This window comes from Lissotriton vulgaris, chromosome 1_1 (genome assembly GCF_964263255.1).
Source record: "Lissotriton vulgaris chromosome 1_1, aLisVul1.2, whole genome shotgun sequence".
NCBI lineage: Eukaryota > Metazoa > Chordata > Amphibia > Caudata > Salamandridae > Lissotriton > Lissotriton vulgaris.
Genome location: NC_141685.1, coordinates 351,602,144 through 351,746,322, shown reverse-complemented (window position 1 = coordinate 351,746,322; position 144,179 = coordinate 351,602,144).

Here is a 144,179-nt window from a genome sequence, read left to right as displayed (position 1 = left end):
AAGTGCTCCTCGCTGGAAGGACTCCCAGCAGCAGGAGGTCAGACTTGTGTCTGTGGTGGCAGCATCCATTTTGTGGAGCTGAGGCTTCAGTTGACTTTAACCGGGGTTCACAGTTACGTACATGTCGTGTCCCTCTAGAAGGGTGGGATGCTAACCTCATCGCCAGAATTGGTGAGAGGGCAGCACCCCGATTCGTATGACACCTTACTCGACATGTTTTGATAACGCGATACCGGAGTTACCGATATGGTACGCGTTATCATGGACCAGCTATTGGGTCTTGATTCCGCAAGCTGCAGCCAGGCTCGGCTCGGGCCTGAACCTAGCTCACACGAGCCCACGCACTCTGCCTTCAGGATTGTTAAGGCCTGCCATAGGAGTGACTGATAGGAACTCGGGTGTCCATTGTATGGTTAGATATAGAGCTACTATACCTAAAGCGAAGGGTGGTTACACGTCTTCGCCCCAGCTGTCGTGCAGCCAGTTGTGTCAAATTTACGAGGCCAGCCAGGGGTGGCATAATACATGCTGCAGCCCATGGCGGCCCTGGGTACACCTATGCCCTGAGTTACAGGGTCTGATAAGGTGGCCCAGTACCAATTGGTAAATGCACCTAGGGTACATATCGTAATTTAGAAAGAGAACAGCCAGGCTGTGGGTCTGATTAGCAGGCCCACAGCCAGAGAAAGTCGTAAACCAGTGAAACAAAAGCAAAAAATCTGGGTGATCATAGGATTGCAGACCCTACTCTCCTACACAGGGTACACCACACTTCACTTCAATGATGACGAAGAGGACAACCTGCACATATGTCAAGAAACCCTCCAAAGGATAATGGACAGCCTCTGCACCCCATCCCCAGGAGCAGGGCAGGCAGCTGCCCTGAGGTGAGCCCACCCCGTGCACAGACCACACAGCAGGAAACACACACCAACACGGCTGTCTCCCAGCACCCCCGACCAATACATGGAGTTCCAACAACGTGTGTGGAGTTGCCAGCTGGATTTGGCTGAACAGCTGCGGGTGGATTTCAAACTTGTGGCAGCCAAACTCCATGCCATATGTGGGTGTCTGAGTCCCATCAGGGACCACGTACAGTCCCGATCGGACACCCCCTGCACGCACCATGCTCCGCCACAGACCTTGGCTGACCTCACTTGGGCCATGAATCTACTACAAGAACTGTCTGCTCAGACAGGCACCAGCGATCACAGCACAGAGTTGGCACAGATGCGGAGGCTAATGGAGACCATGGAACAGTCCAGCCCGAACTGCCAAGCCATGTCTTCCCTGGACCGGAAACAAGCTTCCGAGGACCGGTTTCTGGCTGTAATGCCAGAAACCGGTCCTCGGAAGCTTGTTTCCGGTCCAGGGAAGGCATGGCTTGGCAGTTTGGGCTGGACTGTTCCCATGAGGCACAGGGTCAGACTGATTTGCATATAGCCATGTCTGAACTGGGGTGGCAGAGTAGGCTAAAAAACGGTGATGGAGCAAACCCAGATCTTTTGACTGGGTGTGAGTGTTTGATTGGTTCAGATGCTCCGTCCATCATCACCCCCTTTTGTACCGCTTTTGGCCGCCATAAGTGTGGCAGGGTATGCTCAGACGTGAGTCCCTTGCTCACTTTGCCACTGGATTCAAGCAAGCTGGGCTGAAGACGGCTGTAATGCCAGAAACCGGTCCTCGGAAGCTTTTTTCCGGTCCAGGGAAGGCATGGATTGGCAGTTCGGGCTGGACTTTTCCCATGAGGCACAGGGTCAGACTGATTTGCATATAGCCATGTCTGAACTGGGGTGGCAGAGTGGGCTAAAGAACGGCGATGGATCAAACCCAGATCTTTTGACTGGGTGTGTTTGATTGGTTCAGATGCTCCGTCCATCATCACCCCCTTTGGTAACTGAACCGCAGCACTGCCAGTGGCACTGCGCCCAGTGAATGCAGCATACATGCACGGTAGTGTTCCACGAGCCGGGGGTTGTGCATGTGCCTGGTATGGCCTGCCATTGCCTTGGTGTGTCTCGCAGAACAGGCACTCTTCTCAACTGCAGCAGTTGTATGGATGATATGCCACAGCTCTGGGCAATTATTTGAATGTGTGTGCAAAGTTGGACTGAATGTGTTGCTGTTTTGGTGAGTGTCAAGGGCATCCCATGCACGGGTACCTCCGACAGGGGCTTCTGTGTGTGGAGTGTGGATGCGTCAGATAGTTTATTTGCGCTATGCGTGGTGTGGTGAGACCACATCTGCCATGGCATCTCTCTCAGGGTGTTCCAGGTGCGTTCTGGACCAAAGTCAGAGGTACAGGTGTTCTCACTCGTTCTGCATTGGGACAATGGAGTCTTCATCCCTGATGTTTGTCTGTCTTCAACTTGCTTTTTCGGAATGTGATGTGGCTTTGGCGCTTAGATCAGGACACAGCCTTGGGCTCATTGTGTGCAGATGGTGATAGACACACACATGTTGGCATGAGGAGCCAGGAGCCTTGCAAGGCCTTGCGCTGCTTGTGCAATTTCACTCCGTCTCTCTCCCTCGCTCTCTCCCTCTCTTTCCTTTGTTGGACGCATGGCACACCTTCTTCTCCTGGGCTTAATGATCCAGGCGGATGTATGATGTTACAACGCGTACTTTTAGCACGCATACCATTACAACGGATTTTTTACAACGCAGGTCATTTTACAACGGATACCATTACAACGCAAAACACAACAACGCACATACTATTACAACGCATACCATTACAAGTATAGGTAAGTATATGATAATAATATATAATTTTAAAATATGTTGTAAATATTTATTTATGTATTATGTAATTTAATTATTAGTTATATATTATTTAAATAAAATTATTAATTAAATTAATTTTATTTTTTTAATTTGTAAAAATAGGTTAAAAATACCCCTCTACCCCAAAACCCAAACCCAGCCCGAAAACCTAAAAATAACCTAAAAATACCCCTGTACCCCAAAACCCAAACCCAGCCCTAAAACCTAAAAATACCCCTGTACCCCAAAACCCAAACCCAGCCCTAAAACCTAAAAATACCCCTGTACCCCAAAACCCAAACCCAGCCCTAAAACCTAAAAATACCCCTGTACCCCCAAACCCAACCCTAAGACCTAAAAATACCCCTGTACCCCAAAACCCAAACCCAACCCTAAAACCTAAAAATACCCCTGTACCCCAAAACCCAAACCCAGCCCTAAAACCTAAAAATACCCCTGTACCCCAAAACCCAAACCCAACCCTAAAACCTAAAAATACCCCTGTACCCCAAACCCCAAACCCAGCCCTGAAACCTAAAAATACCCCTGTACCCCAAAACCCAAACCCAACCCTAAAACCTAAAAATACCCCTGTACCCCAAAACCCAAACCCAACCCTAAAACCTAAAAATACCCCTGTACCCCAAAACCCAAACCCAACCCTAAAACCTAAAAATACCCCTGTACCCCAAAACCCAAACCCAACCCTAAAACCTAAAAATACCCCTGTACCCCAAAACCCAAACCCGGCCCTAAAACCTAAAAATACCCCTGTACCCCAAAACCCAAACCCAACCCTAAAACCTAAAAATACCCCTGTACCCCAAAACCCAAACCCAACCCTAAAACCTAAAAATACCCCTGTACCCCAAAACCCAAACCCAGCCCTAAAACCTAAAAATACCCCTGTACCCCAAAACCCAAACCCAGCCCTAAAACCTAAAAATACCCCTGTACCCCAAAACCCAATGTTTATAAAAAAAGATAAACTTACCTATAATTATACTTACGATGTAATGGTATGCGTTGTAATAGTATGTGCGTTGTAGTATAATGCGATGTAAAGGTATCCGTTGTAAAATGACCTGCGTTGTAATAGTATCCGTTGTAATGGTATGCGTTGTAAAAAATCTGTGGTAACAGTTGCATACCGATCCAGGCTGTGTCCTACGGATTGTCCAGTGAGGACCCGCTAGGTCTCATGCAAATGGTTGTTTTAGCATTTGTTTGTATGGTGTTTTGTGTTGGTGATTGTATTGCTGTGTGACTGAATCTCCATTTTCTGGCCACGCATGTATGTTGATGTTCCTGCTTGTGTGACATCAGGCAAAATATTTGTTTTGGGATTCGTGGTGTTGGTGTGCAGTTTTTTGGTCCGGGGTTGGGAGTGGGCCATGAGGGGTTTGCGGGCCCGGGTGTGGTGTCCGTGGGTGTTGTGTCCCTTTTGGGTGTCCGTGCTGCATGTTCAGTTGCTCCATGGAATCTGTTTGTCTTCAGGAGCAGCTGTGGGCTGTGCTCCCTTTTGTGGTGCAGGCTGTGGTCTGACTTTGCACCAGGTCAGAGCAGGTGTAAAATTCCTGCTGCTAACGCGCCTTATCGTGTGTTTTGTGTTCTCATCGCCGATCTGGCTGGTCGTTGTGAATGTTACGGTGTGGGGTTGTCGTGGGTTTTGGCACGGGAACACCTACTCTGCATCTCATTAGCGATAATTGCAGGGTTCCCCTGGGGCAATCTTTTTTGCGGCTGCTATCTCGGGTAAACTGGTGCTGTGGGCTGTTAGCACCAGCTTGTGAATGGTGGGGTAAATGTAAATTTATCACAACTTTGGCTGCGAGAAAGTGCCGTTAATTCGGCGATAGCTCTTAGTGAATATGCCCCTAAGACCGTAGAATGTTCACTGCGTCCTTGTGACTAAGGATTCTATTAGATTGCTCAGTATTGCCGTCACGACCCGAAGGTCTCCTGTGAATTTTTCGTGTCTAGGCATCAAGTATAGTCTGTTTCATTTGTCCTGCTTCTGCTATTGCCTAACACAAAAAATCACATTGGGGGAGGTAGAGTACTGATCCGTTCAGTCTCCTAGGATTATCAAATTATCAATGGGGAAGGATCACTGGTGCTGCATAACCAAGGTATGCAGGTCGATTCGTTGTGTCTCACAAAAGTAAAAGACCCTCATGCAAGTGTTTTTGGTAGAGATTCGTAGCGGTATATGTTGTCTCCCCGCTTTGTAACACGTGTGTGCATAATCCTTGGGTCAGTTATTATGCAACCTCCACCCGGAGGATTTACCCATGGTTAAAAACAGTAGTGATCGTGAATAGGTGACGTGGAGGGAAATTAAAAATACCCGTACAGCCAGCGGTAGGAATTTTATTAGCTCTGGATTCGGGTAATGATAGTCATCAAGTAGGCGTGTTGCTCTAGAATATCAAGGAATTCAGGCACACTGGTAAGTGCATCTTAAAAAATGGTCGACATGTTTCAGCCTTAGTTGCCTATGTAGGTCGGTCGGCTTTCTTCAGGACCAATGTGAGGTGAACAAGTGAAGTGAAAAAATTATTGGTACCTAACCTGATTTAGGCAGTCCACGGTAACTTTGTACCTGTTGAAGAAGGTTAAGATATACATAGTAGGGTAGGGTGGGGTAAGGGTCAGGGACACAAGAAGACATTACAGAAATAAACATATAGTTAGACGATTCTGGGTTCTAAACATCTTTAAAATGGCAATACTTTAGCTCAGATACATGCTCCATTAAAGGTGTCAACTCACACAGTCCCATGCCGTGAGTGGGAATATCATGCATGACTGTGTGCCGGTGGTGTGGTAAAGTTTTTACAAACATGGTGAAGTAAACCCATTGCGGCTGGAGATTGATCTGTGGAGAGCCGCGACTATTAGCAGTTACTGGTATAATCTCCAGAGGAGTAAAGCGCTGTGTGGTGCTCTCATCGTTAAAGAACTGAAATTATGCCCCGTGATGTTTTGTGGCTTGATACATGCTGGCATAGTCTGACCTCGAGGTAATGATAAGTGCGCTTGGTTAGAAATGGTCAAAGAACTGCGTGATTAGACTACGGCGTTAACTAGCGTGTTCTGTCTAGTGGTGATTTTCACGTGTTACATGACGGTATAGTCTGACCTGAGAATAAATTGTAAACAGCAAGGTTGATTTGCAAATTGGTCAGTATTGAGCGTGGTTTAACTGAACAGTGTAATGCTAAGGCGTTATGATAGCATGTTAAGTCGAAATACCAAAGTGATTGGGCGGTATGGGGGAGGTTTTTTAGCTAAATGCGGACATACCTGGTAGTGTGCAAATGTGCACTTCTTCAGATATAGGGGCTGAAGAAGAGCGCCTCTCTAAGGGGAGAAATAAAATATCATGCTGCGATGATTGCGGTACCTTATTTCTTGATGGAGAGGGCGGAGCAGGTTGCTTCCGATATTACCTGCGGCATTTTCTCTTCTTTCGCAGCTTGTGCTGTCGCTGCCACCTTCTATCCGGAAACAGAGGTTACTGTTTCCCGGAGTAGATGTAGTGCAGCGTAAGCATGGAAGAAATACTTCCGTGAGTGTGGTACTCTTCACAAGGTGGTTTTTAAGTTCATCAAACATTTGGTTTATTAAGTGGGTTGAGAAGAATTAATTATTGGAAAATTATAAGAAAAATGTTGATGAACCAATGGTTTATTTAAAACGGGTTATTGGCATTATCATCTGTATTAGTATTGGGTCTCACCAGGCTAGACTAAGTTGATCAAGCAGGATGAATAGGGTAGTTCATTATTTTGAGAAACGATATTAGTGAACCGCTTGCTTTTTTTAAACGAAATTTTGGCACTACGATCTGTATTGGTATAAAGTTTCACTGGCAGTAAATGAGGGAGTTACTTCCATATTTGATAGTTCAAACAACTAGTCATGTAGATTTCTCAGTTTGGGCAGCACTGATGGTGGGTAATTTCAGTTCTTGAAAGGGTTCGCTGGTTCATAGAAAGGCTTAGTTAAAAACTAGTTGTGATGACGAGTTATCTGTTTAGGCTAAGCCACGGGATATTGTCATTGAGGCCGCTGGAGTCCGTGCCCAATCTGTGTATCCAGCGTTGTTCCTTTTCGAAAAGGATTTTTTCTGCGTTCCTGTCTTTAAAATCCAGAGTTTCTAGGATGATCCATTGGAGGTCGGTTACAGTGTGGCCTGCTTCTAAGTAATGGGTAGCCATTTTCGTTGTGCTTTTCTTACAGTGGACATTACTCCTGTGTTCACAAAGTCTTTGTCTTGCCTTTCTGCAGGTCATGCCTATGTATCGCATATTGCACGGACAGGTGATCATGTAGATCACATGGCTAGTTTGGCAATTGGTATGTTTTCTCATAGTCCATTTTAGATCAGGGAGTCCATTTTAGATCAGGGAGTAATTGGATTTCCTTCGTGGGTTTTGTCAAATGGCACACCGAACAAGTTCCAAAAGGGTAGTGTCCAGTTATTGGAGGATTGTCCCTTAGACCAGTTCTGTCTCTTGGTCTTTTGGGCGGAGGTCTGGTATGAACCAGTAGGTCTTTCAAATTGCGACTCCTTTTATTAGCAAACCTGGGTTTTTGCCAGGTGAGGGTGTTAGATGTTAGAATTCTCCAATTCTTTTGGACGATTTTCTTGATCTGGTTGCTCACGGGACTGTAAGTTGTGACACAAGTAATGGTGTCATCTTTTGGTTTGTGTGTGGTTTCCAGAAGGGCTTCTCTGGGTTGGTTTTGAGCCCTTTTTTTGCATTTGTTGATCACTGCGGTTGGATAGTCTCGTACTTTCAGTTTCTCGCAAAGATCGTTGCCTCTTGTAGTCCTTAGTTCTACTACAGTTCCTCCTCAGTCTGAGGAACTGACTATAGGGAAGGTTTTCGCGAAGTGGCCGTGGATGAAAGCTATTGAAGGAGAGTAAGCTGTTTTTTGTCGTGGGTTTGAAAAAAGTTCGAGTTTGGAGGGTATTGTCCTCAGCGAAAAGGTTGATGTCTAGGAAGTCTAGACTATGTTTGTCTGCAGTGTATGTGAATTTCAGGCAGGTGTCCAGTGAGTTCATCCACTCATGGAATTTTTGCAGGTTGATGTCATCACCCTTCCATATCAGGAGAACATCATCAATATACCTTTTCCAAAAAAGGATATGACTCAGGTAGGGATTGCTTTCATTGAGGATGTGGTTGCTCTCAAGGGTGCTGACGTAGAGGCCGGCCACACTAGGGGCGAATGTACTCCCCATAGATGTTCCATGGCACTGTAGATAGAGTGTGTCCTTGTATTGAAAATAGTTTTCTGTAAGGGCTAGTCTACAGCACTCAAGGACAAAGTGTCTGGGTGTTCTATGTGGCCAATCTGTGTTGTACAGTATGGTCTCCAGGGTATCCAAAGTTTTTAGTTGGGGTAAGCTTGTGTAAAGACTCTCGACGTCTAACCCAACTAGTAGCATTGTTTCTGGGGAGTACTCAAAGTCTTGTAATTTTATCAGGAGATCCCTTGTATCTTTTAAGTACGTTTGTGTCTGTTGTACCAAAGGTCTTAAGTATTGATCTGCGAATTGAGAAAGGGGTTCCAACACGGAGTCGATCCCAGAGACGATTGGTCTTCCTGGTGGTGGTATCCTCCCCTTGTGAATTTTGGGGAGTGAGTAGAAGTATGGAATGTTAGGAGATCTTCTTTCTAAGTATTCTGCTTCTTTTTTGGATATCCATCTCTGCTTCCTCAATCATCATTGAGATGGTTCTTTGCAGTCGTATTGTGGGGTCTGTTGGAAGGACCTGATAGAACTTGGTGTCAGCCAGGAGATCCATGCACTGTTTATCATAGCCGTTAGATGTTAGTATGACTATTCCTCCGCCTTTGTCGGCTGGTTTTATGACGATGTTCTCATCATTCTTCAGCTCTGTCAGGGCTTGTTGTTCAACTTTTGTAATGTTGTGGAACACTCTATGTGGTTGTTGGTTAAGTGCATCTACTTCCTTCATAATGGCCTGTTCGAAAGTTGTAATTTCAATGGGAACTTGCGAGTTCAAAGGGCAAAAAGTAGATTTGTTCTTTAAGGATGTGTCACCTTCCATTGGAGGTGATGGTTGGTCTTTGAAGAATGCTTTAAGTTTGAGTGTTCGGCAGAACTCAGCGAGTTCGCATTTAGTTCTGAAAATATCCAGTTTAGGGGTAGGTACATATCCTAGGCCTTTGTTGAGTACACGTTCTTGTTCTGCTGTCAAAATTTTATCTGAGAGATTCACAACGAGGTTGTTGGCCCCGATCCTGTTTTGGCTCGTGTCATGCTCCTTGTCTGGACTTGTCTGGACTGGTCGGACCAGGTCACTCCAAAATTTCGTTTCAAAAAAGCAAGCGGTTCACTAATATCGTTTCTCAAAATAATGAATTACCCTATTCATCCTGCTTGATCAACTTAGTCTAGCCTGGTGAGACCCAATACTAATACAGATGATAATGCCAATAACCCGTTTTAAATAAACCATTGGTTCATCAACATTTTTCTTATAATTTTCCAATAATTAATTCTTCTCAACCCACTTAATAAACCAAATGTTTGATGAACTTAAAAACCACCTTGTGAAGAGTACAACACTCACGGAAGTATTTCTTCCATGCTTACGCTGCACTACATCTACTCCGGGAAACAGTAACCTCTGTTTCCGGATAGAAGGTGGCAGCGACAGCACAAGCTGCGAAAGAAGAGAAAACGCCGCAGGTAATATCGAAAGCAACCTGCTCCGCCCTCTCCATCAAGAAATAAGGTACCGCAATCATCGCAGCATGATCTTTTATTTCTCCCCTTAGAGAGGCGCTCTTCTTCAGCCCCTATATCTGAAGAAGTGCACATTTGCACACTACCAGGTATGTCCGCATTTAGCTAAAAAACCTCCCCCATCACTTTGGTATTTCGACTTAACATGCTATCATAACGCCTTAGCATTACAATGTTCAGTTAAACCACGCTCAATACTGATCAATTTGCAAATCAACCTTGCTGTTTACAATTTATTCTCAGGTCAGACTATACCGGCATGTAACACGTGAAAATCACCACGAGACAGAACACTCTAGTTAACGCCGTAGTCTAATCACGCACTTCTTTGACCATTTCTAACCAAGCGCACTTATCATTACCTCGAGGTCAGACTATGCCAGCATGTATCAAGCCACAAAACATCACGGGGCATAATTTCAGTTCTTTAACGATGAGAGCACCACACAGCGCTTTACTCCCCTGGAGATTATACCAGTAACTGCTAATAGTCGCGGCTCTCCACAGATCAATCTCCTGCCGCAATGGGTTTACTTCACCATGTTTGTAAAAACTTTACCACACCACCGGCACACAGTCATGCATGATATTCCCACTCACGGCATGGGACTGTGTGAGTTGACACCTTTAATGGAGCATGTATCTGAGCTAAAGTATTGCCATATTAAAGATGTTTAGAACCCAGAATCGTCTAACTATATGTTTATTTCTGTTATGTCTTCTTGTGTCCCTGACCCTTACCCCACCCTACCCTACTATGTATATCTTAACCTTCTTCCAACAGGTACAAAGTTACCGTGGACTGCCTAAATCAGGTTAGGTACCAATAATTTTTTCACTTCACTTGTTCACCTCACATTGGTCCTGAAGAAAGCCGACCGACCTACATAGGCAACTAAGGCTGAAACATGTCGACCATTTTTTTAAGATGCACTTACCAGTGTGCCTGAATTTCTTAATATTCTAGAGGAACACGCCTACTTGATGACTATCATTACCCGAATACAGAGCTAATAAAATTCCTACCGCTGGCTGTACGGGTATTTTTAATTTCCCTCCACGTTACCTATTCACGATCACTACTGTTTTTAGGCATGGGTAAATCCTCCGGGTGGAGGTTGCATAATAACTGACCCAAGGATTATGCACACACGTGTTACAAAGCGGGGAGACAACATATACCGCTACGAATCTCTACCAAAAACACGTGCATGAGGGTCTTTTACTTTTGTGAGACACAACGAATCGACCTGCATACCCTGGTTATGCAGGACCAGTGATCCTTCCCCATTGATAATCTGCTATTGCCTAATCAGTCATGTCTCTCGCCCCATACTCGTACTCTGCATAGATTGCCGGTTTTCCAGCTCCATCAGTGAGTAGCCCATCCAATCCAGGTTTTGAGCTTGCATTCTGGACTTGCTGTCTTCATTTAAAAAAAATATTGGTAAAGCTAATATGTCTGAGATTGGCCAATAGCCTTCTGGCTTTGTCAGTGCTTGTTTTATCTTAGTGTTTGCTAAACTGTGGGAAAGCTGCATGACATTTAAGGGGAAGCTACTGGGGATTTCCCAATCATAATACAAAATAGGCTAAAAGCAAAAATGTTTTTGGTGACAAAATGCACACATTTACATAATATCTATGGCACTTCAGGGCACTACTTTGTGTGTGAATGTGCACCTTGGGAAAAGACAGAAGGCCGTCACTCACAATGAAATTAGCCAATGGCTGAACCAGTGCTCCATGCTGTATGCTGTAGTGCACGCAGGTAAAATGTGAGACATAATAACAGACCACTGGATGAAGAAAGCTGGCTAAATACTCCCATAGCATATTCTTATAATTTTAGTAAAATCAATAAGTCCTTGCTAAAGTCAGACAGGGAAAAAACAAAATTAGAATACAAGTTCCACAATGCAAACCAAAACAAGTGAACTGGGTGAGAATCTTACATAGACCTGGGATACTTGAGAGCTCAGCTTATATTGTGGGAAGTTCAAGGCACTGGAATTTTTCCTATAGGGGGACAGGACTACATACTACTGCTTCTCGCAGTTGCCCAAGAAATATTCTTTAATGGCAAAGGAGAGCACTGGCAGACATGCTGCACAGCACCCACACTGTTCTAGAACATAGTTTAAAGACATTTGCAAAGCCAATAGCTCTAGGTAAACATTTACAAGGTTCCAAAAGCGAGATCTATTGGCTATGTCAATGCTTGCTTTTCAAAGCACTTTTTACCCTTTGCTCCCCTCTGCTCCACTCTCATTAATCCTTTCTCTCCCCCCTTCATCCTGATGCTCCTGTGTGGCACTCCTTGTGCTAAATGGCAGCGTAGGGGACTGCCTGCCTTGATGGTCTCCTGCTGCAATTTACTGTGCATCTCTGTGGCCCTGCCCATGTTTTTTTTACTATTGCCTTCCGCCTTCACTGCCCCTCTTCCATGCCATGAATGGTGAAAGCCAGTATTCGCCAACTCTGGGCGCTTTAAAAATCTGCCAGCATTGAGAAGCCAACAGCAATGACCAGCTATGTTAAAAGAATAGAAAACACTGCAAAAGTATTAAAAACCAAATTTTTTTTAAATACATTTAAAATAGCCGTTCTGTGTGATGCAACATGTGTTGCGTCATCTCATTGTGTCATGTAACATGGAGGCCATCTTAAAAGTACACAAAGCATTATCTTTTATACTTTCTAAAAGGCTGGCTGCTGCATTTTGTTACATGATGTTATGATGCAAAGTTGTGTCACATGACGAATCTTGAAAGTACAGAAAAGGTTTTTTATGCACTTTTAAAATGGCTGCTGCATTGACCAGCATGGCTATTGTGTTGCCTCTCACAACATGCCGATGCAATATTGCCTCATACAATCCTGAGACTACAGAAACTAATCTTTTCGATACTTGTATCTTGTCCAGTGACTTTAAAAACCTCTGTCAGTGGCAGAGCCAACAGCATTGCCCGCACATTATTAAAAAAAGCAAAACCAATTGGCTTTGCCACTGCTTGTTTTGCGTTAAGCTCAAGGCTGCCACCAGCAATAATTTTTGTCGATTACACATGGGCACTCAGAGGATAAAAGAGTGATAAGTGCCGAAGGTGCACACAATTGAGTTCCTGTCTGTCCATATTGATATAAAGTGATGTTATTTGCATGCAGTGATCCCTACACAAATCAGCGACAAATACAATCAGTGATACCTCCACTGGGAGTTACCTAATCCATAGTTTCACATACAAGAACAAGGGAGAGCCTGCCGTTGTTCATGAATAACCATTTTACCTGAGATACTGTTATGAAATATTCATACATCATACATTTCTTGATGCATCTGAAAAACAAATACTTTTCTTTTTTAATAAAGTAATTAGAACTGAGAATGGCAAACTCTTGCGTGAACATTGTAATCTGTCTGTACCAAATGGAAACCATCACCCATGAAAAGGCAGTGCATTAAGTGGTCAAAGTGATCTAAAATCATATAAAGCAGTTTGTGGGGTGGAACGGAGGTCCACAAACTCAAAAGAGTTGAATTGGGAAATCAATGTCTGTTGCTTTCTATGCAGATGATAACCAAGTGATCCTATCTTTAGATATAAATTCCTTATGCTCTGAATTGACCTTTAAGGACTGGCTTATCCCAAAGGCATTGTGTAAAGTATGTGTCCCCAACCACACAGTAGCACAGTGAAAACAACACAATGGATACCACACCAGTTTAGAAAAATAAAATATCTTTATCGAAACCCAACATATATATATATTGAAATATCACTTTTAACAAGTTTCCTCGGGGAGACGATACGTCAGTTCTGCTGCACAAAGGAAAAGTATTGCGTCGAATCCAGACTGTAGGGGGAAGTGAGGTGTTGATTGCAAGATGGTTATGGTCTGCGGGTGCTGCGTCGGTGACGCATGGTGCACAGGCAGGATGTGTGGGAATCCGGGATGCACCAGAGGTCAATGCAGAGGCTACAAACAGGTGTAGCATAGATTTCTTCAGCAGCACAGCAGGACCTATGTCAGGCCCTATGTCGGAGTCAATGTCAATGTGGTGATCGCGGACTTCGGAGGTTGGTGCTCTGGACTTTACCTGATTCTTCAACTGCATGACAGCAGTGGCATGGCAGCAGTGTGTGGAAATTCTTCCCGCACGGCAGTGCTGCATTGGAAAAGCAGGCGCTGGAAGGGCAATGCGTTGATTTTCAGGTTTCTTTACTTCTTTGCAGCAGGAACAACCTCCAAGTTCCAAGAACTTGAATTAGCACTACAAGGCACATCAGAGCTCGCAGCATTGGAGTTCAAGAATGCTATTGTGTGACGTCTTTGTGTCCTTGAGACTTCCGAACAGTAGCCAAGCACTGCATCTAGCCCTTGGAGATCTTCTTTAAGCAGGATACCACAGCAGGGCAAACGTTTCAATCATTTCATCTGCCCACAGACAGAAGCAGCAACTGCAGGCCAGCCCAACAAAGGGGCATACAGCTAAGGGACAGTATTCCTCCTGGCAGCTCTTCAGCTCTTCTTGGCAGGGTCCTCTTAGTTCCAGAAGTGATCTTTTAAAGTCTTTGATTTCCACCCGCCCAACACATGTCAAGGGCACCGCTCCTCACACAGCTCTTCAGCTCTTCTTCTTGGCAGGTTCCTTTTTCAGAGTAACCAAATGTTCTGTATCTTAAGGTCTACTACTTATACCCCGTTTTATCTTTGCAGTCTTTGTTTCATGAGTGTCTGAGCTCGTTAAAAATCAGTTCTGTCCTCCCTGTTCCAGCTTCACTAGGGAAGGCGGAGGCAGCATCGTGAGGAGCATACACAGCCTATTCAGGTGCAAGTGAAACTCGTCCCAGCACTCTAAATACAGAAAGGTCTATTCAACCTGGCTATGAGTCCCGCAGCAAAGGCAGGGCACATCTCAACCCTCGTTGTGATGGTCTTTTATGAATGCACCTCCCCAGCTCCTCTCACTCCGTAACCAGATGGTGAATACACAAATAGGTAGAGGCCAAAGAATGGTAAAATAAGAAAAATGTCCTTTTTCTAAAAGTATATATCTGGTTAGAACTGCTGCACTCACTGGTTAATGAAAAGTAGTACGAGTATTCAGTCTGTTATCTGTGCTTCATTTGATATGTGTTTTCATTCATTTACACTTGGCTCCGTTTTATGCTGCCGCCATATTTTATTTTCCAACACACCCCTCTAGCACCTTGGAAACTCCACAACACTAGTCCTGGGTCTATTTCAACGCGCCTCGCTAGCTTGATTAATCGGCATCTTCCGGGCACACGGACAACAACACTGGGATTTATCACAGCATATTCGTCGACCACGCTTGTAGAGCTTTTAAGCGTTAATTTCCACTTGCACTCTCGTGTCCAATGCACTTTGCGTTGCCGCTTCCTTTTACCTGCCAGCACATAAGGTTTTTCTAAACCACTTTCTAACACTGGGTGAATACGCCTCGTTTCTAATATGCACAGTACTTTGCATTTTTTAAGCACGCTTTAAGTGTACCGAATCCGAAACTATATCGGCTATATACACTGATTGAGCACACAATCCATTTAACTGACAGGACATTCATGTTTGCTGGAATACGTCGAATAATTCACAACTCCTGTAACAGTATTTTTAACTTGGACCCTCTTCTACTGTAACATCACCATGATTATTTTCATATATATAGGTCGCGTTTGTTTTTTTTTCTCACCGAATCTAATGCTACTCACTTGTCACCATTACTAACTGGTTTCAGATCAGCGACCACATGCTCATACCTACTTTTGTCCACAGATTCCCCCTGATGAAGTGCTATGCACAAAATGCATAGGGGATAAGTCTACTTTTGAAAAATGTTATACAGCTTGATCCTGACTATACCTTTTGTACATATAACATCGGAATAATGGATTTCAAATCATTGGAAATATGATGATGACATAAGGAATCCCTCTACAATAAAATAGAAGATTACTTTCTATAAACTTGGAATTGACTTGCTTTTGTACAACTTTAATATGCGCACACAAGCCTCTGGAGTGCACAAGGTTGTACCTTACACAGTGTAAGGCTTCTGTTTTTCTCTTTCTCAAAGTGACATTTTCAAAAACACAGTTTAAAAACCACCTTTCCTAAAAGATGTGTTATTAAATTTTGGGTTCAGAGAGCATAAACCCAACTCTCTAGCTGTTCCCAATGGAAAAATACCTTTGAAAAAGTGTACAAGGCAGCTCCAATAATAACCTATGGTAGAGCTAGTCCTTGCAGTAGTGAAAAACAAAATGCACAGCATTTAACTATCAGGACATGTAACATACATCAGTACAAGTCCTACCTTTCACATACACCACACCCTGCCCACGGGGATACCTTGGGCCTACCTTAGGGGTGACTTACATGTAATAAAAAGGGATAGTTAGGGCCTGGCAAGTAGGGGCAATTGCCAGGGGGACATGGCAGTTAAAACTGCATGTGCAGACACTGCATTGTCAGTTATCAGACACAATTGCAAGGGTACTAGTGTGGGTGGCACAATCAGTGCTGCAGGTCCACAGGTAGCATTTGATTTACAGGCCCTGGGCACACACAGTGCACTTTACTAGGGACTGACCAGGAAATCAAATAAGCCAATGATGGGTAACCAATATATACAGAGAGCATATGCACTTAGCACTGATCATCAGTGGGAAGGTGCCCAGAGTCCTGACGCCTGCAAAAAGAGGGTCAGAAAAAATAGGAGGCAAAAGGCTAAAGGTTTGGGGGCAAACCTGCCAAAAGGCCCAGGTCCAACATCAACCATCTAAAGTGCAACACTGGGAAAAAAATGTAATCTTCTATTTGGGAGAAACATTTTTTTTTCCAAGGACTGGTGGCCCTTTGGTTGTGCCAACCCCCCCTCCTTCCACTGTGGTAGCAAGGAACTTAAGAGTCAAAATTGACAGTGAGTTATCATTCCTGCCACACTTTTTTTGTGGTGCCTGAACTTCCTTTTTGTCTTATTTAAGTCCCTAAAAAAGTTTCTGGACTTTCATCCTTTAGTTCCTCGGAATACAGTGGTTCACGCTTTAATAGCCTCTAGTATTGACTATTGCATTATTACCTAAATATCTAATCAACAGACTGCAGGCCATGCAAAATGCTGCGAAAGATTTGCGCTCAAACTACCTTGTAGGAATTGTGTATCTGAGAGGCTGAGGGAACTCCTGTCTAAATCCATTGCCACCGTCTTTAGAGCCTTTAATCCAAGTGCCCAAAATGCCTCTCCAATAGATTTACACACTCAGGGGATCTTAAGAGCCACAAACACTAAACTTTTGCGCATTCCTAATTTTAGACTGAATACTAGAGGTGGAAGATCTTTCTTGGTTCTAGGATCCAAAACTGGGAACCAGCTTCCTCTTTTTTTGAAACAGAGAGAGAATGAGTACACCTTTGGAAAGCTATTAAGACCTGGTTGTTTTACTTACTGCAGGTTCCTTCTTCCTGACTCCATATTTTACCTCTTTGACTGTAGTTAATATTGGTACAGTGCTTGCATCCTGGGCCAGTGCCAGGATGCTCCTGGGCTAGCAGTGCGCCTAACAAGTAACCATTTCATTAATTCATCATTTCATTCATTCATTCATTCATCTATCCATCCATCCATCCATTCATTCATCTATTCATTCACAAAATCCGTTATCAATGGATTTAAGATGTAGCAGGGGAATGGGAAGCAATGATCCGGCAGGACAGTACGCAAATGTAATTAAGTCTTTGGAGTGCCCCAATGCTTTCTTTTGTCATTTGACAATGCCATTAACGGGTACCATTTATTTCTCGTGTATTGAGGCCCAACCTTTGCCCGTTTTAATAGCCTGCACCCTAATTTGATTTATTTATTCAAGCCAGTGCCTCCTCTGCCTATGTTGACTCTAATGTAGTGTGATATAACAGTGCTGGAGAAGGGGGAAAGTAGCAGGGAATAACCTGCAAAAATATGAATGTCCTTCAGCTGGTTTTACTCTGGGTCAGAGGTGCAGGGTATTAGGATGGGGGCACAGCCTTTCTCCTGAACCCGTAAAGCATGAGTGTGCTTCTGCCAACTAGAAGAAAGTATACTCCGGGTCACTGAGAAAGTGAGATAGTCACTTTTACCCCATGCCAGGGCACAGGCAAAATTATTGATACAGTTCCTCTCCACCCTGATTTTATTTTTTAGCAGGCTGCTTTGCTGTGTGCCTTTTTCAGCCTCTCCCCCACATGCATATTGCACCAGATAAAAACTGATACCACAGGCATTCAAATTCATTAGTTCTGATAAATAAGCCCTGTTAGAAATTGGGCTACTGGTGTGAGCCCTAGTCAAGCAGCAACCACCATCTTAGTCAGGGTAAGGCACAAGCCAACCCCAAATTAACCTGTGCTCACCCACAGGTAAGTTGGCACAGAGCAGTCACGCTTAACTTAGAGGCAATGTGTAAAGTATTTACGGAATTCTTCTAACAGTAAAGCAGTGAAACAAGATCCCACATGAGGTTAGAAAAATAGAGCTGTATGTAATCAAAAAAATGATCAGAATGGCAAAAATACATTTTTTAGAATCAGAGATATTGAATTTTAAAGTGTTTTAGAGAAATTAGTGCCGGAAAGTCGAAAGGAGCAACTGTGTATAACTGATGGCACCGGATCGGAATAAAGTCACAAGTTCAGGCCAACCACAATGAAGCGCGGACTGGTACAAGGACTTGTTTGGCCCACATAACAGAGTTCCTTAAATCCTGGTCTGCAGAGTATTGAGGGGGTCCTCGTTGCACAGCCAAAGTGCTGCGTCAGTTCCAAGATGCAGCGATGCTATGGTACGAGGGCCTCCCATTGACGAAGTTTGCCATTCCTTTATAAAAATCAGTCTCTAATTTCCTGATAATTGGTGTGTTGTGACATACCCAGTTGCCTATTGTAAAGAAATGATGTAGCTGCTCAACTGTAGTAATTTATTACAGTTGAGTTCTGACATGACAATGCCTGCTGCCAGAGTCAGCAGCAAAGGGGAAAGTCAGGTCAGTTCATAGAACACAGTTAAATCAGCTGTTGGAATAACGTAAATAAAGCATTGCTTTTTTTGTCTGCTCTATTTTTATAGCTGTACAGTGACAAGTAGAAAATTGATATTTGTGGCAACAGGTTTCTTTTTTACACTTTCTGGGTAGTTATCGAAAGATCAGAACTTTTTTGGCAGTTTCTACACATTCTAAGCTACTGCACCTTTTTGTTTTTTTTAAAACTGACATATCTTTTTGCAACAAATGTTTAACAGTTTTTTATGTGTTTGATTTTGTTCTATATATTCTATTTGTATTATTCATGCTTGTAATCATGCTCTCTCTTTCATAGGAAATTGCTATGCACCAATGATTTAAGTGTTTTTTGGGAAAGTTGAAGGTGTGACCATGTATCATTAGAAAAGAAGTAACCCCGCCGTACATGATATGGATATTGCAAGTCACCTTGGAGTTCCATAACGAAATAAAGAACCTGCTTCTCTATATAGCCATGGAAATCCCCAGTGACTTGCAATATCCTTATAATGAGCAGCAGGGGGTGCTTTATCTCATATGTAATACAGTGGACAGGACATCCACCATGTTTGTGACAGAGTAGCCCATCCCCCAACCTCTAAATAAAGCCCTATGGGGCACATGCATCAAGCTAATTACTGGTCGCAAACAGGCCCATTCGCAGAATCCTCCCTTTGCGACGAGTAATTAGCCTTTTGGGATCCATCAAGCCTAAAGCCATTTGCATAATAGGTAATCGCAAAATTTGTGATTAGCTATTTTGCGAATGCAGTTAGGGAATCGCAATTTGCCATTCCCGAAATGCAATGCAATAAGCATTCTCAGAATGTGACTTTGCATTTAGGAATGGCAAATTACCATCAACTTCAAGTTGATGGTAATTTCCAATTCCTTAGAAAAATGAACAAAGTTGCATTTTTCTAAGTGCCATGTGTGCACACACAGTTCCTTAGGGCCCTTAGGGCATGTGTGTGTGCCACATGTGCACACATGCCAATTTTGGGGGTGCACCAGGGTGGCCTTTTGGCCCCCTGGCACCCTTGAAATTGCATTTGCAATTTGCGATTACCTATTTGGTAATCGCAAATTGTGAATGTTTTCCAATTCATTCCTATAGGCCCATATGAATGAATGGGAAAGCATTCCCTAATAGCAAATCGCAATTTGCGATTCGCTATTAGGAAATATGTAGGAATTGCAATTCTTTTAGCGAAACCGACATGCATAGGCAATTGCGATTCCTTAATTGCGATTCCTCAATAATCGCTATTAAGGAATTGCTTAGCTTGATGCATGTGCCCCTATGTCTTTAAGTCTTAGCATATGAGGTGCTATCCTTCCATGTAACGTGTACATTTAATGAAGAAAACAATATTTGATATGGATTCAGGGGAGTCTAATTTGAGTACATTGATGAAACAAGATGCCATTGTCTTTAAGAAGTGCCCTAGTCGTTAAGCATACGGACCAAAACTGTAGGGTGTTAAGATCAAATTCTTTGGGCCTCTGCATGAAACAGGGGTAGGACCCAAGCTTGAGTTATACATTTCCATTAATCGGAAGCACTCAGATAAATATGAATGAAACCATTGCAGGAAGATTCTCTACAAGGTCACCATATTTTTAAGGCTACCCAGGAAAATGTGATGGTCAACAGTTCTTACTGCCACAGTTAAATTCAGTAGGATAAGAATACAGGAAAACATTCAACAAAGGTATAGAGCAGAAAAAGGACCTCCCTTTGTGCTGTTGCTTCCATGATGTGCCCTGACACCCAGTTGGAACCAGCCCCAAAATGTAATGTTCCTGTATATGCTTAATTAGTTGGGAGAAGACATATTTCTCTATTACCTCAGGAAAGAAAGGGAGACAAAATTATTAGATCAATAAAGGGGTCAAGGTTAGGTTTTAAAAAGCGGGGCTTGACTTGGCCAGTTTTGAAGAAATTCAGTACAACACCATTTCGTAGATAGGAACTAGTGGGGGGGGAAAGTATGAGGGAGAAAGGCATGAACAAGGTATTTGGCAATCAAAGGAGCAATCGGGCCATCCCCGTATACGGATACGTTCCTGTCTTATTTTCTTAATTTTGTCTGGCAAGAATTTTTTTTGCATCTGGCTATATCAGGAGTAGAGAGGGTGATAATTGCCTCAGATATTCTATCAAATCGTTTATTTGGTCTTATCTTAAGTGAATTTGAGAGTTCCGGCAAACTGCTATGGCTGAGAAAATGCAAGCCTTATGGTTTTCCTTTTTCATTTGTGCTTAGGCAGCAACAGAGGGGGTTTAGTGAATAGAACATCATTGAACCGAACATCCTTTGAACCCAACACTGGATGAGAACCATTTAGAGGTTGTGGTGTTGTTCAGGGTTTTTCTGGAAAGAGGAGAAAACATTGTGAAGCAGTGACAGAGTCAGGGAAATGGTAGAGGGGCACAACAGGATGGCAGGGACAAGAAGAGCAGTGACAAAGGAGAAATATATCAAGATGATGGTTCAAGCAAAGGAAGCCAGGGTGATGCTACTCACGGATATTTAGGGTATCAACCCCATGAGCACAGAAAATTAGAGGTAAAGAGAAAAAAGGGATGATATGCGGTGTCAAAGCCTATGTAGTGTCAGCAAGTACAACTGACAATGTTGCCAGCAATAGAATAATCATAATATACCTCCAATATCAAAGTCTTTAGTCCTGCAGCGTTTTAAGCTCTTTGAGTCTTCCATTCAAACCCTATCTTGCCCCTACCTTCCTCCTGTCGGGGTTAGATTGTGGATGGTGTAAGGATTAATATATAGATCCAGTGTGATCCTCCAACCATCACTGTCGTTCTTTGTGTAGTAAATGGTAACATCTTCATAGCAGTAGACCCGTGAGCTGCAAGACAGAAACTACTACTTCGATAAACATTGCAGTTCTTAGGCCTGCATTTGAAGTGGGACAAAATTCCTGAGTCAGGTGGTAACTCTCATTACTGGTCGAATCAGAAATTATCAGTGATGCTGAAATACTGATTTTAGATTTCTTCCTCTACCAGAACACAAGTGGTGGGAAACAACAAATACATGTGCATTAAGTTGTAATCCAGTAAAGTAACTTTGACTTCCCTGGTAGTTCCCAATTTATAACAGTACTTTGTTATGTCATATTCTGTTATGCAGATTTGTAGAGTGCACTATTACCCGGAGGGTATCCTGGCGCTGAGCATGTGTGAGTCTAGCAACACCTAGGGCCTAGTAGACCTACTGAAAAAGCCTGGTCTTCAGCTTCTTGTGGAATTTAAGAAGTGAGGAGTAGGCTGTTTGTGTAGTGGAAAGTTGTTCTATGCTTTAGGAGTGACCTAGGAGAAGGCTCGACCACCTTATCTGCTTTTCATTATGCTTGGAATTTGTGCAAGTGGGAGTGCCAATGAGTAGAGGTGTCTTTACGTTTTGTAAAAGCAGATGTGATTTTTGAGGTATGCTGAGCCAGTGTTATGTAGGGCCTAAAAAAAGAGTGGGTGAGGAGTTTGAATTGCGCTGGTTTGTGATTGGGAAGCCAGTGGAGCACCTTCAGGCGTGAGTGCGACATGAGAGGTTGAGAGTCAACCTGACTGCTGAGTTCTGAATGGTCTGCAGCCTTCTGGTGAGATTTTCGGTGATCCTTGTATACAGGGTGTTCCTGTAGTCCAGCTTGCTTGTGACCAGGGCATGGATGATGGTTTTCCAGATGTTTTGGGATCCATTTAAAAGTCTTCCTCAGCACCTTCAGGGTATGGTAGCATGAGGCAGTCATGTTGAGTTTGCTGTTGATAGATGATCTCTGGGTTCTTGGTGTAGTGGTAGGGGTGTGTGCTGGTACTAGCTCTGTTGGCCACCAGATGAATTACCATGGTGATGTTATGTTCCCAAAGATCACAAGTTTGGTTTTGTTGGTGTTCAGCTTTAGACAGAGGGTCTTTATTCAGTGGGCAATTTTAGTAATCCAGGCATTGAAATTGATCGGGCAGAGAATGTCTTCTCCATGAGGAAGAGAATGAGATGTGGGTCATCAGCATAGGACAGGATGTTAATTTCATGAAAACAGAAGATGCTAGCTAGAAGAATCATGTATTTGTTGAAGACAAATGCGCTCAGGAAGGATCCCTGCAAAACTCCACAGATGAGGTTGCTAGTGTCTAAGGTGTAGGGTGCCAGGCTGACTGACAGGGTCCTTTCAATCAGGAAGAAACAGATCCATTGGAGTACATGTCTTTGGATTTCAATGTTGTTATGTTATGTTATGTTAAAGTTTTTTATTGTGCGCACAGCTACTCCAGCCAAGGAGCGTCCTGGCGCATAGACAAGGAGAACATAACACAACAGGAAAAAGAAGACTAAAAGGAACAGTTAAAACAGATACGTTTTTATTGCTTTCCAGAAGGTCATGAGGTCCTCCAGCAATCGGATATCCACCGGAAGAGAATTCCAAGCAAGTGCAGCTTTTACGCTGAAGGAGCGACCTCCCATCCGGCTGAGCCTAAATCTTGGGACCACAGCAAAAGCCTGACCTTTAGAGCGGAGGGCGCGTGCAGGAACATAGAAGGAGATACAGCTGGACAGAATGTCGGGCCTATACCTCGCAGGATTTTAAAGGTCAAACAAAGGAAGTTAAAGAGAATACGCTTCCTCACTGGGAGCCAGTGTAGGGAGCGGAGAACACTCGCCACCGGGCAAAATCTGGGCAGGCCAACAATCGCTCTGGCCGCCGCATTTTGAACCCGTTGCAGACGAGTAAGCTCAGCCTGGTTAGCCCCGACCAGAAGAGAGCTAGCGTAATCCAGGCGAGAGATGATAGTAGCCTGGATTACCAGCTGTCTGGTAGGTGCATCAAAAAAATTGAGCACAGGTCTTAAGCCTCTCAACAGGCCGAAGCAGCAGGCTGCTGTTCTTTTGGTGTGTCCCACAAAAGAGAGGCCAGCGTCCAGCCAGACCCCCAGATTTTTCAACTCCGACACCGGGGTCGGGGTAGGTCCCAACTCTGGTGGCCACCATTGGTCACCCCACAACTCCACTCCCCTTCCGACAACCATTACCTCCGTTTTAGTGGCATTGAGCTGGAGACAGTTTCCCGTCAACCAGCTAGCCACCGCCTTCAGTCCATCCTGGAACCTGGGGGCCTCCTGTTCCGCGTCCCCGCTGAGAGTAACCGCCAGCTGTGTGCATTCGGCATATGAGACCAAAGTTAGGCCCCACTGCCTGGCGACATCAGCCAGCGGTCTCACGTAAATATTAAACAACGTGGGGCTCAGCGAGGACCCCTGCGGAACCCCCATGGCCAGAGGCTGGAAATTGGACCTGAAGGGAGGGATGGCAATACAGAAGGAACGATTGTCGAGGAAGGAGCGGAACCATTGCAGCGCCTGACCACTGACACCAATCTCCTCAAGCCGATGCAGGAGGATGCTGTGAGATACCGTGTCAAAGGCGGCGCTGAGATCTAATAATATCAGCGCCGCCGTTTGCCCAGCGTCCAACCTCGCACGGAGATGTTCCACCATCACAAGGAGAGCGGTCTCCGTGCTGTGCCCAGCACGGAAGCCATTTTGTGAGGGGTCGAGGGCGTTGGTCCGGGCTAGATGTTCTGACAGGGCCAGATTGACGTGAGCCTCTGTTATCTTTGCCGGCCAGGGTAGCAGCGAAATGGGATGATAACTTTCAGGCTTAGACGGGTCCAGAGAGGGTTTTTTGATGATCGGGGACACCACCGCCTGCTTCCACTTAGTTGGAACTACGCCCGACTCCAGGGAGAGGTTGACAAGGGAACACACAACAGGGCGTCCCATAAAGGCCTGATCTCTGAAGAGAGCAGGTCTTACTGGATCAGATGGAGAACCAGATTTAACTTGCAACGCAAGCTTGTCAAACCCATCCGAGGTAAGAGGGGGAAAAGAGAGCAGGGTAAACTGGTGAGGTGTCCCATTGGAACTTCCCAGGTCGATCCCTATGCTAGGGAATGTCCGATAGATGGTTTGGACTTTTCCCAAAAAGTAAGAAGCAAGGGATTCACAATGGGAGATGGAGCTCACGGCCACAGGGGTCGACCGCTTCGCCATGAGATCTTTCACGGCCTTGAAGATGGCCTTCGACGGGTTAGTGCTGTTTCGAAATTCTGCGGCATAGAATGCCGCTCGAGCTCGACAAATCGCTCGATGGTAGAGCTTGACGGACGTGGCGTATGCGGCTTTTAAATCAGCCCCATACGACTTCCGCCAAGCCCTCTCGGCCCGTCTACAGGCTCCCTTCAGGGCACGTAAGGCGCCATCATACCAGGGACTCGACTCTCTGGTGTTAATTTTACTTGATACAATAGGTATCAGAGTGTCCAGAGCCCTGGTAAGCCAAGAACAGAAGAGGTCATACCCCTCTTCTACGCCGTTCAATGGACTCAGCGGCTCCTCTGCCAGAAGTCGATGGAAATCTTCTAGCCTGAGTTTGTTCCAGAGCCTCCTGGGTACCCGTCTAGCTGAAGGAATAGAGGGAGTGACAGATATAGGACAAAGAATGGACACCAGGAAGTGGTCAGTCCACTGTAGTGGAGAAATAGATGTGATTTTAGTTTCCGGCAGGTTGGTAAAAAAGGGGTCAAGAATATGTCCCCAATATGGGTAGGCTGGGAAACCAACTGGGATAATTGAAAGGCTTCTAAATCAGAGGAAATGCTGCGTACCGTCAAGTTGGAAGGGGTGTCAAAATGTAGGAGATAGATGGGGATAGGGAGGGAGACTGTATCAAATGCCGCTGTGAGGTCCTGGAGGATGAGGGCCTCCATGTCTCCTCTGTCCAGAGTCATGCATTTGTCATTCATGGCAGCGATTAGGGCAATTCTGATGCTGTGTTTGGGTCTGAAACCAGACTGAGTAGTGTTGAGGAGTTGGTGGTTGTTGAGGTATTTGGTGAGGTGTCTGTTAATGATTTTCTCTAAGGCCTTGGCCTGGAATTGTAGCAAGGAGATTGATCTGTACTTGGCAAACATTGGATGGTCCACACAGGGTTTCTTCAGCAGTAGGAGACAGTTGTGTGTTTCCAAGCATCTATGAATGTTGCGAAAGAGGTGGAGGCATTCAGAATGGGTGTGAGCATGGCGCTGATGGGTTGCAGTCCTCTAGAGTAGGTGTGGTGGAGGCCCCTGCATGGATGGGCTTCATGGTGGCGGCGGTTTCCTCTGGGGTGACGATGGTCCATGTGGCTAGCATTGGTTCTTTGGATAAGATTGGGAGGTATTTGGCAAGGTCTGTTGAGTCCGGCTGTGGGCTGATGTTGCTGTAAACGATTTTCTTGCTGAAGAATTGAGAGAGATTGTTCCAGAGGTCCTGCAAAGGGGTGATCCAGCCGGATGTGGCTAATGGGTTCGGTGAAAACTTTCACAATACTGAAGATATCTGCCCTGCTGTTGGTTCTGGCATCAATGTGGTCTGCCAAAGTGGTGTGGTTGGTGGTCCAGATCATTTGCTGGTATCGTTTTAGGGTTGATTTGAATGTGCTCCTGTCTGGATTGTCCTGGCTCATTCTTCATTTGCGCTCCAGTTGTTTGCCATAGTGTTTCATCAGTCTGAGTTCCTCTATGTACTCTGTAACCTAGGTTCTGGATCTTGCTGTATTGCTATGTTTGAGGGGGGCCAGGGATTCAGGGCACAAGGTGATCCAATTGGTTCAATTTTTGAGTGGCTTTGGGGGGCTATTGATGTGTTTGGGTCATTAGGTCTTGAGAGCAGTGTTCCAGTCATTGTCAGTGATGCTGTTCCAGTTTTGGCAGGGCTGGTTTGGTGGTGGCGCATATGCATTGGACTGGTTCAAGGATACTTAAGTTGACGAGGGCGTAGTCTGTCCATGGGCCTGGTTGAGCATGTTGACTTGGAAGTTATCAAAGTTGGTGGAAAAAGGGTCCAGGAGGTGTCTGACAATGTGGGTAGGACCCTTAACTTCTTGGGTGGTACCCAGGTTTCCAAAGTTTTCAATATTGAGTTGGGGTGGCCTTAAGGTGATAGTTCGGGTGTCTGAGTAAGTTGTAATTGCGAACATTTAGGGTGAATGGTGCAACAAAGTCCATAATGATGTTGGTGAAGTTGGTGCATGATCCCGGTGGTCTGTAGATGGGAGTGCCACTTAGGGTGAAGTTGGATGTGATGTGGATTTTGAACAACACATGTTTCATGTTGGCGGATGGCGTGTCTGTGGATGTGGTTCAGCTGATGGTGTCCTTGTGGATGATTGTGATTCCACCTCCTGGCTTGTGAAGTCTATCATGCCTGGCAAACTTGTAGCTGGGGGGTTGGCTGTGGCAATGTCAACTGCAGATGAAGGGATCAGCCAGGTTTCCATGAGGAAAGTAGGTCAGGGGCATTGTTGTGCAGAAGGTCCCGTTTTTCTGTGGTGTATTTGGTGAGTGACAGGATGTTAAGGAGCATACATTTGAGTGTGCATCGTTGTGTGGGTGATTGCAGGACTGTGTTAGTGTAAGAGAGTGGGGTGTGGGTGTTGGGTGTGGACAGGTGAACGAAACTTTCAGCAAGCGCAGGAGAATACTTCTTCAATGATGTGCTATGCGAGGCAGTAGTGTGTGGAGCGGAGTCCGGGGTTGACAGGGCAGAAAGTCGCAGTGTGGTATTTGCGGGAGGGAGGAGGACCAGGGTTCCTGGAACTTGGTGGATTCAGGCGCAGACGGGTTGCCTTTGGCATATCTTTGGCACTCCAGCGGCATGCCTGGAGTGTGTGCCCACCGCATGTGCACACTCTGGCGGGATTTAAGTTCGTCCTGGGAGGGAAGACGAATTATGTCACTTCATGTACCAATGGACGATGGGAAATCCAGTGATCTCACTTCTTGTACAGATGAATGCACAGATGGATTAAGGATGCAACTTGAAATACTGCAGCGTTCTTGCATTATGGAATTACTGATGGGCGTGGTGTCCAAAACTCCAGTTGCAAGAACACGTCACTGGTATTCCCAGCCTCAGGCTAGGCTTCCGGTTTTGTTGACGCTGGAATCAGGAAATTTGAATGGTCCCTGCATCCACATTTAATCTCATCACCTTATTTCTTCAACCCCCATTTAGATTGTCTGTAGGTTACTGATAAATAAAACTGCTTTTTTATTTTAGTGTTTACTGCGCTGGTGACTTTTGTCCGCGTTTTGATGCCGGAAAGCCTGCTAAATGGCCATCTGCCGTGGAGAAAACAGATTCAATCTCACCGCCCTGATATTTGGTGCAATAAGGCCTGAAAAAGCTCAACTGTACACTGGAGACCCTCTTCAGCCGCAGTCATAAAACCACTGCTGAAACATTGTGATCAATGCTAATTCACTTATTTTTCATTTTCTTTTTTTATGGACTGTTGTATTTCGTGGGTTCTCTCCTGTGCCACTTTGCGTCGATTGCTTGTTGTTCAGAGGGTCGCTGGTTTTAAAATATAATGTTTTTATTGGTCCACCCGCATGAGTGCAGCTGCTGAAGCGTTCAGAGACATCATTTTCACGAGCGAGAGAGAGAGTGCAGCATTGGGCTGTTTGTTGGAAAATGAGATTTCGCAGTTTACTTCTCGGTAGTTCTAGTTCGGCTGCCTCCTGCAATTTGTAGAAAACATCAGTTTTCTTGGATGTTTTGTTCCTGCATGAATATCATTCAAAATATAAACACAATTCGGAAAATGGCTTTTTCTGCATTATAAATAGAGTCTGGTAAATGACAAGCAATTGGAAGGAACTTCACATTGCTGCAGTGACAGGTGTATGTTGGTATTGTATTGCGTATTATATAAATCTTGAAATATGATTTAATAGGAAATTGACAAGTTTTCCTTGATGCAATTAATTGTTTGTTGAGAATGAATCCAGTAATGTTCAGTGGAAAACTATGCGATGAAATGTGGTAAAGACACAGGCACTGAGCTCTCACTTTTCCCAGTTCCATTTATGAGCAGCTCATCCCGTCCAGGCTTTTACTTTGCATTCTGGGATTTGTAGTCCAGTTGATCCATTATAACATTGCAACTAAAAGACCCAGATGCAAAGAAAAACCCTACACTGGATGAGCTACTCTCGCTTGGACCTGGGAATATTGACAGATCTGCAAGCACATTTATGTTGTCGGCATATTGGAAAATATATACAATGCTGGCTATAAGACTCTATGCACCCCTAGTAATATATAGATGTCAAACAGAGATAACCAGGGTTCAAGGTAGCTGCCCCTTGCCCTTTCGCACCCCTGGCTTTCCTGGCTGCGATCATTAGGACAGGAACCAATCAGAGCTCTCTTTACTCTCTGCAGTTCTATGTCCTTGCTCTACAGATATCCCTTCAGCAGCGAATTGGAGGCGAAGAGACGACCTTGTGATGTCATAAGAGGTTCAAAAGGGTTAGATGTCACTTCCCTGGCATTTTATCAAATTGACCCCTAGGCTGCAAAGTATGCGGTGCTTTCAAGGGTAGGGTGGAAATGCTCAAATAATAAAGGGGTGATCAACCAACTTGAGTCCTCTGACTTGAAATTTTACCTGAACATCACAACTCACAATAAAGAGTCTTGTGGCTATAGACTTGTCTGTAGGCTCTCTGCCACCCCCACCCCCTTGCTGCTTCTTTCCAGCCCACCCACCTCAATCACTCCCTCTATTCCTAAGCTGATTTGTATATATGTATGCATGTGGTAGTTATATAGCACAAACCTAACTGGGTCAAAAACAAAGATTCAATCAAGCTGGGTTCTGGAAGCAGAAGTAGACTGTTACTTCTTGTGATGCAGGGTTCTGTACATTGGTGCATCTTCAGCTCTTTACAAAATTGAAGCAGGGTTGCAGAATGCCTTTTGTTTTTTTCTTCTTTTTTGTGCTTCTTTGCTTCCAGTCTGATGGTATCCTGGCTCTATGTGTGTAGAGAGCCATTGCAGATTGAGACTTTGTCAGCCAGGTATATGGGGATGCTGTTTGTGTAAATGAGCAGCTTGTTTTACGATGGTAATATGGGGAGCCACGAGTGTTCTATCAGAATAGAGATGATGTTGTCATATTTGTTCAGCCTGTGGATGAGATGTGTTGTGGCATCTGGGGTGCACTTTAAGGGGGGGGAGGGGAGTGTGGCATCTAGGAGCAGGGTATTGCCATCATCCAGGTGCAAGGGTACCATGCCTTGAAAAGCAGTTTTGGAGTCACCTACTTGGAGGAATTATTTCACTATATTTGGTCTAAAAAGCTGGTTCCAGGCCATCACTAATGAGGTTGTTGTACAGGGTGAATCCAAGTGATTTGCTACATGAAAGCTGCGATTCAAAATAGTTCAGGTCAATGTCATTTTTAGGTCTCGTCTAGGCAGCGCGCATGTGCTGTCTCTCCGAGACATCAAGTATTAGGTGTGAAACTTTGCCTTTTGCCAGGGAATTTCTCCTGCCGCTTGCCATAGGTTGATTCTGTCATTGCTCTTCTTATCAGGCTTAAGCTTGACTTTCGTTCTGATACGTCACTTCTGTTTTGCCTCCGTTTTGCAGGAAGCAGCACAGACCAACTACAGTTTTATTGCACTGCAACTGTAGTATGTCATGTTTAGGGACTACTTATTTTTCTTTCAGGGCAGCTTGCACAACTTAATTTGCCCTTCTTCCGGTGCCCCTCTCCGTGTGGGAACAGAACCCGTGAGTGAGAGATGGCCCTTGGGTGTGCATTATATGGGGCAATATCACCCGAGCATTAATCGGGTGCCGCCTTTCCTATGTTTTGCACGCTGCGGCGTGCTCCTTGAAGCTCTTTTTGCCCCTCCCGCTTCCCATTAAGCCCTCCCGCAACTTGCACCTGGACTAGGTAGGCGCTATAAACAAAAATAACGAATTAATAAATATTGCCTTGTGGATGCAAGGTGCTCAACCATCTCTCCTACCGATGCAAATCCTGTGGGAGTGAGGAAGAGCGCGTTAGTCAATCAGTGAGTGAAAGTCAGCATTGGAAACCACCCTGGCACCCGGGGATTATGGTGCTCCCAAGCCTATCAGAGATACTAGCGAGAGTTAATCTTCCCCATGCGGGTACTGCTCCTTGTCAAGATAATTAGCCAAGAACAATGCATTCATTACCAGAGCAAACAGACTAAGAGGTTTTGCCAACGCGGCTGAGACGCAGGGTGGTGCGTAATGACCTCTTGTGATGCTTACAGAAGTCAGCGATTCACACTAGTCCATGGATTGCTGTAGCATTTATATGTCTGTTGAGTATGTTTGGGAAAAATCGGTTGGATTTAAAATACGTCTCTTGCATAATACCAAAAGTTAGGATGCACTGAATTTAAGTTTATATAGCGCTTTCTACCCCTGACGAGGCGCTAATATTTCACGTAGATTTTTCTGACGCTAAATAATGTTGATCAAATCTTGATTTTTGCTTCATTTTTTATTTTACTCGAAAAATCATGCGCATTTCTCAAGGGTAATTCTCAGTAGATAAAAGTGCTCTCGGCGCGCTCTACTTGTTATCACAGCGCGTTTAATGGTAATTAGCATCTGTAGTGTGTGAAAAATGCGGAAATAATTTTTGTTAGGTTTTCGGCAATGGCATTTTCTTTGTCTATGGTTCTGGTTACCATTTTCTGCACCCCTGCCTTCCATGCAGTTACAAATGATATACTGTACACTCCTGAAACATATCTTAAAATAGTGAGATTAAAAGGAAGAGAATTGAAGTAACAACTTGCAGTATCCGAGTGGCCAGTGGCTTGAGACACTTGCATGGAACTTCACTTCTCTAATAGAGTTATGGCCTCTCCCTGCATCTCTCGCATCCCGCATTTCCTACGTCTCATCGCTGCCCCCTCCCCGTTTCTGTGGCAGGGCATCCTTCTCCCACCACCTCTCTTCCCGCAAATCTCCTTCATACCCTCCTGCATCTCTGTGCTCCCCTCCACTCCCACACCAGCCTCGGGGCAGGCCTTCTGCTGCCTCTCGCTCTCTCTAGGCTCTCTTCTCTTTGAATATCTCTGTCACCACCTTCCAGTGCATTGTATGTAGCGTTTCTATAGTGCTTTCCTTCCCCTAGATGTTTACTCCTCCGTGTGACCGTGTACCCCAAACATCCCCTTCGCCCACCCTCCTTCTCCTTCCCTTGACCACTATGCCCCCCCTGTTTTCATTCTCATGCCCAGTACCTGATCTCGTCTCATCCCGAGTTCTCCTTTCCACTTCCTGCATCCTCGTGTGTGTCTCTCTATCTCTCTCTATCTCTCTCTCTCTCTCTCTCTCTCTCTCTCTCTCTCTCTCTCTCTCCCTCCTTCCCCCCTCTTCTCAATTTTCCCTCTCCCTTTTGGCATTGTCTCACTTTCAAACTCATCTAGAATCTTTCATTATTTTCCAACTAGCGCTTTGAAACACGCCAGGTGGAGTTCGCGCTCACCCACAAGTCCTCTCCCCCTACCCTGTTTCCCCCATTCATTCTCCGTGGTAAGCGTTCAGAAGAACCTGCAGAGCTACAAGGCGCTATATAAATGCAATTAAAATGTAGTCAATAAAAGATGGTTCACTCGGGGTGAGCGTTACTCAGATGCAAAGCAGGCTGTAGCTCTCTGTCTCTCCAAATTCTCAGAGTCGCAGGAACTACAATCTCAGAAGTGCAGAGTAAGACCCCATAGACACGGACAAGTAAGCACTGGGGAAGGTGTCATCGCCTGTAGGTGATGACCGTCTGACATGAGCCGGATGTAAGGGTCGCTCCTTCGCAGCCATTTTAGGACTCTACTGATGCATAGGTACGTAGGTCTGAGGAGTGTGCACCAGTAATGGAAGAAGTAACAAGCATCTGCAAAGCAATAGGTCTTGCATTTACGCAAGTTTGAGCTGTTGGCATTTTAAATGATCATGCCTTTTATATATGTTTTGGTTTTAAAAACATAAATAAAAGGCATTGTCATTTACAATGCCAATAGTTCAAAGTAGCGATTAGTTGTCATCTGTTTAATGACCAATCAATTTTTGATATTCACTATACATGTCAAACCATCTTCACAATGTTCTTCGCGAAAATAAATTTTAGATGGCTTAACAGCCAAATCCTCAAAACTTTAAATCAATGTCCATCCAAATTTAATGACCATCCCAATGCATTTCAGGCATCAGTTATGTCCTTCGTCAGGGGATTGTTCTGCAAATAAAGAGACATATGTATAAACCTTACAGGAAGACCTTCAATTAGGAATCTCAAACTATGTCCATGCGATTATTTATAATCTCACTGCTGGTGTATTAATGTGTGATCATGCATATCTTCCTTTTTTTTTTATTTTATTTTTTTTAAATTTTTTATTAGCATCATGAGTAACATCAGCTACATATATAAACAATGTCAGTCAACTCATATAAGATAAAGCATCAATCAAAAACAGTACTGAAAAGCAATATTTCCGTTAAATTGTTAAGACATAATTACTCCCCAAATTTCCTGTATCTTTCGTTTTTGCCTCAGTCCCTTAGTCATCGCTAAAGAGTTTTCCATATCATAAATGTCTTTAACCAGAAGCCACCATTCCATGACCGTGGGGGGATGGCTTTGTATCCAGGCCCTGGCAATAGTTAATCTGGCACATGTGAAAAGTATATTCATCAGATCACGAGATCTATTGTTTACCCCAACAACTCCGATCAAAATATCCAATGGCGTAAGTATAATGGGCCTAGCCAATTTAGTCGAGATAACACCAACTACATCCTTCCAGAAAATGGATAGCTCGGGGCATGAAAAAAACATATGAACAATGTTTGCCCCCTTAAGTGCACATTTAGGACAATTTGTACGGTCATTCGGATCGTTCAGATCATTATTAAAAGCCCATTTTAGTATCCTGTCTGGTGAGTAATACAGTTGAAACACAGTTTTAAACAGCTGTAACTTCAGACTAGATGATTGAACTGCATTATTTAGGCTATTTAATGAGGAAGTTATTAAGTCTGATGTTACATTCACACCCAACTTTGTGCTCCACTTTTCTGCCACCTTACTAATATCATCCTTATTTAAGATAGAAAAAGTCTTATAACCACAACTGATCAGTGCCTTGTCAGAATCCCTATACATACAGCTCCAGATTTCGGATTCAGATATACTATCAAGGCCTATTCTATGGGTAATATAATCCTTGATCTGATTATATTTGAACCACGCCCTTTCTGGTACTTTATACATCATCTTTAACTTTTCAAAATCAGAAAATCCAGTATGGTCATACAAATCTCCCAAATTATTTATGCCATTATCCGAGAGCATAGAAGTAGCTGGATCGTGAAAAACACCTGGCAACCCTGGGTTATACCAGAGTGGTGTTTTGGTGTGAAATAGGGAGATGTTATTCCTAACAAGAATAGATCGCCAGATGCTCACTGTGTCCCGAATCGTCTTGAACCGTACTCGTTTAAAGTAGTTGGGGTCATTGAGTCTGTACAGAAACATAGTAGCATCATCCCCTAATGTAAATTTGTGAAAATAAAGACATTTGTCAGAAATAAGTAGGCTACGAAAACGAGTTAAAAAAGCAGCCCAATAATATAATTTAAAGTCTGGTAGCCCGAGTCCACCTTGGTCATAGGGGAGTTTAAGCAAAGATATCGCCCGCCGTGCTTTCTTATACCCCCATATGAAGCTGCTGATGATGCCCTCCAGTCTGCTAAAGTAAGTGTTACATACTCTTAAGGGTATGGACCGGAAAAGATAAAGAAATCTGGGTAAGATCTTCATTTTAATTAAGTTAATTCGCCCCAAAATCCCCATTGGAAGTTTGTGCCATTTCTTAAGAAGAAGAGAAGTTTCTTTTAATAAAGGTTCATAGTTGAGTGCAATTATTGAATCCATACTAGAAGATATTTTTACCCCGAGATATGTTGCCACATTACATATTCCATCTATTGGTGTTAGTGACGTAAAATTTGTAATTATTTGTGTTTTGCTGATATTTAACCTATACCCTGATGCCATACCATATTTATCTGCTTCAATACCTATACCTAATATAGCTTCAGGGACATTTGTAGAGAAAACCGCTACATCATCTGCGTAAGCAGTTATTTTTAATGCATTAAGGCCATTTTTGAACGGTACAATCATCTCTTGTTTGTGCAATGCAATCAAAAAGGGTTCTATTGCTAAAGCAAATAACAGAGGAGACAGAGGGCACCCTTGTCGAGTGCCGCGTTCAATTGGAAAGATAGGTGAGCATAGTCCTGAATAGCATACTTTACCCCTTGGTTGATCATATAGGGATTTAACCCATTTTAGGTACTGACCTTTTATGCCGAATGCAACCAAGGCTGCCCAGAGGAAATCCCACCCCACGCGATCGAAAGCTTTCTCCGCATCTAAAAGGATCATTCCGAGTGGGGTGGGATACGTCCTAGCAACATCAAATGCCGATATAGCAGTATTAATGTGTGCGGTAGTATCCCGTTTGGGGATAAACCCGTGTTGAAATGGTGAAACCATCTGTGGCATTAGTGACGCAAGCCTTGTTGCTAGTATCTTTGCAAAAATCTTTGCATCGGCATTGATTAATGATATAGGTCTATAAGACCCTCTCTCTTGTGGGGGTTTCCCCTTCTTAAGAAAAAATATAATTTGAGTGCGATTCCAGGACTTTGGAGCTTGTTCACCTTTACCAATAGCTTTGATAACCATAATCATAAGAGGAATTAATTCTTCCATGCATTTTTTATAAAGTTCTATGGGGATTGAATCTTCGCCTGCAGCTTTTCCCAGTGCTAGGGAATTGATAGCTGCCTGTATTTCATCAACTGTTATATCTGCCTCTAAGTGATCGGCTTGCTCATCCTTTATATTCTGTACAGCATTTTCTGTCAGATAAACTTTTATATTATCTCCTATTGGAATTGTTTCAGGCGTATATAACTCTTGATAGTATGTGGCAAACTGATATAAAATTGATTTAGAATCTTGATATAATTGTCCATCGTCACCTTTTATTTCCTTGATCAGCGCTTGGGCTCGATCCTCCGCCACTTTATATGCCAAAATTTTTCCTATCCTCTCCCCACTTTCATATTGATTCAGCCTATATTTAGCTAATTTAGAAATGCTTTTCTCCCTAAAAATATTTTTCAAAACTAATCTTGATTCCATCAATTTTGCATTTAAATCTTCGATTTCTTTAGCCCTTGTAGTGGTGGAATTAACTAGCATCTTAGATAGCCTCTCTTCGATATTAGATATATCATCTAGTAATTTTTTATTATGAACCCTATTGATTTTATTTTGCTGCCAAACAAACTGTTGTGTAAACCCACGGATACTGGCCTTACATGCATCCCATACCATCAGAGGAGATGTAGAGGACCCATTGATATCGATAAAATCTTTTATATGTCCTTTCAGCAAACTCACAAACTTAGCATCAGAGAAAAGATACCGGGGAAAGGAGAAGGGTCTAGGTGGATGCCTGTCCGTTTCAATTTCTATTATGAATGAAATCGGGTTATGATCCGATGTCACCCTAGGGCATATTGACATTTTACTAGTTGACAATATAGAGTTAGAGGCAAAAACCATATCGATACGCGAGCAGAGCTTATGGGCGGATGAATAGTAAGTATACCCTGCTAAGTGTGGGTGAAGATATCTCCAGGCATCCCTGATTGCATGTATATTAGCCAAATCTAAGATGGCAGCCCTCGTCTTACGCATCCTTTGCAACGCACCCTTTCTGGTTGTGTCCATATTATAATCCATAACACAATTAAAATCACCCAGCACTATACGTTCCCCTTCCCAAGTAAGTAATTCCATATTGACCTGATCAATTATTCTTGGTTCATCCTGATTTGAAGCATAAACCCCACAAATTATATATTGGAGGCCTTCCAAAGTCACTTGTACCATGGCCCACCTGCCCGCTTTATCCGTCATTTTTTTGTTGACTTCTATTTTAAGCTGTTTATGCTTCAGTATGGCCACACCTCGAATTGAAGCATTGAAGTCTGTACAGACCAAAAGATCATAGCCTAACTGATTCAATAACTGTCTATCCTTATATGCAATATGAGTCTCAGTTATAACTACTATCTGTGGGTTATGCATCCTAAGTTCCTCATATACTAGTCTCCTCTTATTCCGATTGTTTAGCCCAGCCACATTCCAAACTAGAAGTTTTAATTGATACATTTAATTGATATTGTTATTATAAATTCTGACAGAGCTTCTACCCAAAAAAAAACATAGCATTCTTGCAAACCATATAAGCTTCTCTTAGCCAAAAGAACATAGATATATTTATACTCATGATGCATTTTTTTATTTTTTCCCCTCCTCCATTTCCCACCCAGTGGCTCCCCTCTGGTCCCCCCATTTCGGTTGACTGCCGTTCCCTTGGCAGTCGGTGAGTGGTTAAAACACTGTTAGGGTCCAGGCATTCAACACTAATCATAGGAAAACAACAGCAACACAAAAAGAAAGAGGAAGAAACCTGTGCTACCCAATGTTCATAGGAGCAATCGCTCAATTACCATATAAACTTTTAAAACTAACCAAGATATAACTGAAGAATCAACAAAAAGCGTATGCACTGAGCATTAGCGTTAGCCTTAGACACTATCATAGTTGTTAGCTTAATCATTTCCCCTGTCGCCAGGAAGCAATAGCACTTTCAACCTCATTTACTTCCACAAAGAAATAAGATCGGCCGTTTTTAATCACTTTCAACTTAGCAGGTTCCTGCAAATAAGCTTGATATCCAAGTTCTTTAATTGGATCAATGAATTGCTTCAGTTTCCATCGTCTTTCTAGCGTGAGTTTGCTTAAATCAGATCTCACAAAAAAGATAATAGAGTCAATGGTGACTGGAGTGTTAGGCCGTGCTTTTAGAGAAATAGCTTGTCGAAGCAGATAGTTGCCTATATAAATCAAAATCGGTCGTGGAAATGTACCACTCTTATCTTTTTGAAATAGGGGTAAGCGATGAGCCCGTTGGATCTGAGAGTCCCAGTCCCAATCTGAAAGGTCGGGAAATGCCTTTTGAAATAGTTGGGTAATATATGCTCTTGGGTCCGCCCCCTCCGCTCCTTCAGCAATACCAAAAACACGGAGATTCTGTCTTCTCTGTCTATTTCCTAAATCTTCCAGTTTATTTTGCATCTGAATTAATTGAGAGGCATGTTTATTCACTTCTATTTCAGAGCGCTGTGATCTCTCCTCTGTCACTACCACTCTTTGCTGTAGTTCCTCTATATCTTGAGATACTGACCCCAATTTGCTCGCCATCTCTTGCAAAGAGGTTTGAGTTCTGTTATTATCCTCCCTCATTTGCTGATAATGATCTTTAGCTTCTTGTTTTTGTTCATGTAGGAGTTGTAAGATTGTCTGAAAAGAAGCAGACACCTCCCCTTGTGGATCCCATTCTGTTGGCCCATTAGATAAGGAAGAAGCGACATTTTCCGTGTGTAATTCTTGTATGTTCTCTTCTGTCGGAGTAATTAATGCCTCACCTGTAGGCCCAATTAGAGTGTCAGGCAAGTCATGAGTTAGGTCTTGGGTTATACTGCCACTACTGCCACTACTGTTATTCTTGCTAATGCTACTGTTGCAGCTCTCTGACAAAGAAGCGGAGTTGTCTTCCGTAAGTATCGTGTTAGGCACCGAGGGTACTGAAGGTACTGAAGGGTGTGGCTGATCCAATAGACTTTCCCCCAAAGACTCTGCTGATTCCTTATTCAGGCCAGATTTGTCAAAACTATCGGTCTTTGCTTTTGTCGCCTTTGCTACATTAGGAATATTGGTCTGAGTAGGGCTGAGTGGTACAGTGATCTGGTTTAGGTCTTTGGAGATAATGTTTTGATCGTACCAGATAATCTCATTGCCATAGATTTAACACCGCCCTTAGCCTGTACCCATTGTCTAATTGGGCTGTTCTCCGCAATCATTTTCATAACATTTGGTTTGGATTTGCTTGTAATTTTAGTAGCTTTATTCTTATTTTTGCCCTTTAATTTCTTTGTGGTAAGTGTTTTATTTTTGTCTTTGGTCGCTTTTAACATCGTGCTACTACCTATATCGTTGAGATCCACATATTCTTCATCTGTCTCTGCGATATCGGTATTGTCAGTATTTTCAGCACCCTCACTTTCTCCCGCGCCTTCAGTGCTCCCTTTATCTGCAGGCATGCTGGTCGTATTAGTTATTTCAATGTGAGGGGTGCTCATACTAGTATCAGCATCCATATCAAAACTAGTCAATTTATTCACCAGTTCTAATGGTTCATTATCTTCTTTGGTTAGAGTTTTAGACAGACTAGTTAACTCTTCCTCCGCGCCAGCCAGCTCAGTAGTGTCTGTTGTAAATAGCATAGTTGCATTGTTTAAGGTATCATTGATCTGTGCTGCGGCACTACTGCTCTGAGTAGAATTCTCAGACTCCTCTGTTCTCACTTGAGTGCCCTCAATTACTAGTAGGTTATCAGCTGTGTTATCAGCAGCACAATCACCTGCATAATTTTTCTTTTGAGTCGGGTATTTCTCCCCAAGTTTACCTAAATGCAATTGTTCTGCATCTAAGGCTACATCCGTTGCGTTCTTAACACATGAAAGTTTCTTACTTGTTGTAAGTTCGTTTGTGGCTGCGATTGAGAGCAGCAGGGGGGTCGTCGCTCTCCCGCTAGCAGCTGTTGTGCGGGTCGTGCGTGTAGGAGGTTTTGGAGCCATCGTGCTGCTGCTCCCGCTGCCGCTCGTCTCCTCTGGCTGTGCTGTTGCCGGTGCTGCGGGGGAACGCAGGCCAAACCAGTTGAGTACCGTCAGTCTCGTCCACCTCGTCAGACTCAGCCAACTCGGCCAGCCACGCAAAGGTTCCTGACTTGGTGAAGCTGCGGTATTCTTCGCGGTATTCTTAGCGCTAGCAGCCCGTAGCTGACTCCGGATGCGGTCGCCGATCAGCCGTAGCTGCAACATTCAACGTGCCCCTCTGTTCCTACAGTTCACGTAAGTCTTTTGGCATATGACTTCAAAAAAGCAGAAAAGCAGAAAAGCAGTCACTCCAGTATTGCGTTGCCGTTTTTCAGATCGCGTTGCCGTTTTCCTGATCGCGGTTTTCAGATCATTTTGTTTAGTATCGCCTGGACCCGTTTCAGTGCTCTCCACTCCGGCGGTGTCAATCCGCCATCTTGGACCACCGACTCGATCATGCATATCTTCCACGATTACTGTGATGAACAAATATCAGGTGAGCAAACGCAAAAGAAACAAAATGTGACCCAAAATAATCGAAATAGAGTAAAGTGTACTCGAAAAATACATGTGATGTCTGAGAGCTGTGAACAGTGAAAATAATATCTGCCGGCGTGTATACCGTGATCAAGAGAGTCCCGTGATCAATGTGTATTAGTCAGCAAAAATAACGAAAAATGGTGAACCGCAAAAAGCCCAAAAATATGACTGTAGGTTTTAAATTAAGTTCTAGAAAGGAAAAACAGTCAAAATTATGTTCTTACGATGCCGGATGCCACTAACTTCATCACCCACTACGTTAACGCGCCGAACTTTACATGCTGGATTACATTCGCGTACTAACATGGTCCACCCAGACCTCTGCGTGTCTTCGTGATCGTCATCTTAGTAAGTACCTCGCTTTGAGGACCGATTATTTGGTGACTAACGGCTTGTTTCTACACTTTTGTCTACATTATCGATGTCTACCTTTTTTAGAGACCATTCGTCCTTGTCTCATCTGCCGACATCGTAAGAACATCATTTTGACTGTTTGTTCCTTTCTAGAAATTAATTTAAAACCTACAGTCATATTTTTTGGCTTTTTGCGGTTCACCATTTTTTGTTGTTTTTGCTGACTAATACACATTGATCACGGGACTCTCTTGAGCATGGTATACACACCAGAAGATATTATTTTAACTGTTCGCAGCTCTCAGACATCACATGTATTTTCCGAGTACACTTTTCTCTATTTCGATTATTTTGGGTCATGTTTTGTTTCTTTAGCGTTTGCTCACCTGATATTTGTTCATCACAGTAATCGTGGAAGATATGCATGATCACACATTAACACACCAGCAGTGAGATTATATATAATCGCTTGTACATAGTTTGAGATTTCTAATTGAGGGACTTCCTGTAAGGTTTATAGATATGTCTCTTTCTTTGTAGAACATTCGCCTGGCGAAGGGCATAACTGATGCCCGAAATGCATTGGGATGGTCATTACATTTGGATGGACATTGATTTAAAGTTTTGAGGATTTGGCTGTTAAGCCATCTAAAATGTATTTTCGTGAAGAACATTGTGAAGATGGTTTGACATGTATAGTGAATATCAGATATTGATTGGTCATTAAACAGATGACACCTAATCGCTTTCTAATGTGGATACTTTCAACTTGATACATTGGATTGAACCTATTTTTTTTGGTCTTTCACGCTGTGCACTGGGGGATAGCTCCTCTGTAGGAGCTGCATCATCATCCATTTAGACATACCTAAACTCCCATTGTGTCTGGCGTCTAGGAGGAATACACAAATCCCAACTGCCAACTACACCTAGTCAAGTGACCAGAGAGATGCTGAAGGCACCAATTGGGTAAGACAAGAAAATGCAGACTTTCTTAAATGGCATTTTCAGAATTGCAATTTAAAATCGAACTTCATCATAAGTTAGGATGGTAAATTTGGATTCTACAGACACCAAACTTGAATTAGGTATATCTTCCTATTTGGATATTACACTATTAAAAGTTAATAAGGTAATCCTAATTTCACTAGTGAAAAATAATGTAAAAGTGTTTCACTACCAGTGCATGTAAAACTTAAAAGTACATGTCCTGCTTTTTAAATATATTGCACCTCAGCCTATGGGCTATCCATGGGCTACCCTAGGGATGATTTATATACATTAAAAAAAGGTTTGGGTCTGGCAAAAGGTTTATTTTGCCATGTCTAAATGACAGATTAAAACTACACTCAAAGGCTATGCAGTGGCAGGCCTGAGCCATGTTTAAAGGATTACTTAAGTGGGTGGCACAGTTAGTTCTGCAGGCCGACTAATAGCATTAAAATTACATGCATGGCACTGTAGTGCACTTTACTAGTGGCCTGTAAGTTAATTAAATATGCCAATTATCAATAAACCAATATCATCATGTTTAGAGGAGAGAGCACATGCACTTTAGTACTGGCTGGCAGTGGTAAAGTGCTCAAATTCCTAATACCAGTAAAAACAAGGTTAGAAAAAGTGGAGGAGGAAGACAAAAAGTCGGGATGAAGACCAACCTGAGGATGACAGGTCTAACACTGGTTAGTGCAATAATGTCACTTGCTGTAGAGATAGATCCTGGAAATGAGGACCACTTTTCTGGTATCTTCAATTAAATATGGTTTTGGTTTATCTCCCAGTTCATTGTCCACGCCGTTTAACCCAAACCTTCACATTCTCCCTTTCCTTACTGTTATTTAACCCGTTGACTGCGGTGCAACTTCTGTTGCGGTGCAGGCGTTTTAATCAGTGGGCGGGGTTCGGATGACCCCCCGTCCGGGCACCAAAGGGGTTAATGCTTCTAACAAGCACCCACTACTTTCATTCCTCCACCCCTCTGTGAAACACAGTGATCTCCCAATACCACTGTCACTTAATCTCTAACTCTTCTAATTGTCAGTGTTCTGCAGAACATCAGACCCTTTTACCCACCTTTATCCACCTCCGCATATGGTTTATTGATTGTTAAAATTGGCTTTCTGTAAAGGGATCTTCATATTTGCAGATGTTAACTGTTCTGCGTTGGACCTTCTCTGGTAGAGTTGCTCTTTATAATAAGCATTAGCTAAGCAAAATGGTCTGGTGTCTGCTTTCAGACTTGTGACTGTTTTTTGTGAAATTATTTGTTGGTAGAGCTGCAGGTTCATTGTTAATATAAGAAAACATATTGGCTAAAAGCAAACATATTCTTGGTCTCAAAAGCATACATTGCATAGTAGTCCCTACTCGTGAAGTGAACTACTTAGTGTGTTGATATGCTTCTTGTGAAAGAGCAGAATGCCATCGCTTACAGTGACGTTAGCCAATGGCTGGAGTGGACTGACCTATTGACCCTTGATGTATGATACAATGACTGGAATAAAAATGTGACTTACAAAAAAAGACCGATAGATGACGAGGGCTGGCTGAAACCTACTATAAGTATATTATACATATGTAGGATTAGTAAAATCAAAAGCTGTCTGCTAATGCCAGACCTAAAAATGAGAAGTACATTGTTTCATCCGTAGCTTCTTTTTGAAAGGTGATTGCAAACTACCCATATTCTTTTATTTGCTACAGTTTATTCAAAAGCAAAACTTCTCCAAAGGTTTTGATTTTGCAGCTCATTTTAGGAAATGCTGGAGTTGAACATAATTTGGAATAAGCCAGACGTCCTACCATTTAGTGACTCTGACCCCCATAACATTGTGAATCATCTATTCCAGTGGGGTTCCCAAATAATCAAGATTCCTACCATTAACTTATTCATATTCAAGAAGAACAATATTGTGAATAGTCTCACACATGCCCTAGAGATATTGAAAATTATTGTTTAAGCTACACGACGGAAGGTAGTGTACTATTTAAGATGATTTAATATCCAAATATCTTCATGTTGTTATGGATGCCCTTTTTTCTGCTTAATATACCTTTTATTTTCAAACACAGTGCAATATCTACAGGCTCGCGTGAGCAGGACCATTCAAGAGAATCAACTTGAATGCATTAACATTGAATAGACCTCCACCTAAAAGGGAACCAGTGGGCATATATTTATTCAGTCACTTTTTTACAGAGCTGCAACAGCTCACAATGTTTAGCTTTTATCCTATAAATACCAACCCAGCCATTTATGAATTATGAATCAGCAGGAATTGATATCTGCCACAAATGAGGCCATGCAAATACCCAAAGAGGGGCTCAATGATCACCACTAGAATGGTAATTGTGGAGTGAAACAATTGCTCCAAAACTGATCAGCACAAGTCAACTGCATAGCCCATTGCCAATTTGGATCTCAGCTCTCCCTTTTTTAATTTTTTTTTTTATAAATGCTTCAAACTTTGCAAAGCCAGTGGAAAGAAATGTGAAGATAGGGAGAATCTTAGCACCCAACCTCAGACACATGCTTAAGAAGGCTACAGAGAGCAAAGGGGGACATGTAACAATAACAGCATTGGGAGCAACAGCGAACTTCATGAAAGTGGGAAAGTCTACATATTATTGCCCACGTTTGACCATGATGCAAGAAGACTCGTTTGATTCTAGCGCGCAGCGGGAAATAGTCTGAAGATCGTTATCTAGGAGGATTCTTGACAGACTAAACGATCATTTCAAATGAACAAAATCGGGAGCGCACTTTTACACCTGATCACATCAATTTTGTTAATGCACCAATGTGGCCTGAGCAGATGGCAGCATATATAATTCCTGGAATCCCTACAATGTATATTTTCTAAACTAAACAGGCTCTTGATTCCTTTTATGTTAGTTGGATCGTGCGCCTGCATAAAATGATGATTGTGCATCTGAGACTACAGGACAGGAGCTGTAACAAAAACACAGTTATCAGAGTTACTCAATGCACAGTTATCAGAGTTACTCAATGCACAGTTATCAGAGTTACTCAATGCACAGTTATCGGAGTTACTCAATGCACAGTTATCAGAGTTACTCAATGCACAGTTAACGGAGTTACTCAAAGCACCGTTATCAGAGTTACTCAATGCACAGTTATCAGAGTTAGTCAATGCACAGTTATCAGAGTTACTCAATGCACAGTTATCTGAGTTAATCAATGCACCGTTATCAGAGTTAATCAATGCACAGTTATCAGAGTTACTCAAAGCACCGTTATCAGAGTTACTCAATGCACAGTTATCAGAGTTACACAATGCACAGTTATCAGAGTTACTCAATGCACAGTTATCGGAGTTACTCAAAGCACCGTTATCAGAGTTACTCAATGCACAGTTATCAAAGTTACTCAAAGCACCGTTATCAGAGTTACTCAAAGCACTGTTATCAGAGTTACTCAATGCACAGTTATCGGAGTTACTCAATGCACCGTTATCAGAGTTACTCAATGCACAGTTATCAGAGTTACTCAAAGCACCATTATCAGAGTTACTCAATGCACAGTTATCAGAGTTACACAATGCACAGTTATCAGAGTTACTCAATGCACAGTTATCGGAGTTACTCAAAGCACCGTTATCAGAGTTACTCAATGCACAGTTATCAGAGTTAGTCAATGCACAGTTATCAGAGTTAGTCAATGCACAGTGACCAGAGTTACTCAAAGCACCATTATCAGAGTTACTCAATGCACAGTTATCAGAGTTACTCAATGCACAGTTATCAGAGTTACTCAATGCACAGTTATCAGAGTTAGTCAATGCACAGTTATCAGAGTTAGTCAATGCACAGTGATCATAGTTACTCAAAGCACCGTTATCAGAGTTACTCAATGCACAGTTATCGGAGTTACTCAATGCACCGTTATCAGAGTTACTCAATGCACCGTATTCAGAGTTACTCAATGCACAGTTATCAGAGTTACTCAAAGCACCATTATCAGAGGTACTCAATGCACAGTTATCAGAGTTACACAATGCACAGTTATCAGAGTTGCTCAATGCACAGTTATCGGAGTTACTCAAAGCACCGTTATCAGAGTTACTCAATGCACAGTTATCGGAGTTACTCAAAGCACCGTTATCAGAGTTATTCAAACCGATGACACAAGTAATTCATTGTTTTATGACTACTGAACTCCACTCATGCCTGTGAGGTTTAGTCTCCCAGATGGAGTATCACAGACTCCTGCAGGGATAGACGGAGTACATTATAGGCAGGGTCACCGGGACTATGCTGCAGGGGGGGCAAATTCTGCCGCAGTGCGGGCAAAATTAAGCAGGAAGAAAAGGCAAATTATGCTGCTTAATGTGCCGCATTTTGTAGGAGTATTATTTCCTTTTTTGACATTTTTGCACATGTGAACACTGTCTGTGCATGGGTTTCACCTCATTAGTATACATTTAACACTCAAACACAGCAATAGGCTATAAAAGGGGCCTTGCCAACCTTTGCAAAGGGTCTTCCACTGTGCTGCAACACATTGCTACGTTTTGAAAATAGGAACAAAACATGTTTTTGTTTAAATCTGCAAATTATGCAGCAGATGATAGATTACGTTTGAAATGCAGCAGCTGATAGATTATGTTTGAAATGCATAGATTATGTTTGAAATGCAGCTGCTGATAGATTATGTTTGAAATGCAGCAAATCTATAATTATGCGGAAAATACCACAGCTGCAAAATCACATCATTCCGGTGGCCCTGATCATAGGTTGTCTGACCATATAGTCGTGATTAAATCACAATGTCAACTTTGCCAATAGATTACCCAATTAAAATCCCTGGGGCAGAATAAAAGACTTTATTCCATCATTATTGGTGCCACTGATGGCAGATGAGGTTGGTTCTTAGAGGGAAGCCAGCTTTTTAAGTAGCCTTTGTCCATTATTTTAAATTAGGGGTGAGTCACACTAGGTGGCATTAGCTTTCCAGCAGCAGGTAAAGGAGAGAGCTACTGGACGAAAATCATTGCAGTATTTACACGAGAAAGGCATTATAGAGCTCAAATAATTTGCATATAATGTGCAATTATTTGTTTGCTCATCATGATTGCTCATTTGCAATGGTCCTTGGCATTCATCCCACCAGGCTCCTGTGTGCTCAAGAAGACTTCTGGTTAAAGTTCTGTCAGTACTCGTGGCCAGGTGTGAAACGTCCTGACAATTTCTGATCCTTTTACCAACATAAGCCTATTCAATCAATCAATAGTCCTTTATTCGGTATTTAAAACATAGCATAAAAGTGCATATTATGCAGTTAAAATCAATAAAATACAATTCATATCCCAATGCTTGAAGACAATTGACCGAAATGCATTCAACACCGCCCTCTTGAGTTGCTTAACGTTAAAGCGACCGTAATAAAATTCATAACACAGAACAGAGTGTAAGAATCATTAGCCATTTGCAAAAACAATAAGGCAACCTTGGCGTGTTTGAACTTTGCCTGTTTTAAAATTCCCACTAAGAAACTACGCCTGGGTAAAACATAAAATGGGCATAAAAGTACAAAATGCCTATTCATTTTATCATTTGTGGTGCAAATTAATTATTAACGCGTGTGCATGAATGTTTCAGGCACCTGTTATTTTCTCCATATTATGTGTTACTTGCCTGCTGGTTATTTATGCCTTCATCCCCTGTTACAACAGTCATTTATGTGACCTGTCACCTAATTTTCAGAGTTACCTAGCACCTGTAGACGACTGTCCGAGGTTCATGTTACCCTCTGCCTCTTCCGGTGGCTCTTCATTTTCTTTAACCTAAGACTTCTCTTTCCTTGTTCTTCTTGGAATGATGCTGTGTGAATCTGTTTGTTTCCTTAATCACTGACTCTGCTGTGGTAACTTGGGCCTGAGATGTTTGAAGTGGAATGTGACTGGAACATCATAGTGGGGAATGTTCTCAAAGGATCGTGATCATTTGATTTACAACAGGATCCTGGCCAGCTCCTGTAACCTAAATCTATCTAGACCTTAATTTAACTACTTCACATGACTGCAACTCTAACATTGGTGGATTAATCAACCTTTTAACACTGGTGATGAGGAAAATTCTGCAGTTACAAGAAAGAGTAACAGAAAAGAAGCAGGCGAGAGAAGACAAGACGAAGTCATCTCAACATTCTGTTTAAAAATAAAGAAACCAGGAATCAGCACATCCTGTGTGGTGAGAGGAAGAGAGGGCACACTGCACTTTAAGACAATTGAAGAATTGATCTACAAAGGGAGGAACCATAGACGGACTTTATTTAACGGGGTCCAGTGTACATGTCCGGGGGAACAGTAACACAAGAAGGGTACAAAGTTCCCCAAAGTGAATGAGTGTGAGTGTAGCGTAGAAGAAGGGACTGGAAAAAAGGGCGGGGAATTTCCCTTTTTGGAACTAAAACCTCACACACCCAGCGAGCTACCTACCACCTACCCCCACAGCGTCTGGTCAGGACAAAGAGCGACTTTGTCCTGACCAGAAGCTGTGGGGGTAGGTGTTGGCGGCAGAGACAGCACGCCGCTTGGGTACCTTACTCAAAGGTGCTGGTCCCACGGGAGCAGACTGCGGGGCACTTTAGGGGACATCTTAGGGTTGCATCACTAAGGGCAGGACCAACTAGCCTGCATTTTTACTGACCTCAAGACATAAGGTTGTATTCTATCATTCACTGTGTAGTACTTAACACTTAGGTCCTGACGTATTGCTATAAATGCAAGAACCATGTTGATCTGATTAGAGGGTTGTAGTTATGGAATGGAATGGAATGGATGTGGATTTATAGAGCGCGAATTGCTGCCCGAAGGCGTCCAAGTTATCTTACTGTGAACCTTATACCAGTACATATCTCCCCTCCCACCTTTTAACCAAGGGTGTCAACCACGCTAACAAAGTTCCCTGTGGATTGACTAACCTTTTTTTTTTAACTCACAATCACTTCATGACTACACAATCACTTGCCCTCTTACAGGCATGCAAAATATGGCTGGAACAAAAGATCTCCGATAAAGAGCCCCTTCGCGGGTGCCTGTCAGACATTGCAGCGCCAGTCTGACGAGGAGCAGAACCCATATAATGAAGCATGACACCTAGCTCGCTGGGTGTGTGAGGGTTTTAGTTCCAAAAAGGGAAATTCCCCGCCCTTTTTTCCTGTCCCTTCTTCTACGCTACACTCACACTCTCATTCACTTCGGGGAACTTTGTACCCTTCTTGTGTTACTGTAATTGAAGAATTGAACCAAGTGGGAAAGAGTGTTTCATATTTACCCCACTGTGTACTTTAACTGCTGCTGTTGGGCCTGTGCATGTTTCTGCTCGTTTTGCAGCGAGCACAGACTCTACAACATTTTTTGAATAGGCCACAGCGCACGGCTGCTTGAATGCGTGCCTGGCATATGCTGCATTCAACTTTGAGACAGTGAAGTGACTCGAGCACTTGAGTGCTCCTCGCTCATGTGTGTGAGAAACAAGTCCGATTTCTTTAAGAAATCGATTTATTCAAATGTTGGAATAGCCATTGTGAACAAATGGGCTTACTCGTATTGGCTTTCATTGTTAATTCGACATTGATTTTGGCGATAGGTACATCAAAACATCGCTCTTTGCTATAATTATGGCGATCGGTACGCCACTGCCTGTGCTTGTTGGGAAGGATTTGAGAAAAAATAGTTATCGTGCTCACAGCGATAGGCACACCTCTTCTTAAGATAGTAAAAGGTACAGATTAACATTACTAACCAGTTGAGGGTGGCATTTTGGCTAATTGTTTGGTGCCTGCACATTATCAACGATAGGCATGCCTCTACACAAATACAGTTTAGGAGAGCGATGTACTAGTGGTGAAAGGCACGCGTCTTCTCAACGAAGGAGGACTATTTTTTTTTGTAAACAGATTTTATTCATTACCTTACTATGCACAGACATCAACATTCATATTACATAAGGCACGTAGAATTACATTCTTTAACACCTTGACCATGTGATATGTCACAATCGCAATCAGTTCAGCCTCGTCGGGGCTTCCTCGTCGTGTACCGTTTTGAAGTCATCCGCACAGCCGGTAGTACTAGGATGGTGCGATCTCCAATTCCACTAGGTCGTCCAAACTTTGCTGCTCTAGGTTTGAGCATAGTGTGGTTCACCCCGGCATCCAATAAGTTAACTAAAGAACGACTCCCCCTTACCCTCCTCCCCCCACAAGCCCTACCCATCCCCCTCCCCGTCAGATATGTCGCTCTACCCCGTACCTCACGATGTCTCACCTCATTCACTCTTACAGTCCAATCGGAATCACTGTGTCAGAAAATAAGCTTCCACTCTATGGGATGCTCCCATATCAATCTCGCTACCCAACATCCACACCTCCTGCTCACCAAAGGCAATGTTCCAGGTCACAAGTGCGGGTCCCCCTTTTCGAAGGGTCAGTCATCTTGGTCATTAGGGCTCTTGAGCAAGTTCACCATCGCTTCCCATGCCCTGACCGCTTCCAACAATTTGTCATTATTGGTTCTCTGAGCCATTTGTAGTCTGAAAATCCCCTCACAGTCAGCCCACTTTATAAATTCCCTCAGCCAGCGTGAAGCATTAGGAGCAGTGACCGCCTTCCAGTGGCTACTAATCTCTCTTTTGGATAGGACTAATCCTAAATCTATGAATTTACTGGTGACCTTATTGCGGGCAGTGTGGGGAAACCAGTGTAGCAGGCAAAAACCTGGGGTCTGCTGAATATCCCTGTCTGTTATCTCATTTAGTTTGGTCGTTACCCCCCCCAAAAAATCGTGTAACAGTGGACATTCCCAGAACATGTGAACAAATGTGGTATTTTCTAGTTTGCACTGCGGGCAGGCTGTGCGGGATCTGAAAAACTCATTAATTTTGTGAGGAGTGAGATACGCTCGGTGGAACACATAAAACTGTATTAGTTAAAATCTCGCGTTTCTAGAGCATTTCCACGCCCGTTCCATCATCATCTCCCACTGCTTTTCCTCTATAGGCGTCCCCAGTTCTGCTTCCCATTTAATATACAGCCTTTCTAACGGAGTTCTGAACCCCTGCAAATTCGCCTATACAGACAGGTAACGGCCTTGACCTTTCCCACTGAAGAGACCACATATTGACAGGGGAGAAAAGTCGATGGTTCCCTTTCTTCCAATGCTTACAAATGGCTGCTGTTAATGCCGCGAAAAAGGGAAAGTCTTGTCTAGGTATTTGATACCTTTCCATAAGGTATTGAAACGGTAGAAGCGTACCATCTTCATAAAGGGCCCCAATATTGGAGATCCCCAGGTGTTCCCAGTCCCGCAACCTCCGCCAATCCCCTCCATGTGGCAATACCTCACAGAGCCATAATGGAATCTCAGGTGCATACGAGGGCCCCGCTTTATTTCTCCTAGTGGTGCGATTTCAGCATTGACGCACCATCCACGGGTCCCTTTGTACCCCCCTTTCAGGCACCAGCAGCTGGAGAAGATCCAAGAGAGCTGGCGATGGCCCGGGTACATATCCCTTTGGTCCTCATCTACACGCATCCTCTTTGCTACCCACTGCATGAACCATTGAAATTGGGCTGCGTGATAATATGCCTCAAAATCAGGGGCGGCCAACCCTACCCCCTGCCTAGGGCGCATCATGGTGCTCAGCGCCACTCTACGCCTCCCAGAGCCCCATAGAAACCCCGTAGCCAAGGTGTTTAGTTGGGTAAAATATTTTCCAGGTATCCATAGTGGCAAGGAGCCAGAATAGTAAAGTAGGCGGGGCAGGGTTATCATCTATAGCAACGCCACTCTCCCCACTACTGGTAGAGGCAGGGTCCCCCAAAAATCGAAGTTGCTCTTGGTAGCTCTCAATACCCGTCCTAGATTGCCTTCAAACAAGTCAGAAGGCTCATGATAAATTCTTACTCCTAAATAAGGCAAGCAGCTGCTTTCCCATCTCACATCCAGCCCATCTGGCGGCTCAGCTCTACCCCTGCAGACCGGAAAAAGGCACGTCTTATTCCAGTTGACTCTGAGCCCTGCCATCCACCCCAGACTAGCCAACAATTCTCGGGCACCTTGTAACTCCTCAGCAGCATTGGCGAGGAGCAATAAAAGGTCATCTGCGTATAGGGCAATGTAGTGTGCTTGACCCATCCCGTCCAAGCCCCTGTAGTACCGCCCTGACCTTCCATGGACAGCTAGTGGTTCTATTGCCAGAGCGAACAGGGGCCTCGTCCCCCTGTCCGCGCTGCAGGCCTCCGAAATCATGCCCCACGTTCAAACCCTGGCAGTCGAGCGGTTATATAGAATCTGCGTCCAAGCCACAAATCCCTCGCCCATTCCGAATGCCCGCAAGACCCTGAACAGATATGGCCACTCAAGACTATCGAAGGCCTTTTCAATGTCAATCGATAGTATGCATGCCTCTCTCGCCTCACCCACCGAGCTGTGTACCAGTTGGCACAGCCTTTGTATATTCATAGCCGTATTCCAGGAAGGGATAAACCCAGCCTGGTCCCCATGCACAAGCTTAGTCATATGGACCATCAATCGACGGGCCAAAATACTACTCAAGATCTTATAATCGAGGTTAAGCATCACGAGAGGGCTATAGGCAGTGCGATCCCACGTCGGTTTATCCGGCTTGAGGAGCGGTATAATTACCTCTTTTCTAGTTGAACTAGGCAGGTAGCCATCTTGCTTTGATCGGTTGTAAAGGGCTAACACCTGGAGGGGCCAGCAAATCCACATACGTGGCATAGAACTCAACCGGCAGCCCAACGGTGCCAGGAGTTTTGTTCATGGGCCGTACGTTTTATGGCTCCTCTGATCTCTCCCAACTCCACTGCTCACCCAAGGACCTCTGCATCCTCCGCCGCAACCTGCGGCAGTTCAATGTCCAGAAATCCCCCCTCCTCCAGTACTCTGGGATCTAGCCAACTATGATACAGTGTAGTGTAGTATGCCAGAAACTGCGTGTTGATATTCTGTTGCCCATAATAAGTTGTGTTATCTTCGCCTCGCAGCTCTAGAATCGGTGCCCCCCTGCACGCCGGGTTGGCGAGCCAAGCCAACAGTTCCCCAGATTTGTCCCTCTCTGCATGTGCCCGTGCTGTGTATGCCCTATAATTGAAACACCTTAACCTCTCTACCTGTGCCACCAACTCCTCTCTGGCCGCCATGAGATCCCCTTTCCATCCCCCATCCAGGTCTTTCCCTTTCTATATCCCTGAGCCGTTGTTCTGCCTTCTGTACATCATTCAATAAGGTTTTACGAACTCCCACCGCTTCCCCTATGCAATCTACCTCGTATCACTACTTATGTAGGCTAGTGGACGTGTTAGTGTTGTTCTGAAAGTACTCCTCTATAGCAGTACATATGCTTGTTCTAAAGGTCTGGTCTTCCAGTGTTTCCGGGCGAAGACGCCAGCTGGGATAGTGGACCTAATTCAAGGACACCAGCAACGGATTGTGATCAGATGTCATCCTGGCTAAGTACTCACTCACCCCGACCGTTATATGTACATTAGGGGAGCAGAGAATAGAATTCAACCGGACATGCAGCTCATGTAGTGATGAGAAATAAGAGTAGTCCCGCTCCCCCGGGTGATGAGCCCTCCAAGTGTCCGTCAGTCCCCAGTACCCTTGCCAGTCCTGTTGGGCGTCTGCAATCCTGCGTGTGGGAGCGTCAGGGAGCAGTGAATGGGAGCGGTCTAGGTCCACCTCAGTAACGCAATTGAAATCTCCCCCCAGGAGCACAGGGCCCATCAAGACTGTTGCCAGTTTCTTCGATAATTGTGCAAAGTAAGCAGGCTGTTCAATATTAGGGGCATGTAGGCTTCCTATCGTAATATGTATCCCAGCCATCCAGGTGCCCTACCACTACTGTGAATCGACCTTTAGTGTTGATAATCTGCCGGACACATTGAAATGGCACCCTGCCTGCACCCACACCAAGGTCCCTCTTGCAAAGGCAGAATATGTAGTATGAAACACTTGCCCCCTCCAACGTCGTTGTAATGCTGCCCCTTCTGTCTTCGTCAAGTGGGTTTCTTGCAGCAATGCAATTTGCACTCCTCTGTGCACCAGGTAGGCATGAATTTTGTGTCGCCGGCCCATAGTATGCATCCCCCTAACATTCTAAGACATCATTTTGATTCCTACGGGGGTACCCATGGCTCCAAATCTAGGTCCTGACCCCAAAGATCCCCCATAGCGACATGTCTGACCCCCCCACCCACCCCCAACTTCAAACTTCAAACTTTACCCAACTCCCACTCCCCATGACAGGTACACGAAAACAGGCACCCATCCAAACAAAGATCATACAAAGAACCATAGGAAGAAGGTGGTGCATGGCTCGCCTCCATTGGTCCCAGAACCCCTATCGGCCCCCCGTTGGAGCTAATTCATCCAATGGGTCCCCCTAACTCTTGTAGGCTCCCCCTCAGAGTGTCGGTTGGGAGCTTAGGCCCTGGAGTCACAACCGGTAAATTACCATCTCATGCTGCGTACCATCCGCAAGCTGATCACCCAAATAGTCCATCTGCTGTCTGTGGAGTAACGTCCGGCAGGTCAACATTAGAGAGTCCCAGCGCACTGCTCGTTCCCAAACTCTTCATCCCGGCGCTCTCCTTATCCGTGTCATTGCTATTCGACTGACTTTGCCTTGACTAATAGCTGCCACTGCTAGAACAGCTCTGTCTTGTTACTGTTGTCGATCAGCAGGGAAGATGATTCTCTGCAATGGTGACGAGGTGGACAACTGAGCTCGAGGAGAAGTCGATTGTGGCGAGCGTGTACCAGCGCTAGCACAGGTTTCCAACCAGTTCCACGCAGCCTGAGGGGTGAGAAAGAAATGCGTATCCGAGTCTACAGTTACTCTAAGGCGGACTGGGAACAGCATGGCATGCGAGAGATGATGCTGGCGTAACTTTCGCTTGACAGCCAAGGAGGAAGTTCTCTGCCGTTGTACTTCCCGAGTGCAATCTGGGAATATCATCACCCTACTATCCCCAATCTGCAGATTCTGTTGTTCCCGGGCTCTCTGTAAGATGAAGTCTCGGTCCCTATAATGCAGCAGTCTCACCACCAAAGGACGGGGCGGAGCTCCAGGTTTAGGAGGGCGAGCCGGGAACCTGTGTGCATGTTCCAGTGCATAAAAGGGGGTTAGTCCCACCGGTGCCACCTCCATTTTGAGCAGTGCTTAATTTGTGCGGGTGCTTTCCGGTGCTTAGCACCGGCACTTACCTATCAGGGCCGGGTCAACATACGGTGGCGTCTGCACATCACACATGGTATTAATGATACGTCTGGCAAGACCGCTTTATTGCACAGAGTGTTGTTCTTCTCGTGACGCGTCCCCTGACAGAGTCCCGGTGAAGAGTGTTGCGGCTGTGAGAGCTGACTAAACCCAGTGATTCATATTATATGATGCCAGCCGCGGCCCTTGGTTATTAAGTTAGTGTTGCTGGTAGGCGTGTGTAGGGACATTGATGGACTGGAATCTGGTTAGATTTGGTTGCGGGGGCTGTGTGCGCCAGGCAGCATGCGCAGATTTTTTTTCTGATTGCCACGTGACCCATGTGGCCGCACCCCGCCCACGAGTCAAAGTCAGCCTGATGGTAGTTGAGGAGCAGAGGCACAGGCCACTAGGCATGATATTCTACATCAACCACCACGAGTAAACCGTAAGTATCCCATTGCCATACCAACGCTGCTCTTTCATTTTTTGAGCCTAGTGACGTGACACCGGTCACCGTGATGGTAGCTCCGGCTCCACAAGATTCTATGGATGCACTGCAGTGCCTGCCATGGCCCAGTAGCACCCAGCGGCCGCCGGAGTACACGTTATAATTAAGGGCCAGGGTTAATTTAAAGGCCCTGCCCTGAAAAGCAGAATGTTGCAGTGGTTGTAACATGTGACAGGCAGCGAGCGCATAATTTTCTTGCATTTTAAATATGCTAACCAAGTTAACTTGCCTTTTCGTGCGAGTTTTACATTGAAATGTTCCTTCAAGGTCTTTATTCTACTCTTCCCATCACCCGGGCATTATGACTTTGAATATATATGAGGCATAAATATTTGTGTGTTCACGGATGTGACGGTTTCGTTTCTGTTCTCTGAACTCTTTTTTAAGCATGCCTGTGTTTGTACAGTGCCTCAAACAAGTTCTTTGAAGCATTCACAAGTATGAATGTTGCTGGTATACGCAACAAATTATACATAATAATGTGAATTAAAAAAAATCCGGTATCTGTTATGTGTCCAGTAAAGTTGACCAGGTTTTAAAGAACCATCGCTAGAATCTGTGTATATTTTAGATTTACAGGTGCCACCCTTTGCAACGCCACTTTAGAGTTTCACATATACTGTATACTTGTAGAGAGCAGATCAAGTTAGAAGAAGGCAATAGAACTCAGTGCGCAATAGTGGTGAAGGGACTTATTCTGAGTGTTGTGCAGCAGGGCTTTAAGTGGGATGAAATAACTCAGAAGTCTCTCTTAGGGGCATGGACGATGTACTTAAGGGTGTTGCTTAAAAACACCTAAGCTAAAAATCTGTCCTTGGCATAGTGTGCCGCCTGACTGTTATTTTGCTGCTTCTGCCAGTGCACCCAGATATATAATACAGCAAGTAACATTACACCTACAATAAACTAGGACTACTGACCGGCAATGACTGCTAGTTGCATATGCTAAATAAGCAACTACTATGGCTTCCTTGTATATAGTATTGAAAATGCTTCAGTTGTGAACTTATGAGACAGTGAAATAACTATAACGAGTCTCTGATTTTACATCAAAGGCTGTTAAAGATGGTACTGCTGCAGAGTAAAAAAAAAAAAGTCTCACCTTGAGGATGAGGGTAAAAATGGAGAGCCCGATAGGGACCCGTCTATACGCCTGATTTTTAGAACTTCCTGTGCTAAGTACAGCAAAACTCATCCAACTTAAAGCCCTGTTGTGCAGGAAAGGTCACGGATAGGGTAAGATATCAAGGTGGGAGGAAGAGCTATTTCGTCATTGGGTGTAAAGGCTTGAGTATTTAAGGCAGGTCTTTGTCGGTAATTGTGTGCTTCCTTTATTATCAACTACAGGACTGATGTGGATTGTTTGGTATGTTGGAGCATGATGTTTCAGTTTCTGGCTCATAAATCGAGGTGGTTTTGCTCTTGTATCTTTTGTTTTGCATTTCTTGATTTTGAGTCTGGCCGTGTTGTGACTCCATGTGTGGCACTGATCTCTTGAGATATGATTTGATTACTGAGAGCTTTCAACCAGATAACAAAGATAAGCATAGCCTAACACTGCAACAAACCAAGTATACATTTTTTTTAAATAATTGATTGCACATTCAGTTAGCAACACCCCTAAACCGATGAGCTCCAAATACTGTGAAATTCCTTTGGGACTGTTGAGCAGATTTAACAGATTACCATAGTTAGCTTTAAAACAAATGTTCGCTGCCTTCAGAATATTCCATGTGGTGCTTTTTCTTACAATTAATTTAATTGAAGGGTTGTGTGTTTTGCTGTTAAAATTATGAATATGTACACAATTTCTTGAATCCTTATCTTGCCTGTGTCTCATGTTTAGATTGCCCTGACAAATGCTAATTTTCTACAGCATGTAAAATACAAAATAGGCAGCAGAGAAGTTTGCAGCAAACATTTAAAGCAACCCTTCAAAGTTTGCACTAGGTTGCCTCTTATCTTCACAAGGAGTGCATGTCACATTCACTGGAGAGGTTTGGAGTGCCCCAATACCTGCAACAAGCACACATTTAAAAGGAACACATCTGTGGTGTATCTGCATTGAGTTTATGAATCATATAGGGTTTTGATACGCACCTGATCATTACTGACTCTTGAGAGAGTGCCAGTGGCAGAAATGTGCTCCAGGCTGCAGTGGCACCTGGACCCGGGGTGAAGGGGCTAGTGACAGGTCCATTTCTCATACTTGGACCGGTGACCTTTGCGGTATTGTAATGCAACTGATAGGTTCTCCACTTGTTAGCTGCCATAGTCGGGTTGTCCCTATAAAGCTAGCTGGTTTTTATATATTTCATCTGAATTTGTCAAGGAAAAGAGGTCTCAATACAGTCTGTTTAACCCCGCATCTATTTTGTGAGAAGTGTCTCTGTGTGTGTGTGTCGGATGACATCTCTCTTGTTATGTTACTTCCTCCAGATTTCAGACAATGCAAATACAGTGAAAAATCCCACAGTTAGCAAGCACAATAAAGACAAGGTATCATGTTTTTATGGTTCTAATATTTAGACCAGTCGTATAATAACACTATATGAGGTGAATTGTCTATGTGCAGATGTTATTCACTTATTTGATTCACAGTTTTCGACTGTGAAGCAAATATTCAGATCGGGTATTACATCTGCCAGTTGAAGATGTAGGTGGGGTCAATAGAGTAAGTGAGTGGAGCCAGTGGAGTAAGTGGGTAGAGCTAGGCAAAGTGGGTGTGGCCTCCAACAAATATTAGAGCACCTGGACTTCATATTTTACAAATTAAGCACGGATTTTGAGTCAGGCTTCCAAGAACTGGACCGCATCAGTTCCCTCTTCACGCTCCGGTACACCTAGGATGCGGAGATTATTTCACCTTGAGCGCCCTTCACTGTCCTCAGCTCTCATCTCCAGCACTTTGACCCTGTACACCACTTCTTTCAGAGAGTTTCGCAGAGTGGCAATCGTGTCCAGTATATCTTTCATGGTAGTTTCGTTAGCCACTACTCTCTCTTTGAGTTTTCGATGGTTGTCCTTCGATAGGGTGAGATCCGAACCAATGGCGTCCATCCCCACCTCAAGCGCCTCTCGCGAAGCTATAATGGCCTGCATGATATCCCCCAATGATGGGTCTCCGGATTGTCTAGGCTCTCGCCCCAGTGGCATTGTCGTCATCATCTGTATGCTAATCTGGTTCTTCCACCCGCAGGACCTCAAAACCCTATTTCCTGGACACTCCGCCCATCTTGCGACCCGTAGTCAACAGACGTAAACTGTGTAAGGGGAGTCTGTGAGCTCCACCCTCTCCGGGTGGATGGTGTAGAGGTTTCACTCCTACTGAGGTGGTGTCGCCCAGCCTTCGCCCAAGGCCTGCTGGGCAGATGATCCCTCCTCACAGGTTCTCCAAGTACCCACCCCACGTGCCTCAAGTATATTGGAAGCGGGCTCTCCAGGTGCAAAGCCCCTCGTCTCCGTATGGGATCAGTACCAAGGAAAGCTGGTTCCGTCCTCCCTGCAGTAGTCAGTTCTCCTTGTCTATTGGGGTGGTGCGGCTTATACCCAACTTCAACAGCAAAGTGCACCCAGGTTTCTAGGGAAGGTGTGTCCCACGCCTCCGTCAGCAAATAGTCCCAGCTCTCCTCGCTCCAGATCACAGGGACTCCACATTGACAGCAGCTCAAACCTCAGCACATACTTCCACATGTAGATATCACTCCAAGGCAACCTGCTTAGTCCATATAGGTAGCCCCGGGTGTTATTCCACCCAGCTTCCAGTGATCACCACCAGCCAACAGATGCTCTCGCCTTGTTTGCTCAAGCGTTTTTCAGGTAGTGACACATCATCCAGGGTCATCCCTCGGGTTCCCTGGTTTTTCTCACACTTTGTGCTCCTAACTCACCACAGGTCCCATGCATTCATAAGCAGCCACAGCACCGCTCACCGGACCAGCTCTCCACTCCTCCGCAGTAATGCCACAGGTTGCCGCCCTCTTAGCAGCTCAGGTCAATAATCGCTCCAATGCAACACAGGCGATGGCAGGATTTAGATGCAATCGGCCTCATCGCGGCGTAGTCGGTGTTTCGTGTGCCATCATTTTGGAATCAGGCAACCACGTCCGGCCAGCCAGGGAACATATGCCCGCTCCCGCTGCTCCTTGATACCTCCTTACAGCGGATGCCCAGGCAAGTCGCGTCCTCCTCCCTGGCAGGTTCACTCACAGGCAGAGATGCTCCCATGGCACCCACAGTCTGCGGCAGCCATCTTTTTGGTCAGGTGTCTGTTCTGCCATGTGGGCCGCCATTTTAGGTCTCGTCCTGGAAGATCACAGCGAGAAGGGAAAACTCTTTCTTCTTCCCTGCCGTTCCCGCCAACGACCCGATTACATCTCCAAATGGGCACGAGCTGTTTCGCCACTGATTACAGTGCCGGCCCCAAATTAGTTACCAAGATCAATTCATACAGAGGGTGGCTGTGGAGGTGCTCCGAGGACCACTTCTGCTTACAACGGCTCTTAAGCCACACCCCAACGAAGGAGAACTATAGTTGAAGGGAACAGCGAACTTTACACAGAACAACATGACAGACTTGCAAGGAAGAAATTAGTTTAGTAAACTATTGAGGGTTCATAATATAAATGTTCCTTACTAAACCTCCATTCTTTTTGCCATTGCAAGATGAACCCTGTAAAAATGGAACAAGTGGAAGAAAGTGTTTGAGAGATATGCCAGAGTTTGTAAGGCATTTTTGAGCTCTGAACGCAAAACATCCATCATATTGCATTGTTTTGGACCCGAAGGGCAAGAAGTATTTGATCATCTTCCTGCTGTGTCTGACAGTTATGCAGTAGAATCGGAAGAATATGATTTATTTGTATAAGGAAATTGGACAACAACTACTTCCCTAAAGTCAGTAGCATTCTTGAGAGATACCATTTTGACAGGAAGGTGCATAAAGGAGGTGAATCTGTGGGAAATGACATCACAAATTTGAGGAAGCATGTGTCATCATGTAAGTTTATGGGTACTGTGGAGGAAAGAATAAGGGACCAGTTCATTCTGGGGTGCAGCACTGAAAAGGTCAGGTATGAACTTTGGCAGAAGGATGATCCCACTCTTGCGGATTTGTTGGAAAAAAATGAACACTCGATGAAACGTGTTGGTATAATTAAGAAGGGCTCCGTGCAGGATGTCAGTGTGGTGAAACAAAAGCAGAGGTCTCAAGATCGCAAAGTGTTGAAAGAAAAAAACAATGACCAGAGAAGGTGTTTCAGAAGTGTGGGAGTAAGAATCACTTGGCTTTCCACAAAGAATGTCCTGCACTAAAAGCCATGTGCAGTAATTGCGGCAAGAAAGGCCAATTCCAGAGTGAATGCAAGAGTAAAGGGGAAAAGTCAAAGTCAAAGAAGTGGCTGTAGAACAAGATGATTAGGAATCTGACTTTGAATGTGGCTGAATTGATTTGCAAGTTGGAGAATGGAGACAAGAAGTGCCGTATTGATGAATTACTAGTGGAATGTAAAGAGACAAGTGTGTTGTTTGACACAGGAGACAAGATAATGATTGTGTCTAATGTTTTTTCAATCAGAATTTGGTTGGAAAAGTGAAACCTATGAAACTGGACCTCAGACCGTATGCTTATGGACCGATAAAATGAAAAAGTTTTTTTGTAGGTGTGATTTAGAACAAGAAAGAGTATGTAACTGGCAAGATAGGTTTCCACAAAAAGCGATATCATCTTGAGGTGGGTCCACCAAAGAGATCTAGGAGTAATGCTACATCCAAACAATGATCCACCTATAATTACCACCTATAATTATCAAAGAATCGGTTCAAGTGATGAAACTTAAAGATGATGCGCTCCTGGATGAGAATTTCGCTCTGAATTTAAGGTGGAATTAGGTAGCCTCAAAGGGTGCGTACACAAAATTAAGATAAGGGAAGGAGTGCATCCAATTTGTGGTAAAGTGTGCAATGTGCCATTTGCAGTGAGAGCAGACATGCAAGTGGAGTTACACAAACTAGTCAAGAAAGGGGTGATAGAAGAAGTATAAGGTACAGAAAGGCTGGCTCCATTGGTTATTGCAAAGAAGAGCAGTGGAGAGGTAAGGTTGTGTGTGGGCCTTAAGGAGCTCAACAAAGGTGTCGTGGTATATAAGTAGACCTACAAAATTCAAATTCTCGGATTAGGAACCTAGCAGGAAAAATTGACTTTCGCTCAGTTTGAGACGGAAAATCTGGAAAAAAAGGAAAAATGTCCTTTCATGAGTCCCCGCACTCACCAGGGTTTCCCACGGTGACATGCTTCATCATAGGGGCCATCTCAACCCGCTGCGGGTTGAGGCGTGCTACGACTTGCGGAATTACGTAGGAGCACTGTTTGTGAGGAACTGTGTATGATGCAGTGGTGTATATAGAGTGGAGTGAGTTAAAAATATCTAATTAGTGGGCAAAATAACTTTATTCTGGCTCCTAGTTGATATGTTATAAACAGGGTGGGTCTCTAGGGTGCCTGGTTTTAATGATTCAGGGGTCCCTAGTAGACGTCAACATGTTTTGAGCTTCCCCAATGCTCTTCTGCAGGACGACACAGGGTCCAGCCCTATGTGTACCACTCCAAGGTGACCTAAAGTGAGGTGAATTATAATACAAAAAAGGCTACAAAATTAACAAGCGTTTAACAATACATACAACACATACTAGTCATGTTGTATTTATAAAGAAGCAAAACTTTGCCTCATGGTTAAGGGGGCGTGAGAGGGTTCCAGCTGGAACTTTAGTAATTACTCCTCTCCGTCAATGGACCTAAATGGCATGCATATATGCGGTCTCGAGGGTGCCATTCAGGTCCATTGACGGAGAGGAGTAATCACTAAAGTTCCAGCTGGAACCCTCTCACGCCCCCTTGACGTGAGAGGGTTCAAAATTGATACAATAATCTGGGTATCATCTGCGTATGATACTAATTCAAAACCATGTGTTTTGATAAAACGCGCCTGAGGGTCGACATCATTGTTGAAAAAGGTAGGGCTCAATGATGAGCCCTGTGGCATCCCGCATGGAAGCCTGAAACATTTAGACTTGAAACCTCCTACTTCAACAAATTGTTCACGATTGAGCAGAAAGGACCTAACAGTGCTAAGGATAGGCCTTCTACTCCTACTTCCTGGAGCTGTGGTATTAAAATGCCATGATCCACTGTGTCAAAGGCGGCTGATAAATCTAATAATATCTGAGCTGCTGATCCTCCTTTATCAACCGCCTGTCTAACTTCCTCCGTAGCAGTGATTACGGCCAGTTCAGTGCTGGGCTCTAAAGCCGTACTGAGTGGAATGTGATTGTTCTCGATAAAGGCAACTAGTTCCTGACTCATATGTTTCTCCACTGCCTTCGCTGGTAGTGGTAGACAGGAGATGGGGCAATAGTTTCCTGCATCTGTTTTATCCAGGTTTCGTTTGTTTAGCAGAGGTAGGATTGATGTTTTTTCCACATTGTGGGAAAGGTCCCAGTTTCAATGGCCGAGTTAAGAACCTACATGAGTGGATAAGCAACAGACTCCACTAACAAAATGAGTTACTGTAGGAGGACATGATCCAAGGAGGATCCGGTTTTTGTGGCTAGAGGAAGCTTCGAAGTTTGTTCTTGAGAAAGCATTGTGAAATTTGAAAGGCAGGATCAAACAAATTTGAATCACGAGGTGGACTGATCTGAAGTCAGACTTACAGTGCCAGTCTGAAAGTCCTGAGAACTGATAGATCATAGAGCAAATGTGTTATAAATTGAGGAGACTTTATTGCAGAAAGAGGAGGCCAATGTATCACAAAGTGCTTGATCTATTGCGCTATCATTGGCCTCTTGCACATGACTGAGTTTCAGAGCCGTTGCCCGAAAATCCTTGGAATTATTTCCTGCTCCTTCAATTCTTTTGCTATTTTCATTAATTTCATAATATTATCACAAACAATGGTTATACATTGCTGACTGAATGTATACTTTAATTTATGATGAGTCAAAATGTTTTACCCTGCTACCTATTCCCAACCCAGTTTTTATTCTTTATATCCCTTTTTTTCTGCCTCACTACTAAGTAGCGCACTTCATCCATCATGGCGCCTACCGTTAGCCAGTATCTAGTTGGATGCCGCTCTAGCTATCGCGGTAACGTGCATGCGCACTATAACGTGTTGTTATTTAGTTCACTTTTGGCACACAAACTTGGCGTTCAGGTTCCTCCAGACCGTGACCCCCATAGCCACTGTTAAGGTAAGCTTGTTCACATGCTACCCGGATATCTTCCTAATAACCTCCCCAATACCGGGATTGTCTTGAGGACCTCGCGCCTCACCTCAGCCAGCGTTCTCGCCTCAGTGCTCACTATCCACTTTTCCCACCTCCTCTTGGCTTCTCTTTAATTGGATTAATTCCTACCCATTGGCGCAGCGGAGACAATACCCTGATCTCTCCGAGCGTGCTAAGTATATCTTGAGACCATGTTCTTCACTTTCTGATCGAGTCCTATTTGCCTAGTTGACCCTCGTGTACTACCAACCAGCCTTTCAGATATTATGCCCTGTCAGCATCATTTCAATCCTACACCTTACAGATCTTTTTTACGTAGCCAATAAGGGTGAGACCTTGTTCTCCCTCTCGACCCTATCCCGGTAAACGCTACTACAATTCCATTATAATTCAGGTTCTGTGACCTCCGGTCCCTCTGCCTTATTACTCCTAATAATTTCTCCTGAACAATCTACCCGGAACCCTAGAGTCCGCGCACAAACTATCAGCCTTGGATGGGACACCGTTCCTCTCCATTAGATTATCGTTCCACCCTCTGCATCCTGAGTAAGACCATTCTTCTATCAATATATTGCAGATTAGGTGTCACCCATTGGTCTGGTACGCGTAATTAATCTCACTTATACCTTCACTTAAGCCAACATAGGAGGTTAGACTGAGCTGCTTCATACCCACCACATTGGGTCCCCAGCATGCTGTATGCGACCCGGAATTAATTTTAATATTCCTCACATTGTGGTAAGCGCGAGATTTCAAATAGTCTCCTCACCACCTGATTAATTCTTTTCTCCCCTTTTCTTCTCCCTTCACCTTCTTATCCATCTCCCCTACCTTATCCAGGCAACTTCTCAGGCATTTTTGATTCACTAGTCCTGATGATAAGCCCATAACCGTTGTTGTGGATTGAAACATCGTTGACAACCACATCTTAACTCTAAACTGTTATTTATGATTTATGCGGAGTACAAGATGTTCTTTTTATTGTGACTGAAATGAAATGAAATGAAATGAGAAATGAAATGAAAAAGAAACTTATAAAGCGCACTGCGGCCAAGCGGCTTCCTGGCGCTGAGGAACACAACCGTATCTGCCAAGGAGTCCAGAGGAATTAGCCAGGGAAAGCCTGAAGAAAAAGAAAAGTTTCAAGAGCTTTACGGAAGTGTGAAAAGATAGGAATGGAGCGAATAGAGAGAGGGAGAGTATTCCAGATCTGAGGGGCCCGCACCGAGAAGCGGGTGCCTCCGGTGCGGGATTTGCAGAAGCGGGGAACGTGAAGAAGAGAGAGAGAAGAAGAACGAAGAGAGCGGAGTGGGGCATAAGAAGAGATTAAAGAATTGATGAAGAGAGGAGCGGAGCGAGCATGCGCCCGAAAAGCCAAACAGGCAAGTTTGAACTGGGACCTGAAATGAACAGGGAGCCAGTGGAGGGATTTGAGGGCGGGAGTGATGTGGGAAAACTTAGGAAGACGAAAAACAAGACGGGCCGCCTGGTTCTGGATGGCCTGAAGCCGGCGAATTTCGTAGGCGGGAATGCCTACGTATAGGCCATTACCATAATCCAGGCGGGATGTGATGAGGGCAGAAATGATGGCTTTGAGGGCGTCAACAGAAAAAAAACCGGGAAATTTTGCGAATGAGGCGGAGGGAAAGAAAGCAGGAGGAGATAACGGAACTGATGTGCGCGTGCATAGAAAGATCATTGTTGATCTTAATGCCCAAGGTCCGGACAGACGAGACTGGGGAGGGAGGAGGGCCAAAGGAAAGGGGCCAGTGAGCGGAGGACCAGGGATTGGAGGGACCACCAGTGAGAACAAGCTCAGTCTTGTCAGGATTGAGCTTCAAATGATTGAAGCTCATCCATTGAGAAATAAAGACAAGAGTAGAGCTGAGCTTGGGGAGAGAGTGAGTGGGAGAGGATAGGTCAAAGACGAGCTGGAGGTCGTCTGCATAGTTGTACACCGAGACCCCCAGCTCAAGAAGAGAGGAAATGAGGGGACGGATATAGAGATTGAAGAGAAGGGGGGAAAGAGAAGAGCCCTGGGGTACCCCACAAGTGACCGGGAGGGGGGGTGCAGAGAAATCAGAGAGGTGGACTGCCTGTGATCTGCCCTGAAGGAAGGACGCGATCCAGGAGTGGGCAGTGCCCTGGATGCCCGCTGCGCTGACACGGTCGAGAAGAATGGCATGGTCGACCGTATCAAACGCAGCGGACAGATCCAAGAGGACTAAGGCCTGGGGGAGATTACTGTCGGCCTTCGCTTTCAATTCGTCCAGGACCGCAAGGACCACACTCTCAGTAGAGTGGCCAGGTCGAAAGCCGGCCTGGTGAGAGGCCAGGATGTTATTCTCCTCGATGTAATTAGAGAGACAAGATGTCACGTAGCTCTCAAGAATCTTCCCAAGATAGGGAAGAAGGGAGATCGGCCTGAAGTTAGATGGAAGAGAGGGGTCCAGGCCAGCTTTCTTCAGGATAGGAATCACAATGGCAGTTTTAAAAGAAGAGGGGAGAGAACCCAGAGCTAAGCAGGAATTAAGAAGAGTTAAAGGAGGGGTAGGGCAGCTGGTGAATAAGGTTCTAAGAATCCGAGCGGGTGCGCAGTCCGCCGGAGAGCCGGACTTGACTATAACAAGAAGGTCACGGAAGAGCTCAGGTGAGATGGGTTTAAAGTGATCCAGAACAGAGGAAGGAAAAAGAGAATGATCCGGTAGATTGGGTTGGGGCACGATGGGAATGTTAGCCTTAATGGTGATTATTTTATTGATAAAATAATCATTAAGGGAATGACAGAAAGATTGGGAAGGGACAGGGGAAAGGCTGGCACGATCGGAGGTGGCAAGCCTGCGCACCAGTGAAAAAATCTCGCGAGATTTATTGGCCGAGCGGGCTACGCGCTCCGAAAAATAACTGGATTTGGCCGCTAAGATGGCCAATTTGTAGTTGTTTAGAAGAGCCTTATAATTAAGACGGAGGGTGGGGCAGTAGTTACGGCTCCAGCGGCGCTCAGAGCGCCTGAGCTCTAATTTCAGGCATCTGAGGTCGTTGGTAAACCACTTGTGAGCATCGTGAGGGCGGGCTGATCTGATCTTTTTAAGCGGAGCAGCCTGGTCACAGGCCGAGGAAAACCAGGTGTTAATGGCAGCCGCCTGATTCTCCACAGAGAGATCGATCAGGGTGGGAGCCGATGAGGACAGAGAGGAAGAAAGATCATTAAGATCAGTCTTATTCCAGCTCCGGGCCCAGATGTTTTTGGGCAGGGGGGCTTTCTCGGGCTGAGATAGGTGGATAGAAAAAGAGATCAGAAAATGGTCTGACCAAACACAAGGAGAGATTGAATCGACCGAGGGACTGCAACGTAGAGACCAAATCTGGTCCAAGGTGTGGCCATGAGAGTGGGTGGGCACCGAGACGTGAGGCAGAAAGTTAAGACAACGAAGGGTGGCGGAGAAGTCTTTAGAGGAGGAATCCTCCCTTGGATCGCCCGGCCAAAAATTAAAGTCCCCGAGCAAAAGTATCGAGGAGTTATTTACAGCCAGAGTGGCCAGGAGGTCCTGAAGGGTGGACACAAATGAAGGCATGTTTTGAGGAGGGCGATACAGAAGGATCACCGTGAGGGGAACCGGGAGGTTAAGCGAACGGGCCACCAGAAAGTCAACACCAGAGATACTAGGATGTGGCAGGAGTTGGAATTGTAGAGAGCGGCGGATTATCATGGCCACTCCACCACCAGTTTTTCCGTCAGGGCGGTCAGCACGGAGGGCATAGTGGGTGCCAGGAAGGATAGCCAAGAGGTCAGGAAGGGAATCCGAGGAGAGCCAGGTCTCAGTGAGGAACAGGAAGTCCGGGGAAGCAGTATCCAAAAGGTTAAAAAGAGCAGTTTGGTGTTTCACAGCAGAGCGAGTGTTGAGGAGGAAAGCAGAGGCAGCAGGGTAACCAGGGGGAGCACAAGTGAGGGGAGGCGTAGAAGAAGTTAAAGAAGGAGGGGTGGGTGAAACTGGACCAGAGGGGGGGGGGACATAGAGACCATGCGAGGATAAGTGTTCAACTGTGGAAGGGGAGAGAGAGAGACTATTATTTCATATCTCATTGAAAAGTCACTCTAAAGTTACATGCCTGAGGATTAGGAAATCTTTTGATTTTCAGAAACCCCGTCACTTCTTGCTCACTTTATGTTTATCTATTGTTTCCATGTTTCATTTTGTCAGTTAAATATATCTTAATACTGTCCATTTGGATAGAAATAGACCCAATCCTGATTGAAATGCTGTGGCTATGATTATGTATCTCGCTTGAAAGGGACCACTGTCTCTAATAACTCACTACTATCCTTGGTCCCTTCTGCCTATAAGGGTTCCCTTGTTCTGTGTTTATACACCAAATGGGTAGAAGCATTGCAGGAGTATACGTTTGTTGTGGAATACATACCAGGAGCAAGAAATTTGTGGCAGATGCTTTGTCGAGGTAGGTGGTAGGTGAGGAACAAATATCAAGTGGACAAGATGAATTGGAAGTAGAAGTGAGTGTGTGCGCCGTAGAGGGTACAGCAAATTCTGAAAGGAGGAATAGAAAAAAGCAACTGTTGAGGATGAAATAATACAGGCAGAATTTCAACTGTGACAATAGAGAATGCCAAACGTTTTGGAGTTTTGAGGAACAAGGTTGGTTCCACTGGTGGTCTTGAGGAATTAATTATTGAAACCTGCACAGGAAGTGCACATGTGGATCTTGAGGACAGATCATGGAGAGATTAAGAACAGTGTATTGGTGGCCAGGGATGGACATGGATGCAGAAAGTTTTGTGACAAAGTGCATACAATGTATGACGAGTGACAAAATTCTAAAACCAGGAGTTCAACCCATGGTTGTGAGGAAGTTACTGTAGGGATTCATATGAAGTTTTGCTTGATATACTAGGGCCAATTCACTCAGAGGTAGAATCCATGTATGTTACTGTACTAATAGACGTATTCTTGAGATGGCAGGAAGTGAGTTGGGAGGTAATTTCCCATGTGTTGCTTACAGATAATGGGGTACAGTTGGTCTAGAGAGAAATGGAGGAGTTTTCAGTGGAGAGAGAGATCAAACACAAAGAGTGTGCATTATGTCATCCCCGAGGCCAATGGTGAAGTAGAAACAGTTCCGGCCCATTCAGGTGAGAGCAGCGGGTCAGGCGAGTGACAAACAATGGTATAATCAAGACAAAATAAATAAATAAAAGCACTTACTTTGTGCTCGCTGCATCACCGAGTCAGCAATGTGACGAGCGCATGGTAAGTATTTTTTTTTAAAAAAAATTTATTTTCCCTCTTCTGTCACTTCTTCCCCGCCCGCTCCGCTCCACCCACTGCGCTTACCTGCACGAGTCGGCACTGAGTAGAATACTTCAACAGAATGTTGAAGGAGACTATCAGGATAGTCAGGAACAATGCAGAGGAGTAGAGAGAAGTACGAAGAAACGTTTAAGTGTATCACTTGACTCCACATTCAGTTACTGGGAAATCTCCATTTGAATTGTTCATAAAGAGGAGACCTAACAGTGTAGTGTCACATTATTGGGTGAATGTCAAATGTAAGGGAAGGAATGAGAGAGAGACGGTATAAGAGAGGGAGGATAAAAAAACAGGAGAGTAAAAATGGTTTGATGAGAGAAGAAAGATAAAGGTCACCAAAGTGTGAGTAGTTGATTGGGTAAGGATCAGAATGCCGGGAGTACCATCAAACTTTCTGATCCGATACTTGCAATAATACGTTTTTAAGAACACAGTTAAGACTGCTAAAAACAGAGTGTGGAATCTCAACAGAGTAGTTGTGGTAATACAAATTGAAGAAAGAAGGAATGCTGGAGATATCAAAGAAGACAATAAAGAGAAGGTAAGTTAGAAGTAAGAAAGAGTCACAAAAAGGTGAAGACACCTAGATATTTGGATGATTATGAGAGAGCTGTGTGAAGCAATATTTTACTTATAATGCATTATTCAATTTTTATTCAGTGTACGTTGAGTTTGTTAAATGAGATACATGTTGCTTAGTGTTATCGGTAGATATTCCAACTATAATTTATTTATACTTTGCCTATATATTGTAGGCAGCATTTGTAGCTATTTTAACTGTTAATCATTTATACTTTGCCAATGTATTTTTAGACAGTATTTGTTATTTAAAGGGTTTTATTTAATGTTTATATGAGAGGGAGGTGTGTGGTAACTTGGGGCTTGAGAGGTTTGAAGTGGAATGTGACTATGTCACATCCTACTGGAATATTATCGTGGGGAATTTTCTCAAAGGAATATGATCATTTGATTTACAAGGGGAGCCTCAATCAATCAGGTTTGTTAAACGCGACTACTCACCCATAAGGGTCTCAAGGCGCTGGGGGGTCGCAGGTTCCAGTCCATCAAGGAGGAGGTCTGTCGAAGAGCCAGGTTTTGAGGTTTCTTGCGAAGATGGGGAGCGATATTATCTGTCTGAGGTGGAGCCGAAGGTCGTTCCAGGCTCTGGTCGCGCGGAAGGAGAAGGAGCCGCCTCCTGATCTGGTCTTTCTGGTGCGGGGGACCACGGTGTAGGCGAGCTGGGCTGATCGTAGGGTCCTTTGGGGGGCGTGGAATTAGAGTCGGCTGTTTAGGTATGCTGGTCCGGTGTCGTGGAGTGTCTAGTGGGCGTGGTTGGGCATCTTGAAGGTGACTCTAGCGTCGATGGGGAGCCAGTGGCGTGTGCGCAGGTGCTGGGAGATGTGGCAGTGTCTTGGTAGGTTGAGGACCAGTCTTGCAGCAGCATTTTGGATGTTCTGTAGCTTGAGGGTGAGGGTTTTGTTTATTTCGGCATAAAGTGTTTTGCCGTAGTCGAGCCTGCTGGTGACCAGAGCGTGAGTGACGGTCTTTCTGTGTTTGAGGGGGATCCAGTGGAAGGTATTACGTAGGAGGCACGGGGTGTGGAAGCCGGAGGATGAGACGGAGTTGATTTGGCGATCCATTTTGAGCTCTGAGTCCAGGATGATTCCCAGGTTGCGTGCTTGGTCCGTGGGAGTGGCCGGGCTTCCGAGGGTGGGGAGCCACCAGTTGCCGTTCCAGGCATCGAGGTTTGGACCCATGATGAGTACTTCAGTTTTTGTTGGTATTTAGTTGTAGGCAGCTCTTTTTCATCCATTTGGCGACAGCTTCCATGCCTTCTAGAAAGTTGTGTCTGGTGGTGTTGAGTTCGTTGGATAGGGAGAGGATGAGTTGGGTGTTGTCTGCGTATGACACAATGTTGAGTCCGTAGGTTCTGATGATGAGGGCGAGCTGAGCCATGTAGATGCTGAAGAGCGTAGGGCTGAGGGAGGATTCTTCAGGTGGTAGGTGTAGGGTCTAAAAGGAAAGGGGGGAGCCTGACCCACTGCGTTCTGCCGGAGAGGAAGGAGCGGATCCAGTCAAGGGCCTTGTCTTGGATTCTTGCGTCATGGAGTCTGCCTATTAGGGTGCGGTGACAGACTGTGTCGAACACCACTGAGAGGTCGAGGAGGATGAGGGCTGCTGTTTCTCCTTTTTCCAGGAAGGTACGTATGTCGTCTGTTGCGGCGAGGTGGGCGGTTTCCGTACTGTGGTTTTTTCTGAAGCCAGTTTGGGAGGAGTCGAGGATGTTGTGCTTTCCATGAATGTGGCGAGCTGGCTGTTGATGGCTTTCTAAATTACTTTTGCTGGGAACCGGAGCAGGGAGATGGGTCTGTATCTTTTGAGGTCGGTGAAGTCCGCTGAGGGTTTCTTCAGGAGGGGGTGATCTCAGCGTGTTTCTAGTCATCAGGGAACGAGGCGGTTGCCAGGGAGAGGTTGATGGTGTGACAGAGCATGGGTGCGATGGTGTCAGCAGCGGAGCCTGACCTGAAGATGGCTGAGATGATTCTCCTATAACATGAATCTTATCAAACCTTCATTTAACTACTTCACATGCCTGCGATTGTTACCTCAGTGGATTAATCAACCTTTTAACACCTTCCTTCCATGTTCCACTTGGTTCTCAGTTGCATTTGCTAGTTTTTTCTATTTAACCAATGACCATGTCTTCCTTCCTCCTCTTGTTTTCCTCTTGCACATGCCTGCTTTATCCCTACTCCCTTATCATATGACTCCTCAATACTTGTTCCATTTGATTTCCTACTGCTTATACCTTTTTGAACCCCTTAACCTATGAGTGTTCTTACCAGGTTCCTGTGGTGCATGCATACTTCTTCCCATAACATAAGAACGTTCTTTATCTGTTCCTGCTAGTGCCTAGTAGAGTGTGTCTGTTTCTTCCCATAGCCAATGTGAGAGATTCTGAATTCATATTTGGGAGAAGGGTCCCACCCTATTAGCCAGTATTAGCTTTCTTTGTGAAAGCACAGCTTCAACTAGAACCCTTGGTGCAATGGCACAAAGCAGAAGGCTTTTCTCATGAGAAATTTGAGTTAAGCATTTAAGCAGAAACAAACAAAATGTAAGTCAAGAAGCAAAACAATAATATCCACACAATCATTTAGCAAGTTGACAGGAGAAAATGTAATACATGAAATGACACACATTTGTCGAAATCAGATTAAGTCAACTAGCGATATGAATTTTTTAAATCTTTAAGTCAAAAAAAAAATAAAGTAGTTACCAGCATTGTTCTACCCCAGAGATACTGGACTGAGAGGGACAAGGTGGAATAAAGTGCAGGCTGGCAACCTCAAATGCTTGCAAACATCTCAACTTGATACATCTCTTCCTGTGTTTAGTTCCTACACATCCCCGAATAGCTAGTAGAGCCTTTTTTTAATCCTGGGCACTGTTTTGCAGTGGGGGCAGGTGACAACACTAACTCTAGGAAGGACTCGAGCAAAGTCCAGTCCAGGCCACTCCCAAATAGCTAGTTTTGCCACAGAAAAGGCTCTCTCTTCAGCCTTTTCTGGGCCATAGAAGGCAAACTGGTTTGACTTTATATTGCACTTCCAAAGTAAGGGTATATGGAGAAGGCCAGGGGCGTAGGAAGAGGGGTGCGGTGGGTGCGGGCCGCCATGGGTGTCATCACTGAGTTGGTGACAAAATGGAGAAAAAAATGGGTTTTAAACACATATTTTTGCCATTTTGTCAAGCCAGGGGTGACAAGAAATCTTCCGCACCGGGTACCACCTGACCTTGCTATGCCACTGGAGAAGCCTGATTCTCTTAGTCCATCTATGGATAGACAGAAGGCATCCCCTACACGTACTCTTCTTCTCCTGGTCTTTCCCAAGTTTAGTTTATTCTAAAACGTTTGTGGTTGGAATCTATTTTTTTAGTGCAAAATAGGCAGTGACTTGTAACTACTAATGCAAACCAAGGAAAATTCCTTGTCTCATGATAGACAACATTTTCAGCACTTCCTAATATTTTATAGTAAGTTAGCCCAATAATTTTGTTCTTGGGCCTTTCAAAATTCAGAAACTCAGGTCTATACTGTGGGACTAAGATCCCTAACCATGAACCATCCTATTTAGATGAGGAAACCCCACCTGAATACCATCAGTGGTCCTCGGTCCAGACCCCTACTCCTCCTTTCTGCTAGTAGCGGGGACAGGTTTACTGTGAAGACAGTAACTTCAAAGTCATCTAAGACTGCAGGATGAGTTGCTATAAAGAAAAAGCTGCTCTGGATGGACCCACCAGTTCTTTCTCATGGCATTCTGCAGTTCCTGCCCTCTCCCCTTGCCCACACTGGAGGATAAGGGACAGTAATTTCTCCTCTCACCCTTTTCGCCATCAGATCAACACACTTTGCATATTGCCTATGATATTTTACCATTAAAGTAGAAGACTATCATTGGAGGGAAGAGGACCTACAGAACTGAATTAATTACTATCCAAGCACTAAGGCAGAGTTAAACAAAATCACCTGTGCAACATATTTAACAAACATTAACACATTTTTTGTAGCTTTTTCTTAACTAAACTTATATAAAATTGTTTTTTTTTTTATCTCTAGCACGCTTTAACCACAGAAAAAATGTCTTCCACAGCCTAGGCAGTAAAAATGAGCTTTTGATATTCTTTCTCTCCAAGAAAACGCTATATTAGGCGTGCCTTACATTTGGACATATACACTCAGAGCTCATTGGCATCAATGTACTACTGAAAGGTGGCTTTGTTAAAGTCAAAGGAACGCTTTTCAACATGCCACTAACAGACATGTCTCCCCAACATGCCTTACTGTAATGCAGGGCTACAATGCCAGTCCTGAAGACTTACTTTTGAAGTCACACAAGTGGGGGATGTCAATCTACACTACAACAAAGATGCCACAGCTAACCTTTATGATATTTGTGCTAGTTTTGCTCTTTTTACTGTGGTTTTACTTACAATTTAGAAAGCCCTATTTCGATTAGCCATTCTTTTACAAGGTAGTGGGGACTGTTCGGTGCCTGTAGTGAAAATATGAAGGCAGTAATCCAGTGTCGTAAAAGCAAAACATCTTGGGAAACAGCACAAATTGCAAAATAATTCATTCTCCCTGTTCCTGTTGGATTGCTGTGGTCTATTTCTGTTTGTTTCCTTTCATACTCTTTACCCTTGTACCACTTGCTTCACAATCACCTATGCCAATGTGTTCCCTTGAAACAAACCCCTTCATTCCCTCCAAGTCGTATTTACCTGCCCCATATGTTACCCGTTCACATTTGACCATTGGTTCTAATTGCTTATTCGTGTTTCCCGGGTACATTAGTAATTTTGGTTGTTGTTGTGTTTTTCTTTGTTAGCTACAATCGTGATTTGATGATCATTGTGCGTAGTTGTCTGTGTTATATGTGCTTGTGTAGTTCTTTAAACAATGGCTTAACTCTTTGCTCTGCCCATCGCCTGTGCTTCCACGGGTGTAGCTATCAATATTAGAGGTGAGCAATCCAGCAAATGCATAGCGCAATCTGAGCCAGAGCTGAGCAATGGGTCTGGCGTGGTTCTAAGAGCCAAAGCAGGCGCACACTGATGTAATAAATAAGTCGAATGTATGACGTTACAACACATACATTTACAACGCATGCACTCACTACGCAGTTTTTACATTGCAACATCCACTAAAACGTATTCCATTACATCGCATGACACTACATCGCATTTTAAAAAACTACCTTTACAACGCATTCCATTATATCACATACTACCTTTACCACGCATACCATTACATTGCATTTATGGTAAGTATTGGATAGTATAGGGGTAAAAATTATTATTCTAACTCCAGGGTGTGCAACAGTAGGGTAAGTGTTGGATAGCGTAGGGGTACAAATTGCTATTCTAACTCCAGGGGGTGCAACAGTAGGGTAAGTGTTGGACAGTGTAGGGGTAAAAATTACTATTATAACACCAGGGGGTGCAACAGTAGGGTACGTTTTGGATAGTGTAGGGGTGCAAATTACTATTCTAACTCCAGGGGTGCAACAGTAGGGTAAGTGTTGGATAGTGTAGGGGTACAAATTACTATTCTAACTCCAGGGGTGCAATAGTAGGGTAAGTGTTGGATTGTGTAGGGGTACAAATTACTGTTCTAACTCCAGGGGTGCAACAGTAGGGTAAGTGTTGGATAGTGTAGGGGTACAAATTACTATTCTAACTCCAGGGGTGCAATAGTAGGGTAAGTGTTGGATTGTGTAGGGGTACAAATTACTATTCTAACTCCAGGGGGTGCAACAGTAGGGTAAGTGTTGGATAGTGTAGGGGTGCAAATTACTATTCTAACTCCAGGGGGTGCAACAGTAGGGTAAGTGTTGGATAGTGTAGGGGTTAAAAATTACTATTCTAACTCCAATGGTATGCATTGTAATGGTATGCATTGTAATGCCTACGTTGTTGTGACATGCAATGTAGTGTCATGCTTTGTAATGGTATGCGTTGTAATATCTGCGTTGTAGTGTCATAAGTTGTAAAGGATGTTGCAATGTAATGCCTGCATTGTAAGTGTAGTGTGATGTAATGGTTGCATTGTAAAGGTTGATTCCCATATAAGTCACACAATAAAACATCCTGGGGCATCTTCTGCGTTGGAGCGGAGGAGCGTTGCCCCACTTAAATCACTCCCAAAGCCCCAGAGATGAAAAATAAAATGGTAATTCATTACCATTTTATTTTTCATTCTCCGTCCCGAAAACAGCGTCTGGACGGGGGCAGGGCTGCTGCTAAGTAACAGCGGCAGGAAGGTGGGTGGGCTGTTAAATGAAATGTTTGGAGTGAGCATGTCTTTCCGGCTGGTCGTCGCACTTTTAAACCTCTCAACCCAGCTATCTTAATAGAGCTAGGTTGAGAGTAAGTGCAGGTCTCCAAAGCACTGTGGAGCGATGAGTGAGGCCGCTCCATCGAATCAGGGTGCTGCTCTCATGTTATGAGAGCAGCGCTAGGATTGGTCAAGGGAATTTCCTGGTGGCCGGGCTTCAGAGAATGAAAGAAGAGGAAGGAAGAGGTCCGGTGCATCTCAGGTAAGTGTTTACATTGTATTATTATTCTTTTTTATTCACACTTGCTCTTACTCACTCTCCCTCCCACCCCATTTCCCGGTAGATGCCAGCCGCCACTGTAAACATCATGTAAAATATGATAAAGAACCGTTCAAATTTTGACAAAAATGTTTCTTTAAATATTTTGCTTTATGTTAGTACATTGGGGTTTCACTGTATTGAGTGATATGTATCACCAGCAGAGGTTGAAGCAGGAAAGAAGTTAGCACATTTTTGTCTTTTAAAAGCATGCTTTAAAGAGGGGAAAGGAGCAGTGCCTGGCATGCTTGGAGCAGTGACTGGCATGCTTGGAGCAGTGACTGGCATGCTTGGAGCAGTGCCTGGCATGCTTGGAGCAGTGCCTGGCATGCTTGGAGCAGTTCCTGGAATGCTTGGAGCAGTGCCTGGCATGCTTGGAGCAGTGACTGGCATGCTTGGAGCAGTGACTGGCATGCTTGGAGCAGTGCCTGGCATGCTTGGAGCAGTGCCTGGCATGCTTGGAGCAGTTCCTGGCATGCTTGGAGCAGTGCCTGGCATGCTTGGAGCAGTGCCTGGCATGCTTGGATCAGGTCAGTTGTGACTCGCCAGTCCAGTGGGACCAAGGGCCTAGCTAAAGCCAGCCCTTAGACCAAGCCAGGCTTGAACCATGCTTGGCTCACATTTAACCGTCAATAGCGCAGCAGGTACAGCGGCACCAGGGCCAAGGTCTGCAAGTGCCTTCTTCATTCACTTATGACTTTATATCAATAGGGACGTTTTAAGGCATGGTCAAAGGGGGAAATTGCCCATATCCATACTATCCAAGGGCCCCTTGTACAGTAATTGGGACATTCAAAAGTCCTGTCATAAAAACGATGTGTATGAAAACGAAATTCCTTTGAAGTCTGGAGTTGCAAAAGACCTTTTCCTTTTTACTAAAATTATGTGTTTGATATGCTTACTCATTGGTGGTTTTATCCGGTCCTCTTCATCCATTGATCTGCTGTTGTGCCATTCACCTATTTCTTACACCTACAACAGCATACAGCATGGGGCAGAGGGTCAGCCATTTTGCTAACTTCACTCTGAGTGACAGCATTTTGCTCTTTCACTAGGAGCTAGAATACTGAATATCCATTGAATCACCCCTAATATGTCTGCCCTACAAAGAGAGAAACAGGCGTGTTAGAATTCCAAGTAAACTTATCTAAGCAAGTCAAAAAATACATGGATCCAAATGCAAAAGTAATTGCTTTACCAATGCTTGTTCAATCTTTCTTTTAGTACTCTGTGGCTGGAGGTCATTAGGCGCATGAGCTTTGGCTCTTTTTGCATGCTCTCCTTTCTGAAAGATTATCTTATAACTCAAGATTATTTGGCATTATAAGAGCTTGGATTAGCTAAAAATTCAAGGTGGTTCTAAATCGGGGCCCCAAAAAATACCTTGCCTATGGTCCCTATAAAATTTAAAATGCCACTGTATTTCAAAACAAGTGGGGTGAGGGGCAATTTTCCTTGCTTGTATTTGGACCCATGGCTCCCTTTGGCATACACTCTGCCTCCACTTCATGAGTTAGTGTTACTGGCACTTCTCCATACACTCAACCCTGCATTTTTTTGCACTTTACATTTTCATCCATTTCCTGTATTTGATTCACTGTTACGTCTCTTCCTTCCATGCCAGCTCTGCAGATTGCACCTCCTGACACATGTGCTAGTCTGACATTCAATGCACAGGAGGAGTCCTGTGCGAACTGTCAGGCCGTGGTTAGGGAGGTGAGATCGGTGCGGTCGCACCGGGTGCTATCCTGGGGAGGGGGGGGGGGGTGGGGGGGGTACTGATCTTAAGAGGTCGCTGTGTTTAGCAACAAAATACGATTTAAAAGCACCTGCTGCAGTGTTCCTTGTGCGTCCAGCTTTCAGGCAGCAATAAAAATGTCATGATATTTTTTGTGAGTTACATTCCTTCTCGCAAGAGCGTGAGATCAGAGTTTTTTCTAGGGGAAGTTTTGACTCACTATGAAGTAGCTCAGAGGGTTAAAATGCCTGCTGCAAAGAAGGCATCTGTATTTCATAGGGATAGCTGAGTGGAATAGTAAAGCCAGCCGATATATAAATGAAATATATTTGAGAGAGGGGTTATGGAGAGATATGGGATACTTTTGTGAGGGAATCTGAGGAGAGGTTCATATAGCAGGGGCGCCAAAAAAGATTGTCCCACCAGGCGCCACCAGCACTAAAGCCTGACCTGCAAACAGTGGAGGAGGAGAAAGGGTCTTGTCAGTGGCTACACTGCTGATGTTAGAAATGTTGTCTTGGGTTCTAATACCGGCTCTAGCACTTAACTTGAAATGTTGTGATTTGTGGCAAATCACTTTATCTTATTGTACTGATTTTTTTTTTTAAATGTTACGGAATTTAAATGTAGGCGTGCCTAGCAAAACACCATGGGAAAATATCGCTACCCCAGCTTCGTGATATCATGAACGAGGGGTAGCAATATTTTAAATCCTGTAAACTATGCTTTAACGTAGGAATTTAACATCTGTTAAATTCCTGATTAAGGCATAGCTAACATGGGAGGTGGATTATGGTGATATGACCACAGGATCGTATCACTGAGGCTGTCTCCGTTTTGGGTGCAACATCGCTGGTTTTCCAGCGATGTTGGCCCATTTCTCTGGAATATTATCGCCCTGGAGCATGCGCGCAACACCCTTTGGACTCACCGGGCTTCAGCCCCCCCCCCCCCGACGTGTGTGGCAGCCCGGGATGAGACAGATCCCGGGCACACACAGAGCCGCACCCGAACGTTTTACAGGTCTTTAAAAGACCATTTTAATGTTAATGAGGCCTTGCAGTTGTTTCACCCCTCCTAAGAGCCCCTGCAGCTCAACTCTGCCTACTTATTAAAGGTTCAGCGCCCCCCCCCCCCGAAATTTTTTCCTAGCCCCCCCCCCCCCCCGAAATTTGGCTCTAGTTGCGCCTCTGCCCTGGAGTAACGTGTTGTTAATAACGCATTACTAGGGTGATAAATTCCTGCGATGGATAGCGATAAATAAACAGGCGCTAAGTGCACTTTGAGTTTCTTTATCACCGTCCTAGTAAATATGCCCCCAAGTGCTTCTTGCTGAGACTAAGAAGAACGTTCTCCCGCCTTCCAACCCCTCCCCCCCTCCCCCCCCCTCCCCCCCTGTGAAAGGGTTTGTTGTTCGACTCCATATAGTTTGGTTGACTGTGGACTAAAGGCCTCTCTGTGAAAAGACGCATGTTTTTTGTGGTAAACGGCCTGTGAAAAAGAGACAAAAGAGTTAACAAATGTAATCCAAGAAACCATGGGAAGTTGTACATAATGTATTTATTTCCGTTTCTGCTTGATCTATTCAAATCATTTCTTCATTTCATGCTCCATCGGCCTTTTTACAAAAGCAACATGTTTTCTGCCCCACCGATGCAATTAATCTGAATCCACTTTTAATGTAGCCGTTTTGGGTTTTGGTGAGTTCATTATGCGGGCCCCTGCAATGGACAAAATTAAACCGATGGCGGCGAGCGCTCTTTTTCCACCCGAACTCGAGAGGATTTCCATGGGCTCTCGCGCCTCCTGGGCCGCAGCGGTGCCTCTCATTAGTAATACACCGGTGACTCAAAGTAGTAATTAATAATTCAGGTGTGCAGATAATCTATTTTTTGTTTTCCTCCAGAGCTCTTTAGCCACACACTCGTGCGGTTGTTTTGCCCTCTCGAGAGCCTGCTAAGGTTGCAGGTCTGTGGAGGTCCGCTCTCCGCATGGACCTGTATTTCTAGGTCTGCAACCAGCAGGTCAGGCGTTCGACCAGCGGCCCCAGCTAGCCTGTCCTTCATGGGCGTACAAAACAGTGCGCACCGCCGCATGAACAGAGTTCTGTGATTGGTGCTATTAGGAAATATGGAGATTTATGGGAAGCGGATGGGCGAAGCACAGCATGTTGCAATACTGCACACAGCAAACATGGTGCAATTGCAACGCAGTGGCGGTTCCTCCGCTAAGGCGGGGGAGCGTCGCCCCACTGCCTTTGAGCAGCAAAAGAAAGGAAAAAATAAAATGATATTGACGTAAGGTTAATATCATTTTATTTTGTCCTCCTGCTTGCGTGAGGGGGCAGGGCTGGAGAGCAGGGGAGGAGTGGTAGAACACGCCTAAGTGCGCGATGACTGTTTGGCCAGCCATCTCAGGCCTTCCAAAACAGTTATGCGCACTTTCCCTGTTCTCCATGCAGGCTGCATTAAAGCCTGCGTTGAGAACATGCTCACCCCTCTAACCCCTGGCTGAGCGCCCTGTCACGGCACTCAGACCATTCACAACACTGTATTGCAGAGTTGTGATTGGCTGCAGGGAGCGTGGGAGCCCTGGTGTTTCCTGCTTCCTGTTTCTCCCAAAAAGTCAGGAAGAGGATGCAGGAGAGGCGACGATGGCCGGTCAACCTGCTGGCCAGGAGGTAAGTGTTTTTTTTCCCAAGTAACCTGACCCCCGGCCCCTTCGTCCCGCACCGGCCCCACTGCTGCTTCCAGGTAGAAGCTGCGACTGCTTGCAGGTAAGTATTTTGACTTTCTATTTTGAGCAGCATCATTACTTGCCATACAATGTATTTTTCAGCAAAATTATGAGAGGCTGTTTTATAGGAAGGACCCAGGGGTGCACTGGGCATGCTTGACCACTATTTATTCCCCTGGAGCACTTTGGGAATAAATAATTTGTTGGAAAAGCTTGTGCAGCCTCATATGTAATACAGATTCCACTGGTGTGATCTCCAGGGAGCATTCCAGCAAATGCATGGAGGCGTGGCCAAATGCAAATGAGGGAACCCTTAGTCTCTGCGCCCATGCCATATTACATGTGACTGCAGGCCACATACAAGGCCACAAAGTCAATGTGCCCCTATCTGTGCCCCTTGAAAGGAGGAAAAGGATATCAAATGGGAACTCCCTCATCACTAACCCTCCCCCCAGCATGCCTCTGGAGGCAGGTGCCCCCACTCACTGCACCTTCCTGCATGGAGCACTCATTGCACATGCCTGCCGGGTGTACTCACTCACTGCACCTGCCTGCAGGCTGCACTCAATCACTGCACCTGCCTGCATGGAGCACTCACTCACTTTACCTGCCTGCAGGGTGCACTCACTCGCTGCACCTGCCTGCATGGAGCACTCACTCACTGCACCCGCCTGCAGGGTGCACTCACTCAGTGTACCTGACTAAAGGGAGCACTCACTCACTGCACCCACCTGCAGGGTGCACTCACTCAGTGTACCTGACTACAGGGTGCACTCACTCACTGCACCTGCCTGCAGGCTGCACTCAATCACTGCACCTGCCTGCATGGAGCACTCACTCACTTTACCTGCCTGCAGGGTGCACTCACTCGCTGCACCTGCCTGCATGGAGTACTCACTCACTTTACCTGCTTGCAGGGTGCACTCACTCGCTGCCCCTGCCTGCATGGAGCACTCACTCACTGCACCCACCTGCAGGGTGCACTCACTCAGTGTACCTGACTACAGGGTGCACTCACTCACTGCACCTGCCTGCATGGAGCACTTACTCACTGCACCCACCTGCAGGGTGCACTCACTCAGTGTACCTGACTACATGGAACACTCATTCACTGTACCCACCTGCAGGGGGATCTCTGCCATCTTTGGAAAGTCAAGCTAGTTTTCGCATAGAAAAGTGAAAGGTGTAGAGTTGGCTTCAAACAGTCTGTCCTTCTTTCACTACTGTACTGTTCCTAGTGCAGGCATGGATTCACAAGTGCACTGGAAACAACACATTTGTTGCTTCAAGAGTGTGCTGCAGCTCAGAGTGGGCAATGCAACACCTCAGTAATGCAGTCTCCCAGGTATCCAACTGGCTATACTCTGATTACAAGTACAGAGAAAGTGAGCATACTTGACCTTATTGTAAGGAATTCTACACCAAAGATGATTTGCTATGGAGCCTTACACGTCAATGCTCACTGCAGTGAGGCTCTGCTCTGCGCTGGTGCATGTCATGTATCCATGCACACAAGGTGGTGAAAGCAAGTTATTCTGTTTTACAGTTTTACTCCAAGGAAAGCATGACATTCGATAATTCCTTGTGGCATAGAGTGAACATATTTTAATAAAGCTCGTATGGAGTAGAGCTTATATTTGAATTTCACTCTTTTGCCAAAATGATTTTTTTCTCATTTTGTAAAATCTGTCATTTTAAAATGCATTAGCCCTTTTTATTGGTTGCTAAATGTAAAGGAGCATGTAGTTGCCCTATCTGAGTGCTTTTGTAAACCGTGCTTTGAACTGATAATCAACCACCTTGAGATCCTTTTAGGCCACAGAGCTGCTCTGCTTCAGGTCTGGCCACAGGCCCTCAAGTTTGTCAGAAGTGTGTGCAATGCCTAGGGCCAAGGCCTTAAGCAGGGTCCTCTTGGTGATTTTTCTGTTTTTGCCCCAGGCCATAAGCACCTTTTTTCTTAATGTATACAAAATGTACTCCAGGGAAAGAGGAAACATGGCATCTGGCGCCACCGAGCTGTCTGGACGTGAAAGCTACCTCATTACAAATAAAGACAGGAGGCATGCTTGCAATGAAAAATCCATAAATAAACGTTGCTGAAAGAGAGCAGTGGGGCATAATGCTTCTCTGTGCTCTGCCCTTGTGCCAGTCCTGCTATCTCTGGCTGGTGTGTTGGGTAGCCACGCGCCCTTTTTGCTTCTTTGTAGTGTGATTTTCAGAAAGGGCTCCCTCACGCTGCTAGCGGTGAGCAGGTCGCCTGGAAGAAGACCTCAGAGGCTGTCGAGGCATGCTCTCGCGACCAGCCCAGGGCGTACAAAGATGCTGTGCATGAGCCACAAGACCCCGGAGCTGCGGTCCCAGCCGAGCTTTGCACATTGACTTCCATGGAGATGTAGGCTGAGGCCCAGCCAAACTTCATCGCAAACCTGGTACAGACTTGTACCACTGAAAGCAAAGTGCAGGTGCTTCAAGTGTGGAATGGTCCATGATACCCTCACACTTGTATGCTTAAGCAAATGCCCGTCCTCTGTTCATGCAGACGCCCCTGCATGCGTGGCGGCTGCCGGCCATCGGGAGTAGTGGGGCAGGCTAAGCAGCTGGGAACACGAAACATACACTACACAAAAAAATATACATCAAAAAGCCACTTACCTGACCACACTCTACACTCCGGACCCCATCGTCCTCTTTCCTGCAGCACTGGACCAGCCGATTGCTCAACCAATCTGCAGCGCCAGGATTGGATGGAGCAAGAAACTCCTTCCGGCCCTTTAGGCCTGTACTTGGTCTCCACCCAGCTGTCTAAGGCAGCTAGGCGGAAAGCTTCAAAGTGCATGTGTCACTTTGTAAGGAGCAAGACAGCCGTCCAAAGTGATGTGCGCACTTTGGAGCATCTAGCCTGCCCCTGCTCCTGTCCTCTGCTGCCCATATGTCTCTGGGCTGGGGCAGGCTGGCTGCTACAGCGCGCATCACAGTAAAAAATAAAATGACAGGGAAATCTTTTCATTGCCATTTTATTTTTTCTGTGCAGCTCGCAGTGGGCTACGAGGCAACGCTCCCCCCCCCCCCCCCGCCCAAGTAAAGAAACCGCCACTACCTGTATGGCTTGTATGTACCCGACAGAAACTGCTGTCAGGTGCATGTCAGACCTCCTGCTCTCACCTTTAGTGCCTGGCACAGCTTTTTCTTTAGGTTTGATGTCCTTCACATCTAACATGGGCTTCAATTGGAATTCCATAGAGCATATTATCAAGCCCATTATCGCCGCTTTAGCTGCAGTTTTCTGCCGCTAAAGCGGCGATAATTTTATCGCCTGTCTTGATAATATGCCCCCAGGTTCGAGTCTCGGTGTTGGCTCAGCATCCTGTGATTCTGGGTAAATCACTTAATCTCCCTGCGCCTACCAAAAAACAATCGGTCACATGCATCATTGTTGCCGTTTGCGATTTCTTAATTGCGAAAATTAAGGAATCGCAATTAAGAAATCGCAAAAGACTATGCATCAAGAAATCGCAATTTTTTTTGCGATTTCTAAAAATTCCTTAATTACGATTCGCAATTTGCGAATCGCAATTAAGTAATCCCTTCCCATTGATTCCTATAGACCTAGAGGCCCATAGGAATGAATGGGAAGTCATTTACAATTTGCGATTCGCAATTTGCGAATCGCAAATTAAAAATGCAATTTCAAGGGTGCAGGGGGTGGGTCCAAAGGACCCCCCCCCTGCACCCCTGAAATATAACTTGAAGTGCATTTTTACACCCACACATGCCCCAAGGGCAATATAACTTTTGTGCACTTTTGAAAGTTTTTGCAAATTACCATGAAGGTCAACTTCATGGTAATTTACCCCTCTCTATTTGCGAATTCGCAAATTTGCTTTGCAATTAAGAAATCTCAAATTGCTTTTTCTTAAATGCAATCGCAATTTTAGAATTCGCAACGTGATTGCGATTTCTAAAATTGCGAAAAACATGATGCATCCCAATTTTGTCAGTTGCATTCGCAAACGGCCGAAAATTGCGATTCGCACCGTTTGCGAATGCAATTCACAATGATGCATGTGCCCGAATGTGTTCTTGTGTTATGTAACTGGTGCTCATGTAAAGCGCTCTAATACCTTCGGGTCAAGTTTGTGCTATATAAAACTGCAAAAAAAAAAAGATAAAATGCGGGCCCTCGATCCACCATCTTGAGAGGTTTTAGAGTCTACAATGGACACGCCAGGTGCAAACCAGTCCTGACTGGCCCTCCCACAGTCCACAGCGCCTCATCCTCATTAGTTCATTGTACAACCATCAGTGTAATATTTTCCATGTACTCCTCACACTTATTATTTCTAAGAGCAGCCTTAAGGGTCGGGCACCACCAGGGCGGGTGGGAAGTGCTTGTGTAATGAGGCCAGGCCCCACGGGGGCTGATTATGAGGAGGTTGTAGCTCTGATCATTAGATGAGGCTCAGGAGGGGGGCTGTGGGGGGACTAGCTGACGTGGTGCCTTAGTGCACCCGTCTTCCATCTCTGGAGACCCGGCCGAGAATGGAAGCTTGCATCACATGGGAGGGCGCTTGGGAGTTTAATGAAGTATTTAATGATTATTTCTGTTTTTACGGCGCAGTGATGCAACAACTTCGGACATAATTAGCAGTCTGCACGTGTAGTCTTTGCGCCTCACCTGTTATTGCTTCCTGTCCTTCCTTGAAAATTAATTTACACAAGACATGTTAAGAGAATTGAAACTGGGCAGACTTTTTTGCAAAGTGAGCCATGAAGCTTTGTAAACGTGAAGATCAAGAAATAGGTGTAGGACTCGATAGCAATATGCAGTCCACTTGTAAGCGGTCTCAGTTTTGAAGGAAAATACATTATGTGATTTGTCCAGGATCACACAGTGCAACAAAACTGGAAATCTGGTATTGGAAAGTAAGCTTGTTGGTTCCATAATCATCCTGTGTGACACTATACCCAATCACCTTGTATGTCCAGAGTGCTGTATCCTTAACGGATAAACAACATTGAACGCATTGCTCTATTTTGACAGAATAAGGGTGCAGTGTACAAATGACTGATTTAACCTTCTGAGACTAAATTGAGTCGGTCGTTTCCATACGTTGAGTTAGAAGTGGACAGGTACCAAAAATGGCTCTGGGGCACCAAAATGGCTGCCCTAAGTTAGTCCCCTTGAGCATCATAGTCCTGCCAAGAGAAAGTTGAGAGCGAGGCGGCTTGCTGTTTGACTGACTCCAATATGGCTAATGGTTCTAAGAGCTCAATGTGGCTTTACTTCACTTGACTTAATTTGATTAAGAAATTCGTTCATGGAGATTACCATGCGTAACAGAGAAAAAGGCCTGCACAGCTGTTTGTGCAACGTGGCCATGCGTCACGCACAGCCGTTGACATACCATGCGGTGACGATGGCGCTGGCCAAAATTGTCACTCTTTTCCACGGCTGAGCCTCTATTCACCTTATAGCAGAACATTTAATATTTTTCGCTCCTAGCCCTGCAGGGAAAATGTAGGCATATTATTTAACTAATAGCTTTGTTGTTTTACGTTGAAGCGGCCTCCAAATTACTGCAGTCTTCCATGGTATGAGAAAAACATACTGTGGAAAAAAGCCCAAATTAGTAGATGAACGGTCCAGTCTTAGCTGTAACACTTCCTTCCTGTGGGAAAATTGATTTAAAGGCTTGAATCCTTTTGGTGGCGGGCAGGGGGAAGGAAGCTTTCGTATTCTACTCGCACAGCCATTTAAGTAGAAGCTTTTGTGCAAGTTCATGTTCCAGGCTGGCTGATGGGAACAAAATTTTAAGTTCAGATTTCTAACAGTTGAGTTCAGCTTCAGAATGTCTGTGCCATTTTCAGTAGTACTCATTTAAAAATACTACTCTGTCTGTCCCTTGGAAAATGAGCTAATGTGAAGCAAACGCATGCCTAAATACTGATCAACTCAACCGAAAAGCCATGGCCGCTCATCAAACTCATTATCCCTGCAAATAGCATGCGCCACAGCGTGCTATGGCACCACACCGTTTGTGTCATGCAAGTAGAGACGAAAAGACAATGATTCATTCCTAGTTTTAGGTCTTACTATTCAGTGTTTAATGAAGGTCTGCAGGTAGGTGTGATACAGTATCTGCATGACCTGATCCAGGACCGTTCAGCACATATAGGTTGAAACGTCGGACCCGTGTACAGTCATCCTTAGAACGCCATTAGAACATAAATAGCAGTGGACCACAATGAACCATGATTCTCTTTTTCTGTTGAAGTAGTGCACTGTTAATACATCCAAGGGCTACAGTGACCCCATAGATGAATAATTGATCCCTGGCCTTGAAAATAATGCTCACAAAAGATAAGGCCATTGCATCATACCCATCTTTATGGTTCACCATTATGTCTATTTAAAAATGGTTGTATCTAGTAACTATAGTTCAGCTGCCAAGCAGGAGAAGCATGTCACCCATATGGTGAATGCACTGTTGGTGAAGCGTCATCTAGGTGGGCAGGTGAAGGGGAAGAGGTATTCTGAAAAGAGGTTTGTCATGGACAAGAGCACCAGGCTGCACGTGGAAGCTGCTTTACCATGTCATGGACGCACCCCTTTAAGCAAAGTCTTTGAGGCATAATTCCATGGCAAGGTTTTACATGGAAACTGTATACCTGATCCTGCTGCCCCACTGCTATGTTAGTGAAACAGAACACAAGGCTATATCTCCATGTCTTTGGTTCCCTATGCGTCTCTTCCTTTCACCTGTCTCCATGTATCCGTGACTCTGTGTCCCTGCCTTCCACCCACTGCTTCCCTGTCTCCAACACTCTTTCCCCTTCACCGTCTCCTCTTCCATCCCTCCCTTCATCCGCCTCATTTGTCGTTGTGTCCATGCCACTCCTCTCCAGTATCCCTGCTTTGGTGTCTTCATCTTCATGTCTTCCAGTGTCTGTCTCCCTAGACCCATGTCTCTCTCGCTGCCTGCGATCCTGTTTCATGGACTCTTCATGGTTTTGATGCCGCCTCCCTAGATAACTAGCATTTCTCAATGCCACTGACGGTCTGCTCGGTTTGCCATAAGTAGCATGACTCCCACACGCTGGTGGTAGTTAAGATTTGGTAGGCTTAAGTTCCACGACAATGCCACATTCTGCATGGTCAAGATTGTATAAGCATATTATCCTGCATTTGAACAGTACTGAAATTAAGTTGAACATGTGTGTATCATATACGTCTAAGTACAGGTCTATCCTCCGCAGTCAAGGTGGTATCAGAGCTCAATCCCTCTGCGGTATTCAACTGCAGTAGTCACAAGGCTAACTCGGGGAAATCCAATGCCTCTGTAGGCAGGAGCTCCAGGGAGAAAGAAGAGCTTTGTGCATTTGCCTTGGATGAGTATCTGCAAAAAAGCCCTTCCAGGCAGACCCGGGAAGGGCACTAACACTGCTACCAGTTCACTCTACATTGTACCTTCTTCGCCCACAGTCCACACAGCCAACCAAGCCCACACCTGTGGAGTTGGTTTTGACACCTAGGCAGATGGCACTCTTGTGCCACTCCTTGAGGTATTTCAGGGAGGAGTTCAGCGGGGCAGCCACTCCACCCACCTGCTATCTGTTTAGGGAACACTTCTGACTTACCTCACCATCCTGCTTCACCAACCCACCAGTGGTGTTGATATCTCTAATGAGGCCCTTCTCGAACCAGCCAAGGTGCAGGCACACACATAAGATTGCTCCAAAGCTGGCTGTGAGTGATTGGACACAGAAAAGGGGTCTTATTGGCAGGGGACGGCGTGGAGCCTGAGAATGAATTTTACATCCATCAAGAAACTGGGACAGAGCCACACCTCACCATTCAGCAGTGGCGGCTCCTCTGCTAAGGCGGAGGATCGATGACCCACTGCTTCACAGCAGTGAAGTAAAGGAAACATAAAATTATAACTTGCGTTATTATCATGTTATGTTTCCTTCTGCTGCTGCAGCCTTGGGGGCGGGTGGGCTACTCCGACTATAGAGGAGCAGGGCTGAAGTGGTTTGCCCACTCCTACGTGCACATGACTGGCTGGCCTTCTCGGGCCAGCCAAACAGTCATGCGCACTTTGCATCTTCTCCATGCGATGTGCATTACAGCATTTCTGGAGAACATGCCCCGGCCCCCCTTCCCTGGCTGAGCATTGAACCACGGCAGTCAGACCAATCATAACACTGCATTGCAGCATTGTGATTGGCTATCGGGAGGCTGGGAGTGTGCTTCCTGCATCCAGGTGCAGACCGGAGACAGGAAGAAGAGGGCAGAAGAGAGGCGGCGGTAGTCGGCCGGCCGGCTGGCCGTCACAGGTAAGTTTATTTATTTTTACTTTTTCGCCCTCTCACCCCTCTGCCCCCTGCCCAACCACCCGGGTCCGGTAGCAGCCACTACTGCAGTTCGGCAGAGTTTGGTTTTGGAAAATATGACTTTGTGGCAGAGAATCTGCAGATGAACACCGACTCCAAAAAAGCTGCTCACATGACCTTCTTCTTCCTCAGTGGAGTTGGTACTGTAGGGACCACCTACAGTTGCCTGCAGCCATGCTACCGCTACACTGTATCACCATTTCGGTGACAGAAATCAACTTCTTACCAGTTTGCTAAGGGGCTTCTGTGTTTTAAGTGTGCGTCAGCTTGAAGGAGCTTGCGGTATCATGGTACCGACAAACGCATCTGCTCCTATTTCTGATCCATGACCTGCAAATCATGAACTACTTCATTCATTCTGCAGGTCTTTTGTCAGACTCTTTCCCTCAACCGTAGTTCGCACTCTTCCACAGGAACGGAGAGACAGTACAGGGATATTACAGAGTAGATGTTTGTTACATTTACTTAGGGTTTCCCCAACTGCTGGTTTGACAGTGCTTAATTTGTGCCGGTGTTTGTTGGTGCTTGGCTTGCACTTGTATTTAAGAAAGTACATCACATGCTGGCGCTCTTGCCCTGTTTTTGAGCAGAGCATTTCAGTTTGGAATTTAACAATTCAATATGCTAAACAAATAGAAAACTGACACTTCCAGGCCATCCGTACAGCTTGGAGTTTTTGATATTTATACTTTTTCCTTGTTATGAACATAATTTTCCACACGTTGCTCTGATTGTTCTGTTCAACTTTATGATTGTTAATTAAAATCTTTGGTCACGACTTGCAGTACTTATTTTTTGCCAGTTTTGCGCCTTGTTATGCAGATAGGAGGTCGATTCGACAGCAAGAGAGAAGTGCGAATGAAGGGATGACAGAGACCCTAGCGGGGAACCTTCTTTAAATATCAAATGTGGTACCGATTGGTCAGTGGGTCACACCATGTCTGTACACTACACAACAAATAAAGGAATACCGTGGTTACATATTGTATAAATCAAAAAAAAGGATAGGAGTCCTTAAAAATTTACAAAGAAAATCCAGCAGCTGTGGCAGGAGCTGTAGGTGCAGCCAGCTGCAGTGAAATACTTCAAGCCAAGGCACTTGCTTTTTTTTACAAATTAAGCACTACACTAGGAATACTCACTGGCAGAAAGTAGATAGAAAACTAAGATCGCTTGGTCAACCCAATGAGTGAGTAATATATTCAACTCAATTACTTTATTCGGATAAAAACATATCCGTAAAAGAGCAATTCATATAAAGGCACCATTGAAACATAGGAGAGAACTAAGAGAGTGTAAATTACAGTAGGTACAGCTCCTGGGCGGGAATAAAATAACAAGAAAAATACACTTATCGGGGCCGGTCGGCCGCCGCCTTTCTTCCGTCCTCTTCTCTTCTCCAGTGGCAGGAAGAACACAGCCTCCCAGAATCCCCCAGCCAATCACGATTCTGCATGACAGCAGCATCATGATTGGTCTGAGCTCCGACCCAGGGGCTGAGAGGCTGTGCATGTTCTCCACCCAGGCTGTGCAATGCCACCTGGTGGAGAACATGCTCTGTGCGCATGAGTGATTGACCAACCCAAGACGGCTGGCCAAACAGTCATGCGCATTAGAGAGTGTAACAGACCAGCCCCGCCCCCCAACAAACTGAGCCAGTACAGTAAAATAAAACAAGAAAGTTGTGTTATCATTTTATGTTTCCATTTTGAAGTGATCAGTGGGGCAACGCGACCAGTCGCCGCTGGAAAATCAGGCACATGTACACTACCACACAATGCACTCACCAACCAAAACCCAGTTTCCCCTATTATTCGTTGACATAATGCTTGCCTTTGACCATAAACAGCACTCTGCAGCATTTTGGCTAGGTTCGTACTATAGAAATACCATATACATGCAAGCATGCAAGCATATGAATACATGTAATTTGCGCACTCTTATTTCACTGAATGTGCCAGCTTTTGAATGCAAGCGTGGAACAACTCACATTAGTTTAATTATTCCTATTTTCTGAAGTACCTTAGGGTATAAGATAGCCATAGGTCTGGAAAGATCATTTATGACACGGGCCCTCAGTTTCTTGTACTTTGCCAACAATTTTAACTGGTATGATTGTATTCTGCATAACTTTTCCTAGGCCTTATTGCTATCTAAAAAAAAATTGTTATCAGTATAAATTATGTGTTTAACTATTCAAACACAATGTGTGTTCTTTAGACTTAAGTTAGTCCAATGTAGAAAAACGTAACTGAAACCTATATTGTCTAAGACGCCAGTACTTCCTTAATCCGTAAAAACATAGATTTTTAAGGCACAAAACAAGGTACGTCACGTGTTGCTTTAAAACATTACTTCATTTAAAAAGAAAATGGGAAATGTGGGAGAATCTTGTGTCTGAGCAATAGCATTAATATTTCTCATGTCAATGTACACTTCACAGATATCACTGGCTTTGAGGGTGGGGAGAGGACCGGGGCACCTGTCCATGGCCCTCCCCTGGTCAAGACCTCGGTCCCCTGCCTAACCACTTCGCTGTGGTACCCCCTTCGCTGTTCATCCCCATGTTGCTCAGACTTCAGGCGCCACACTCAACCCTCAGGTGATAATCACCTCCCACGCTGAGTCACTAGTGCAAATCCAAAGCTTCTCTTTAAAGTGTTCTAGTAGAAATGTCTCTTTTTGGTTTGTGCACCTTTAATCCCACGTTCAGACCCTTTCTATGATTCCTTAAAAGAGAAAATCAAGTATGGGGAATCAAGATGCGTCTCTACCTTTCATTTATACAATGTTTGAGTCTCCTACGGGGCTCATTTGTAGAAGCCAAGGATGTACTTTAGGCGTTCTGCTGCCTGGAAAGAAAATTCTTGGGAGGCAAGCTGTGGACTGACCTGGGCAATAAATGTTGCACATCAATGTATACATTAGTCTCCTTGAGAAGGCGGAGGCCAGCCAACTCTTGCAATAAATGGTCTTTGAGGTTGCTTTGTTGCCTGAAGTGAACATGCTAAAAGTATTCCATCACACCCTACCAAGAACAATGCGGATAAGCGAAGCGGTTTCGGCGCTGTATTGGTGAACTGGCTTCATCAGGGCAGTGTGATCTAGAAACTATGACTCCTACTAGATGAAGTTCCATTAAGCACATGAACTCAGGAGAGCACATCTTTTCGGACCATATTTCAATGACCATACTGCATAAACTGAGGAAAAAGAGATGATTATGCAGGGGATAGAAGCCTCCCTGTGGTTTCCGACAAAACTGAGAATAGGGAAAAGCGAAAGGGCCACGCTATTTCCAAATCAGCGAAAGGGCCATGCTATTTCCAAATCATTGAGCTGCAAGGGCATGCTTTTCGTCTAGAAGCCACTACTCATGAACCTAAATGACGAGAAGATGAGGTTCAGGAAGTGCTCCCCTTACACTGAGGCTGCCAGGGGACGTAGGTGAGTCAAGTGCCCCTGCAGGCAACAGGTGAGAACCGCAGCTAATGGGCATGAAAAAAGGACTGTCTTAAGCTGCCTGGCCCCTTCCTTACATCAATGCCCCTAACCCTTGCACCTGAATAGCAGTACTGTTTATTTTGTTCAATGTTGCAACTTGGTTCCCCTTAAAATTAAGCATAGGCGTGGCAATGGGTGACCCACCTCATCAGCATCCAGCTCTGAGCTTCTGCGAGCAGGCAGCACAGGCTTTCAGAGTCACAGGCAGAGCAGTGGCAGCTCCTCCACTAAGGCGGAGGAGTGCCACCCCACTGCTCTCTGAGCAGTGCATAAGGAAAAATCAAAAGATAGTGACACAACGTTATTCTCATTTTATTTTTAGTTCAGAGTCATGTTAGGGCAGGGCGGGGCTGAACTGTCGTCAGAGGGAGGAGGAGTGGTTGGTGCACCATAAGTGCGCTTGGCGGTCTGGCTGACCTCCTTCGGCCTGCCAAACCGTCGCATGCACTTGACATTTCTACACCTGGCTGTGTTGCACAGCAAGTGGATACCTGTCCCAGGCTCCCAGGCCCTGCCCGAGTGGCCCGACACGCCCCTCAGACCAGTCCTGGGAGCTGCTGGGAGCCAGGAACGGAGGGAGGATGGAGGAGAGGTGGCGGCTGGCACCGGCAGGCAAGTTGTCTTTTTTTTTTCTATCTCTTGTCCCCCCCTCATGTCACCGTTCACTAGCAGTCGTCACTGAGGCAGAGTCAGTCAAATTCTCTGCTTTAGAAGCAGAACAGTCCTGGTTCCCTAAGATGGATCCGGTGATACCCACCAACAACTACTAATTCACAGGGACCACAGGCTAGCTGTTCGATCTGCTCCCTCTCTTATTGGGGCGGACACAAAACTCATTTGCATATGGTTGGTCACTACCTGTAAAGGCATAGAAAAGTTTTTTTTAAAAACAATGGACGAGACCTTTTACAAAATAACAAAATAATATAGCTTAGCCCTTGATAGCTCATTTAAGAAATGTATATTACTTGATGGGGTGCCACGAAAGATACAGCTCCCCTTCTTTCCCTCGCTTCTGCCAAACTAGTCCCGACATCCCGGGTTTTCCAGGACGACAGTCCAGGTTTTTCATCATCATCAGATTTTTAGGTCTCGCTTACGCAGCGCGCATGCAGCTTGTAGCCATCACCACGGCTTTGTGGGCAAAAACGTGCACGCGTCGCATTGCTTGCAATGCAACGCGTGCACATCTTTGCGATTTCCTTGCGGGAGCGTGCGGCACCATACGGTCGCACGCTCTTGCAAGGGAATCGCGCAGGCCCCCTCCCCCTACTGCCGCGCGAGGCGCGCATTTTTTTGTTTTTTATGAAGATGATCCTTTCACGGCCGCGCTGCTTTACTGCCACGCGGTTAATGCTTGTTTGTTATGGCAGCGCGAGGAGTGCGATGACGTCAATGCGGGGAAGGTCACCATTACTGGGCATTTAAAGGGAGAGGTGAGTGCGGGTCTCTAACTGAGCTTTAGTGGTAAAGGGGGTAAAGTTAGTGCTGGAGTTGGTCCGCGAAGCGGGTCGGCCTGTGCTGGGCTGCGCCGGTGCCTGGTGCTGGGCTGCGTCGGTTGTTTCCTAGAATGGTATATGGGCTGGTTTGCATGGCAACGCTGCAGCTGGGCTGGGTTAACATTAACAGTGCTAGTTGGTCTGGTTTCATTGCAGCGTTTGAATAGCCCTTCTGCGGCACTTTAGTTCTGCCGCTAGTGATGTTGCAAGGCAAATCATATTGGAGGAAGGCTGGTAAGTTTAGAAAACACTAATGTATTGATTAGTAATGCATGATGAGGGACAGTGGTCGGCAAATCCATATTATGGACCTGTGTCAAGCATTATATATATATGTATGCGTGTGATGAATGACTAAGTAATTTGATTACTATGAAGCGCACAGTTGTATGTTGCTCAGGTGTAGGGACTGCCCAGTTTAGAGGTATATTTGCCACTTAAAAGGCTTAGATGCACAATTGTGTGCTTGCGAGCTAGCTTCTCAGTCACTATATTTCCCCTTACGTTGCTTAGTCAGTAACTTCTGTTACTTCTGTTCTTTTGGTTTGTAAGAAGAATGAAGTATTCTGCAAAGAACAACTGGTCCTGACTTCTTGGCGGAACAGGAACTTGCAGAGAGATATCAGCAATGTTGTAAACTTCTTAATCTCCTATTGTTGAGATTAGTTAGAATTTTCAGAATTTTATAGAAGGCCTGAGCAGCTTCTATGTGGTATTTATGAAAAGCATAGCCAGAGCCAGTAATTTTTAACATTCCCTGATGTTTAAGATTTCATAAATGTACCTTTGCTAACTGGGGCTGTCATTTCATGCAAAGGAATTCAACTTCTGTGGCATGGATACTGCTCTGCCAGAAGTGGAATTATTTACTCGCAGTTGAACTACTCAGTGCGTGAATACACCCTTTGAAAACTATTTTCTTTGTAGATATTTGTGATACTGTCACAGCGGGGTAGGTCCTGTTTTTCACGGAGCATTCAGACAGGCAGAATGAATTTACGAGTCTGATGCTACAGCCATGGACCTCATTTGGAGGTAGTCCGGGGTCTCTGCCCCCACCACATCTTCAACAGAGCCGCTGACACCATCGCACCCATGCTCTGCCACACCATCAACCACTCCCTGGTGACCGCCTCATTCCCCGACGACTGGAAACACGCCGAGGTCAACCCCCTCCTGAAGAAACCCTCAGCGGACCCCACCGACCTCAAAAACTACAGACCCATCTCCCTGCTCCCTTTCCCAGCGAAAGTCATCAAGAAAGCCATCAAAAGCCAACTCGCCACATTTATTGAAGAACACAACATCCTCGACTCCTCCCAATCCGGCTTCAGAAAAAAACACAGTATGGAAACCGCCCTCCTCGCCGCAACAGACGACATCCGCACCCTACTGGACAAAGGAGAAACAGTAGCCCTCATCCTCCTAGACCTATCAGCGGCGTTCGACACAGTCTCCCACCGCACCCTAATACGTAGACTCTACGATGCAGGAATCCAGGACAAGGCCCTCGACTGGATCTGCTCCTTCCTCTCCAGCAGGACGCAACGGGTCAGACTCCCCCCTTTCCTCTCAGACCCCACACCTACCACCTGCGGAGTCCCCCAGGGCTCCTCCCTCAGCCCGACGCTCTTCAACGTCTACATGGCTCCACTTGCCCCCATCGTCAGAACCTACGGACTCAACATCGTGTCATACGCAGACGACACCCAGCTCATACTCTCCCTATCCAACGAGCCCAACACCGCCAGACGCAACTTTCGAGAAGGCATGGAAGCCGTCGCCAAATGGATGAAAAACAGCTGCCTACAACTAAACACCAACAAACCAGAAGTACTCATCATGGGCCCAAACCCTGACGCCTGGAGCGACACCTGGTGGCTCACCGCCCTCGGAAACCCGCCAACCCCCACAGACCACGCACTCAACCTGGGAATCATCCTGGACTCCGAGCTCAAAATGGACCGCCAGATCAACTCTGTCCATCTTCCTGCTTCCACACCCTCGGCCTCCTTCGTAAGACCTTCAAATGGATCCCCCTCGAACACCGAAAGACAGTCACTCACGCCCTGGTCACCAGCAGACTCGACTACGGCAACGCACTCTACTCCGGAATAAACAAATACCTCATCTGCAAGCTACAGAACATCCAGAACGCCGCCGCAAGACTGGTCCTAAACCTGCCAAAACACTGCCACATCTCCCAGCACCTGCGCACACTCCACTGGCTCCCCGTCGAGGTGGGAATCACCTTTAAGATGCTCACCCATGCACTCAAGGCCCTCCATGGCACCGGACCAGCATACCTGAACAGCCGGCTCAAATTCCACTCACCCCAAAGGACTCTACGATCAGCCCAGCTCTCCTACGCCGAGGTCCCCCGCACCAGAAAGACCAGATTGGGAGGCCGCTCCTTCTCCTTCCTCGCGGCCAAAGCATGGAACGCCTTTCCGCTCCACCTCAGACAGACAACATCGCTCCCCCTCTTCGCAAGAAACCTCAAAACCTGGCTCTTCGACAGACCCCTTCCTTGATGGAATGGAACCTGCAGCCCACCCCTAGCGCCTTGAGACCCTTACGGGTGAGTAGTTGCGCTTTAACAAACTCCTGATTGATTGATTGACCTCTAACTTGCTCCATTTGCCGCCTCTGAGGTCAGGAGTCTCAAAGGAAGTGCCTGGAGACGCAGGGAGCAGACTAGAGGTCGCAGCTGCTACACCTGACTACCCCCGAATGACGTTCATGGCTACAGCCCATGATTTTTAAGAAACCGACGTGCCTTTTCTGAAGTTAAATCACTTGCAATTGGTACTCTCTCTCTGGACCTTGGAAGGATGAATGACTGAAACAACCTTGACAGGATTCAAACCTGCACCGTGGAAATTGGACTCAATTCTCAGTGGCAAGGTTCAACTCGCAGAGAAACCTTATTGGAACTTTGCTACCATATAAACAAAGTATTGCTCCGTTCACAGATTTGCTCTGCTCCTCACAGTATGCCACTGTTTGATGCCATACGCCTGTGCCACAACAAGGCACACAAATGTGACACCACCTAATTACCAGTATACAATCTATTTCTCTGCTGAACTATGCAATGTGGTTATCTTTTGCAAAGTAATGCTTCACAGAGCAGAATCCGCATGATGCCTTAAAAATGCGGCCAAAAGCCACTTCAGTTGCGCAACACCCATAGGACTAAAAAGGCCTTACCCCCCTCTCTCATTGGGTGTTTCAGTCCAGGCTGCTACAGCTTGGTTGGGCAGTGTCTGGTGTCTTATCTCAGTCTCACCTAAGTATTTTACAGGTCTTACAATTGACATGCCTTTGTGAACTGGATAAGGAGGCTTTGGCATTTTTTTCACAGGATCCAGTACCCCCTAGGTCCGCACTCTGCATATTCCTGGGGCCTCATTTATGAGGCTGTGCGTCACTTTTACTCCGCCGGTGCGTCACTTTTTGTGACGCACCAGTGGCGTAAAAAATGCACCTTGTTGCGCCATATTTACAAAGTGACGCATCTAGGTAGATGCGTCACTTTGTAAACCCCTGCGCCACATTATACCTGCGCCAGGTATAATGTATGCAAGGGGGGCGTATTGGCGCAAGGAAGGGTCGTAGAAGTGACACAGTGAAATCTTGAGATTTCACTGCATCACTTTTAGGACGCTGTTGCGTCAAAATCTTGCGCCTGCCTCACAGCAGGCGTAAGACTGACGCAGGCCCTTTCACATGGGGCTTGCCCCGTGTGAAAGGACGCATTGCTGGAGTTGCGTCACTTTTGTGACACACTCCAGCAATGCGTCACTTTTGCGCTTACAGATACGTTAGAAATACTGACGTATCTGTAACTCCTTGCGACATGATGCGTCATACAATAAATATGACGCATCAGGAATGTCGCAAGGAGTGCGGACTGAGAAGTGACGCATCGCTGTTTTCACGCAGCGATGCGTCATTTCTCATAAATGAGGCCCCTTGTATTTTATTTTACTTTTACTGCAACAGTGGGCAAATGCATTTTGTAAAAAGGTATGCCATGGAAGGGTTGCTACCTTTCCAAGAGAAACAAGCATTTACAATGCAATAGGTCTCGCATTATAGAAAGTTTGACCTATTGGTATTGTAAATGACAATGCCTTTTATTAATGCAGGGTTTTTAAACACAAATAAAAGGCATTGTCATTTACAATGCCAATAGCTCAAAATCTCGCAATTGCGAGACCTATTGCATTGCAAATGCTTGTTTAATTAGGAGACTCCAGGTAATGTAACTAAACAGAGCACATGTCCCATTGTTCATACAAGGTAGACTGAACGCATAAGAAGGAATGTTTTCATGTGATGCATCGAAAGTTAGCAGTCAGTCAGCAGAAAGCAATTTAGCTAACGCAGATGATGTTATTTTTAAAAGTTGCACTTAATTCTCCTTAGTGTCTCATTGTCTGTGTGTACAGCGCTGTCAGTTACTTTCTTTGAAGTCCCTCGGTCAATGCAAAATAGTAATCCTTTTTCTGTGTTTGTTGAATGTCCTGGTTTTTGGGATTCAAACAGTGGTGGCTGTCAAAATACTGAAGTGGGGGGTGTGGGGAGCCCCAACATGCACTGAGGCACAGGCTCCACACCCAATCTCGGCGCTGCTCTCATGTTAGGAGAGCAGTGACAGGACTGGTCTTAGTGGCGTGGTTTTCTGCTCAAACAGTGCATAGTCACCTGTGAGGTTTTGCAAACCTGCCTGTGTAACAAAGCTGGGTTGGAGAAACCTAAGTGTGCATGTCTATTTGGCTGGCCTAAGACGGCCGGCGAAACTGACATGCACAATTACAGTACACCAGTACACCTACAACTCCTCCCTGCTATGCCCAGCCCTGCCCCTCCCATCACTGCTGGATTGCCTCAATCAGTCAATGGGCATTTTACTTTTTGCTAGACTGCTGACCGACTGATCAGTGGGGCGACACTCCTCCACCATTACAGGGGAGCCTCCCCATGATTCAAAATACGGTCACCCTGCTGCAGTCTAGAGGGCAGCATTATTGTAGTCGAAAAAATGTATTGCAGGTTGCCACTTTATAGTATGTGATTGACAGATTTATTGGCAGTGACCAAGGCAGCTATCTTATTCGTTTTACATTGGAAAAGGTTGGCACTTGACTCCAACAATAACCTTTCTCCAGCAGCTTTCTCCACTTTCTTTGGTGTTCAGAACATCACAGCCTGTCTTCTGTATCACTTCACTGACATTGCTCGTGTGAACCCCTAAGTGGAGCTGTACCAAACATTCATCATTCTGAAGTTGAAAAACTGAGTGCCAGTTATTTACAGTGCTACAATCAATTCAATTCAATAAATCTTTATTCGAATTTTTCAATTCATAAAAGTACATATCATAATACATATCCCATAAAATACTGTTATCCATAAAATACAAATTTAAAAAGTACAGGTAAATTTACAATTTAAGGGTTTTCCATCATTTTGCGCGCTCCAACAGCAATTTTTAAAAAGGTACCAACACGACAAATTAATTCTTCATTATCTAAGATTGACAGTGCCTGATAGGATTGTTCCAAAGTAATAGGTCTGTGTCTTTTAAAAAACGGAATTTAAAGCCATTTAGTATATTTCACATAAAATTTACAGCAAAAAAGAAAGTGCAGATCATTTTGTGCTCTTTGTCCATCACAAGGGCAACTAATTTTAACTGTGCTTTGCTGAAAACCCAAAGGAACATTTAACAGATACCTCACAGTGCCAGCCCTTAGGCGAAATAATAAACTCCTTTCCCAGTTAGTCAATGGTAATGTTAAATACAATGCCAGGGTACATTTGGGCGACACAGTTTTCAAGTACTTAGCAACTGTATTTTTCCCTGATTAAGTCTTCAGCCTTTTCTGTAAGTAAAGTGCTCTTAGTGCTTCTTTTAATCAGATTTCTTGACGTTACTAGCTTCGGTTGGATCAACAAAAATATTCCTCATACCCACTTCCTCCAAGCTAGTATACCCATAATGAAGCCACAGGATCTTCCTCCCTCTTTCACAGTTTAAACAGTCAGTTATTATCTCTTGTGTGAGTTTGGCTGACTGATTTGTCCAGACCAAATGCCAAAATAGAGCTGGACGGGAATTAACAAAATCTGATACAAATGGTAGATTTAATTCACTATTGTTAGAACCGGCTGTCTCTAGTTGGCAGAAGTATGCACTTCTGACAAATAGGGACACACCTTTTCTAGTCAGGGCAAGGGGATCACACCCTTTGATAACCCCTGCTCACCCCCTTGGTAGCTTGGCAGAGCAGACAGGCTTATCTCAGAGGCTGTGTGTTAAGCATTTATAACCACATACAGTAACAAAGTGAATACACTACAAATGGACACGACACAGTAGTATTATAAAAATAAGGATTTTTATATAAGGCTTAGCACAAGACCAAATAACGACAAAAATATGCACAATCTAAATAAATACTCTTGGAAGGGAAAATAATAGTTCAAATGTAGTTTCTTCTTAGCACAAAGTCTTTAGTATCAAAAGCAACTCTTCTTCCTGGAACACAGTTCTTGGCAACAATGTAACCCACACGGGAGTCACACGACGTTGAGGCAAAGTTAATCCAAAGGTTCGGCGTCGACCGCGAGGAGCGCTACGTCGAGCCCGGAGTCACACGGACCCCTACAACACAGTACCTTAGGAAAATGAAGCACACGATGATCAGCGGCGTCGAGCAATCTGGCGTCGCGTCATCGGTGTCGATCAGGCCTCAGTAGTCGCCGATGTCGATGATGGTGTTGCAAGAGTGAGCAGCGCTCACGGCGTCGAGAGGGCTTTGAAGTCGATGCGATCAGCAGCGGTGCAGACACGAGGTCCCTTGGAGCTGGAGCCGAACTCACTACTCACTGGCGTTGCTGCTGGCGTCGATCGGGCCCGGCGGCCGGCGTCGAGGAAGCGGGACACTGGAGCCGTTACTCACGATGTCGAGCTGGATTCAGCGACATCCGTCGGCGTCGAGATTGCTGGATTCGTTCAGAGGTGCTGGATTCACAGGTTCCAGCAAATAGCACTTTAAGCAGATGAAGTCCTTTAGCCCTGTGATTTCAACAGGAGACTGGCACTCTTCCAGTCCTTGGAGATTTTCTTAGCAAAGCGTGAGTGTACACACACAGTTCCTCTCTCCTGGTTCCTTGGCAAAAATAAAGAAGCAATGCAGGATTCCCCCCAGCAAACAGCACTCTGGCAGAAGGGGTAGGCAAGTCCTTGGATCAGCAGGCTTCTTGTCCTTGGTTTCAGGGTTCCTTGTCAGAAGTGATCTAAATTCTTGTTTCAGGGGTCCTTCTCTTATACCCCTTTTTGGCTTTGATCCCTTTGTCCATGCAGGGGAATTTCCCAACATCCTGGGTGTGTTGTGGTTGGAGCCAGGCAGAGGCACCTGGCCTATTCACTGAGCAGGGCTGGGTCCTCAGACGCCCAGCAGGAGGTGGAGCCAGCATTGTCACTGGCAGGAGCAGAGCTATCGGCCTCCTGGCAGGAGGTGGGGCCAGGATCGTCCATGGCAGGCACAGAGCCATCAGTCGCCTGGCAGGAGGTGGAGCCAGCATTGTATCAGGCAGGGCAGGCTATCAGCAACTACTCTCCCCCTACTCTCAAAGCAAATGTCCCACTCATCCCACACTGACTCATCAGATCTCTGGAGCCACCCAGCTCCTGTCACACACACACCAAACCAGCAGAAACCAGAAATAGTTAGACAAGAAAATAGCCACTTTCTAAAAGTGCTATTTTCGAACCCAGAGTCCAAAAACCATCCACACCAACGGATGCGTAATTAAACCCCGAGTTCAGGGATACCAAACTCGACATTGCACCATGCTCCCCGAGCCAGCTAGGATTATAGCATTAATAATCCTGGCAGCCCATTCTAACTAATGGAGAGCAGGTTACCTTGCAATAGTGAAAAACGAATATGGCTGTAATTCACTATTAGGACATGCCAACTTGGTACTTGATAGTAAACCAAATAAGCCAAACATGGAATTCAATCAATACAGTAATTTAACATCGGGAGCACTTGCACTGTGGCACTGATCAGCCGTGGCACAGTGCCCAAAGCATATACCAGCAAAAACATCGAAACAGTGGAGGCAAACAGAAAAAATGGAGGAGAGACTCAAGCCAATGATGTCAGGTCTAACACGTGTCCCCTCCAGCTGAAATGTGGGGAGAACTACCCTTGACCTAGGGAGTCCTCATCACTAAGGCGGAAAAATCTGGACAGACCATCTGCATTGGCGTGATCTGTACCAGGGCGGTGTTCCACCGTAAAGTCCATCCCCTGTAGAGAAATGGACCACCTCAACAGTTTTGGATTCTCACCCCTCATCTGCATCAACCATCTGAGGGGCCTGTGGTCTGTCTGAACCCGGAAGTGAGTCCCAAACAGGTAGGGTCTTAGCTTCTTCAGCGCCCAGACCACAGCAAATGCTTATCGCTCTATCGCACTCCACCTTGTTTCCCTGGGAAGTAACCTCCGGCTGATGAAGGCTATAGGTAAGTCTCGGCCCTCTTCATTCACCTGAGCTAGAACAGCTCCCACGCCATGCTCTGAAGCGTCCGTCTGGACAATAAATTCTTTAGAAAAGTCGGGTGCCTGGAGCATAGGTGCTGTGCACATTGCAGTTTTCAGGGTGTCAAAGGCCGTTTGACAGGCATCAGTCCAGATCACATTTCGTGGCTGCTTCCTGGAAGTCAGCGAAGTCAAGGGGTGCACAATGTTGGCGTAATCCTTGACAAACCTCCTGTAGTAACCCGTGAGTCCTAAGAAGGCTCTCACCTGAGTTTGGGTTTTGGGCGGCGCCCAAGCCAGGATGGTATCAATCTTGGGTTGCAGGGGGGCCACCTTGCCGCTCCCTACTTGATGCCCCAAGTACACCACAGAACCCTGCCCAATCTGGCACTTACTAGCTTTGATTGTGAGGCCTGCTCTGCGCACGGCCAACAACACTTCCTGGAGGTGGCGCAAGTGTTCCTCCCAGCTGGCGCTGAACACTGCGATGTCGTCCAGGTAGGCGGCACTGAAATCCTCCAGTCCAGCCAAGACCTGGTTGACCAACCTCTGGAAGGTAGCAGGGGCATTCTTCATCCCAAAGGGCATCACCCGGAACTGGTATAGCCCATCTGGTGTGGAGAATGCTGACCTCTCCTTTGCCCCATCAGTTAAGGCGATCTGCCAGTACCCAGACGTTAGATCAAATGTGCTAAGGTACCGTGCAGCCCCCAACCGATCTATGAGCTCATCAGATCTGGGGATGGGGTGCGCGTCAGTCTTGGTGACTGAATTGAGTCCTCGGTAATCCACGCAGAACCAAAGTTCTGGTGAAGCACCAGGCGCTGCAGCCTTCGGGACCAAGACCACTGGGCTGGCCCAAGGACTGCTAGAGGACTCAACCACCCCTAAGGCAAACATTTTGGAGACCTCCTCCTTAATGTATGCTCTGACCTTGTCAGTCACCCTGTAAGCCTTGTGCTTAACAGGAGTGCTGTCTCCGGTGTCCACATCATGGACACACCAATGAGTGACACCAGGGACCAAGGAAAACAGATCAGGGAATTGTCCCAACAGTTGGCGACAATCCTGCTTCTGCTCAAGGGTCAGTGTGTCAGAGAGGACCACACCATCTACTGACCCATCTTGCTCTTTAGCACACAGGAGGTCAGGAAGAGGCTCACTCTCCTCCTCCATTCCAGCATCTGTAGCTAGGAGCATGCCCACTTCGGACCTTTCTAAGTGGGGCTTCAAACGGTTGACATGCAGGACCCTCAAGGGGTTCCTGGGAGATTTCAAGTCCACCAAGTAGGTGACATCGCTCTTCTTCTCCACAACCTTAAACGGCCCAGTCCACCTGTCCTTGAGTGCACAAGGTTCCACAGGGGACATGACCCAAACTTCCTGACCAGGCTGAAGCTCTACCAGAGTGGCATTCCGGTCGTACCAACGCTTCATCTCCTCCTGGCTGGCCTCCAGATTTGCCTGAGCAAAATCTCTGAAGCGCCGAGTCTGGTTCCTAAAGGCCTGCATGTAACTGTATACATCCTGGGGAGGTTTCCTGGGAGATTGCTCCCAGCCTTCTTTGACCAGACTCAAAGGTCCTCTTACTGGGTGACCATACAAAAGCTCAAAGGGGCTGAACCCTAGAGACTTTTGCGGCACCTCTCGGTAAGCAAACAACAGGCATGGCAAGAGGACGTCCCATTTCCGCCTCATTGGTTCTTCAAGACCCATGATCATGTCTTTAAGGGTCCGGTTGAATCTCTCAACCAGCCCATTACCTTGAGGATGGTAAGGAGTGGTGAACTTGTAGGTTACCCCGCACTCCTTCCACAGAGACTTCATGTAATTGGAAATGAAGTTGGTGCCCCGGTCTGACACCACCTCTCTGGGGAACCCCATTCGGGAGAAAACACCCATCAGTGCCCGTCCCACCACGGGGGCCGTCACTGTTCGGAGAGGGATGGCTTCCGGGTACCGTGTGGCATGGACCACCAAGACCAGGATGAACCTGTTGCCCAGGGCTGTCTTGGGGTCCAGGGGCCCAACAATGCCAATCCCCACCCGGTCAAAGGGGGTACTGACCACTGGAAAAGGTTGGAGGGGAGCCTTCTGCTTCCTTCCGCTTTTCCCACTTGCCTGGCAAGTGTGACAAGTCTTACAATGGATGTCTACATCCCTGCGCATCTGAGGCCAATAAAAATGGGTGACAAGCCGGTCATAGGTCTTGTCCTGCCCCAGATGTCCAGCTAAAGGAACGTCATGTGCCAAACCTAGTAGGAAGGCTCTGAAGCGCTGGGGTACCACCAGCACACGGGCTGACCCAGGCTCAGCAGCCTTAGGCTCGCTATACAGGAGGTCGTTCTCCCAGTAAACAAAATGTGACCTTGACTGATCACCTGAGGTTTGGGCTGAGGCCTGCTGCCTCATACCCACAAGAGAAGGGCACACTTTCTGTTCCGCACAGAATTCCTCCCTGGAGGGACCACCATCCTGCTGCCAATGGGTCAGCTCGGGCAGGTCTCCCAGTTCAACAATTTGTTCCCCTGTGGGCTCCAGGGCATCCCCCTCAGGGTCTACCTCCTCCTGGACCACGGGAACTACGGGGGCCGGTTCCCCGCGCCTCCTGCCTCTTCTCTTCACAGCTGGGCCCTGGGCCATATTCTCAGGCTCCGGGACCCCATCAACACCCTTACTTGCTGTCATGGATCGAGTGGTTGCACACACCCACTCTGGCACACCCAACATTTTCAAATGTGTCTCCCTCTCCACCTTAGCCCAAGGGGAGTCTTCTAAATCATTGCCCAGGAGACAATCAACAGGCATGGCGGGCCTCACAGCAACCTGAAGAGTACCTGAAACTCCCCCCCATTCAAAGGGAACTTGAGCTACCTCACACTCTTTCTGGGAGTTGTCAGCAGCTATCACGGGGTAGAATGCGTGGGGAGCCACCTGCTCTCTGGACACCAAGTGACACTTGACAGCTGTCACACTCGCTCCGGTGTCTCTGAGAGCTTCCACTCTATGGCCATTAATGGTCACCCACTGCCTATATTTACTAATGTTACTAGGCAGAGGGGGTGGAGGGACCATTTGCATGTCTCCTAGCGAGACCAGGGACATCTCTGCGGGACCCCTCCCACCAGGGACAACCATCTCCTCCCCTCCCAGGGCTACACTCGCCAACTGACGGGGGGTGCACGCGGCGGTGCATTCGAATTCTTCATGGGACACTGGGGGTCATAATACCGGTGTCCCACCTGCCCACAAACATAGCAGGTCAGTGGGCCCCTATGAACAGGTTTACCTGTCGGGCCCCTGGCTTCTTCTCAGGGGGAGGCTGGGAACCCTTCCCTTGGTTCCCTTGGAGATTACTTTGGGGCCCTCTCTGGGACTCCTTCTGTTTGCCCTTGTCCCCCCCACTCTTCTGCGGGGGACCCTGTCCACCTTTGGCTGAGTCTCCCACTGGACCCTTGTGGACCCTGGTACTGACCCAGCGGTCTGCCTCCTCAACAAGTTTTCTAGGGTTAGATATCTTGCTATCAATAAGGTGCTGGCGCAGCGCTGGAAAACAGTTATTAGACAAATGCTCCCAAGCAAACAAATCATAAAGAGCGTCATAACTTTCCACTTTGCTGCCCTTTACCCAACCATCCATGGATCTGCAAAAATAAGACACATATTCAACCCACGTCGTACCAGGCAACTTCTTACATTCTCTAAAAGCTTGTCTGTACTTCTCGGGGGCTAGGCCATACCGCAACATTAAAGCATCTTTCATATGAGCATAAGACATCCTATCCTCAACAGGCATGTCTAACAGGGTATCTCTCCCCTCATTCACAAAGCGACCCCACAACCCCGCTCCCCAATCCTTCTCAGGGACCCGGTGGGCCAACAATGCTAACTCATATGCTTTAAACCACTGACCAATATCTTCATTCCTATGATAATCTTTTATCACATCTTTGGGAAAATAAAACCTACTTTCTGCAGGCACAGATGGGATGCTGCCACCATAGGGATTCAATTCTAACTTCTTAGCCTGGATGTCCAATTCCCTCAACTTGGTATAACGCTCCAAAGCTAACTTTTCTCTCTCAAACTCCAACCTTTTGGTCTCCAAATCAGCTTCTCTCCTACCTCTTGCATTTTCTAACCCCAACTGCCCATTTATCTTTAGCCTTGCCATTTCCATGTTGTATGCTCGCTCTTTCGCACTTTCTTCTCTTTCTTCAGGGGAAAGACCTTTGGAGGAAACACTGCTTCCGGGAGAGGACACGAATCCATTCAATGGTGCCTCCTCATCCCCTTCCACTGTCGGTACCACCACCGGATCAGTGGGATTCCTGGCCTCTAACCAGGCTTCCAATGCTTTCAGATATTCCTCATTTCTTGAGATGCCTGTGGTAGGAACTTCAAACTTCCTGCAGAAGGATTTCAGCTCCTTCAATTTGTAGACATTTATCTTTGCTCTATCAAATTCCTCCACAACAACAAGGGTATTGCTTCCGGTATCACTCATGGTCAAAACTGGCAGTGTTCAAAAAATCAAGTTTCAGAAAAGCGGAGAACAAAAATAGGATCCTTCCAAATTAGATTGTGGCTGTGCTATGGTCTGCTTTCACTATGTAGCGCACACTAATCACTGCACATGGGTCATAAATGCAAAGTTCAAATCCTCACAGCTGACCCACCAATGTTAGAACCGGCTGTCTCTAGTTGGCAGAGGTATGCACTTCAGACAAATAGGGACACACCTTTTCTAGTCAGGGCAAGGGGATCACACCCTTTGATAACCCCTGCTCACCCCCTTGGTAGCTTGGCAGAGCAGACAGGCTTATCTCAGAGGCTGTGTGTTAAGCATTTATGACCACATACAGTAACAAAGTAAATACACTACAAATGGACACGACACAGTAGTATTATAAAAATAAGGATTTTTATATAAGGCTTAGCACAAGACCAAATAACGACAAAAATATGCACAATCTTAATAAATACTCTTGGAAGGGAAAATAATAGTTCAAATGTAGTTTCTTCTTAGCACAAAGTCTTTAGTATCAAAAGCAACTCTTCTTCCTGGAACACAGTTCTTGGCAACAATGTAACCCACACGGGAGTCACACGACTTCGAGGCAAAGTTAATCCAAAGGTTCGGCGTCGACCGCGAGGAGCGCTACGTCGAGCCCGGAGTCACACGGACCCCTACAACACAGTACCTTAGGAAAATGAAGCACACGATGATCAGCGGCGTCGAGCAATCCAGCGTCGCGTCGTCGGTGTTGATCAGGCCTCAGTAGTCGCCGATGTCGATGATGGTGTTGCAAGAGTGAGCAGCGCTCACGGCGTCGAGAGGGCTTCGAAGTCGATGCGATCAGCAGCGGTGCAGACACGAGGTCCCTTGCAGCTGGAGCAGAACTCACTACTCACTGGCGTTGCTGCTGGTGTCGATCGGGCCCGGCGTCGAGGAAGCGGGACACTGGAGCCGTTACTCACGATGTCGAGCTGGATTCGGCGACGTCCGTCGGCGTCGAGATTGCTGGATTCGTTCAGAGGTGCTGGATTCACAGGTTCCAGCAAATAGCACTTTAAGCAGATGAAGTCCTTTAGCCCTGTGACTTTAACAGGAGACTGGCACTCTTCCAGTCCTTGGAGATTTTCTTAGCAAAGCGTGAGAGTACTCACACAGTTCCTCTCTCCTGGTTCCTTGGCAAAAATAAAGAAGCAATGCAGGATTCCCCCCAGCAAACAGCACTCTGGCAGAAGGGGTAGGCAAGTCCTTGGATCAGCAGGCTTCTTGTCCTTGGTTTCAGGGTTCCTTGTCAGAAGTGATCTAAATTCTTGGTTCAGGGGTCCTTCTCTTGTACCCCTTTTTGGCTTTGATCCCTTTGTCCATGCAGGGGAATTTCCCAACATCCTGGGTCTGTTGTGGGTGGAGCCAGGCAGAGGCACCTGGCCTATTCACTGAGCAGGGCTGGGTCCTCAGTCGCCTGGCAGGAGGTGGAGCCAGCATTGTATCAGGCAGGGCAGGCTATCAGCAACTACTCTCCCCCTACTCTCAACGCAAATGTCCCACTCATCCCACACTGACTCATCAGATCTCTGGAGCCACCCAGCTCCTGTCACACACACACCAAACCAGCAGAAACCAGAAATAGTTAGACAAGAAAATAGCCACTTTCTAAAAGTGCTATTTTCAAACCCAGAGTCCAAAAACCATCCACACCAACGGATGCGTAATTAAACCCCGAGTTCAGGGATACCAAACTAGATATTGCACCATGCTCCCCGAGCCAGCTAGGATTATAGCATTAATAATCCTGGCAGCCCATTCTAACTAATGGAGAGCAGGTTACCTTGCAATAGTGAAAAACGAATATGGCTGTAATTCACTATTAGGACATGCCAACTTGGTCAGGCCTGTCCTACCTTATACTTACAATGCACCCTGCCCGTGGGCCTACCATAGGGGTGACTAACACGAAGTTAAGGGAAAGTTTAGGGACTGGCAAGTAGGTGTACTTGCGCAGTCAGCGTGACAGTACCGGACTGCACGTAGGTCTAGCAATGGCAGACCTGTAGACATACTTTTACTAGGCCGCTCTTGTGGGTGGCACAACATGTGCTGCAAGCCCACGAGCAGCATTTGTATTTACAAGCCCTGGCACTCCTGGTGCACTAGACTAGGGACTGATAGTAAACCAAATAAGCCAAACATGGAATTCAATCAATACAGTAATTTAACATCGGGAGCACTTGCACTGTGGCACTGATCAGCAGTGGCACAGTGCCCAAAGCATATACCAGCAAAAACATCGTAAACAGAGGAGGCAAACAGAAAAAATGGAGGAGAGACTCAAGCCAATGATGTCAGGTCTAACAACTATGCATAATAAAATGCTACAATTGGCAAACACTATTTTAAATATAACAACAATGCTAGTATTAATACAAACGCAATCATATTTCTTGTACTCTCTGTGCCTTTACATATTAAGGGGCATATTTATTGAAAAATCACGCAGAGCAGCGACCCATCTTCTGCACTGTGCTGTGTGATAGGGAAAAGGCAGGAATGCATTGTATGTAACATAATACGTTGCATTCCTGTCTTTTCTCAGTACTGGCAAACAATGTGCTAGGTTATACACATAATGGTAAATTCAAAAGGCCTTGGTTAACACAGACGTAAAAAGTGAATACATCTGGTGTTGCTTCAAGTCACAAGAAAGAAAGAAGAGAAAGAAGAAAGAAAGAAAGAAAGAAAGAAAGAAAGAAAGAAAGAAAGAAAGAAAGAAAGAAAGAAAGAAAGAAAGAAAGAAAGGAAGGAAGGAACAAAAAGCAAATTAAGAAGGAAAGAGAAAGACGGAAATAGAAGGAAGGAAGGAAAGAGGACAGAAACAGCCCTGATTAAAGCCGCTGATGATGTACGCCGAATTAGAGACCTTGGCGGAACCGCAGTACTGATACTGCTTGACCTCTCAGCGGCATTCGACACGGTCGACCATAAGATCTTAGTCGACCGTGTCGAGAAGATGGGCATTTGTCACACAGCCAAAGAACTACTAGCCACTTTCCTCTCAGAGAGAACTCAAGCAGTCACCCTAGGACCTTACCAATCTGTCGAGCTGACGCTACCATGTGGGGTACCTCAAGGCTCATCCCTGAGTCCGACACTATTCAACATCTATGTGTCGGACCTTGCTAATGTCATCAAGGCACACGGGATGGGCCTTACCTCATATGCTGATGATACACAATTGGTTATGGCCATAAAGGGAGATGGACCAGAAGTGGCCCAACGCTTTCAGAGGGGAATGACGGAGATAGGAAACTGGATGGCAACCAATTGCTTAAAACTTAATTCAGAAAAGACTGAAGTACTTTTATTTGGCCCAATGTCACCCAGCTGGTCAGCAGAATGGTGGCCATCCAGTTTTGGTGCTGTCCCCAAACCAGTCCCTAAGGTCAGGAATTTGGGTATCATCTTTGATGATGGCCTAAATTTTATGGACCATGCAAATAAAGTGGCTTCCACAGCCCACTATAAGCTCCGCATGATTAAAAAAATCAGTCCTTACCTCCCTGTGACGGCTATTAAAACCTTAGTCAGCTCCCTGGTTTTATCGTCACTGGATTATTGCAACGGTCTATTTTTAAATACACAATCCAGAGTACTGAGGAAACTGCAGTCAGTACAAAATGCCGCAGCCCGCTTGGTTTTTGGTATTCCAAAATATGCATCCATCTCAGATGCAATTTCACGATTACACTGGCTGACAATCCAGAATCGGATTAAATTTAAATCATTATGTATTGTCTATAAGACACTTAATGGACAAGGCCCACACTCACTAAGTGAGCAACTGAAACCATACCAGCCTTCTCGCCAACTTCGGTCCTCCAATAACAATCTTCTATTGATTCCCCGTGTAAAAACAGTATCGTGGGGCGACCGTCGTTTTACGGTCGCGGCACCCAAGCTGTGGAATTCCCTCCCGCTGGACATAAAAACTTGCCCAACGCTGCTTCAGTTTCGAAGGAAACTCAAAACATGGCTGTTCACTCAATAACTCCTTAAAGGTATTGCTCAGATAATTAACATCATTGAGACCACTGCAAACAATTAGCGCCAAGACGCCTTCGGGTATAAGATGCGCTTAACAAATAGCAATAAATAAATAAATAAATAAATAAGAAAAATTAGAAAGAAAGAGAGAGAGAGAAAAAAAGAGAATGATAGAAAGAGAGGAGGAACAAGAAAAGGAAAAAAGAGAAGAAAGGAAAGAAGAGAAATAAGAAAGAAAGAAAAAGATGGAAGGATAGGGAAGGAATGAAGAAGGAAAGAAAGAGAGAAGGACAGAAAAGGATAGCAAAGAAGAACAAAGAAAAAAACAAAGAAAGAAGTAATGAGAAAAAGAGAGGACACGGTGAAGGAAAATGAGGAAAATAAAAATAAATGAAAGTAAGATTGAAAGAAGAAAAGAAAGAAGGAAAAAGAACAACAAAGAAGGGAAGAGAGAGAGAAAAAAGTAAAAAGAGGATGACTTAATTCAGAACAGTTTCGAATGGACACAACTGGTATGCTGTGAAATAGGAGAAGTCAGAAAAGCAAAACACTTCAAAAGGAATTTACAACAGCATTGGCAGGAGATATAATCTGATAAGGATGAAATGTGCACCAGAAGCGCCTTGCTACCATACCAGGCTCTAAACACAAAGGCAACACTCAATTAATTATAGATAGAACTGACTTGTGTGTGAATGTGCTCCTTGTGAGAGAGCAAAATGCACTCACTGAAAGTGAAATTATTTAGAGGCTTAAGTAGACTGACCTACTGCTCTATGCTGTATGTTTAGTGAGTGGAAGCCAAATGTGAATGACACAACAACAGACTGATGAGTGAAGAGAGGTGGCTGACAGCCCCTATATGTAGGTATATTTTAAATATTATAGTGAAATCCAGAGGTCTTGGATAACGCCAGACCTAAACAGGGGCTCAGATGAGCCCTGATCACATTATGCAGGTCCACCAGAACTGGAAAGGTTTTAATTCATTAGAGTTTGGATCCCACTTATGAATGTTTTTATTTAGATAGCATTCAGAAGTGTGGGCAATGCGCATTACAGTGTATTGAAAAGCTGCTTTACTACAGGCATATTACAATAGCCCCTTTTCATTTTAGGACTGTCAAAGGGAACAAGAGTTCCTTTCACGTTCTCTGCTGAACTTTGCATGCTCCTTTTCATGGCCTCTCCCTTCAGAGGAGGAAAGATGAAACACAAATTCCAGAGGCGACCAGTCAGGTTATACCTGCCTCACAACGACTTATGGTCTGCCCTTTGGCTTCCTGCCTCTGTTCTGGTGTGTAACGGAAGCTTGAAATATTGGTTGTGCCTTTCACCCGAGGCTGTGTGGAAGAACTGAAGCTGTGTGTCAGCACTGGGCGATGTGTTTGTCCCAGACTGGCCAAAGGCATTTTGAGATGTGTTTTCACATATGGGCATGTTACAAGTTGTCTGTATTGGGGTTGCTGACTTCTGTACACCTGACGTATCAAGGCAGCACTCCTGGAATATTATGGCTGCACTGATTGCATATCACGGCACTACTTCTGTTACTATATCTCTGCATTACCCACATTGCGTTGTTTTATTAATCTTGAACCTGCAGGGGTGTTCAGAGTGGACCTTTTTCTCATGCCCCCATGACTTTTCAGGTCCCATCTCTCACACAGGTCCCCGTTGTTCAAACATACCTACTGACTAAAGATAGTCATGCATTTCATATATATTTTATATACGTCTGTTCAATTCAGTTATACAGCTTATTGTTTGTTGTTTCTGAGAGAGCGCAAACTGACCAAAATGTAGAAATGCATCACACTTACACGTAGTAAGCACAAGTCATGAAGAGAAATGCCATGAGTGCTGATAGTATCCATAGTTATATTCTGAAATGTGTAGTTAATATAGAAATTTAAGTAGAAGTGGAACTAATACAGAAATGTGTGAAGCAATACGATTTTATTAAACGTGATTATTCCTGAATCCATGTTGTGTAGCTGCTAAAATGTAAGATGGCATACGGAAACGTTGAACGTGGTAGGCCTCAGGGCCAGAGCTAGGAGGGAGGGGGAAGGTGATTAAATTTCACAATATGGATTGCACTAATGTTTAGTAATAATGAGTAGGCTTTGATTTATAGATGTGTTTACCGAATCAGTAGAATAAGAGTATTAACATGCTAATAATTAAAGAAGAAGTTGAATACTATAAAAATGTTGTAGAGCTGGAAAGCTTTAACGTTGATTTACACATATTAGTCTGGGCCGGGGAATGTTGCAACGCGGTTGGAAGACCATGAGAATTGGGATTTGGCTGCAAATGTCTGTCTGGAAGAGAAAAGGGGGTATTCAATTATTAATAAAATGAATAGAAGCTTGTTCAAGAAACGAACCAGACATGGAGGAGGGTTCCGGAATGTTTAAGGGGTATCAGCGGGCCGGAGAAGAGTCTGAGAAGCAAGGTCGACTCTAACCACAAGGCCTCATCATGGAAAAAGCCAGAAGCTACACCACGTGAGGGGCGTCTCACGAGGGGCGTCCTAAATGTTGTTGGATTTTTGTATTAGGGACAGCACCCCTGGGTGGAGTTAGAGCAGAAGCCTGAGGACCCTTTAGAGAGCGGATGGGTAGGCAGAGAGGGGTCATGATTGGAGAACTATAGGTTTTCACCAAGAGTTTGAGAGTGGGTGGCTTCCCTTGGGAGTCATTCACTGCTGACACCTTTTGATAGGTTGAGACCTGGTTAAGTAGGGATACCATCTAGAGCAGGGTAGGGTCAGCCTAACCTGTATTTTATCTCCGGCTGTAAATGACTGATAGATTTCAATATGTGTCTATGCTAATAGCACTATTGTTTTTAGAACTGGTATTGGTAGTTTCCGTTGTTCGTCTGAGGGCTTTCAGAGAACACATGTACGTAGTTGGGCCTGTGTATCTGGTGAATCTCATTTTGAGATGCTTGTACCTGCAACTTATCCTGACTTTATAATAAACCTTTGAAAGCTAGAAGTTGTTTGTGATCCTTTGAAGCAGAGTCCTTTATTGGGACTTTACTGATCTTGGTAAGAGATGCACTTTCTTCCCTCAATGACAGGCAATAAAGGTTCAGTCGACCAGACCGGGATTTTAGATCGATAGTGATAAGGTATTGATCAAAATCTCGCCCTTCCAGTTGGTAGCTATAGAGGATGGTTGCCTTCTTGAGGAAGGTGACCTAGGCCAGGTTAGATTACCCCAAGGCCCCTAGAGACCGATGATCGGAAGAACCGCCCGCGGAAGAAGGACCGGATGACGTGAGACAGAAAAGCAGCAGTATCGGTCGAGAGTGAGTATAAAGGGTCATGCGTGCTAGATTGCGGTGTTTTGTATTGTATCTATGTTGTAATGTCTGGCGGAGTTGAATGCCTGTAGAGAGACTGTGGAACAGGTTGTGAGCGCGCGCAACCGGTGGAAATCTTAAGCTCAAGGAGAGCTTAAGTGGTTCGGGTGTATCGGACACTCAGAGTAATTGTTAACCAGTGTGAAGGGGGTCATGAGGTACCAGTGATCACCCGAAGGACCAGATAGGGGGAACGTAAGAGTGAGTGCGTGAGTAACGGACGCTGGCCGGAAGTTACTGGGTGTGTAAAGAACCTATCAGAGGGACGATAGACATCTCGTCAGTTGGGTTGACAATTACAAATAGACTGTGGACGTACAGTCGAGGGAAGTGACCGCTTGGTCGGAAGTAGTCATTTTCCGGTGTATGAATGGGACGCATGCATGACCGCGAGGAGAGCTGAGAAAGGAGGGGTGCTGCTGCGAAGCGGAGACTAGTGACGTCAGAAAGTGCCGCGCTGGGATTGGCCGGCCGGTGAAAGACCGCGCTGCGATAGGCCAGCTAGCAAAGCCGCGCTAAGATTGGTGGATTGACATCAGGAAGTAAATAAAGTATTCAAGCTGGAAATCTTGCGCATAATTATGAAGTGTTTTAAATGGTTAAGAGCGCTGTTTAAAAGAGAACGCAGGGGATCGTATGAAGGGGAAGAAGCCCCGCCGGAGGGTACGCCAGCTCGTTACATGGGGACAAATGTTGGGCTGCACACGATTCTGTGGATCTCAGAGTGGAGTAAGATGACAGATGGAAATGAGGAACTCACGTTCCCGAAGTACGGGACGTTCAGATTAGAGGTGCTACACAGATTAAAAGCAATTATGACCTCTACGAGACCCTTGCCTAGACCAACTCAGTTTGAAGCCCTTAATGCATGGATTAGGGCAGCGCATGAAAAGAACATGAATAGACGGCAAGAAAGAGTGAAACGTTCGGTAAGGGCAGTACAGGATGCCAAGTGGGATGAGGATGCTAAAAGATGGAGGGTGCATAACATGGAAGTTAATAAATTATATCCAGTGTTAGAGATGCCCGGGAACAAAAGCCCCCTAGAAGAGGATGACGAGAGCGAGACAGAGGACAGCCTGATAAACAGATTATTGACAGACAGGCCACCTCCGTATAACAGAGCAGGGGGAGATGTCGAGAATGGAGAGAGAGGGGGGGGGCAATGCAGGAGAGCATGGGCCGCTTCCCAGTCTCAATTGGGATCCCGCTGCAAAGAAAGAACTGTCCCAGCCTAGCCAAGTGCAACAGGTGGTTGGGAGGTTTGTGGTTTAAGAGCGCCAGAAACGGAGTGTGCCACGTCCTACGCATTACCTGATGCACTACAGGTACCTGTTACCATAGGTCCTATAGTATCGGTATATGACCCAGACAGGGCTAGAGGGGAAGAACGGGTACGGAGGGACAGAGAAAGAGCAGAGATGGCAAGGAGGAAAGATACGATCAACTCCCCAAGTCAGTTGCCGATACCAAGAGATTGGAGCACCCCAGTACACACAACAGGAGATCTGGGGGACATTAGATGGCCAGAGGATATGAGGGGATCAGGACGGAAATCCTTTCAAGAGTTAAACGAGTACATGAAGAAATGGGATGAGGCAGTTGAGGCTCACAAGAGCATCATAGCGGCGGAAGCTGAAAGGGAAAGTCAGGACAGCAGAGCCCGGACTCACTGCGGGGCTGAAGAGAGCAGTCCGGAGTGGGACGGGAGGGAGAAGGACAGTAGGAGAGGCACCCATTGGGCCCGGAGGGGAGGTAGATCAGACCTGGAAAACGAGGGCCCAGAGAACGGGGGGGTGTCTCGCCCGATACCTAATGAAGAAGACAGGAGGGCTCGGGAGTACAGGGACAGCTTTAAGCGTATCCACTGTGGGCCCGGCAGGAGAGTACAGAGTGGGAGTTGCGAGAGGCCGCACCATAGTCCCTGTGACGACGGACATGAGCGCAGCCCAGGGAATATGGGAAACCAGGAAGGATCGTATCAGATACTAAGTGATACGAGGCCAAGAGAGAATGGAGACCGAAGGGAGGATAACAGAGAGTCCTACTGTGAGAAGAGAGGAGAGAATGGACAGAGTAAGATAGGGGGTAACAGGCCCGTGTTCCATCACCTTCCAAGATCGGATGGCCGAGCGTGGGATCTGGAGAGATGGGAACAAGAGAGAGCACTCCCCAACTCTCCCGAACCCAAACGTAGGGCCCGGAGTTGGGATGGGAGAGATACCTGTGAACCTCCCTCGAAGGAGTTATTGCGAGCAGAAATAAAAGCCAAAAGACTCGATGTCTCCAGCTTAAAGTCAGATCTGGATGACATGGTAGACGGTACCCTGCCCTTAGAAAGAATGGACATGTATGAGCAGGATGAAATTCTGTTCATGGCAAAGGACGTAACTCGAAAGGCGAGAGCAATCCATGAGAAATTAGTCGAACTAGCAGGCAAAAATATGGTAGACCTGTCAAGGACCAAAGCCTTACAGGGCAACCACAGGCTACATTACACAGACCGAGATCTAGATGAGAGGAGAACCATCGGATTGAAAACACACATAAGGGAACTGATCACTGGAATAAGGACATGGAGGGCCCTAGATAAGTGGGAAGAGAGGTGGTCCAAGAGAGGGACCGTCAGGAGAAGCACACTTGGGATGACACCAGGAGGACAGCAGGGAGTAGAGACATACCCTTTGAGGGAAGTCGCAAATGGGACCTATGTCCACGTCCCTTGGAGTAGGGGGGATTTAGCTGCTTTTACCACCTCTTTCCCCAAACTGCGGGAAAACCCAGTGGAGTGGTATAAGCAAGTTGAGAGATTCGTAAAAATCTCAAAGGTCCTATGGATAGATTTGAACACGCTGTTTGACATAGTAGTGCCAGGGGATTTGTGGACCGCATGCAAGGTTAGCGCTGAGTGGCCCACCATAGAGCCAGAGAGAGATGCTAGGACTAATGGGCCGTCCGAGAGTGTGATGGCAAAGTTCGAGAGAGTATTGACTTGGCTGAAAGATAAAGTGCCAATGCAGGACATAGATTGGGTAAAAATTGACCGAACAAGACAGGAACCCAAAGAGACAGTTCACGAATACTACGAGAGATTGCTGAAGGCGTTTAAACAGTATAGCGGTCTGGATGTCATGGATCCGAAGGACATAGGGCAATTTGTGTCCAAATTCGTTTTGGGGCTGAGACCGGATATTAGTTTAATGATACAGCAACACTTGATCTGTTGGCAAAATAAACCCCTAGACGAAATACTGAGGTATGCCAGGTACTGCTGTGATGAGATAGACTCCAAGGCTAAGAAACTAAAGGAGAAACTGATGGTGGTACAGATGCAGGCAGCAGGGAAGGGGGGACAGCAGCAACAGCAACCAGGAACAGGTACTGGAGGAAAGAAACAATACAGCCAGAACAAGGGCAATGAGGAGAACTCCACCTTTAGACCCAGGATAGATATAGCTGCCTTAAAGAAAACAACTAGGTGCCACCAGTGTAACGAGGTGGGACATTGGAAACGCGAGTGTCCCTATAATGTTGAGATAGGAGACCAAGAGGTAGAAGAGGAGGAGACCCAGAGTGCGCCTACAAGAGGGGTAACGCAATACCAGGGAAAGGTGCTCAAAGGGGGGGGGCCACCTCCCCGAGCTCAGTTCCCGCAGCCACCCAGAGTAGGGACCATGGGTAAGACGTATAGACAGATGCCCCTGTTTGTCGGAGGAGAGGAATGCTATTATGTGGACCCACTAACTGGACAGAGAGTGGAAAGGGATGACTGCACCCTTGGGGCAGCCCTGGAGGTAGACCAGAGGGGACCCTATGTTGAGGCTGAAGTGGCAGGGTTCCCCACGACATTTCTAGTGGACACAGGAGCCACTCGATCCACGATCAGGTCGGCCGCAGTGCCAGGCCTGCCCATGTCTGGAGAGACCATACAAGTGGTGGGGGTCGCTAACAAGAGAATGACCAGTCCTCTGACTGAACCCGTGCAGGTGAAAATAGGGAAGTACAGTGATGAACATCAGTTTGTGGTTTGCGATTCTAGTCCTGTATGTCTGCTAGGAAGAGACCTTTTGTGCAAATTGAACTGCACTATATACTGTACCCCGCAAGGAGTGGAGGTACTGACTAATGATGATGATGCAGACTTTAAAGTCGCAAATTCCAGAATATGTGTGGAGTTGTATCCCACTCTGACAGTAGACGAGCTCCCCTGGGATTTGAGAGAGACAGTTGCTCCAGAAGTGTGGGATTTCACTGGGGAAGAGATTGGGTTGGTGAAAGGGGTGGACCCAGTGAAAATTGTAGTGAAACCACATGCTGAGTTCCCAAGAACCCCTCAGTATAAATTGACTCCAGAAACGATTGCAGGCATAAAACCCGTGATTGAGTCCATGATTAAGCAGGGAATACTGAAGGAAATCGTGGGTAGTCCATGTAACTCCCCGATTATGGGTTTGCAGAAACCAAATGGGAAATTTCGGATAGTGCAGGACCTCAGAAAGATTAATAACATAGTCGTTTCGTGTTGTCCAGTGGTACCGAATCCATCAGTGATACTGTTTCAGATACCGTTCCAAGCAGAATGGTTCACTGTAATTGATCTTTGCCAGGCTTTCTTTTCGATCCCTTTGGACGAAGGAAGCCATTTTCTTTTCGCATTTAAGCTGGAAGGTCGCGTCCTAACATGGTGTCGTATTCCTCAGGGGTATACAGAGAGCCCATCGATCTTCAACCAGCTCCTGAAGAGAAATCTTGAAAGTCTAGTGCTGCCCCAGAGGTCAGTTCTGGTCCAGTACATAGACGACCTTCTTGTGGCGTCAGAAACAGAAGAAGCTTGCAGGGAAGACTCTATTGCATTGTTAAACCACCTAGCTGAAAATGGGCATAAGGTGTCCCCGGGAAAATTACAGTACTGCCTGACAGAGGTACAGTACTTGGGACACAGAATTGAGAAAGGTAAACGAAAAGTGTCACCAGACAGGATAGAGGCCATCATGAAGATGAATGCGCCTAAAACGCAGAGAGAAGTCAGGATGTTTCTAGGAATGGTGGGATATTGCCGACAGTGGATTGCAAACTTTTCACTGAAAGCAAAGCCCTTGCAAAAACTGACGCACAAGGAGGTGAGTGATCCGGTACCATGGGACAAAGACTGTTTGATGGCGTTCCTGCAGCTGAGAGAGGACTTGTGTCGTGCTCCGGCTCTGGGAATGCCAGATTACGATAAACCATTCTTGCTCTACTGCTGTGAGAGAGAGGGATGCGCGCTGTCTGTGTTAGTCCAAATCCATGGGAATGCCCGTAGACCAGTCGCGTATTTCTCGGCTACTTTAGATCCAGTAGCCGCAGCGTTGCCCGGATGTCTCAAATCCGTTGCCGCAACAGGTGTCAGCATTGAGAGGTGTGAAAATATCGTCATGGGGCACCCGTTAGAGGTGCATGTGCCCCACTCTGTTGAATTGTTGATGACCAGGACCAAAACCCAGCATCTGACGAATAGCAGGCTCACGCGCTATGAGCAAGTCATCCTTGCTGCAGAGAACGTGACCCTCAGGAGATGCTCTGTTTTAAATCCTGCTACCTTGATGCCACTTCCAAACGATATTGAGGATGATGATGAATGTACAGACCATGACTGCCTCGATGTGACTGAACTATGCACCAAACCAAGACCCGACATCGTAGATGAGCCACTGACCGACCCAGATGAAATTTTCTTTGTCGATGGCTCATGTGTAAGAGACGAAGTTGGGCAGTTGAGAGCAGCTTACGCTGTTTGTACAATTACTGGAGTAGTGGAAGCTGGATGCCTGGAAGGAGTACACTCCGCTCAGGTAGCCGAGATTATTGCCCTGACGCGTGCCTGCCTGGCAAGCAATCAAATCCGAGTCACCATATACACTGACAGTCAATATGGTTACGGGGTAGTTCATGATTACGGGCAGTTGTGGTCTCAAAGAGGTTTCATGACCTCTTCAGGCTCTCCCATTCGCAATGGAGAGTTTGTGCGCCTGTTGTTAGAGGCGTTGCAATGTCCAGCAGGTATCGCAGTTGTGAAGTGTACCGCACATACCAGAAATATGGACTTCGTGTCACAAGGCAATAGATATGCCGACGAAGTCGCGCGGTATTGCGCGGAAACAGGGTACTCTTTCACAGAGGTGGAAGTGGGTGGAATAAATGTAAGGACTGAATTAGCTATGATATTGGAAACTGTTGATACTTGGGACGAACTGAAGGAGATGCAAGAGAATGCTCCTGACTGTGAAAGAGAAACATGGCAAAAGGCAGGATGTGTGATGGGTGAGGCCCATTTCTGGGTCTCAGCAGATGGCAGAGCAGTGTTGCCCAATGAGATGGTGAGCCCAATGGCCCGACACATACATGGTCCTGTCCACTTAGGGAGAGATGCTATGCTGAGAGTGTTTAGACAGACCTGGTACAACCCTAAGTTCAGAGTAGCAGCCGAAGCAGTGTGCCAGCGTTGTGTGACGTGCCAGCAGTTGAATGTAGGGAAAAAGACACCAGTTGCACTGAGCCACATAGGGAGGTCAGGAGGTCCATTCAATCGAATGCAGATAGATTTTATCGAAATGCCAAGGTGCAGCCGCCTCCGTTATATCCTGGTGGTTGTCTGCGTTTTCTCCAGATGGGTTGAGGCATATCCTACACGCAGGTGCGACACCCTCACAGTAGCTAAGATACTGCTTAGGGAGCTTATCCCGCGCTTCGGGGTGCCGGCCTCTTTGGAATCAGATAGGGGAACGCATTTCAACAGCTCGCTTGTGAAAATGATTTGTGCAGCTTTGAACATAGATCAGAAACTACATTGCAGTTATCGACCAGAAGCTTCAGGAATTGTGGAGCAAATAAATGGCACCATCAAGGCCAGAATTGCAAAGGTGTGTTCATCAACATCCTTGAGTTGGCCTGATGCGTTGCCATTGGTCCTTATGAGCCTCCGTAGTACCCCGGATAGGAGAACGGGTTTGTCTCCTCATGAGGTGTTGATGGGAAGAGCAATGAGGTTACCTTCTGTCCCAACTGCTGCACTGATTAGCATCACAGATGATATGATCCTGGACTATTGTAAGGGGCTGTCTGACGCCATTCATTCTGTGTCCCTTCAGGTGCAGGCTGCCGAGGTACCATCGTGCCAGGACCCGTGTCATGACTTGCTTCCTGGGGACTGGGTCCTGGTGAAAAAACACGTGAGAAGCAGCTGCTTGGATGTTCGTTGGCGTGGGCCCTTCCAGATCATCCTGACCACAAACACGGCAGTGAAGGTGGGAGGCCTGCCCAACTGGATCCACGCGTCGCACACGCGGAGGGTTCCAGCACCTCTGGAAGAAACAGCTCCTCTCTCGGATAGACGTCCAGCAGCGGACCAAGAAGCCATAGAGGGGGCTAGCCAAGCTGTACAGGTGCCAGCGGAAGCGAGGAACGAGTCTGACCAAGCTGAGGACGGTCAGTACAGCAGCGAGACAGACGACGCTACTGAAGGAGAAGGTAGCTGGGAGTACGAGTCAGACGCTGACAGGTCTGACAGAGAGCGTGAAAAAACAAGAAGAAGACGGAGTAGAAGGGTACGTGGAGAAGCTGATTGGCCGCAAAGAAGGAGCTCTAGCCTAAGGTCAACTCCGGAGAGAACCCTTCCTCCGATATCAGAAGACTCAGACCCAGAAGAAGGTGCTCAGGGCGCTGGAGCACCGGAGTTGAGGAGGTCAAGAAGAGTGCGTGTGCCTAACAGAAGATACTCCACCCCTGAGTGGACATAACTGGCGACAGATGGCTTCGAAACCAGTGACAGGGAGGATCCGAGTGGTGGTAGTGTCCAGTTCTGAGCCCATCGTAACAGTGGAGATACGACTGTTAGTACCCGGAGTCGAACAAGAAGGGTCACTGACATTCATGCTCCCCCGACCTCCCCGCCTCAGCAAGTTAAAGCACATGTTTCTCACAGAATTGCAATTCCCCGATTTTGGTACAAAGATATCAGCCCCAGAAGAGCACAATCTTCGTATGGAAATATTGAATTTTGCTATCGAAGCTGCAGGCGAGCGCCTGATAGTGGATGCTTAAAAGACTTTGTAAATAAGCGTGAAGAAAAGAAGATTACCTAGCGCCTAGGAAGCAGAGAATCTTAGGGACTTTCCCTGAGTTGATGGAGAAGGGCTAGGGTTGTCTGTATTTGAACTAAAAAGAACTTTTGCGGAAAGGGTTGTCAGCTTCCAGTTGCGTGGTTCTCAAGACAAAAGGAGTAAAGAGACTGTAAAGGAACGAAAAAAGAAAGGAACTTTGTGCTGAGTTACGAGAGAGCCACACTATCTGACGAAATGGAGGCCGGTACCCAGAACCGCAGAGCGAAATGTATAATAGGTACACTAATAGTAGGAGTAATAATATTAATAGCTTTAGTAGTAACAGTCTCCTATGTAAAGGGACATGAGGAAGAGGCAAAGGTAACTGATGTGACATCTGTAGAGGCGCTTACACCCACCGTTGCTGGTGAGAAAGGGGAAAACACACAAGAAAAAGCGTTATTAGCTGCAGAAGCCCGCAGGTTACACGTGGATGAGTCCCAAGGTGACTTTAGGTCAAATGCTTATGCTAAATTATTATATGAATACGTGGATGCCATGGAGGTCAAGGACTGTTACGTCTGCATGCAGTTGCCGGCGTCTGTAGATGAAGGCATTCGATATCATCACCTCCCGCTGACATATGGCATTACATGCAGCTTGTTGCTTAGTATATTTTATGGGAGAGATAGTTTTGAATACTATTTCTCCAATTATGATGCAGTGTTACCAGAAGTCCCAAATTATAAACAAATGAATAAATGGGACTACTGGAAGAGTGAAGACAGGTTGGCAAAGTTTTTCATTCCTTGGATTACTTTAGATACTTCACATGCCCGCAGAAATAACCTGACATGCAAGGTGTCAGAAGTCGAGAAAAAGTTCATAGGGCAGGTGGATGATCGGAATAGGAGACAAAGGATTTTGAAAAAATCAGGACAATGGAAAACAGATTGGACCGAGGAAGAAAAGGCACACAAGAGAAAGGGTAGTAGTGGTCCAATAGCTTTAGATAGAACGCAGAGAGGAAAGTTATGTCTTCATAGAGCCAAAACGTATTATGAAAATGTATACGTGGGAGAAGTTAGCTGTGAACATGCTTTCAATTTAGAGTACTACACCAAGGACTTCCTGAAGGGAATGCAAGTGATTCCAAATGTATATTTCGTATGTGGAAGAAATGCCTACGTGAGGCTACCTGATAATTGGTATGGCTCATGTTACTTGGCAATTATCTTCCCTGAAATATATCATGCCCAAGACTTAGAGATCATCGAGGGCAAGACATCATCGAGGGGAAGGAGAGATGTAGGAGGTGTAGAAATGGTTGGAGATGTCTTTGGAGCTGTGTTCCCTCTTCTGGGATTAATTCTTAATGATGTTAAAATTAGACGACTAGCAACAGTCGTAGACAGGTTGTCTGCCAGCACTGCTCAGTCCTTAATGCTGGTAGAAGGAGAGATGCAATCGATAAGGGCTATGGTTCTCCAGAACCGTCTTGCATTAGATGTCCTATTAGCAAAAGAGGGCGGAGTCTGTAAGGCTTTGAAGGTCCAGGAATGTTGCACTTACATTCCAGACAATTCGAAGCCCCTTGAAAAAGTTATTAGGAACATAACTGATATTCACAAAGAGATCGAAGACCTGAGCAGAGAAAATGTCTGGGAAAAGGTGGGCCAAGGAATAAGTGAAGCTGGAGGTTGGCTCACCACCTTAGGCAAAAGCTTTGTGTGGAAAATACTAAAACCTATCATCATAATATTGATCTGTGGGATCGTGTTATGGGGTTTGGTGAGGGTATTCAAATGGTACAGAGCAAGAAGGTCAGCGAGGGCTCAGAGAAAACAGCTGCAGAGATTGGCTGCCATACAAGATAGTCAGTACCGGAGTCTGAGGGCTCTGGAAACACAGAAACGAGTTATGCTAGCAATCACTGCAGTTTAATATTAATGATGACCCCGAGAGGTCATCAAAGGGGGGAACTGAGAGAGCGCAAACTGACCAAAATGTAGAAATGCATCACACTTACACGTAGTAAGCACAAGTCATGAAGAGAAATGCCATGAGTGCTGATAGTATCCATAGTTATATTCTGAAATGTGTAGTTAATATAGAAATTTAAGTAGAAGTGGAACTAATACAGAAATGTGTGAAGCAATACGATTTTATTAAACGTGATTATTCCTGAATCCATGTTGTGTAGCTGCTAAAATGTAAGATGGCATACGGAAACGTTGAACGTGGTAGGCCTCAGGGCCAGAGCTAGGAGGGAGGGGGAAGGTGATTAAATTTCACAATATGGATTGCACTAATGTTTAGTAATAATGAGTAGGCTTTGATTTATAGATGTGTTTACCGAATCAGTAGAATAAGAGTATTAACATGCTAATAATTAAAGAAGAAGTTGAATACTATAAAAATGTTGTAGAGCTGGAAAGCTTTAACGTTGATTTACACATATTAGTCTGGGCCGGGGAATGTTGCAACGCGGTTGGAAGACCATGAGAATTGGGATTTGGCTGCAAATGTCTGTCTGGAAGAGAAAAGGGGGTATTCAATTATTAATAAAATGAATAGAAGCTTGTTCAAGAAACGGACCAGACATGGAGGAGGGTTCCGGAATGTTTAAGGGGTATCAGCGGGCCGGAGAAGAGTCTGAGAAGCAAGGTCGACTCTAACCACAAGGCCTCATCATGGAAAAAGCCAGAAGCTACACCACGTGAGGGGCGTCTCACGAGGGGCGTCCTAAATGTTGTTGGATTTTTGTATTAGGGACAGCACCCCTGGGTGGAGTTAGAGCAGAAGCCTGAGGACCCTTTAGAGAGCGGATGGGTAGGCAGAGAGGGGTCATGATTGGAGAACTATAGGTTTTTACCAAGAGTTTGAGAGTGGGTGGCTTCCCTTGGGAGTCATTCACTGCTGACACCTTTTGATAGGTTGAGACCTGGTTAAGTAGGGATACCATCTAGAGCAGGGTAGGGTCAGCCTAACCTGTATTTTATCTCCGGCTGTAAATGACTGATAGATTTCAATATGTGTCTATGCTAATAGCACTATTGTTTTTAGAACTGGTATTGGTAGTTTCCGTTGTTCGTCTGAGGGCTTTCAGAGAACACATGTACGTAGTTGGGCCCGTGTATCTGGTGAATCTCATTTTGAGATGCTTGTACCTGCAACTTATCCTGACTTTATAATAAACCTTTGAAAGCTAGAAGTTGTTTGTGATCCTTTGAAGCAGAGTCCTTTATTGGGAGAACTAACTTGGTAAGAGATGCACTTTCTTCCCTCAATGACAAGCAATAAAGGTTCAGTCGACCAGACCGGGATTTTAGATCGATAGTGATAAGGTATTGATCAAAATCTCGCCCTTCCATTTCTTATTCCGTTTACAATTGTCTGTTGTCAACCAGGTGTCAATTACAAAAAGTAACTCACGTCAGGTACTCGTGCCAACTCCCCCTGCAACAGTTTTGTCCAGCTTCCCCACAGTCCGCAGCCCTCTGCTGCCTGTCTACCTGCTGCCCTATGTTTTGGCCTCCTCTGCTAGTTTCTTGCTCTGTTTTGCCTTTTCTGCTCATTTTACTGTTCTCTGCCTCTGTATTTCCCTGGTCGTTTATCTGCACTCTGTTTTGCTTTATCTGCTCGTTTTTCTGCACTCTTTGTTGCCTTTTCTGCTTGTTTTTCTGCCCTCTATTTTCCTTTTCTGCTCACACGTTTTTTCTGCTTGTTTCTTCCCTCTTCCCCCCGTTTCCTCAAGACCTAGCTTTTCAACAGAGATCTCACACCATAGCGCCCAGATACCCGAGAGGTACAGTGCCTCACTCTACAAATGCTGATTGATTGAGTGTGAGTTGTTCCTTTTTGTTTGAAGCACCATCAGCACGTAATATTTATTAATCATAATTTTGTAGATAAGGGCCTTTTCACACTGGTCCTGGTGAATGCTACAGACTCTCTGGTGCCTTTTAGGCAATCAACATGTTGACCTAACCGGATTCGATGGATGAATATGTCCAGTGCATCCACTACCATAGTTTATGTTTGAAAGATCTATAAAGCGCGACCGCACCTCGAAGAGTGTTTTGGTGCTAAAGTAGGCACAAATCCCATAGAGATCGCAGAAGTTAGTACGCAGAGCTGAGCAACCAAGTTTTGAGCAACTTTTTAAAAACCGAAATATCCTTTGTAGCTCGCAACTAACGGATAAGGGAATTCCGGTACTAAGAGTAGGGACTGCTGTCCGATCTTTGCCTTCGAAAACTTGGAGATCACCACCAAAAGAGAGTTAGAAGAGTGAAGGGATCTAGATGGAAAGTAGGGAATGATCTTTTAGAAAGTTAATGAGTGCCAGAGTGGTCAAAGGCTTTGTATGTGAAACCTTTAAACCTCAAACGCACTTCAATAGGGAGCCAGTGAAGCTCTTTCAGATAGAGTTGAATGTGAGCCATTTTAGGCAGCTTTAAGAAAAGATGTGCCGCTGCATTCTGCATCAACTGCAGTCTCCTTACAAGTTAGGCTGGTAGACCTAAATACAGTAAATTAGCGTAGTCCAGCCTTGAAATAATCAATGCCTGAATTGCTATTTTCTGCTATGAGGTAGGAAGAAGATAAAGAAACTTCTTTAGAGTCTTTAAAAGTCTAAAACAAACCCCAACCACATTAGCCACTTGGGATGCAAAGATGACAGAGCTGTCGAACTTCACACCCTGGTTATGTGCCACCACAGTAGGGGCCGGAGGGAGAGGTGCCCCGTAGGCCAGATGTTAATGTCCCAATCAGGTGGGGGAAGGCCAGAAAGCAGAATTTCTGTCTTGCTGACATTACATTGAAGATTATTGGAATACATTCAGTGCCTCAATGCAGGTCCTAAAATTGGTCAAAAGAAGGGGCCATATTTATCAAATGTGAGGAGTAGTTGAGTGTCATCGGTGTGAGAGACTATTTGTATGCTGAATGATTCGACTCAGGATGCCAGGAGGACCATATACAGATTAAAAAGGGTAGGGCTCAAAGCTGACCCCTGCGGCACCCCAAAGCCCAGAGGCTTTGTTTCAAAAGTAAGTGGCTACATCCACATCGCTTGATACCTGTTTGTCAGCCAGGTCAGCGCTTAGCCGTTCACACCTAAGTCGCCCAAACACTGCAATAAAGGGCGTGTGTAACCATATCAAATGCTGCAGTTAAATCCAGGAGAATCAGCACTATGTGACACCCCATGGTTCACTGCCAGCTTGATAGTATCAGCAACCTCTAACAACGAGGTTTCGGTGCTGAATCCTGGGAGAAATCCTGACTGAGCTTTTCACCTTGTTCCTTTCTAGAAAGTCAGAAAGTTGCTGGTTTACCAGTTGTTTCAATAGTTTGGCAAAAGCTGGCAACAATGATATTGGTCTGAAACTGGACACATTGGATTTGTCTGTAGTGGGCTTTTTAGTAGTGGAATTAGGTTAGCCAGCTTCCAGTAACAGGGAACTGTATCGGACTGTAAAAACAGGTTTAACATCCGGTAGGATTTATAGCCATGCTATTGGCAGCAAGAATATAGGGAGGCAAGGATCGTCTAGGGATCACGATTTACAACAAGTCAGAGCCTGGGCTGACCCTTCCATAGTAATAGTAGCAAACTCTGAGAGGGAGGGTCTCTTAAGAGAAGGCAGGTCCAACCATTGATTTCTAACATCACTACTATCAAAGGAATTGGAAGGAGGCAGCTGAAGGGCATCCACAATCTGTTTTGTCTTGGAATCGAATAAGTCTGAGTGTACCTTTCTCATCTTGAGTTAAGGCTGTATTGGCGGGTGTAAACTTGTCAGGATTTGTTACTTTTTTAACTATCTTGAATATTACACCAGACTGATTTCAGTCATTACCAATTTGTTGGATGAGCAAGTCAGCCTGTGTTATCTTGATTGCCCAATGGTATTCAGGCAGAGCCATCTTTTTTTTTTTAACTGAGTTTTATATATCGCGAACTTGACCCGGTACCGGGTATCAGAGCGCTTTACATAGTAAGAGTTGTGCTACATGAAGACACATTTATTTTTGTTAGGCACGGGGAGATTACGTGATTTGCCCAGAACCACAGGATGTTCAGCGGCATTGCCGAGACTCGAACCCGGTTCCCCAGATTTAAGGTCAACCGCCCTAGCCATTCGGAAAACTCCTCTTATAGATCTTATAGATCAATTTGTCCTTGGGAAGATACAAACGTCTCCAACCTTTCCCAATTTTTACAAGATTTTCGCAGGGTTTCAAGCCCCTCATTGAACCAGGGCCCAGATTGCCATTTAGCCACTGAGTTCCTTTCAGGCTTTTTAAAGTGGCTACAGAGTCTGCGGTAGTAGAAAGCCAGGAGTTAACCAACTAACTGTCCACCTCAATGTCCCCAGTCAAACGCGGAGTAGATTTGTATAAATGTTATCGGAGAGACAGTGACCTACTTTCTACCTAAAACATTGGTGCAGAGACAACGACCCCTTGGAAAATAATCCTCCTTCCAAGAAAAATAGATGAGGGCGTAATCCGACCAAACAGATGGAACCGCAGCGACGAAATAGTGTCTAACGTATGGCCTGCAGCATGTGTGGGCTGGGTCACAAATTGCGGCAAGGCCCAAGAAGACATATTGTCAAGGAGAAGCTTCCCATCTGGGTCTGAAGGCACATCTGCTTGAAGGTTTAAATCTCCTAAAATTGTAAAAATAGTAAACTTTAACATGAATTTCAAAAAGAAATGTATCTAATGACGAGAAGAAATCCCTAACTAGACTTGGGGGCTGATTTATCGACACACCGGCTAAAACTGTGTTGGCCGAGAGGGTGATGCGAAAACACATTTACTCTTCCCAGGAAAGTTCCTTAGAGTCGAAAATGCTACAATTTAGAGACATCTATTATTCAGCGCCTAGACACTCTTCTAGGTGAACGTGCTCTTTACAAATACACTATAATTATGTCTATAGACAATTGCAATGCCCCCCCCCCCTCTCTTTCTTTCTCTATTGCAATGTAGTTAGCATTCCCCACCTTAAAGGCTTTAGCAATATTTCAGTAAGAAAATATATCTATATTATCTTCAGTTTTTGTAATATTACTTTGGAAGTCAATCACTATTAAATAACTTATATTAGATATTTTTATAGTACATGTTAACCATTTCTTTTCTTTTGAGCTCAATCGTCCATCACTGTCTCTTGAAACAAAAAAATTGAATCCATAAAAAGCTCTGAAAGGTTGATATTGCACCCCCCAATCAATGAGCAGCAGGCCCCAATGAAGCAGCATGCCACCTTGGTGGGTGAGGGATCCCGTATCCTAATCGGACAGCCCCTGCAATTTTTGGCTTTTCAAATTGTGGAACGGCAAAAAAATCATTTGTTGACCGTTCAAGATTGCCAATAAAAACGCATGTCCATCAACGTCATACCTTGCTGTATTCCCTGCTCTCATGCTCCACCATCTATATATAGATTTTGAATCAAGCCTGTCCGGTTTATTCGTGGCAGAGAACATGGGTCGAACGACTACATGGTTCCAGATACTGGCATGTGTACCTGGAATGACGTTTTGGTCCCTGCTTGGTTTTTGACGTGCCTGAAACCTTCTTGGTCACCTCCCTCTCGGCATATTGTTCCGCGAATTGGTAATGCAGCATACACATCCTTGACTTCCGCTGGCAGCGGGATGAACTTTCAGATCCTCTCTTCGATTGCCACGGTTGGCTCAGTTCATCCTCCCTGCTGTCGGAGATGATTCTGCGGCTCTTGGCACCTCTCCTGGATCCATTTCTGAAGTGCTCCCTGGGTGACATTGGCAGCTGCGGGAGCCAGCTGCAAAAGCTCGCCGCTGTGCTTGGGCACTGGTCTCTGGGCTGGTGCCTAAAGTGTTGTGGCACAGCTCCACCTCTGGTCTGGCTCTGCCTCCTTTGTTGGGAGCAGGCACCGTATCTCGTTTGATGATGGTTCCACCTGAAGAGCCATTTGATGTTTTCATAGAGGCAAAATAGATCACCCTCTCCATTTGGAGCACAATTCCAGGAGTATTCAGTTTGTTTGAATACATCTCTACAGGATGATCTTTCCCAGAAGCCTAGAAGCAATTAGGCTTTGCTGAGTGGCAATGAAAGCAAAATGAATACCGTTTTTGAATATAAGTAAAAATGTAATTTTACAGAATGTTCTTCCACAGAAGCCTGGAAGCAATTAGGTTTTGCATTGTCGGCAATGAAAGCAAAATACATACAGTATTTGAATATAAGTAAAAATGTCATTAATTCATCTCGATTACGCTTTCTACTTTCTCTTCCATTTAGGTACCAAAAATATACCCTTGTAGGATAAACCATCTGCAAAAGAAGCGATGCACATTAGTGTGAATATAGACGCCTTTGTTGGCCATGCGCTTATTCGGTCAAGGATTTATTAGCACGTTTATTAGCAGCATCTGCGGAATGCTGAAACTGGCTCAGCAAATCCAAAGATCTGGTGTCCAAACACTAGCCATGGCTGTTTGCCTGCATCTTGAGGCTTTCTGAGATCTGTTAGAGTCTACAGCAGGCATGTCAAGTTGATTGGGACTATGAGTTTGGACAGTTAGCAGCAATTGCCACCCTCAGCAGAAAGCAGGAGTGCTTTGCTGCTTAGGTTACTGCTGAAGGAAGGATTTGTTTTTGATATCTTGTGCTTCCCATCACACTTCTGAGTTTCTCCTTGAGGTGGCTTGGCTGAGAGATCAGGGTACCTTACAAGGCTATGCATGCTGGAAGACGTTGTGCGCATGCCGTGAGATCCAATAAAGGAGAAATGAGAGCGTAATTTGCGTCGGATATTACTGCACAGTTAATGGACTGAGGTGGTGAGATGATGTCCTGCCATTAGTTTACGCTGTGGGAGACATAACTGGAGGATGAGTAGAGGGAAGATTCCTAACATCGAGTCATAGGTGTGGATGGTGGATGGTTTGCCATTAGCGCAGCCTAGGACGAGTCTTTCATTGCAGGTTTAATTTAGAGGAAAGACAAGAAGAGGACATTCAATATTCGAGCAAGAATGGTCAGTTTTTCAATATAGAGATGTCAAACAGGCAGATTACCATATGAATATATACATATTAGGATTTATTATTGTTTTGACTTTTTATAAGGCACCTCATACCTCCATAGGGCAGCCTCAGAGCACCCGAGGTAAGGAAATAAAGAGAAGGCTATAGTTCTGAACAATAATTTAGTTGCAGGATGGAACCAGCCTATGGGATCTCTCCTCAATATGTGCAGGAACTTCTTTTAAAGCAGAATCTTACAGCCTTGGAGTGGGCAAGCCAATGAGTGTTTAGGTGTATTTACATGATGTGACATCAAGCTGGCACAGGGTTCTGAAGAGTACAACCAACCGCCTCAGTATCGTATACTACCACTATAAATCATGCGTTATATCACACAACAAAAATAGCAATTCCACTACATTGACTTAAACGCGACGAACCTGATTCACAAACTGCATTTGTACTATGTAAAGTAGTACAACAGTGTACTATTCAGTTTCTCGAAAATGCAATTCAGAAGCCTGCAAGTGTAGCTCTCCACCTTCCCTCTCCTATCTTTTCTATTGGGAGATCCCCACACATTTAAATGTACTACTTAGTAACAATGTTGGAGGGACCATGGGGCATGGCTGTGAAAAGGGGTATAGTTAGTATTACATTGGAGGGGTTTAGGGAGGGCCAAGTATGCGTTTAAGTAGAGTTAGAGAGCCATTTGTGGAAAGGTTATGCACCCAACAACAAACAAGTAAGCCCATTTCACAAACTGCACTTATAAAGCAACTACATCAAAAAATCGACTCAAAATCATAGTAAATGTACTCCACCTCTACTCATACTGCAACACTCTCCCACAGAAAATAGTGCAGGTATGAAATAAAACCCCGTAGGAAATAATGTTATATTACATTATTAAAACTGGTTAAAAAATAAATATACATTTTATTAATTTTATGTTTAAAATGTCTAAAAAAACTTCTTTTATTTTAAAATCATTTACTAAACATTTTTTATTTTAAAATGTATGTAACATTAATATGTATTAAAATATAATTACATTACATTTAATAATATGTATCACTTTTAAACATCATTACTACATAATGTAAAAATATAATTGTGTTACATTAAGTGAATATTATGTTTTTAATTTAAACCTTAGAAAATGGATTGCAATTTAATTTAATATATTCAAAATAGTTACAATTTAAGGTTAATATGCAGTAGCATTCTTTTAATTGTCTTCTGCATTTAAAATAAAACATTTAACATAATATTTTTCCAGAATTTCCAAATTTCTTAACGTTTAATAAACGTTTATACTTTTCTGTATACCTTCCAAAAGTGCGATTTCCACCACCGGCAATGTGTTAGCGCAGAGTCCTGCAAAATCATCACTGGCACTGGTGTGGGTGCTGAGGTGAATGTCGTAATTGAAACCCTTAAAATTGCTCTGACAGGAATGTATCAATCTATTCCTCTCCCATGTAGTGACCCGAATATAAGAGTCAAAAAGTCTGTAGTGGATTCAGATAGTCAACCATGTTGAAAACTGCAAACAGATTTATTAATGTTAAGGTACCTGCACAACTGTCATTTGCTGTATATTGTAAATCGTCCAAGACTGAGATTACAGCAGCCTCAGTGTTCAGGTCAGAGTGAAAGCCAGCAAACTTTTAAGGAATAACTGTTTTCCTTTTTTTAAGAACTCCTTTAGAATGTATGTGTTTTCCAGCTGCCTGGCACATGTGCTCCTCCCTTGCAGTCGCTGGCCATGCGCTTTCCTCCACCCACCCATACGCATGCATTTTGCTCTCTCTCGCCTGTGTGTTTCTGTCCCCTATGCTCCAAGTTTTTAGGTTTCGACCTGGCGAGGGGCACGTCAGTGCCCCTCCCAGTTCGAAAATTTTTGTTTTCAGTAGGGATGTCGGCACCGCCTCTGCCTCTCATTGGCTAGCTCCATAAATGGAGGCTAGCCATTGGGAGACAGAGGCTGTCAATCGCGCTTTCTCTTGAAAACGCGATTCGGGGGCGTTTCTGGTGCTTTTTTTAAGCCCCGCCCCTTTGTCCTGGGCCGCGCTGTGATTGGCTGCCGGCCCGGGACACCCCCGTGACGTCATTCCCGGGCCGCGCTGTGATTGGCTGCCGGCCCGGGACACCCCCGTGACGTCAGCCAATCACAGCACGGCCCGGGACCTGACTTGTGTTTTTTCATCGCCTGAATACATTCGGGTTTGAAAAGGCGCCGTCTCTTGTGCCAGCACGCAGCCGCCACCCCTGCTTCACGCACTGGGACTGTGGCAGGGACAAATGTGTTTACCAAGTTGTAATTCTTCAGATTTTAAATCCCAGCACAAGTAAGTGGAAATCAGAGTGACTCGTTCCTCGCTTCGGCAGCTGTGGCCTGACAAGCGCTTATCCCTCCCGCTAATGGCAATTTCATTCTCTTTTACTCTCGTGATTCGTCGCGATACTCTAATGGAGGAGAACGACTGTGCTCTGCAGGGCGGCAGTGCCGCAGCGGGCTCCGGCCGGGGCTCTGATGCAATTATATTATAAATGGTGCCGGGCCCGGCCGCCCCTGGCCTGAGCAGTTATTATATTATCATCAGTTGATGAAAATGGCGGCGGACAGGGTGGATGCGCGCCGGCGCGCGCGCACACACACTTGTTTTCTCTGTTGTGGATATTTCCCCTGGTGTGGATATTTCCCAGTTCGGAGTCTACCTTGCTGCTTCCGCTTCTTAGCCCCGAGCCATATGTTTGCCTTGAAATGATGTATTATTCTCTCAGACTCTGCGTGAGAGTCGCCGAGACCTGCTCAGTGACCATGAGATAATCCGAGCAGGCAAGAGGCTCGGCCCACTTAAACCTCCCGGGATGGGGGACGGGTGGCTCCTGGTTGTTTTTGTTGATGGTTGAGTGTGTGTCAGGCAAGCGTGAGGCAGCTCTTTGTGGGAGGAGGAGAAGGGCGGCAGTCATTGCTAGGAAGCACCTGCTGGTACTAAGTGTTATTTCTAAACCTGCTGTATGTCTGAAGGGTTGCATACGGAAGCGTGTTATAACGTTAAGGTCGTGTTTTCGTATTTTCAGAAAACTCATTCAGGCAAATTGTAGAGAGCGACTGTGCATAGTATTTTGTGCAAATTTGTTTGTAAACGTTAACAATAACATTCTTACAATCTGTGAACAACTGGATAGTATTTTTGCTAGACCTATTGCTGCTGGTACAATGGAACTGCGGTTTGCAGCCTTTGCCTGCCGGAAGGAGAGCGAGAGAGTAGCTAGCCAGGTCTGACAACCGACAGGAGAAACAGGCCTGTACGGCAGGGTTACACTGAGCATGCAAAATTAATGCCTGGTATCAAGTGAAATTATAAAAAGTTTGGTCCAGTAAAAGGGTGCCCGAGGATGACAGCATGAAGCAGACTACCGTTTTTATCGGGCGGGGCATGCGGAGACGTGGGTGCTCTTTATTGCCGCTGGAAAGTTTGTACTAACTGCGTGTTAGACCGTCTTTTTATGTTTTTCCTTATTATCGGTTTCACTATGAACTGCACCCTTTCAGAGTTTGTTGCCTGTTATCACTATAGTCAGGTAAAGTTGCCATATTAAGCGCGGTTCCGTTAACTAACTTTATTCTCGCAAAGTAGCCTTATTGTATAGTACGGCCATTATTACCCCAACGCACTCACTAGAACCTTAGCATATACATGAAAATCAAAAATGCTGTTACTTTTAAACCCCCCCCCCATTTCCTCCCAGATACAGATTTCAGGCAGTTGCACAGGTTTAAGTTGCCTTATGTAGTAACTGTTTCTTAACCACAAGCAATATCTTTTCAGTAGTCCAATATGTTCACTGTTATGCTGCTGGTTTATGAACCTTGTGAGGAGCTCACGCCACTGCAAAGTAGGTTGCCTGTAGCCTAAGTAGTTGAGAAGATGTAACGAATTAATGGGGGCCTCCTAAGAGTCCGTCTGAAGGCCGGTGTTAGTTACCTGTGCACGTTTTAAACGCTTCCTGTCCACTGCCGGTTCTTTCCGAACGTTGAAAATGGAAAATCACTTCTATTCCGACCAGTGGAGTAGATGCTTGTTTGATGTTCCTTTATTGAGGCTCCCTGCGTAAAACACAATAGTCGGAGCTTTTGAAAGTTATTTTTTCTTCTCTACTTTCTTGAAGCCTGTATGGTTTGATCTGGTACTTAGCCAACACAGAAATGGCATTGTAGACGAGGTCGTTGCAGGGTGAATAGTGACTTACGTATGTTTAGTGATACGGGGTCCCAGTCTTTAACATAAAGCACTGTGACTAAGTTCTTAAAATTACAAACAGTCTAATAGGCCGCTACAAAATGCGGATTTTTTTTGTTGATAAAACCTGCTTCCAAAATGTAGATTTTAGCAATTTAAGTAAACAGTGCTATTGTTTTTAAAACAGTCATTTTAGAAACTCAACAGCTCAAAGAATACATGTTGTTAGGAAGCTTCAAGCCATTCCATCAACTAATCCCAATAACGTCTTCCAAGCACCCTTTTTCGAGGTTGCTCACACTTTTTTCTGGGTTTTTTCACGCATGCCGGCACAATGGCAAGAAGGCATGTTTAGTCACTTCAACTCCTGTTCTCTTGCAGCATGTCTGACTCGTCCCTGTGGCTAAAGTGGAGATTGCAGAGGAGGGTTGGCTCTGTCAGTTATTTTTTAACATCAATGGGGCTATCCCACCTTATGAAGACCATAGTAGGTCACATCTCGCTTTAAGGATTGGAGTGTTTTGTGTACCACAAGTGCTTTTGATATCTGCTACTCTATCCTACAGATGATTGCACAAGCGTCTGGATGTCAAGGGAAATGGTTATTTTGTCACATAACTGTAGTAAGAACACCACTTGACTAGTGAGCAATGAGATTCTGAATGTCAGCCAGTTTATCCACAGACATGGATAGATTTTAGAGTTAAGTGTAGACTAGAGTATTAAATAGCAAACACAAGGAGATGAATTGCAGAAACTTTTCAGACACTTGCCCCAAGTCACAGATCGTGGTTGAATCAATCATCGTTCTTTAGTTCACTTTGCCACCTCAGTTCAGACTCAGCTATAAGCAAATCAGTCTTGACCCCGTGCCTCATGGGAACAGTCCAGCCCAAGTTGCCAATCCAGGTCTTCCCTGAACCGGACACAAGCATCCTGGGGCTGCTTTCGGGTAATACCCCTAATCTGCAAGGCTAGCTTGAATCCAGTGCCAAAGTGAGCAAGGGACCTACTTCGGGTATACCTTGCCAACAAGTGTGTGGAGTATTAAGATATCCAGGTTTATCGACCTGGAAGCCCCTTGGTTGGATGAATGCTGAGTAGTTTACTTTGTGCCCCTGTTTCGTTGGCAACATCGTTAAGAGGATGTTATTTCCACACATGCTTAACTAAATAAGCTAGTTCCCCATGTTGGCTGTTACTTAAGTGAGTAGTTTCCCTTAATCTCCAATAATCTGGATACGTTAAAACATCTGCAGTAATAATGCACACAATGTTGGTAAATGCGGGCCCTGCAGCCAGAGAGATTAAGCTATTGGCATTGTAAATGACAATGCCATTTATTGATCTGCTTTCAAAACCAACACATAAATACAAAATTTGTCATTTACAATGCCAATAGCTCAAACTTTTACAAAGGCGAAACCGTTGCATTGTAAATGCTTGTTTTATTTGCCTGTGTTCTCTCACTTCCCCACCCGTCTGCTATGGTACTATTTTGTTTCATCCAACACACCCTGATCCCACAACCGAAGAATCCATTATTGTTTTTGTTTTTAAAAAACACTTTTGCACTACGTTTTAAAACAGTGCTTTTGTAAACTTTATTTTAACTCACCGATCCATCTTGGATTGGTAAAATAAAAAGTGTCTTTTAGTAGCTGTGAGCATGCATTTTGAACTTGTGCACGTGCCTACAGAATGATGCGGTGGCTGTGTCATTATTACATGCTTTTATCATGGTGCACAGCAGGAGGATGCTTTAACAGCACAGCTGGAAACATTAGCAAAGCTGAAAGGTCTTATGGGTGAGACCTGTTGTTTTGCCATTTCTGTTACAGATGCCTCAGGCAGCAGCTTACTTCCAATTGTGGCTGTTTGGTCTAGAGTAATCTGATTCGCTTTAGAATGGCTAAGTCACAAAATGGCTGCCAACTTTAAATTCCAAAATGGAGGATGGACTTCTCTTTTTATATGCATTGTCTGTAAACTTGTCTTTGAAAAAATAAATATGTGACTACTGTGGACTCTGCCATAGTACACATTGAGTGTAGTCATTACTGACAATATAAGTAAGGCACTCCATAGAAACAGCTCATAGAATCACTCTCATTTCAATTTTTCAAGCGTAAATGGGCATTATATTATGCAATGAATAAAGGTGATAACACAGATTAATATGAATGTTGGAAGTAGGCCCACTCACACATGTTGCATAAAGCAATATACATCAAGCTTCAATGAAGTAACCCTGTTTTCTTCAGAACCTGGGTATTAATTAATATAAAGAAAGAAGTAATTATGTTGGAGCAACAACCAAAGTTTTATCTACAGTTCATTAATGACTGTATTAAAGAGACATCAAGCTCCTTTTATCTTCCAAACAGCACCGTAACTTAAGACAAACAAATAAGTGTTATCACTAAATGTAAAACCAACAACACATGTGGGTATATCAACAATTTGTTTTTAGTATCTATTTTGTGCGCTTTCCTTATTTAGTCACATTATAAACTTCATGCACTGCACGAGCACTTTTCACCCATGAAGCAACCTTCGTCAATTGAAAGTAAATATAAATGTATACTATGATTAACAGCAATAAACAACAATTGTTATTATTAATTATTATTTTAATACTAAAAACAAATTGCTGATATAGTCATGTATGTTGTTGGTTTCACATTTATTGTTTACACTTCTTTGTCTTAACCCCTTTGCCGCAGCGCGAATTTCGCCGCAGTGGGGTGGCTAGGGGTGAGCACGGCGCTGCGGTGCTCATGACGGAACCACGCCGTCATGTGTCATGGGCGGCGTGTGCTCATGACGGCGTGGTTCCGTCACAGCCCCGCCCGCTCATTAATTCGACCGCACAGGCGGGGAATTAATGCCCCGTGGGCGGAACAGCAGCCGCATGACGGAACCACGCTGTCCTAAGCATCCGCGGCCCATAGCTCATGACAGTGTGGTTCCGTCATAAGCACGGAACGGTTTAAGTTGCCGTGTTTTTGTATGATAAATAGAGATTGCTGTCTCTTTGATACAGTCATTAATGAACTGTAGATACAACGTTGATTGTTGCATAAAGCACTATTATATATAGAGAGGAGTTTGTGTGTGTGTGTGTGTGTGTTCATACACACCTGAATAATTGTCAAATTGTTGTACATTAACTCCTGCGGCATACATCACCCAATAAAGATGGTGTCTCAGAAGACAAAGAGGGTGCAACAATAATGTGACCGATAAGAAAGAGTTTGTCAGTCGAGCTCAGTTAGTCGAAGGTTCGTGTTTTATGGACTTGAGGGAATATAATATTATTTTGATTAGGGGAAGCTGCCTCTCGGTCTCCTCTCATTTCTCATTACATGTGATCCATGGGTAGTTAGGGTTCTATGACTGAATTGGTTCCATCTATTTGTAGTTAGTGTGTGTTGTCTAGTAGACTCCTTCTGTGTCCCTCTATAAATAGGCCCCTGTAGTTGGATTTGGAACCGTTGCTCGGCCAAACAGATTCTGCTGTGACTGAAATTAGCCACTCATATGACAAGACGGAAGCCACATTCTGGGCCAGGTGGCTGATGGGGAAAACAATATGTTTTCGAGAATAGAGATCGTCCTTACGTGTCATACATGTTCGTTATTGGAGCTGGGGGGAAAAGCATTTCGAAATGCATAGAGTGGTGCTTTTATGTGTTTTTGTGTGAGTATTAATACTGTACGAGGAGCAGCAGTAGTCCAGTATCTTGAATTGCTTGAAAATTAAGTGTGTTTAATAGAGATCTATCTGGCAGATGCATCAACGTAGCCTTTTGCTATTCCTAAATAGCGATTTTTAAGGAATCGCTATTTAGGAATAGCAAAAGCCTATGCATGTAGGAATCGCTATTAAAATAGCGATTCCTAAACATTCCTTAATTGCTACTCGCAAATTGCTAGTCGCAATTAAGGAATGCTGTCCCATTCATTCCTATGGGCCCACGGGCCCATAGGAATGAATTGGAGATTGCATGAGCAATTTGCGAGTATCAGTAGGTACTCGAAAATTGCTCATGCAATTTCAATGGTGCAAGGGTGTCAAAATGATACCCTGTTGCACCCCTGAAATTGATCTCTGCACATATGTTGCACACATACATGCCCTAAGGGCATGTGTGTGCGCAACATGAAACTTTGAAAAATGCACAAAAGTGCTTTTTTCAAAGTTTTAGCAAATTACCATGAAGTTCAACTTCATGGTAATTTGCTACTCCTATTAGCGAATTCGCTATTTTTTTTACTTTCATGCATTGCATTTAAGGAATCTCAATTTGGGATTCCTTAAATGCAATCGCAATTTAAGGAATCTCAATTTAGAGATTCCTTAAATTGCGATTTTTGCATTTGGGATGATGCATCACAAATGCAAAAATACCGGGAGCAAAGGGGCAGATTCTGAGAATCTGCCCCTTTGCTCCCGGTATTACTTTGATGCATATGCCTGTATGTTGTTAACATCTCAGACCTAATGTTGTCTTGGTAATAATTTCTGAGGCTGCAGTTTATTGATGCAAGCTTCGGTGTGGGAATTGTCCAAAAAAGCTGCCAGACAGATCTATGCTTTGCGGCATCCTATCCACCCCTGCAGCTACGCCTCCTTGTTCCATCTCCAGCTAGATGGCCTTTAGCAAACATGGCTATTGTACACCGGGTACAATGCAATCCCTGTGCTCCTTCTGTACCCTTCTCCTGCCCACTTCACAACACCCCCTAGACCAGCATTCAAAAGCACCTACCTCGGTGCATGAGCGCTATTTCATTAAACACATACATAAATTAAATTTCAGTAAGTGCATAAACATACTTTCTATGTACAAATGCATCATATCATCTATTTGCATTATGCAGCTTCGGTCAGTAATCTTGTGTAGCAGAGCGTGGGCCACCTGTAGCCCAACCCGGAGCCGTATTACATACGGTGCCCTGGGGGCGCAATGGGCGTTTGCTCCTGCTTTGTATGCCCCCGGGGCACTTTGGTGTTATAAAAGGGGGCGCAGATGCTTGTGCGTCCCCTTCTATAATACCGATAGCGCTGGCGCACTGAAAGCGCCAGCGCTACGAACAGAGGGTGTTCCCTCATTTGCATAGGGGCGTGTCCTATGCAAATGAGGGGATTCCTTTGACTTTGCACCCGCGCCATATTACAGACGTGGACGCAGAGTCAAAGAAGCCCTAAGAAGACGCTCTGACAGTATGCAATTTAAAAGGTAGCACACTGTCAGTGCACCTACTGAGAGCAGCTCTCTGCAGTGGGTGAAGGGGGTCCCATGGACCCCCCAGACATTCCCTTGCAGACAGGCACAGTACCTGACTGCACCCGCCTGCAAGGAGATCTCTAATCCCCTTTAAAAGTGCAGGTCGCTACCGCCTGCGCTGTGAAAACACGGAGCAGCTGCTCCGTGTTTTCACATGAATGCGCTGCCCCTAGGGCAGAGCACTCATCATAATTTATTTTTATTTTATTTTTGAAGTTTTATATAGCGCTGTCAAGACCCAGACGTAACAGAGCGCTTTACAGTCGAGAATAGCATATAATCAACAAAAGCATGACATATGAAGGGTTTTTGACAATCAACGAGTAATAGTAAGAGCTGCATAAATGTACTGCAGAGCTTCATTGGTATCAAGGTTCAATGCGGGCACAAAGATCTGGCGTTGCAATCTGTTACATCTTATCCACAGCCAAGAGAACGGATGAGGAACAAGGATTTGAGTTGGGTTTGAGTTGGTATTGTTTGCGCCTGGCGCATCTTCTCAAAGGTGCACCGTTCGTATACAATGCCAATACGTAATACGGCCCCTGATTTGCTAACATCAACTTTCAAATCAAAATCTATAAATGACTCTTTATAGAATGTCAGGATCCTACCAAGGGCCATGGCACACGGGTGGACTGTGTGGCGCTTCCACAGTTCGTCGAACAGATTTTATATAAGAGATCACATGATCTGTCTTAAGATAGGGATTTAGCATGGTAGCTACATCCCATCTCTTTGGATAGTGATGTTTCCTCACTGCTGAGATAATGATATTGCCAGATGTCTCCAGTGCAATCTGAGGTCTCCAGGTTGGTGCAAGAAGCACTTGAGGTTTGCATTAGTGCATGCTGGCACTACTGATCTATCCGGGTACCACCGACTGCCATCACGTACAAATAGTCCTTCATCGGTATAGACAGACATCTAAGGGTGTAGTTCTAAAAAAACTGAAGCTTCAGTTGCTGTTTCCATCACTTGGCAAATGTCATGGTCAGTAGTTTAAAGTCTATGCCAATTACAGCAAGGTCAGCACCTATGAGACTGTTGTGATTCTTGGGGATAACAGAGTTCACCTATGTTCAAAGGACACTTTCAATGACATAGGATGTCGTTTGGGAGGGGTTTTGTTGTGGGAAGTGGCCTTCACCACACATTTTCATTGACATTGTTATCTAAAGATTCTTGCTGGTGGAACTGTTCGAAATTAGACGATTTTTAGAAGTAATGTGGACAGAACAGGGGCATGGAAATCAATGGAAAGATTCAATGTAGTAGTCAGATAAGTTGCTTAGGAGTGGGTAGCTATGACATCAAGTAAGAAAATGCACATTTGCTTTACTATCTTTTTAATTGTTAGTACCTTGATTTTAATGCTGTGTAGGGCCTGCTTGAATCATGGTCTTTTTGAAAGATGCTGAGATCTTGAGTCCTACCACTTGCAGGGGCTCATCTTGTGAGTTGCTACTCAGAACCCCTCTTGTTATGAACCTAAGCTTGTTAGTCCTGCTCAAGTTTGTGCATCCATTTTTATGTGGCCGCTGCTATCATTCCATGATTGAGAAAGACCTCTATGGCTGACAACCGCTCATGCTCTTGCTGGTATACTCACTGGGGTGGCATCTCTCCATGGATTCCCTTTGGAAGTATTATGCCACACCCTCGCCCCAATCTCATGGTTAGTAGTAGGTTCTGTTTTAGGCGGCAGCTAACAGGAGAAATGGGCTGGTGCAAGCTGCCTCCCTAAGAGAGCCCGACACTTTTTTCTTTTTCTTTTTTTACAAATTAACCACTGCACATAACATAAAAACAGCGGTGCAGAGCCTCCAAACACGAGGTGCAGACCCCTGTGTGCAGGGGTTTCGAGCTCATCTGTCAGATCACTGTGTGACTTTGGCTCTTCTCTGGGTGGCTGTGTGAAGGCATCTGATATCGAGTGGCACACAGTGGCACCGTGAGGAGCTAACAGTGCCCGCTATTACAAATTCTGTAACAGGCGGCATTTTCTTGCGCTTGCACTTGAGCACCGCTCACAAGCACTGTATTCCAATTTAATGCCAACAAGACACTTACAGTCCTCGCCAAAAGTAATTGCAACTTTACTGTGTGTCGTTATCATCGCTATCGGTGTCAATATCATTTCTGCTTTAGCGACAGGAAGCCAGGGCTTTTCTGCTGCCGCATAACAGCAATGCCATCGAGCAATCAATTGCAATTGATTTTCATCAAAGTGAAAAACACACATCAGAATAGCACAATGTAAATTACGCGGATCCATTAGTGGCAGAAATTCATACTCGTCGCAGCCAGAATTGATCAAAAGAGCAATACCTTTTTGCCTCGTGAGTTAAAAGCCAAGTGAGGGCAGAGCAGCAAATGCCTTTTTTCAACCGCTTATTATTTCTCGTTCACGCTGGATCCAAAAATTCAAAAGGCTGCGAAAATCCATGTCCTGATCCTTTATCAGAGCAGCCTCCTCTTTCTGTGTGGCATGGATGTGTAAGGCATGTGCAAAGGGGCAATTAGTAGAAATATCAATATAGGACTAGCTAGGTTGTGTTAGTGAGACTCAGGGGGTATATCTGCTGGCAAACCCTTAGGTTTGATCACGAAGCCCTCACACACCAACCTAGTTGGTGTCATGCTTCATCATCGGGCCCACCACAGTGACACCGAATGTGTCCCGGGTGTGCTGCGACTCCAGATTACTGAGGAGCAGGTATGCTTGCTGAGTGTGCAGTGATGGTGAGAATGAAAGTGAAAAGTTAAAAGCTATACAGGTGGTCCCAGTTCCCGAGGGTGAAAGGTAAATTTAATACCTGGGCCCCTGTTAGCAAGATAAAAAGGCTGTGGACGATGTGGAGTGTATTAAGAGCTCCTACGTCCTTGTGGTCTACATGTTTCAGCCAGGCCTTTTGATTAAAACTGGCTTTCCTCAGGACCAATGAGTATGTGTGAGTGATAATAAACTATATTAAGTGACAATGTGTGGTAAAAAGTGTCGCACTCGCTAAGGTGCTGTACGTGTAAGAGGGGGATTCCCTCTACTTTAACTTGCTACTTGCTGTTAAAGCCTCATGGGTCACTTGGCAGGGAGAGAAAGAAGACCGGTATTTCCGATCAGCGTGCTCCTGCGACCTATCGTCCTGCTCCAGTGTCCGGGACTCACTCACACATACTCATTGGTCCTGAGGAAAGCCAGTTTTAATCAAAAGGCCTGGCTGAAACATGTAGACCACAAGGACGTAGGAGCTCTTAATACACTCCACATCGTCCACAGCCTTTTTATCTTGCTAACAGGGGCCCAGGTATTAAATTTACCTTTCACCCTCGGGAACTGGGACCACCTGTATAGCTTTTAACTTTTCACTTTCATTCTCACCATCACTG